This window comes from Glycine max, chromosome 11 (assembly GCF_000004515.6).
Source record: "Glycine max cultivar Williams 82 chromosome 11, Glycine_max_v4.0, whole genome shotgun sequence".
NCBI classification, from domain to species: Eukaryota; Viridiplantae; Streptophyta; class Magnoliopsida; order Fabales; family Fabaceae; genus Glycine; species Glycine max.
Genome location: NC_038247.2, coordinates 11152786 through 11296964, shown reverse-complemented (window position 1 = coordinate 11296964; position 144179 = coordinate 11152786). Strand labels below are relative to the sequence as shown.

General features: G+C 32.1%; 8 protein-coding genes and 1 long non-coding RNA gene across 10 annotated transcripts; 7 read left to right on the top strand and 2 right to left on the bottom strand.

The window, feature by feature from the left end:
* Positions 1-9755: 9755 nt before the first annotated feature.
* On the top strand, positions 9756-11177 carry LOC102668476 (uncharacterized). The gene is made up of 2 exons (XR_416743.3): positions 9756-10448; positions 10661-11177. It is a non-coding gene; the product is annotated as an uncharacterized lncRNA (long non-coding RNA).
* A 14831-nt stretch (positions 11178-26008) lies between these two features.
* LOC100786314 (mitogen-activated protein kinase 13) lies at positions 26009-30107 on the top strand. The gene is made up of 6 exons (XM_003537986.5): positions 26009-26213; positions 26508-26637; positions 26734-26871; positions 28234-28566; positions 28731-28914; positions 29198-30107. The coding sequence occupies exons 1-6, from the start codon at positions 26056-26058 to the stop codon at positions 29374-29376; spliced, it is 1122 nt and encodes a 373-aa protein (XP_003538034.1). The 5' UTR covers positions 26009-26055; the 3' UTR covers positions 29377-30107.
* Positions 30108-37304: 7197 nt separating this feature from the next.
* On the top strand, positions 37305-59720 carry PRR3A (two-component response regulator PRR3A). Its single transcript, NM_001377264.2, has 12 exons — positions 37305-37634; positions 38603-39067; positions 40669-40830; positions 40938-41071; positions 50426-50575; positions 54436-54585; positions 56940-57120; positions 57210-57660; positions 57756-57780; positions 57936-58693; positions 59164-59237; positions 59326-59720. The coding sequence occupies exons 2-10, from the start codon at positions 38722-38724 to the stop codon at positions 58632-58634; spliced, it is 2298 nt and encodes a 765-aa protein (NP_001364193.2). The 5' UTR covers positions 37305-37634; positions 38603-38721; the 3' UTR covers positions 58635-58693; positions 59164-59237; positions 59326-59720.
* Positions 59721-70044: 10324 nt separating this feature from the next.
* LOC100811821 (probable serine/threonine-protein kinase PBL5) lies at positions 70045-74951 on the top strand. Of its 2 annotated transcripts, XM_006590943.4 has the most exons (5): positions 70045-70378; positions 70969-71222; positions 71683-71872; positions 71960-72351; positions 74208-74951. In XM_006590943.4, exons 1-5 carry the CDS (start codon positions 70276-70278, stop codon positions 74517-74519), a joined length of 1251 nt encoding a protein of 416 aa, XP_006591006.1. In that variant the 5' UTR covers positions 70045-70275; the 3' UTR covers positions 74520-74951. The 2 variants fall into 2 exon arrangements, with proteins under 2 accessions (XP_006591006.1, XP_040862676.1); XM_041006742.1 differs by having other exon boundaries at positions 70060-70378; positions 71683-72351.
* A 2114-nt stretch (positions 74952-77065) lies between these two features.
* Positions 77066-77851, top strand: LOC102663262 (uncharacterized). Its single transcript, XM_006591510.4, has 2 exons — positions 77066-77390; positions 77559-77851. The coding sequence occupies exons 1-2, from the start codon at positions 77126-77128 to the stop codon at positions 77744-77746; spliced, it is 453 nt and encodes a 150-aa protein (XP_006591573.1). The 5' UTR covers positions 77066-77125; the 3' UTR covers positions 77747-77851.
* Positions 77852-83296: 5445 nt separating this feature from the next.
* On the top strand, positions 83297-86024 carry LOC100785263 (BTB/POZ domain-containing protein At5g60050). The gene is made up of 2 exons (XM_006590942.4): positions 83297-84064; positions 84750-86024. Exons 1-2 carry the CDS (start codon positions 83531-83533, stop codon positions 85698-85700), a joined length of 1485 nt encoding a protein of 494 aa, XP_006591005.1. The 5' UTR covers positions 83297-83530; the 3' UTR covers positions 85701-86024.
* A 1377-nt stretch (positions 86025-87401) lies between these two features.
* LOC100811292 (DNA-directed RNA polymerase III subunit 1) lies at positions 87402-116654 on the bottom strand. The gene is made up of 27 exons (XM_003539054.5): positions 116144-116654; positions 115917-116046; positions 114176-114325; positions 113363-113525; positions 112466-112653; positions 112197-112306; positions 110960-111059; positions 110018-110233; positions 109650-109798; positions 109411-109552; positions 109191-109331; positions 108375-108563; positions 105814-106036; positions 104570-104663; positions 103996-104230; positions 103719-103910; positions 102029-102127; positions 101278-101481; positions 100908-101177; positions 96206-96353; positions 95488-95639; positions 91553-91708; positions 91358-91474; positions 91147-91220; positions 88941-89148; positions 88630-88832; positions 87402-87760 (listed from the first exon to the last, which is right to left on the bottom strand). The coding sequence occupies exons 1-27, from the start codon at positions 116215-116217 to the stop codon at positions 87712-87714; spliced, it is 4176 nt and encodes a 1391-aa protein (XP_003539102.1). The 5' UTR covers positions 116218-116654; the 3' UTR covers positions 87402-87711.
* A 2026-nt stretch (positions 116655-118680) lies between these two features.
* Positions 118681-124860, bottom strand: LOC100784725 (kinesin-like protein KIN-5D). Its single transcript, XM_006590941.4, has 22 exons — positions 124364-124860; positions 124124-124253; positions 123632-123787; positions 123062-123538; positions 122685-122782; positions 122427-122583; positions 122247-122316; positions 122058-122134; positions 121919-121972; positions 121762-121842; positions 121545-121656; positions 121293-121379; positions 121028-121203; positions 120786-120947; positions 120599-120706; positions 120371-120529; positions 120176-120259; positions 119877-120082; positions 119686-119787; positions 119500-119609; positions 119259-119410; positions 118681-119055 (listed from the first exon to the last, which is right to left on the bottom strand). The coding sequence occupies exons 1-22, from the start codon at positions 124531-124533 to the stop codon at positions 118834-118836; spliced, it is 3150 nt and encodes a 1049-aa protein (XP_006591004.1). The 5' UTR covers positions 124534-124860; the 3' UTR covers positions 118681-118833.
* A 5433-nt stretch (positions 124861-130293) lies between these two features.
* Positions 130294-131373, top strand: LOC100810745 (chitinase 2). Its single transcript, XM_003539053.4, has one exon. The coding sequence runs from the start codon at positions 130355-130357 to the stop codon at positions 131267-131269; it is 915 nt and encodes a 304-aa protein (XP_003539101.2). The 5' UTR covers positions 130294-130354; the 3' UTR covers positions 131270-131373.
* Positions 131374-144179: the final 12806 nt, after the last annotated feature.

The window sequence follows — 144179 nt, the reverse complement described above, 5'->3', positions numbered from 1 at the left end:
TCTTTCATTATCTATTACTAATTCTTGCACGCACAATTGATATCAAAATTTTAGAACCAATTACACTGGTCATTTGATTAATCAAGTTTGAGTCTCTAATTTTTTTTTTGTTTTTATCCTTTTTCAGTACCAATTAACCTATTTTCTTTTTATTCATAAGCAAGTCAAACTCGTGAACCCACTCTAAAACAGGATGAGTTGATAATCCAAGTTATTTTCAACAGGTCATTGATGGACAAAACAATTGACCCACTTTGCAATTCCTATTTTTCATAATAGATAACCCCACATCCACATGCCATAAAAAGAATATTAATGATAACCAACCATAGGCTAAAAGAGCAATTTTGGCAAGGGTAGAAATTTATCATGCGCGCACAATTTATAGTAATGAATAACAGCTGCATATTTCATTAAGTTTTTCTATGAAATTAACTTGATATAATTTATAAGATTAATTGTTAAACTTATTAAAGCAAATTAAAGTAATTTGTTTTAAGTTTTTCAATGAAACTTAAAAATATTAGTTAAAAGGAGCTTATAAAAAAGTCACAAATATATATAAAAGGAGCTTATACATTAATGGAAATAGGTTCTTCCCAATAGCTCCTAAATCTGGTAACTATTTAGGCATTATGAATTGCCTTTACGTGTTGTCCACCACATTGAAAAAATATATATTCTAACCTAACAGCCAAGTTATGATAAATCTAGAAGACCGGAATAATATTTGAGTGGTAATGTGAGGTTGACATCTCCTAACAATCTACATTAGCAACCAATCTAGAAATAAACAAGGTTCACAATTGGAAATAGTATAGCCTATCCATTCTAGCAATCTTTAAATAATAAAAAATAAAGTCATTTTCACACAATTGTATATATAGAGATGGTGTGTATTATTATATAAAGGTAGATGCTAACCATTAGCCCGCATGCTTCTATCTAGTGACTTCCAATTCCAATAGTTGGTTATCTTTAGATTTTAATTAATTTAAAATAAATTATGGTTAAGATGTTTCTTGATGAACTAAACTGGTTCTATTTTTTAAGTTCTATTGAACATTTGTCAATGTAAGGAATAGATATCCTCCATTATCCATTGAGTTTTCTAGGTAAAATAATATCGGAAAAATAAGAGAGGAAGAGAGAAGTATAGGAAATCTCAAAAATTTCACATGATTAACATCAATTAAGTAGGTTTTTTTGTTGATCATGGTAATCATAATCTTGTTGATAAGATCGATTAATCATTTCGATATTGTCGCTGAAAAGATACAGCGTAGACATCGTGGGTTTTTATGGAGTAGTTTTTTCAGAATGGACATCATACTTTTTTTATTAGTTGACACGGTTTTTGTGCATCCATCAAAATTGTTGGTGCACCCAGTAAAATTGTTGGTGCACCCAACATTTTAAGTAAAGTGACAAAAATGTTTTTCACTTGAAATTTTAAAAAGTGTCTCTCTCCCTCTCCCTCTCCCTCTTGCTAACGCGTTCTACTATTGTTCCTCTTCTTCTTCTTCACTTCTGCATTTTGCTTTGTCGCGTTGTCAAGAGGCTATCGTTTGTCCCTTCGTTCGCGTCACCAGTGAATGCCTTGTCGTCGATGTCGACTTCACCATCGTCTCCGCCATAAGTCATTCGTCTCCACCCCTCTTCTTCTTTATCATTTTGCACTGGTTTATAAGGATTGAAAATTCGTATAATTCATACGAATTGTTAATCTGTATGAATTATACGGATTAGCAATCTGTATAATCCATGGGTCATTATACGAATATGAATTATACGGATTGGTAATCTGTAAGAACCTTATGAATTGCCAATTCATATGGTTCTTACGGATTGTCAATCCATAAGTTTCTTACGGAATGATAATCCATAAGTTATATAAAAGTTATGGATTATCAATCCGGAAATTTTATATAACTTACAGATTATTAATATGTACGTTTTATACGGATCAAAACTAGATCGAAGTTCCAATACCTTACCTCCGTCGTTAATAGCAACACCTACCACCACCACAACCATCACTTGTCGATAAACCATCGTAACCAATGCACCTCGACCAAAGCGGATACAACAATGAACGAGTACCTCTCACAAGAATGAAGGCAAAGAAGAATGAGTGGTGCGTGAAGAAGGAAAACAAAGGAGAAAAAATTATAAAGGAGGGATAGTTTCAGAATTTTGAAATATTGCTGGGTGCACAAGAAATATTTTGGGTGCACAAAGCAATTCCCTAGTTAACATGAGGAAAATGAGACTCTTTAGATGGGCTGCTATTTGCACTTCTCTTTTTATATTTGCACTCCGAGTTTATTTGGTAATATATGCTCTTTTTTATAAAAATAGTCTTAACAAATTTTATTTTTTTTGTATATCATAATATAATTAGACAACAGAAGTTTCGTGTAGTCGTACACAACGGAAATCAATTACCATCAAATTGGCACATCCCTCACCCATTAAATTTGTTAAGGAAATTAGCTTTTTTTGGTGCATACAAAAAAAAAATTATACTACATAAACTAGCTTTCATAATATAATTTTTTACATTGCATAAATTGGATTCTTTGTAAAAAAAATTACATTATATTCTATGAAAGGTATTTTCATAAAAAAATATAAAAAAGGGATAATAAGATTTTGATTGTGCCTCTTTTGTTTTATTGGTTTATAGCATCTGGGCTTGTAGATATAAAACATAGAAGTGCAGTGTCTTTATAATGGGTTGTTGCTTTCTGCACTTTTTCGGAGTATTTTTTTAACTTTTGGATTGGTCATTCTGGAGGCAAAAACAAGGAGTGCATTCCTAAAGGAAAATGGAAGTGCAGGAAACAATATCCCTTACAATGATGTAATGGTCCAACATGCAAGCCCAAAAAGCTACCTGGTGGATCACATTCAAGTTCCTTGTTTTTTTTTTTTTTACTTACCGATTAATAAGAATAGAAAAAGAGAAAATTGAAATATGGGCTAAGAGCATCTTTAATGCAAGATCTTGAGTAAGGATCTTGTGTTTAAGATTTGGTCTTGCAAAGATCTTGTAATAAAGATAGTGCAAAGATCTCGATCTCCAGGATGGAGAATGAGTTCTTGTAAAAAAATCTTGAAGATCTCTGCACGATGTTTAAAAAAAATATTACAAACAGAACCACAGAAGCAACAACCAACCCGCAAGAACAACAAAAAAACAATGAAAGAAGGAAAAAAAATGGAAGAACAAAAGACAAAGGAAAAAAAATACCTTTGTTGACTGGACGTTGGGCGTTGTGAGAGGGGGAGGGGAGGGAAGGTCATGGGAAGTGGAGGGGAAAGGTCGCGCGAGGGGGAGAGGGAGGGGAAGGGGGAAGGAGGCTACGACCATGGCCCAGGGGAAAGAAGAAGAAGGTTGCGGTGGAGGAAGAAGAAAGAAAGAAAGAAACAAATAGTGTATGGGGAGAGAGGGAGAGGGAGGGGGAGGTAGTGTCAAGTGGAGCGGAGGGGGAGGGAGGCAGGAGAAGGAAGAAGAAGGTGGAGCGGAGGGGGAGGGAGGTAGGAGAAGGAAGAAGAAGGTGGAGGGGAGGAGAAGAAGAAAGGTTAGTAGGGGAGGAGGAGAAGGAAAAGAAAGAAAAAGGAAGTGCATGTTGGGAGAAGGAAAAGAAAAAAAATGTATTGGGAGAAGGAAGTGTCCTTTGGGGTAGAGGAGGAAAAAAATAATTAAGAGTGAGTTCATGTGAGACTTACAAAAAATTGTTTAAAATCTCAAAATGAGATTCATCACTAAAGGAAAAAATGAAACAAATCTTAAGGGATCTCAATTCTACGTGACACAATGAAGTCTACCAAAAAGTGATTTAAGATCTCAATTTGGGATCTATCACTAAAGATGTTCTATTTGAGTTTTGTTTTTTGGAGAAAGATATGGACTAACTTAGTGGCGGACCTACAGCCACTTGAGGGTATGCACTTGCACCCCCTCATTTTTTAAAATTCATTAAATTTGTAAATAAAATTTTATATTTTTATATTTTATTTATCTATATTTATATAATTGAACCCACTGATTTTATATTTTATAATTTGCACCCACTGACTTAGGGTCTTGGATCTGACACTAGACTAACAAAGATAAAACAATTCGAGACTATTAACATATTTTAGTAATTGCACGGTGATATATTGGGTATGTTCAGAAAAACTAATTAAAAAAATAACATAAAAGTCGAAAAGCTAGTTAAAATTTGGAAAACTAATTGATAGTTGAAAATTAAAAAATTAGCTTATTAAATTAAAAGTATTCAGTAAAATTATCTGTTAAAGTAACTGAAAAGTATAAAATAACATAAATAAATATATTTATATTCTATTATTTTATGTTAATTATTCTACTATTAATCTTATACTATTTTTTAAAATATTTCTATTCAAATTTAAAATAATATAAGAAAATACACGTAGACATTATACTTTTATTATATTAATTAGTGTAATAGTTAAAATAAATCACCTAATGTGAAACTATTGAAATAATAATAGATAAAATATAATGTTATAACAATAAATTAAATATTATAAGTGGTACAATGATTAAAATAAATATTGTAACATAAAAAATATAAAATATAATAAAAAATGAACCTAATATCTATCATTATCAATGTCTTGATTTATAATGCTAAATTAATAAAATAAATAATATAATCTTTAAATTAAAAATGTAATATAAAATATCCAAAATATAATATAAAAATAACATAATCAACCCCTATATTTCTTTTTTATTTTTTTTACTCATTCATATAAGAAAATTTCACAATTAAAATATTGTAAAGAGAATTTATCAAAACATTATATGGGGAGTGGAAATTTTTTTTAAAAGTACCATTACATGGAGAAAAAAAGGTCAATGTGCACGTTGTTAAACAAAAAATGAGGAGTATATATGTTGGAGAAAAAAAGATGACAAATATACGAGTGAATAAAAAAAGAAAAACAATAAAATTCTTATTTATTTTTTAAACATAAATAAAAAATTTGATAAATATATTAAGGATACATAATAAAGAAAATATCAAAAGTTATAAGTTAAAAGCTAGAGTTTTAAAAAATACCAAAAACAATTAAAAAAAATTATTTATTGAAAAATTAAATGATTTTTTCAGCTATTAAAAGAAATTAAAAACTAGTTATATACAACTAAAAAAATCATACAAAGCAATTGTCGTGGAACTGTTTCTGTTGAAATATACTTAAATATATCTTTAACCTCTATAAAATATTATGTCCTTATTTTGGTTTCTATAATTTTTTTATTTGTATTCTTATAAAATTTAAAATTATTAATTTAAGTTCCTATAAAAAGAACGAATTTTAGTTTTGATCCGTGTAAAATATTATTTTTTGATTTTAATTCCTCCAAAATTTAAGATCACTATTTTTGGTCTTTAAAATTCTTTTTTTACTCACCTAAAAGTAATTTAAGCTAGATAAGTAATATTTATTTTAGAGATTTAGAAATTTTTTGACAATATCATATGTTGATATTACATCACAGACCCTAACTGATATTATTTGAGATTATTATTTGACCTTCGGCGAAACACATAAAATATTAATGTGTTACATAATAGTAGAAATTAAAAACAAATTAAAATTTTTGAGGGATGAAAACTAAAAAAAAGAAATTATAAAGACTAAAATAAAAACTCGTTACTTTTACAAGGTTCTTATTAAATCAATAATCAATCATTCAAAAAAGTGTTGAATCAAATAATTATTTTACACTTTTATTTCACATTTGAGTAAATTGATATAAAGTATTTATCGATTTTGTTAATAATCAATTTCTACGGAAAAATTTCATTAACTATTTTTGGTGGAATCTTCATTTTTAATCACTTTTTAGTACCACTAAAATTAATGATTTGTTATTTAATAGCATTTTAATTTGATAATTATATACATATTAATTTTTATTTTACTAAATTGTAAACATATGTAAAAAGTATTTTATGGAGCTACATAAATATATGATTAATACAGTATCGAATATTAATTTATTAAAATTGAATAACTTATAAGTTTAAGGTGAAGCGAGTGAGGAAACAAAGCAACCAGCTTCTTTATTAATGAGCTAAATCTAAATTAACTCAGACTCAAATAAATCTGCTATACTTCCAAACTTACTCGTCATGAAAAATTTGCACCATAAGTCAAATAAAACCAATTAAGTCTGTTTCCACGCGTATCTGAGTCTTTCGCTAGATCCATCCATTTACGCGAATTCTCTAAAACCAAATAAAAAATTGTTTCAACTATCGATAGAAAAATTTATTACATAAAAAAAAACAAGAGAAAGACGTGTCCTTTTGTTTCAATTATTATTTAATTGACCTGTATGTTTCATAAAGAATAGCCTTGTTTCCATGTTCGCTAAATTCCTAGCACACATATCAGTGCTCACGCCATCAAATTGTTCTGGTTTCCTTCCTAGTTTGTACACGAAGAGCACGTAACTGAATTTTTTTTAAAAAAAGTATTCTATTCCATACCCAAAAACAAATATGAAGAGAAGCCAATATTTTAGCGTTCTGTTTGGATAGGGTGATTTTGGAGATAAAAATTAATAAGGGAGCATGTTATACGAATCTTCCTGCATAAAACGCTTGCTAAATTAAAATGTTGTAACAAGTTTTTGTTATTACAAGGAGTAGCAACATAAATTACTACTTGCAAGCTATCTCTCCTTATCTGAGAAGTACTTTAAACTCTACCACCTCAAAGACTCTCCAATTTAGGGTAATGATAACTATTTAATGTAAAAAATAAAAATAAAACAGAAGTCGCAAAATAAAATGACTAGCAATAATAAAAGAATGGAAAAAAATAGTGGAGAGGAGAAGAAGGAAGGAAAAAAAAAGGAGAGGGTTTTTTTTTTTACCAAAACAAAAAAAGAGAGATCAAAACAAGTAGTTTTGTGATGCAACAAACTTTAATACCACCTTAGGGCTGCATCATCCACTATTAACGATGTTAAGTTTTTTAACAATATAAACCAAAATGAAACTAAAAAGTACTTGTATAGAGACTAAAACATGGTTTTAAAGTCTAGAGACCAAAAAATAAAGTTTTTAAAATTAGAGACAAAAGTATAAAAATAATGCAAGTATGTAGACTAAAATGTAAAGCTCAATACGTATTGTATTTGTGCCATGACAACGATTGTTAATGATATTAATTTTTTTAGACAAGGAAAAAAATGGTATCAAGAGTGTTCGTATTAGAAGTTAAGAACTAAATAAGATATTTTTAAGCATATGAACTATAAGATTTCTATATCTGCAGGAACAAATGAATCATTAAACTTAAAAAATATTATCTTAATTAATTATATAGTAGTGTTTCGGAAAGTCGACTGTTATAACTTAAAAGAGAAATGTTAGTGACATATTTTTTAAATAATATTTTATTAGATCATAATTTACTAGAAACTAGTAAGTGTGATTTATTAAATATAAAATGAGATCCATAAAATTATATAATTTTTAAATAAATTTCAATAGTACGTAAATAGTAAAAAGTGTCTAACTGATATTTTACTTGTTTTTTCAAACATGAGAGGGAGTTGTTAAAAGTTAGGAAGAGAAGAATATTATGACTTATACGAGAGAGATATTGTTTATTGGGTGGAGAATGGATAATGTTAAATAAAGGGTGAAGAATTTATTTTGGGTAAGTGGGGGACAGCCTGCGCTGCCGCTTAATAACTTCACTTCACCTGTTTTGTTTTGTTTTTTTATGAAGCCAAAGGTAAGTGACAGATTTTTTTAGTTTTTAATACAATTCTTAGAATGTATTTGTTTAAAAGTGGAGATTAAGTTATTTTAAAAATAATTTTTTTATTAATTAAGTTAGTTCGAATGAAATTTTAAAATTTTCTGGAGTAATGTATGTGAGTTTTTAATTTTTAAATGACTAAAAAATGTAATTTTTTTTAAATGTTTCTGGAGAATATGTAATTTTTTAAATGTTTCTGGAGTATATGTATTTTTTTTCCGTCAATAATTTAATTTTTTTACTTATTTTTTTAATTTTTTTTTCACATACATACCTAACCAAATCCCAAGAATTCATAGGACAAAAATTCTCACTTTTTTTGTACGAAAAACATTTTTCTCAGTATAAAAGTGGAATTAAAATGGTGTGTTGATTAAAATTGACATTTAGGGTGTGTTTAGTTTTTTTAAAAGAAAATGGTGTGTTTTATTTAGAGAATAAAAATAAAAGATAATTTTTTTAATTAAAGTAAAATATAAAAAATGTAAATCTCACAAAAAAATGTAAAATTTCTCTCAAATATTAATTTTCTCCTCTCTATCAAACATATCATTAGTGACATAGACGAATAAATCGCCTCACGTTATTTTTTTTATACATAATTTTGTTTTATTTTTATAAATTATGATATAATTACTTGTATTCAATATTTATAAAGAGAAAAAATATAATCTATTATATATATATATATCCATCACATAAAAATTTTACTCAATAAGATTGTAAAGCTTCTTATGATATAGTTGATACTTGATACTTATCTAAAGAAAGTCAATGGTGTTTGTTAAGAAAATCTGGGGAAGCTGCATTCTGTATCTGGCAGCGTTTCAGTCGCTTCTCCAAATCATCAATCATATTGAGCCGCCATAACTTGTGTGCCGAAAGAGAATATTCTACTACAGGATAATTTTATTTAATCTATTAATCCCATGAATATGGATCCATCGATCTGATATAGGATTTTGCTAATAATTGTCCCAAATTCCTGATTTTTAATTTTTGCGGTCGAATTACAAACACCAAAATACTTAATATCAACATTAATAATGCTTTTTTCATTTGAATTTTAAAATATTAAAGTATTTTTGTCAAGAATTTTATCTTACTTTTCATTTGTCCTCCTTTTTAATTTCGATTTGTCTCCAAAAAATATAATTTTTGAAAATTAATAAGTACTTTTAGTCTTTGGTGAATGACTAAAAAAATATACTTATCAAAAATAAAAACTCTCTTTTAACATATTATAAATTCGGTCTTACAAGCAACCACCAACAATATGGAGTAAAGTAATCGCCTATGTATGCGAAGAGCAACACCACGAAAGCCACATAGGTCTATTATTACTGAATTAATAATGTTATTTCTATGCCCCATGTTGATATATTTTTTTATACTGTTATGAAAAAAATGAAAAAAGAAAGGGGTAAAAAGGTTATTAATTTTTCCTTTTTATTAAAGTTAATTTCAAAGAAAAAAAACAAATTAATTTCAATTTTATATTACTTTTTTTAATCTTTCCGCAATAAGTTAAAAAAATAATTTTCTTTAAAATAAGTTAAATTATACTGAAGATTAAATTCATAATACAAGGACCTTATGCTCTAATCTATATAAATGGCGTAAATGTCAGTGGGAAAAGCTCATACTTTTGACGGCTACGTGGTAGTATGAAGAAAACCAAATTACACGAAATAAAATCATAAACAAAGAACGAAATTTCCTAGTCATAACTTGCAATATTCCGCGAGGGAGAGCACTTCCCTAACACCACCTTCCACGTAATTTTGCATATACCCACATATCTTTTCTTTTTTTGAATAATGTATTTTTTATAGTACTTTTTGAAAAAAAATTAAATTATATTAAACCAAAAATGATACAATAATAAACGGGGCATACCCCGCCGTTAAAGAAAATCAAAAGTCTCCCTAATACAATAAGACCTAACGCAAGAGGTGCGCTTGTCTATACATAAGAAACTTAATATTGCTAATAACCTCTATGACAGAAAATTGATAATCTTCAAAAATCAGCTTGTTCCTAGACAGCCAAATGCAGTAAACTGTAATTATTATAGCCAGACGTAATTTTCCTTGATGTGGATCTGCCCCTAATTAAAGAGTCAGTAATACGTTGTAAAGAAGTGAAACGCGTTTGGTACACTTTTTTACCATAAATAACAACAACTGAACAAATTAAGGCTCGAAAATCCTAAAACTACTCTAAAAAATCTTCCCCCTCCTCCCTCTTTCGCTTCTTCCCCTTTCCCCTCTTTCTAATCTTTCTTACGCACAGAGGCTTCTTAATTTTGGCATATTTTTATATTCTTAACTACTCTTTGTTTATTTCTTCATGTTCTTTTCGCAGATACCAAAACAAAACGCATAGAATATATGGCAACAAATAATTACACTGTTCACAACGAGAAAACAAGCTTTCCACAAAGAAGAAGAGGCCAAATTAAAGCTCAGATATTTAGCAGCATGGTCGAATTTGTTGCCTCTATATTCTCAAAGGATGAAAAAGACAAGGATGACAACAATAATGATGGCGGTTCTGCTATATCGACCCCACCATCAACTGCTTACAACTCCGATGGATTCTAGTCTCAGTTCTTTCGGGTAAACTCTCAAATTAATCATTGAAATTGGATGAGTAAGATGTTTTTTACCCTAAAACTTTAAAGTTCTTTTGTTAGTTTCAACTTTACTTAAAACTTCCATTTTATTTTTATCATTTTTTTAAAAATAGAATGGATGGTTTTTGGAAAGTCAAACCTAAATGAAGAACTTTAAAATTCTAGAGACTAAAATATTCGTCTCGATCATACAAGGTTACTTTGAAGGTTTATCCCTGGAATATGAGACTTGTTTCTACCACGTCCCCTTCTCAACTCGTGCTCTCTATCGTGGTGGTTCTCTTACAATGTTTTCGGTAAGAGGAATCATCATCAACTTAAAAAAGCATTCGCGTCTGTTCCTTTTTATTTGCAGACAGAAGCTGCTACTATAGCCTCTGATTAAGTAACGTTGTCTACGTCTTCTCGTACAAATAGAAGATGCAGTGTGATGTGAATTTTAGTGTGCATAATAAAATCCTGAAAAACCAGTTGTTTTTTATATGGTTGATCAGGATTGTAATTTTACAGGGCTGTTGTTGTAGTTGTTAATTAATGTTGTGATGGTTTGCTATGTAGTTGGGCTTGTTTGGAATTGTCCTTAACCTCTCGCTAGTGTTTTTAGAGTCATGACCGGAGGGAGGGAGTTTGTAATCTTTGTACTTTTACTTTCAGTTTGGAGTGTAATTTTCTTTCAAGTACTACATATGAGAACTCAATATTGCTTCTGTCATTTTCTATCTATAAATTGGGTTGTTAACTTTTTTGTATAGGGTATAGACCACACATATTAGTTACCAGATACAATTATTTAGGAGAGACACAGTCATGTTTGAATTTTCTGAAATTATTTTGGGAGATAAATTTGTTTTTTCCCAATATTTAACGTATTTTCAAAACTTTAGCTTGAAATCTCTAGTTAAATTAGAAAAATTTCATGTCGATTATAGAAAAATCCCATGTCGATTAATCTACGTGCTTGGTGGTTAGTTGTAAACTTAATAAGATATGTTTCAAATTGAGATCTTAAAAAAAAACAAAAGAAAATTGAACTTTTTTTAATTTTAAAAAAATAATTTTAATGTAATAATTTGTAAAATAAAAAAGTAAAGATTTATGTTCTCTTAGATTTTTTAATTGTGGATTTTGTTCTCACAAGTTTCAGTTGTGCTCGGTATTAATTCAATATGGATTTTGCTAATGTGACAACTGAAAGTTACATATTGCACAAGCTGGCATGCGTTAATTTCATTTTTTATCACTCAATTTTTATATTTAAGGGATTAAAAGTGTAAGTATTGGGGTCTAACTTAGTTAATTGAATATGATATATGATATGTAAATTATTATAAATTTTTTTACTCTGTCTTTGATTTCTACCAATAAAAAACACATGAATTGTCATATTATCATCTAGTATTACAAAGTAAAATTTATTAAATATTTAATGGAAGATCAATAGAATTACAATATCTAGAGAACCAAAAATATAGTTAAGTCAAAAATAAACTAATACATTGAAATAAATTAAATATCTTTATTTTATTTTATTCTTATAAATATCATTTAACTTTTTTAATTTGAAAATTAGAAAATAATTAAAAGTCATTTAATTTATCTTTTATTTTGAATCAAGGAAAAATTGCTAACTTTTTTCATTAAAATTGTGTCATGTCACATCTACTTTAACCCAAGTAAAACCATTAACTTTTCCATCAAAGTTAAATCTGTTGTGTGAAATCTTGACTTTTATAGTTTTATTTGAAAACAACCTTTTTGGCACCAATTACTTCCTCCTTTTCAAAATTATTAATGTTTAAGGTTACACTCCTTTTTAAAAAATATATTAAGTGTAAAAGATAAATGCATGAAGTATATGTAAGATATAAATTAAATGTGGTTTTTTTTTATTGAAGTAGTTTTTTTTTTAATAGGTTGCAAGTATAGCGTGTTTATAAAGATCAATATAGTTATTTTAAATTGATATATATATATATATATATATATATATATATATATATATATATATATATATATATATATATATATATATATATATATATAAAATGAGACTTGAAATTAGTTAAGCAACCTAATTTATGGAAATTAATTTTTTTTCTCTCTAATGTGAGGAAGAGCACCAAAATAGTTTATTTTAACAAGTTTTTTAACTCACAAATATTAAATTTCTGAATTTTAAACAACTCAATTAATTTTTTCAACTCACTGTGGAAAAGTGGTTCACGCTTTTGATGGCGCGTAAGTGGCTCTTCCAGGCTGACTTGGTGCTACCTCCCCCAGCGAAACCGCCTACGTTGTTGCCGTGGGATTGGTTTCCTTGGCCTCGATAGCCGCCTCTGTTGTTGTTGGCAAGGACACCTTCCTCTATCTTGTCCTACAGGGCCACCCATTTCTCTTTGGTATGGGCCAAGTTTTAATGATATTGGCACATTTTTGTTTTGTCGGCTGAGGGTAAGGATAGAATTTCCACATTAAATGCTTCCTCAAGTAAACATGCTCGGCTAATGTTTAACGGCGTGTAGTGTTGGTACTTCGGCTGCCAGCTTGACTTTTTGAAGGATTTGTCTGGGATGAGTTTCGTTCTGTCCTTGTTGTGCTAGTCTTTTTTCTGCTGATTGTGGAAGGTGGATAGCTTCTCCATTTCGATGTATCCTGCGTTAGGGATATTTGTAGGTTGATTTGGTTCCAATTGAAGATCAAATTAACTCTGAGAATCATATTTAACTATATTGGTTTAATTCAGATTTGGAAAATTTGCCAGTTAATCCAAACCAAATTAATCTGATGAAAATCAAATTAGTTTAGTTTTAGTCACCGAGTTAATAATAAAAAAATTATTATATTCTTGATAAAATATGTTTGGAGTTTCTATAAAATTTGAAAAGTATTAATTTTATCCTCATAATTTTTTTATTAATTTAGTTCCTGTAAAAATAAAAACAGATTTTTATTGGTCATCGGTGGTAACTTTGTTAAATGATAATCTGACTTAACTAACATATTGATATATGTAATTTAATTATAAATGAATTAAATAATTTATGATGGCTAAAATTTTCCCAAAAATTATAATTTTTCTAGGTGATTTTCTCGCACCTTCTAATAAGATTAAGATAAAAAAAAATGAAACAATAGTGAATTTTGGTGTCTTTTTAGTGTACTTGAAAAAATAGAAAGATAAAGTAATTAAGTCTGTTGTCAAAAACTGTTTAATGAAATTACCACCCAAAACAACAAAAATATGTTATATTTTTATAGGAATCAAATTAATATAAATTTTTTTATGAGAACAAAATTAATATTTTTCAAACTATAGACCCCAAACATATTTTACTCTCATATTTTTTTGTTTTTAGTTTTATTTATTTTATATTTAATAGTATAAGTTTTTATTTTGTAAATTTAAGTTAAAAATATACTTTATTCTTTAATGAACAGTTTTTTATTTTAATTAATATTTAGTTTTTCTTTTGTCGTTTTACGTTTTATACATTTCATCTGTTTGGTACCAATTAATCGCATGTATAATGTATGCTACATGAGCAACATTTATATACCTCATGTACAAATTACAAATATTTTTTATTAAAAAATAATCTTATTTAAGTTGAACAATATTATTATAAACTGACAAAATTTTCTATTTAAATATTAACACAATTTCATATAAAAACTTGAATTAAGATTATTGATTAAGCTTATTGGCTGAAATAACTTTATTTTAGTAAATTCTTGTAGAGCCTATTATGTAATAACAAAAAATCACATCACAAATACAATAAAATTGTAACAACACAAAGTCAAACACTTCTGTTAACATATACTCAATATTTATTTTGTGCAATGCAGAAACTAAAATACTATTTGGACGTATCCAATCCAAACTAGAGTAATGTGTTTGAGTCTGCGATTCCTTTGCAAGAACACATGAGGAGAGGGGCAGCATCGTCTATAACCATCCGTTCTCAAATGAATCTTCTAGGGCAAGTTATTGGGACTCCTGTAGCGTGCTGTCTCCTCTTAAATTCACACCCTCCCTCTCTCTCTCAAGCAAAAAAGTTGAGATGCCTCATTTAGAGCGCACCGTTACCAGAACTAACAGCAGAGCTAAAACGCCCCCACGAAAGCTCCCACCCCCGAGGGGGCTGGTCAAGATTAGGGTTTTCAAAACTCTCTTCAAGTCTGCAAGGGCATTTGCGTCTTTGACCACCTCTACTACTACTGGAGATGCTACTTCTCACACTACTACTCGTACCTCCCCTTCTTCTACCTCACCCATTCCAAGTGGCTACAACTCCGACGACTGATCCTACCATACAGAAAAATAAATCAATCATGTGCTAGTCTCTGCGGGGCGTTTTAACTTAGGAATTAGGATGTTTCTCTTGCGTTTTTTTGGTTTTGTTGTTGAATTCTTTGATACCGTACAGAAAAAGAAAAAAGGATGGCCACATGCATATAGCAGTTTCTTCTCTTGAAGATGTATTGGAATATTTGCGGAGACTTTGATGTCTTTATGTATGATAGTTGGTGTATAAAATTTTCATATTTATTTCTCTTCGCTCGCATCTTCTTCTAATTAATTGCCCAAAAATTTCTGAGATTTTCATGGATTTGTAAGTTTGGCGAGCAATCGTCCTCAATTGCGACGATGTGGACACACATTCAACTGACACAGATTTACTCTACGTCTCTTTCGGCAAATGAATGGGACCCACTTGTGGGTTTCTATTTAGTACTACTATTTACTGTTCCTCACTTCCTGGGAGATAATAATAATAATTCTCTTAAGAGTCTAAGTTATGTTGAGCCTGTGCTTGTCTCTTGTTCTTATTATTAATTTTTATTTGAGGAGTTGTTTCTTATTGAGTTAATTTTCATGCTTGATGCACGTTTTTCCCAATCGCTATCTGTTTTGAATGACCAGTGACTAGACATTTATCCATTTATGAAATGGAAAATGGACAAGGAAATGGCTGCCAGAGGGTAATGAATCACTAATAGTCAATTTCTGTTATGGTATTTATTCGTTAAAAAAATAATAATAAATGTTATTTCAAGCATAAAGGGAAAATTTGCCCAATATTCGATTTCTTCTTCTTCTCCGGGAAGAATTCAACTTTTGTTTAGGTTCTGATCTTGTTGTTGATTAAGTACCTTTTTTAAACCTTCAATGAGAGCAAAGGCACATATTTGAACTACCTATAATAAGATTGTTGTAGAGTAGGACGACATATATTTGAGCTATCTTTGGGGACCATAAAAAAATCCATATACGATTTGCTTCCCGAAATTAGTAGTCTCGTGCCACATGATATCTCTATGGCTTTCTCAATTTTTGCTAATACATTATACACCAAGCATTGAATCGGTTAAAAGGTGCCAAAAAACATCTTTCTTCAAATGATAAAAAAAAATGATTAGATTCGGGAATATAAAATGTGGCCGACAAAGAACGGATTTAAGAACGAAAAAGAAGCTTTGATTAATCGAGCATTGAAAAGAATCCACTATGATTGTTTGGATTAGGAAAATTATTATAGATGAAAAGACTAGCACTTCGCAAGTGGATTCTTTGTTCAAAGAATGGCAGCACTTTTTTGACAATGAGTGAGTAGCTTGAAAATTTTGTATTGTGCATTTTGAGAAAAAAAAATTATTAATTTCTTTCATGCACATGTTTGTCAACGTTTTTTTATCATGATATTTTTGTTAGCGGAAATCAGAGACATATAAAAAAATTATAAAAATTTGCGTATTTTATTCGATTAATTAAGTTATATTTCATTAGTATATCAACCTATTTGTATCGAATATCATGATTAATAACATCTCTTTAAAATTAAGTGAGATTCTTGGATTTATGTTTGTTTTAAAAAAATGAGAAAACATTGGGAAAAAAATTAAAAAAATATGAGGGTGATTGTGAGCAAAGAATAAATGGATAAGAAATAAATCACGATTGAACAATGAGGTGGCCATTTAAGCATTATCTATTCAGCAGGAAAAAAAAACATTATCTTTTCTGACAACAAGAATCTCATAATTGTCCAATAAAAAAATCTCATAATGAAAAAAAAAATGGTTTAGGATGCATTTTTTCCATTCCAAATCAGAATAGAGATTTCAAGAAATAAAATATATTTTAGGCCTTTCATTTTTTTATTATCAATATTAGTTTTGGTTCTTATACTTTAAAAATGATAATTTTGGTTCTGACGAAGTTAACCGACTGTAAAAAAAAAAAAATACAAGATCATAATTGTTATTTTTAAAATATATGAATTAAAATCGATTTAATCGAAAATTAAACAACATACGATATGTTTTATCCGTGAAATAAAACCATGACCCAAAAAGAAACACAACTATACAAACATCCGTGAAATAAAATCTTTTAAAAATTTCAAATTTTAATAGTTTTTATTTTTCATTTAATGAATCACTCCCATTATATATATGTGAGACTTACTAAAACCTGCGTTTTCTAATAAATTTTATCTAATAATAATGAAAGTTGAAAAAAGAATATTAGAGAGTGTTACTGATTTTATGGTGTGTTTATAATCTGACTTCTACATTCAGAACAATTCAAAGTGATATTTTCAGGTGTTGGACAGTATTGTTGTGGGACCCACACAACTTGAAAGTTTTAGCTACAGCACCCGGTGTTGTTACTGCAACGGGGCTAGCGAATAACAAAATAATAAAAATGAGATATATTATGGGGTTTATTAGACAAATTTTAGTGAGTTTCGAATAAAAAGTTGATTTGATGATTTAAAGTAAGAAATGTCATGTAATATTACAGGGATGTGTGAAATATAATTATAATTTTTTTAATTTATGTAACAAATATTAATTGAGGCTTCTTATGCAACGGTTGTTGCACTTCAGTTGAGGTAAAAAAAATACAGTATTATATATAAATTTTATCTATAATTTGCTTTCTGCATTTTATGTAATAAATATTAATGACGATTTATCATACAAAAAATGATTATTTTATTTATTTATTTTATAATTTACTTAAAAACTGTTAGTGATTATTATTAGTTAAATGGGAAGAGATAAATTATATTGAAGTGGGTCTATAATATAAATACAAGAGAGATAATTACTCTTTTCAATTAATTAGCTAATTAAAGTTGGTTGAAAGTGAATCATTGATGAAGCTGTGCAACTTTGCACAGGTTAAAAAATCGATATAATTAAAAATGTAAAAGAGAAACATGAGTTTTTGGTTGGAGATGAAGACATTTGTTTCCTTGAGTCATTGGCATAACATCAAGGTGGCCATATCCAAAGACAAATGTCTTCATGGAGTTGCTTCAATTGTTTTTACTACCATGTGATCTATTATTGTAATTATCCAATTTGCTATTTAGACTACCAAGTTGTGTGAAATTTCTCTTTTGCCCACTCATCAAATTCCTACATCCCATCCTTTCCCATTCCACCGGGAATTCCCCTTCCCTTTGTGTTGCGTCGTGCCACCCTATCCCATCCAAGTCATGTCACCCCAATCTCGTCTTTTTGTCGAATCCCAAGCAGCGTTGTCGCTGTCGCACCTCCACTAGCACCACTATAGCCTAAATGACCCAAACATCATCACTTAAATTTGTGTGCAACCCAAACACCATCATTCGAATCCTCACACGACATTAATCTTCGAGGCCCTCTGCATGCGTGTGTCGTTGAGGAAGGTTGTGGACAAAGCCAGATGCTCGAGGAAGGTCACAACCAAATCCTTGAGGCCCTTAATTATAGCTTGTGGTGTTGGTTGGATTTTTGTGTGTTTGTGATGTTGAGGAAGGTAGTTTTCAATGAGATTTTGATGTTGTTGACACAAGTGAAGACCGACGTGGGAGTGGAGGGTGGATCATCCAACGAAGATATGCATGGCTGAACAAAAGTCTTAACGAAAACATGATTCCATGTATATGCAATAAAACAATTGTTTTTCCATTACATTTTTTACAACCTCTTTATTTCAATAACATGAATGTGATTCCATAGTAGATTTTTTTTGCATCCACTTGACATTTTTGGAATAACAATTTTTTTACCCACATGAATTGTGTCAATAGCAATAATGGTAGCAACAATAGTAGTTCTCTCATGATTGGCAGGGAGTTAGGCATTGTTCGATCCACCCTAGGTTATGAGGAGAGATCAAATTACATGTGTAACTTCAACAACTATTATATAGAATATGATTTTTATTGATTCAACCGTTAAATTATATTTATATATCATCAAAACCGTTTATCTTAAGTTTTATCAAAATTGAGCAACAACAAAAAGATTAAATGACTCTTATTTTAATATATTTTAAAATATTTATATATATCACATCACAAATAAATTTATTATAAATAATTGAATTAATATATAGTATATAGCAGTTGTTACAAAAATAAATTATTATATAGTTATTTATAATTTGATATTAAAATCGATAAAAATAAATAAATTATATATATAAATTTTCATGTATATATCGATTAAACTAATAAAAAACATATTTCATATAAAACGTGTAATGTGTAAAGCAAAAGTGTGAGTGTGTCTTCCTAAAAAAAAAAAGTGAGTGTGGCTGGAGGCAAGACGTGTCTGTGTGAAGCGTGACAAGATGTTGGTTTGGGCGTGGGGGCGTGTGGGATTATGTTGGTTTGGGTGTGGGGGCGTGTGGGATTATGTTGGTTTTCATATACGATAAAAAAATGTTTATGTTATATTTGTTGAATTTGTGATTTTTTATTATATATAAATTTTAGGGTAAGAAATTTAAGTCTAGTTTAAAATCAGGAAAACTTTTAAATTCAAGAAATACTTACAAGTTAAAAAAACGTATAAATTAACTTTTTTTTTTCATTCTAAAAATCGAAAAGAGGCTAAATTGTTGAATTAATCATTCTGAAGTTTTTGGATCTTCGTTTTTTTCTAACATGATAATTTTATTTCGTACCCTGAAATTACTCATTTGATTTCAGGTCAAGTGAAGTGGATAAACTTGTCCAACTGTCATCCATAACAGGCAGCTAACTGGAAAAGAAAAGAAATTTAAGAAAGACAAAATAATTAAAATTGACCTCACATTTTTTTTTGATAAATAAATTGACCTCACATTAAATATTAGGATGCATCCATATTTGTCATATCATGTATATATTAGTTTTGCCCTAGCATTTATCATTACCTTACGCGTTTATTTATTTATTTAAAAGATACTTATATCATTTCATTCATAATCAATTGTTCATACACATAGTAACTTAATAATATCATAATAGCATAAAGATTAGGGGAAAATGGAGTAAATCTATCAAATTCATGACGAACCTCATTGACTTGTCTCTTTAAGAGGCCAAACCTACAAGTGTTCTAGTTATTACATTCTTGATTTGAACTCTCTAATAAGACTAATCTCATGGACAAAAAGTGACGCTAGCCTCTTCCTCACATCATGCTCAAATTCGTCTCATCATCAAATGAAATATATATCATATCTATCATTGATTGAGCGAATTGACTTACCTGAAATTGTTTAAATTTAATAAGTGACTTCAAACTTGAATCTTAAATAAACAACTTGTTAAATATTCAAATTTTGTTTTAATTAGTGTAATTAGCTTGGTGGCTAATAAAACCTAGACAAAAAATGGGAGACGGGCACGCTTGCATTTTCTAGAAGATTTTACTAACCCATGAAACACGGCAAAAAATCAATATTGTGGTCCAAATAGAGAGAGAGATTACGTACGCTTTGGCAATAAAATTATTATTTTTTAGTAAATATATATATATATATATATATATATATATATATAATTATTCATTTAGTCTCTATAATTTTTAAACTTAAATAAATTTTTAATTGTTAAAATTTAATAAGTGAATTTTTTAATCTATAAAATTTATATTTTAATTCTTAAAAAATTTTGTTGTTAATTTTTTTTTATTCCGTTAGTTAAAGAATTTAAATAAAAGAGATCTTTTGAAAATTAAAAAGTAAAATTAAGAGACTAAAAAACAATAAAAATTAAAAAGATAAATTTAAAAATTATAAAAATTATGAGGAATTAAACTTTTTTTTTCTTATAATTATGGAAATGTTTTGCACGTGTTAAGTTTTGTTTGACTATAATGGAGGTGCACAGTAAAAACATAATAGGTTCAGGACTCTCCATCACTTGGTTCACTCTGTTTCGTTCCCTCGTCGTGACCACTCAGCACAGGACTTCCTCTTCCTCACCTTTACCCATCCCGTGTGTAAAAACTAATTTCAGAAAAAAAAATCAAATCCAATTAATTTTAAATTACTTTAATCAATTCAATTTTATATCAAAATAGTGAAATTAATTTAAAAATTGATTAAAAAAATTAATTCTGAAGCGAACTAATTGTTAACAAGTTTTAAGTTAATTCTAAGAGTTAGAACTAATTTTTGAAGTATTTTTTTAAAATAATCAAATTGATTTTATAAAAATAATTCATTTTCTTGGATTAATTAAAAAAAAAATTCAATTCGATTTAGTTTTGAAGTTGAATCCAAACTTTTTTTTGACACTCCTATCCCCTATCCTATCCCGCTCAAACCAAAAGCCTTTGAATACCCAAATCGCAGGGCCATAGACGCAATAATCAACGCACTTCACTTATATCCAATCGTAACCACCGCAAGCCAAAAACACCCCGTCACATGAAACCCTTCCCTGAACCTGTTCGCTAAATCGCCCTCACCACTGTGATCCTTATCCTCTATCGTGTGAATGACCACGACGCCATCATCCGCGATCGCCACAGGGTCAGAATCTTGTGCGGTGGGTTCACCGTGGGTCTCGAACCCTCTTTTCTCTTTTTGTGTGGTGTTGTTTGCAGATTTTGATGTGTGTGGGTGTGTGTGTGAGAGAGAGAGAGAGTGATCATCACGTTGGAGGTGCGGTGGCTGTTTGATTTGAGATACTGGTTGCTTGGTTGGAGTGTGGAGGTTATGGTGTTTGATGGTGGTGGGTGGGGGCGATGCTGATTCTTGCAATTTTTTATTTATTTTTTGCGATTTGCAGACAAATCATAATTTTTAATTTTTAATTAAAAGAATGACACATTAGTTTGAATAGATCCACGTTTGAGTAAAACAATAACATTTTTATAAAAATAGATTAAAAATATTTCGATATTTATTTTAAAAAAATATTTTAACTTTTTTCTATTTATGTACTAGATATTAGTAAAAGGATTTTGAATCAAGTAAACTCACCAAAAGAAACGAAAGGGTATTAGTAGAAATGAGAGAAGATTAAATTTGTCTATTCGTCGTGAATATTTCTGAACAGTTAGCTTCCAAGAAAGCCTAATATGATATGAATGAAATGATTACGAGAAAATTTAGGGCGTCGTCAAAATGGGTCTAGCTCCATAGACAGATTCATTTAACCCGATTGATGGATTGAATTGAATCATGAAATTTTTTATCCAAACTTATTTTATTTCCATCCAACCTGAATGAAATTGATAAAATTAAATATGGAGTATCATTTTCTATTACAAGTTGACATTCACTTTTTTTTCTTTAATCTGAATTGTCATAACAATGTAACAATGTCATACTTATGTAACACGAGGAAAATAATTTTGTTTCCCAATCTAGTTATAATTTCGGAGAGATGGAGAAATTTCCCCGTGACCATTTTTGCACCATATATTGATTTTAACGGAAAATTAGAAAGGTTGATCCGACCAGGGTTATTAAAAAAAATTAATAACTAATAATAAGGTCATTAAAAAAAACTTTTAGTAAAAAATTTCAGTATTTATACTTATAAGATAAAATTCTAATTCTAACTTCCTAGAGTTTAAATTTCTTATGGATAGAAAATTTTATTAATGAACAATCGATATCAATAAATATTTATGTAAGAATTCAATAAATTTAAGACATATTCTAATTCTAAAAAATCTCAATATTCAACTCACATGCAATTTTGTTTTATCATCAAGATGATGATAAAATACATAAAAATAAAAAAAAAGATGATAAAATTTGTAAAAATTTAAAAATTAAATGATAAAATTGATGAAAGAAACATGAATGATAAACTTCATTAAAATTATGAAAAAAAAGTTAACTAATAAAATATAAAAGTTTGATGATAAAATTTATAATTAAGTGAGGAATTTGATGAAGCTTCGAGTTAAGTCACTGAAACTCCAATGCCTTTTCTTAGTATATATGACACCCTCTCTATCTCTCCATTCCACGAAGCTCAAACTTCACATTCCAACCACTCTCCCCTCTCCTTTCTCACTTTCTTTCCTCTCCCTTCCCAAAATAACCACCGAAAGCAATAAAAAGTGGGGTCCCTTTTGGCTCTCTATTCCTTTGAGTTCTCACCTCGTTTTTTGCGATTCCTCGTACCCCATCTGTCTCAAGTATGGATCTCACAGCAACCCGATCCAACAACAAACAAACGCTTCCTCCGAAGAGGGGCCTCGTCACGATCTTGGTTGTCAAAAGTGTCGTCAAGTCCGTCACGGAGTTTGTGTCTTTCGTTGCGGGAAACGGTAACGGAGAAGAAGAAAACGGAACTTCTCTCACTACCCCACCACTCCAAGTGGCTACAACTCCGATGCCTGACCCTAACCGGGTCGGCCCGACCCGGCTACTGCATTAGGATCCAAATGTTAAATAAAAAAAGTCAGCATCTGCTAGTCGTGTTAACTTAGAAAAAGGGTTATAGTATTAGTATCTTATGCATACGTTGTATTCATTGATTCTGTATGGGAATATTTGCAGAACGCTGATGCGTGTATTTGTGATTATTATTATTGTATTGCATAAAATGTTCATATTTATTTCGCTTCCCTCTCTTTTCGCATTTTCTTTTTCTTCTTCTTCTTCTGATTATCTCTCACCACGGTTTTATGAGTTTTTTTTTTTTATAAAATTGTAGTTTTGGTGGGTAGAAATTGTTCTCAATTGCAATTATTAAGACAGAGATTTTTCCCTCCACGGCTGAATTGTAGAAAAATCAGGGGGGGGGGCCCTCCTCGTTACGTGGGTCCTCCCCTGCCTATGTCTAAGGTCTTCTCGCCATGCATCAGAGGAAGACTTACGAGTAAATATACACTCACATTTACAGCAGTTAAATGGTAAAATAAATAAAACAAATGTGTGAATCATAGATTTATATATAATGATAAGCATATGGTTTCATAAAAAAAAGAAGATAAACATATGCTATAAAAATAAATATTTCATTATAATCATATATATATATATATGTGTGTGTGTGTGTCCTAACTGGAAAAGAAACTAATGAGGGAGAAAACTAACCTATCAAATAAAATAGATTAACATTAAATATTAGGATGCATTCATATTTGTCATAATGTATATACACTAGATACTATTCGCCCGAAGGAAGAAAGTTGATTAAAATCATCAAGTTGATTTTCGCCTAGCATATTTATCATCACCTAACGCGTATTCTAGTAATTACATTCTTGGTTTAGCTTTCTAATGAAGAAAGTCACGCCAGCCTCTACCTTTATCTCCAACTTAGTCTCGTCATCAGATGAAGACGACATATATATATTTTTACTGTACGTGTATGACGCATGCATGTGCTTAAATGAACTTTATGCGGAAAATTCCTAGCTTTTAATTAGTCGATCTGAACAGAAATTCATATAAATTAATAATTCCTAGCTATGCGTCATATATGTTAGATCACTCAATGATGGACATAGTGAGGAAAGGCTTACAAGTGTGATTTTTAATAAAAAAAGTCAATACAAAATAGAGATTACGTGCGGTATGGCAATATATAATTTGAAATTTCTATAAAGCAGCAGACCTATGCAATAAAGTTTATATAATATTGATATTGTTCCAGAATAAAAAATTGGTGTTTTCAACTTAACATTAATTATTATAATATAATAAAATAATAGTATTGTTTATGTAATTATTGTGGTATTTCACTGCAATTGATGTAAGCATTTGAAAAGATATAAGTAAAATATTATAAGGTATATGAGCCATAAGTATTTAAACTAACATATAATCACAAATGTAAAATACAACCAGAAATGGATTTTAGTTGTGTTGCCGAGAGTTTGAATTTTATAACATAATTTTACGTAGTATTTCACCAAAATTATTATTGTCAATCTAAGAGTAGGTATTTTCGAACAATCAACTTAATTTAATGGTTATTTAATATATATTTGTATCGTACGAGAATTTATATCATAAGTTTTATTGCAAAATTTATTTTAATAAGCTAAAAAAGTTATTCCAATAAGTTGAAAAGTTATTGTAATGAATTAAAATTAATATGAGAGTTAGAGGACATTTTTCAAAAGTAATAAATTATTTTTATAAAAAAATTAAATGTTTAACTTAATTTATTTGTAAAAAATAATATTTTTCCAGCTGTGTAAAAGATTTTTTTTAATGAATATTTCTCGAATTTTGATCAATTTTAAATGAATTACTAAATCTCAAAGTTATATCTAGGAATATATCTAGTTAAGGATAAAAAAATATAAATATTTAAAAGTGTCTTTTTTACTGAAATATTTAAAATTACTTAATATCCAATATAAAAACTATTTAATATATCAGTGTACTACTGTAATTTCAATGATTTTTTAAAAAGTAGGCGATGGGAAAAGAAAAAAGTGGTAAGAATAGCATTTCCAAAGTAGGACACGCTGTCCTGATCTGTAACGCATTTATCCATTATCTATCTGGGCCTCTCCTTGGGCTCTCTTGGTTTTCACTTATGATTTGGTGATGATAGGTGCAACCATCATTATTGCTGGTGCACCCAACATTTTAAGTGAATGGACGAAAATGCTCTTCACTCAAGTTGATCCGTATGAGTATGACTCATACGGATTAAGTTCGTCCTTATGAATCATACGGATCAACTTGATTCGTATGTTTAATTTATATTTACAGATTAAGTTTATCCATATAAATCATATGGATCAATTACAAACTCGCATACCTTCATTGTAAGATAATTTTAGAATTAACAAAAAATGTTGGGTGTAAGTAATAGAGCTGGTGCCCCTCCTAGCATCATCCCCCCTTATGATTTGTTTTACGTGAGCCCAAAAATAGCATCAAGAAAAAGGCGGGATTTCCCTAAAGCCAACTCAATTTCGAAAGAAAATCCCCATACTTTGGTATTTTGTTATTTTGCAGTCCACTACTAATCACTAATCAGTAATGACAAATGGGATCGAACCAAATTGATGAGGCACAAGTGGTTATATTAAAGTTAAGATGATTGACAAAAACAATTCTTAATCAGATTTCATATCTAATTTTAGATTAATCAGAATTTTTTTTATCAGAATCGGAGTTAAAAAAAAAAAAGGCAAGCGCAACAAACAATACATGATGAAGATTACATCGCTGATTCACACATCCAACATTTGAAATTCAATTTGAAAAGTTTAACGGCAAAAAAAAGAAAAAGTCTTAATCATATTCTGAGTTCCAAATTCTCAACAACTAACCCTTTTCAGTTTTCACACTCACTTTGCTTGCTTTGGTGTGTCGGAGAGAAATGGAAAACAATGGTGCTGAATCTGAGAATCCGAAAGGGATTCCAATTCACGGAGGGAAGTACGTTCGCTACAACATCTTAGGCAGCCATTTCCAAGTCTATTCCAAGTACGCTCCCCCTCTCCAACCCGTTGGTCGCGGCGCATACGGCATCGTTTGGTTCGCTCACTCTCTCAACCCTCAACTTCCATCATTTTTTATTTTATCGGCATATTTGTTAATTTTATTAGAAATGTAACTTTGGGAAATGTTCGATCCGTCAAAACCCAGGAAAAAATATAATACATCGAAAATTGTAATATTTCGATATTTATTAGAGGGAAAATATATTTTAATTTTTTTTTGTATTGGTAAATATTAATTTATTAATTTTATTAGAAATATCGATTTGAACAATTCGAATCTTCCATCATTACTACTCCATTTTTTCATTTAATTAATTTATTTGTTTAGCTGTGCGACGAATTCGGAGACGAAAGAAGGAGTGGCGATAAAGAAGATTGGGAATGCGTTTGACAACAGGATCGATGCCAAGAGAACGCTCAGGGAAATCAAGCTTCTCTGTCACATGGAACATGATAACGTGCGCCTTGTTTTTTCTGATTCTTTTATTTGTAGAATTAACAATTAGTGATTTGTGCATTTTTTTTTTGGTTTGATTTGGTCCATTTTTATGCAGATAATTAAAATAAAGGACATAATTCGGCCAGCGGAGAGGGAGAATTTCAACGATGTTTATATTGTGTACGAATTGATGGACACCGATCTGCATCAGATTATACAGTCTAATCAGTCTCTCACCGATGAGCATTGCCAGGTAAGGACTTGTGTGTGTTTTTGCATTATTGCTAAGTGGTGCTAATTGTTTGAATTTTGGAATGCCTGGCTTACGTGTCAGAGAAGTGATTGAGTTCGTGATAGTTAGTGTGGGTGTTAGTGCAAAAGAAAAGAATGTGATTGAGTGGATGGTGTTTGTAAATTGAAAAAAGTGTGTATTGGTTTGGTATGAGAAGAGAGAGGAGTGGCATGAGATTGCTGTGACTTGTGAGAGGGGTTTTGAAGGGTGTAAAGCCTGGATGCAGGGGTGATGGTGAGATATGTATAGTAGAGGAGTGTTAGTACCATATTTTCTAACATATACTCTGTCATGAGTGAAACTCATTAAATAAGGGATGAGATGAGACTTGTAAAATTTTGTGATTTTCAACAAATTTTAGTCAGTAATAAAGAATTTGTTTAAAAGAGAGTGTGTGACTAACTAATATTTCTCTTTATGGTAATAGGACATAGAGAGTTTACATTTATAGTGGATTTGATTTCTTCTTTTTTTGTGGATGTTGTGGACATATTTGTTGAATTATTGCTATTTTGTTTGTGTTGTTAATTGTTATGCTTCCCATACAATACGCATCTGTCCTGCCTACTAGAGTTTGTGAGGTGGGAAAAGGGTAAAATGTGTAGGACACACTGAATTACTGAAACTTACTATATAAAGCAATATACGTGATGAAGCACTTTGGAGTGATGAAGTTGAGTTTTAAACTGTTTGTTTGGTGGTTGTTAGGTAACCCTTTTTGATGGTATAGGAGATGAACAAAATTTTGCAGAATGTTTCTTCTCATTTGTAAATGTAACCTAAGTACTGAACTAGTAACTACCAAGTACCACCAACGATTTAGTTCAAATGGTATGAAGTTTGGTTTTGCTAAAACGAAGTTCCGGGTTCAAGTTAATTCTTTGTGAACAGAGAAAATAGGTGTTAGGATAACTTTACCCCGTAAGTTATTCCATTAGCTCAACCCAGATTAGTTGGAATCTAAAGTGATTTCTTGATATGGAGGATTCAAGACAAATGGAAAAGTAACCTAACTAGTTGAGTGATCTTAGAAACTTGTTGCTACTACATAACTTATTAAGATTGCTACTGTGAAAGTGGAACTGTTTATTTGGTCAAGCAATGTTGGATCAGTTTATAATACCATCTATTGTCGTCTGAGTACCTTCTTCTATAAGTATTCAGTAACCAGTATCAGATGTTCTGATGTTTTTACTTGAAACTGATAGTGAATCATTATCTTACAAATTTAAATTTATTCATTATATTTTGGACGTATAGATTTGTATTTTAACAAGGAAGTTGTAGTTCGTAAAGCTTAAGTAGTGTTTTAAATCATTGCAGTACTTCTTATATCAACTCTTGCGAGGATTGAAGTACATCCACTCTGCAAATGTTTTGCACCGAGATCTAAAACCAAGCAATTTACTTCTCAACGCAAACTGTGATCTCAAGATATGTGACTTTGGGCTTGCCAGAACAACCTCTGAGACCGACTTTATGACAGAATATGTTGTCACTCGTTGGTACAGAGCCCCTGAATTGCTACTAAACTGTTCAGAATATACTGCAGCTATTGATATTTGGTCGGTTGGTTGCATTTTGATGGAGATAGTTAGAAGGGAGCCTTTATTTCCTGGTAAAGATTATGTCCAACAGTTGGCCCTTATAACTGAGGTATTTGTTCTTTCTCTTAATCTCTTCAATACTGGCCTTGGGTCGAATTGGCAGATAAATTTAATATGCTAGGATCTTTGTCTTCTGAAATCTGTTTTAATTTGTATTAGTAGTTAAAACAAGCTTCCAAAGAACAAATTCCTCATAATCATCTCTCAAAACAGTTACTAGGTTCACCAAATGACTCGGATCTTGGATTCCTCAGAAGTGATAATGCAAAGAAATATGTTAAGCAGCTCCCACATGTAGAAAAGCAATCCTTCGCAGAGCGGTTTCCTGAAATGTCCCCCTTAGCAATTGATCTTGCTGAGAAAATGCTGGTTTTTGATCCCTCCAAGCGCATAACTGGTATGTCTCTCTTTATGGATAACAATCCTTTATAAGAAAAAATAGTTATACACTGACGGTGTAAAAAGTTTTATACAGTTGTACAATCACAGTCCACCATGTATGGTAAGTTTGTTGACTTTTAAAATAATTATCTTAAAATAATTCAAATGATGATTTGTAATTGGATGATCGTGTAAAATTATTTTATAATGTCAATACATAGACATTAAACTCATCCTTTATTTCGTATTGTTCTCCTTAATTTCTTTGTAAGTTTTACTTCTTTTCTATGGTTGCATAGTCGAGGAAGCCCTGAATCACCCCTATATGGCAAGTCTTCATGAGATCAACGAGGAGCCCACTTGCCCAACTCCTTTCATATTTTCTTTCGAACAGACAATTCTCAAAGAAGAAGATATAAAGGAGCTCATATGGAAGGAGTCTCTAAACTTCAGCCAGGATCATCAGATGTTGGAATAGCCTTTGGCAAAATGGTTTTTTTTTTTTGGGAAAAAATGTAAATTATATTAAACCCAAAATGATACAATAATAAATGGAGCATACCCCGCAGTTAAAGAAAATCAAAAGTCTCCCTAATACAAGAAGACCTATATCAAGATGCTAAAACAAATGCAACATGTGCGCTTGTTTATACATAAGAAACTTAATGCTTGTCTATACAAATGCAACGGGGCAAAATGGTTTTTTATCATTAGATTCTATGGAGTTTCATAATACAGGTTTGGCTGGAGTTGGGTGGGAAAGTGGTTTTAGTTTTATAAAACATGTCATAAATTGTTGTTTTTAGAGGTCTGGAGTTGCAAGTGCTGCATGTGATTCTGTAATCTGTAATCAGAGTGATTAGGGAGGTTCTCCCAATTCCTTTGTCCTGAGAGGGCAATGTGTTTTACTTTTTCTTTTATTTCTTGGGGAGGATTATGGTACCCACAAAGCGTTGGTGCTTCTTCTTATACATAAGAGAGGGGCATAATCAAATGCCTCCAAGTCCCAAGACGTTGTCTTCTTCGGCTTCGCATTGTATAAATATCAAAATATAGTAGTTATACTGAAGTTATTGAAGATAAGCCACAATAAAGTGGTTCTTAATTTTGGGTGCTTATAATTGTGGTTTTGTTTTCGTTATTTGTTTTTCACTTTGAAATTTAGTGATACTTCTTTTATGTTTTCTAAAGACATTTTAGGTGCTTGTAAGTTATCTTTTCCTTCAGATTATACAGTATTCTAGCAGTCCTACTGGCTTGCAAGTTCCACGTGGAATTTGGCTCCTCTAAATTGTGAAATTCACTTTGGAAGATAAAGTGGAGAGGGATAATTGTTATTTGGATTTTTTTAATAATTTCATAATTTTTTTTCATGTGCAAATATTTTATTATAATATTAATAACTTATATTTTAATTAATGATTACCGCTTTATCCTTTATTTTTTAAAAGTTAAACTTTAGAAGAAATGAATTCACGAATGTGTTGCACTTTTCCGTTACCTTATCTCAGTTTTTTCTCTTATTGTGTAAACCATGGGTACGTTTCTAGTTTATTTTATGGGCATACTAAATCTGACTCGTTTAATGGCGGTTTATTGTGAAATAAGTTTATAGAAGTAGCAGAAAATATACTAACGACAATGATGATCGTAATTGATATGGTATTTTAAATCCAGTAATATTAACTGTGACAATTGTTGACTAATGATGATCATGACAATTTGACAATAGTACTAATAGGTGGCTATGGAGACAACTTGACGATGGTAGTAATAACATTCACCATTAGTTGTATTCAGGGACGGATCAAGCCAAAAAAGTTAGGGTCAAATATAATATAAATAATTTTATAATAAAAATTTATATTAACTATTTATTTTGTAAGAAAAAAATCTAGAATATATTAAAATATTCTCGACTAATGTTTTATATAACTTAATAAAGTCATTTGGTTACAAATATAAATATTTATAATCTTTAAAATAATAATAATATATTCTAAAAGAAAAAATATTAACAAAGGGAATAAGTAACGTCAAATATTTTGTTTTAAAAAAGAAATAAATAAAATTATTTCAATTTAAAGACTATAAAAAATAGTATTTATAAAAAAAAATATTTGTTTGAAAAAAGAGAAAAATGTCATTATTTTGGTGATCGATACTATAAAAAAGAATAAAATATTTTAGCAAAATAAAATTAATACTTAAATACTATTATTTATTTATATAATAAAAGTCTTCAAATAAAATAATTAATTTAACATTAAAATCTTATATTATATACATTACAAATGAGGGGGCTAAGGCCCCCTTCATGTGTACCTACGTCCGCTCTGGTTGTGTGAGTGGAGATTACCTGAATTTTGGCAATTTAGAATTTGCAACAAATACCAGTCTCAAAATCTAAAGTAAGTAGTAACATATGATTATGCTAAACTGAGACAATTACATTCACTTCGTTTCAGTAAGTTGAACTCATCGTGATTTTTTGGAGCAATAAATTTTGAACTTATCTTAATTTTATACTCATTATGGTTTTCTATCACCAAATCAAATAAACTACGAGAATTGAGACCGACAAAATTTGTGGAGTGTGGACTACATAACTTGGCCAAGGATAGTAGTACCTGGTAGGTTCCTGCTGCTTTCCATGGCCCCAGGCTTTGATTCTTTTAAGAAAAAAGGTCTTAAAATGGAATTGGTAAGCTAAAAGTGATTGTGATTAGGAAGATGTATTTTCTCTCTGTTTACTTCCTAGAATAAATCTTGTCACTCGTTTTGAATGAAATGTCAATTAATGTCGGGTCCACTAGCAAGTTACTAGCCTTTAGTTGATTAGTCACTAATGAGTTGTACTTAAGTTCTCAGTGAAACTTGAGAGAAGTTTAAAATAAAAATCAAAATAATATCTTGAGTGAAATTGATGTTTATGATATTGCTCATGTCTTGAAAAAAGTAATTAAAAGAAAACCACACTTTGGCATTTTAAGCACACTGTATCGAGCTCATCATTTCATTTGATGGATGCTCACTAAACACAGGCAGAGCTAATTGATTTTGTGTCCACTTTTTATTCTTATTAGTATATTCTTTATTTTAATGCAATCTTTCAAAATGTTAAATGATTTCTTAAGGATGTATTAATTTTTTAAATATATGTTTATTTCTAAAAAGATAAGTTGAAGTTGAAACTACTTGAACAAAGAATCAATTTAAATTTTTTTTATGAAAATCTAAGAATTCTGTTAAGAATGATAAAAAATTATAAATAATATAATTTAAAAAATAATACATATTTAAGAGACAAAATATGCTATACATTAATAATTTTATATTATTATTTCATCACAAATATCATATATAATAAATTTATTAATTTTTATAATAATTATATTAAAAATCATAATAATAATAATTTCTTAAAAGTCATGAACTCTTTTAAGAAATCATTTAACATTATGAAAAAACTACATTAAAAGACTTTAATTGTTGTGCATTGTGTAAAAACTTTTATACAATCGATAATTAAAATTGATCATTCTTATTATACAATCAACAAATTTATTATAGTATATATTATAATTTGTGATTGGATGATAATAAAAATATATTTTTATTCTTAGTGTATAGACTATTTGTTTGTTTTCTTAAAATAGGTGATCACTTTTCTAAATTTTAATTCAACGGAATTGTTATTACTCATTTTTAATAACTTATACATTCATGTCATTGGATAAATTTATTTAAAATTCGGATAAAATAGATAAACTTTTTTTTGGATAAAATAAATACTTATTTAGTTATGCCATTGTTAAATTTGGGATGTTGGAAACTTTGACTTGGAGTTCCTGATAGGTTCTTCTTATTGCTAGTTAAGTTGATAGGTGAACCAGCACAATTTCTAAACGAGGGAAACAATGCATACTTGGTAGAGAGTAAAGAATTTTCTTACATAATGCATCCTACTCCGTTTCTTTTTTCAGTTGCCATGACATTTTCGTTATTAATGTATAAAAAAATGGTAATTTTCAATGTATGCTAAATTTTCTGTGTTGAGCAAGAGAGTTTTTTTCCCCTAGATAACATGTATTTTTGTCATTAAAAGTAATCCTATTCAAATTGAATAGGAGTAAGATCATTATGAACACAAAACTCCTATAATGATCTTACTCAGTTCAACCATTATTGTTTTCATTGAAACATGTGATTAAAAAAATAATTCTAAATTCCTCAAAAAATCAATGTTTTGAATGTACATGAAAAAACCAATATAAATTAAAAAAAGAAATATTAAAGGTATGGGCATTGAGATTGACATTTCTTGCAAATGGTCATTGACTGATTAATTTTGCTCATGAAATGATTTTGTACTCAACAAGTCTCTTAACTTCTGTTTTGCATTAAGACATTCTAAGTTGATGAAATTAATGTTTTCAGCTTCAAAATAGTATCACTTTAGAGATTATAGTTTATTTGAAATTATATATTGTTTTTAGAAAACTATCAGTATTAATTATTATTTTTACTTCATTCTTGCCTTTTGCTATCCCTACTAGGATTATATTTAGTTATCCAATAGTGAAAAAGTACAGTTGCCATCCATGAAATTAGTTTTATTTCATACTCATAAATTAGAGAAGAAGAAAAATAGATGAATATTGGATGCAATAAAATGAATCACGGTCCATTAAATTTCATTTTATTTCATCATCATATCGTATTTTAAACAATTCAAAACCATTAAACATACATATTAATTAAATTAAAGTTATTTCAGTTTAACTAAAAATCTCGAATTTAAGTCTTAGATATGTAATTGTATTTATTTGGAAAAAAAACTTAATCGTTTATAATAATTGTACTTAATTCAAATATGATTATCTCATGTGAATGTTAATGTGTGGTTTAGGAAAAAAAATTCAAAATTTAGAATTTGGTACCATTTTCATTCCTTCCTATCTCACCTCATCTTATCCTTTTTATATCAATTCAAAACCTCATCTTATCCTTTTTATATCAATCCAAATATACTGTAAGTGAAATGAGAGAATCTTAACGCAGTGAGAGGGTAATATAGTGAAATCAACTTATACTTGAATTTCTCTAATCTTTGCAAAAAAAAAAAAGCATTTCAACATTAAAGCCACGATTATTTCAAAACTGAAGGTGAATATATAAGAACTGAACTACAATTCTTCCTAAAGAAAAGTAAAGACTCACATAATGCTTTCATAAGCACTGTATTTTCTTTCCCCCTCCTATCCTACAAGAAAACCTTAGCGCATGTTAACAACCCTTACTTACACAACTAGTAGAAGCTCAGCTCATTCAGTATTTGCCTCAATTTATTTTCTCGTCGGGATAGTGTGGCAATGTAAAATTGTGTTGCTTGTTCTTTCATCACATCAACCTTCAAAAGCTTCAAACAATTTGCTCTAATTTGATCAAACTAGTTTATCGTTGAAGATAACTTACACATTTGTAAATTATATTTTCAAATTTATGATGACTATTATGATTAAATTGAATTTGATAACTAACGCATCTGTGTAAATAAAAGAAAACAATAAACATGTACACCTGTTTTAGGAGCTCCGAGAAGCACTAAGGCATGCAGCAGCATCAATCAAAGTGAAAATACGTATGTTGTTATCGTTTCTCTCAATTATGGATGATTGATTTAGGTAAACGATTTCTAAGTATTTTTGGAAATTGATCTAACGATATGATTAACCATAATTTCCAATATTTGCGGTTAAATTCATTGTTTTGTATTTTAAATTTCAGAATATCATATTTATAAAAACAATTAACTTTTAAGTTAGTAGTATATCTCTTAGATCATATATTACATAACTATTAATTGAAATATCAAATGTGATGGTTTTGGACTAAGTAATAATTTTTTCATGCATAAAGAGTCACATTTTTTTTATTGTTAAATTAGATATTTTTGAGTGAAAGTTAATGACTAATTTCTTGAAATATTGAGATTTATTTAAAGAGTTGATTTTTTCCAATAAATATTTTTTCATAACACAAATCAATGATTAAATCTATAATCACATGTTTAAGAGATAAAATTATTTATCAACTATATCATATCATGTTAATAAGAGAATCACTATTTTATTCAAAGTTTAAACTGAATCGGATAGTTTATACCATGATATCTTTAAAATCAAAATTCCATAAGCACTACCAGTCCTCGTCCTCGTGGGAGATCTAAAGGTTGTCTATCATTTGTTTTCGTTCCAACTTTATCTATGATGTGGTCATCCACCTGTACAATTAGAATCCCCTCAAGGAAAGTTGTTTAAAATATGTGGTTCTGGAGTTTGGTTACATCTTATATAAACCATAGTATATTCTATTCTAGTAAAGTTGATAGGCACATGATATTGAAAAGATAGCAGCAAAAAGAAGTTAAGACAGAAAAGAATCCCAATTCTCAAGGCTAACGGTCCTACTCAATTTGTTAGTCTTGTTGTTTTTCCACTCATTTTTTTTTCATACATTCAACCTTAACTTTTGTAGATTCCAAAATTAGTAACCAAACTAGATTACAGTTTTTAAAATATACATTTTCCTTTTTCATTTGTTTTAATTAAAAAAAAGAAAAGAAAAGGGTAATTATTCATTGGGTAAATCAAATCTCATCTTTACCATCATGCTAATTAATCATTTCCAGAACTTCAAATGCATTTGGAAATTACCATAAAGACCGTTAAATTGACTTGGACCACTTCATTAGTGAGATGCAAGTTCTGTACATTCCGACAGCGCATAACAATTATTTAGCACGATATGCCTTTTTCTTCCTTAATTTCAACCATTTTCAACTAGTTCCTCTTCATGTCTGTTTGTGAAAAAAGATTCTCACTTTCTCAGCCATTGGCACTTCCACACTAGAAATATCGATTAGATTTGTCTGACTTCACGCATAACCACGATGACTGATTTATCTTTTAATTATGATTCACTTCCTCTTACCTTAACCAAGATTTTAAAGTGAAAAAACTATTACAATTAGTTAGCAACTCAACAATTATGAATTAACACTGCTAACACAATATGATATTTTTCAGAAAGAAAGAGAAAAATCTCCGCAAATTCGCTAAACTATTAATAGACATATTATCTAGCATAAATTGTCCAAAATAAATAGAAGGTTTTACTTACATCTAAAAAAAAAATCAGCCATACATTCTTCCTGACCTCAAGTCCAATATATATATTTCATATCAACCTAAAATCCAATGTAAATTAAACGAAAATAAAGAACATTCTTCCTGACCTCAAGTCCAATATATATATTTCATATCAACCTAAAATCCAATGTAAATTAAACGAAAATAAAGATAAACACATAAAGTAGCAATTGACACATAAAACAGTAATAGACACTCCCTCAAAGAAGAATTTCATCTAAGCAACATCCTTTCAAACCTAGCTAGGATAAATTCCACAGGACCATCTGAATAAATAAAGATATATGTACTTCTCATTCTCCTCCTCTAATGTAAAAGTATTGTAAGTTGTAACATCACCCCTCTGTCATTTTTCTCATCTCTTACAATCACTCACTAACGCTTAATAATATTAATAACACATAAAAACTTGCTCAAGTTCACGCGCACAAATAAAATAACCTACATTACAAGCAGCACTATAGTTTCAGATCTTCATCACCAACACAACAAGGACCAAAGTTTCCTAATGTAAGTATATTTTCTATTATCATTAACTTTATCATGAACGTTTAAAGAATTGAAACCTAATTGATAAGAATCATACAATAGTGTAAGATTGTATTAATATTTATATGTGAAAGAATAAAATAATTTATTTATTTTTTTGTGTAAATTTTTTCTTGAATCAATATTAAATAAATACAACTAATAAAATCATCTTTAACTTAGTGAGTTAGTAGACACGGTCATCTCTAACCTATAATAGAAAAAAAAAATTGAAACCTAATCATATACTGAATGGATAATTGGATATATATATAAAAAAAAAAGATTGGGAAAAGAAGAAGAAAAAAGTAGAGGCAAGTGAGTGTGTCAACTGTCAAGGCACTTGCTTAGGGTGGTGCATGAATGTACCAAAACGAGGGCGTTTTGGGGGCTTGTGGGTTTGAAGGGAGAACCTTTATACGAGAGATGAGTGAGCCACGTGGTGGGATCCAGATCTGGAAGATCGTATTGGATTCGAAAGGGTGTACATAACCTCGCAGCATTTGATTTTGTCCACGTCTGCAAATCAACGCGTCTCGAACGCGCCACATCACGTGGGCCCAGCGTTCCACGTGGAGCACCGAGCCATTCACGCCTTCGTTTTATACACGTCAGCATCTCCACAATAATATCTTCTCTCCCACTCTCTCCTTTCGCTTCGCTATTTCTGCCAGTCAAGTGTTTTTTTCATTAGAAAAAAATTGTTTTCGGCGGAATAACAAAAGAAAAGAAAAGAAAAACGGATTAGGAGAGGAAAAAAAAAAAAAGCTTGTGCGAGAGAAATGTTAGAACCTTGTTTCTGATTTTTTTTTCCTCTTCGATTTTGATTTTTTTTTCTGTTGTAGTTTTTGTTGTTGTTGCTCTCTCTATTTTCGAAACGAGATTGGAGCTCTGACTTTGTGGTTTTTGAATTTTATTTTTTGGATTGTTTTTTCCAAATTGCTGCATCGAGCTTGCAAATGGAGGTTTGGTTCCTGTCAGTGAAGCTCTGAAGGTTTGTTTCATAGTTCTATGATTCTGTTTTTTTCTTTTTTCTTTTTTTTTTTTAATTTTCTAATTGGCTCTTGCTGTGGTTTTATTTAACTGAAAAATAAAATAAAATAAACAGTTGAAAACGCGATTTTAGATTGTGTTTTCTGCAATTATTTTTGTTCAGTTTGGTTTAGACAAGTAGAAGATTCGTTGCTATATTTGTACGAGACATCAACCGTTTTACGTTTGAATTTGGTTCCATTCCCTAATTTCTGAAGTCTGTGCTAATATCTTCATGTATAATTACTGTCCTTCAGTGCATCTGGTGTTATATAAGGTGGATAAAAATTACTGAAAAAAGAAAGAAAGACAAAGAAGATGATATTTTCAATTATAGTTTCGGAGTTTGTGTTTTATCTTGCCTTATGATATAAGCCTCTAACTGTTCGAATTTCTGAGGTCTGATGATATCTCCATGTAAAATAATCTTGTGAAGAGTTTCTCATGTATGCATGTCTAATCAGATTCCGTCCGCAGTTTTTGTAAGGATGGTAAGTGAGCTTAGTTATTATATTCATTTCTCAGGATATTGGTATGTATGGAAAGTTATACCTAGTGCTGAGACAGAGGCTTTGAGGGTTCTTTGATGCAGGAACAGGTTGTCGTTCCATTTCTTTAAATTTGCTATGAAATTTTTGATTTTGAGCTTTTCATTTCTGTCGGGGGGCTGGAGTTTGGAGGTATGGATCTATATTTTCTATCTTAACTTTTTCAAATTACTACTATGTAAATATTATCAAGTCTATTTTTGTTTTGTTTAGTCTGTTAACAATTACCATAAGCAATTACTGATTTTACTCCCTATGATATGTGTGTGTTATGTAAATTTGTTTCGGCCCCTTGGGTGGAGTACCCTCAGGTATAGGGTGTTTGGTTTTTCTGAATCATGATGGAAAAAGTGCTGACTTGACGATAGGTTTGTGTTTGCAGAAATTGATAGTTCAAGTGCTTGGGATGTGGAGAATCCATGATTCACCTGGGGAGGATATCACGTTTGTGTGTTAATTCCTCACAATGTTTTTTCAGTGCGGTTGATATAGGCTGATCCGATGAACAATAATGTTGGGAAAGGGGAAAAAGGTTTGGCAGAACAAAATCATATGTTTTTTAACAAAAAGAGTCTCAATAATGGAGTAGTTAATGAAGGGGTAGGCTCTGGATCATCAACTGAAGATGACACAAGATTTAATAAGGTGGCTGAAGATGGAAACAATGGGTTGAGGGGCCTGATTCAAATCCATGGGAGCTTGCAAATTTCACAACAGCCTCCTCAAGGGCCAGTCGTATGCTGGGAGAGATTTCTCCCTGTAAGATCAATAAAAGTTTTGCTGGTGGAAGATGATGATTCGACACGCCATGTTGTGCGTGCTCTGTTACGGAATTGTAGTTATGAAGGTATTAATGTTGTCTTTGTGGTAAATCATGCCTTAGCACCAAGGTTAACAAATTGAGATTCAAGCTGTGAATTGCTAAGCTAATTTTTTATTCATTAATTATAATTTGTATCGAATTGTAAGATTAAGAAGCAAGGAAAAATAACTCCAAACGTATCATACAAATGATGTGTTCCATGTAATAATTTTAAACTAGAAATAGATAAAACATCTTAACTATAAGTCTCATAAAATAAAATTATTAGTTATATTAGAGTTTGTGAAGCCTCTATTTTGGAAGAATGGAAACGAAGCAATGAAACAACCAAATAGAGTCAATGCATTTAATGAGTGAGTGACAAATAAAGTAGTAGAATAATCAAATAGCATAAGTTTGGGTGTGCTCCTTTAATTCCTTTTCATTTAACAATTTAAGCTTATATAACTCTTCAATTACTTTCATGAGAATTAGGAAAGAAAAGTAAAAAGAAGAAAAAGTAATGAAGTTGAATCATGCGATTCATATCAATGATATGAAATTGCACTATTTCATTCATGCATAACAAGATTCAAAGTCATTTGAGATTAATCTTATGCTATGAATTTATTGCAATGGCTACCCAAGCCCTTATCACCCCTAAGAGTCGATGTCTCTGGCTCCCACTCTGGGATGCTTCATTCAACCTTTCTAGTTAGTCCCTCCGTAGGTAGTCTTTTCTGAGACACCGACAACTAGCTCTGATACCAATTAATAAGCACCCAAGCTTGGGGAATCCTCCCTTAAAAGCTAGCTGTTTAGGGGGGAGAACCAAACACTTAAATACTCCACCAAACATCCCATACTACTCGATGTGGGAGTTAGGCACTTGATAATACCTAAGCCCCTTATCATCCATTAAACCCTTTCCCCCCAACTCCTTTTAAGGCTTACTATGTGTCTCCCCCTGAAAAACAAAAGTAATACAAACAAGATTTTGTTTTTTGTACCAATTTGGTATATTTTTCTTAGTAGAAAAAATCTTACCATGCAGCTTTCTTTTACAGATTTGAGGCTGGACTTTCAACCAGTAAGTATTAATTAGTTTTTGAATTGATTTTAGATTGAGTTTGCCTAGATAAAAAAGAAATCAACTTTTTGATATGAAGTAAGTTTCAACTTTTTGATGGGCTCTATGTTTTATGCATTATTATACAGTCTTGCTTTATTTTTACTGTTGAATGATTCTTAGCTTTGTATCCTCTAGGGAGGTCCCCGTATATACAACCTTTCAGTTCATGTATTTTACTCTGTTCTGAAGTTATTTGAGAGAGATATTCTTGTGTGTTTTATATTGAAACATGAAAGATAACTTGTACATAGAGGGAATAATCTTGTGTTAATGGCAAATGTTAAGCTGAAATGCGTGGATAATACTTCCTAATTTCCAGTACAGATGTTAATTACAATCTTTTTGCATACAAATCTGTGAATAAATAGTCAAACTTGGGCCTGAGGGTGAATTTAATTGCATCTTTATATTATTTTACTTTGATGTAAACTGAATTTCCTCTCTAGCAAATAGCTGCTTAAACAATGAATGCCATAATTCTTAAAATCTATTTTCTTTATCTATGGTTTTACAGTCACTGCTGTTTCCAATGGTCTTCAAGCGTGGAAAGTCCTGGAAGATCCAGAAAATGGCATTGATCTTGTCCTAACAGAGGTAGCTATGCCTATTTTGTCTGGAATAGGTCTTTTGTGCAAGATCATGAGCCACAAAACTCTGAAGAATATTCCTGTGATTAGTAAGTGGCGTACCAAAGTTATACTTTTTACTAAATTTAAGTATATATTTTCAATGACTATTGCTCATGTGGTGTTTTGTTTATTGCACATGTTCAAATGCATGCAGTGATGTCATCTCATGATTCTATGGGTATAGTCTTTAAGTGTTTGTCAAAAGGCGCAGTTGATTTTTTAGTGAAACCAATTCGGAGGAATGAACTTAAAAACCTCTGGCAGCACGTTTGGAGAAGATGCCACAGTGTGAGTTGATTTACATTTTGTCTCAGGCATGTACTGAAACAAGTTACAGTGTTGTTTTTATCAAACTGAATTACTTCATTTCTTCCACTTGAAAAGTAAAAGAATGTTATATTTCTGTGTGTTTTGAATACAAACACTAATCATTGGGATAAAGATACCTTGTTTGGAATAGGCAACAATCCTAAGAAAATACTTAAGCTTTCTCAATTCCTTCATTTCAAACTAGGTTCCCAACTTCTCCCTTGTAACCTTCTTTTTAGTCTAATCATTACTTGCAATGATCATATCATCCACATAGAGCAGGAGTGTAAATTTCTCATCATGTGAATGTTTTATGAAAAGGGTTATGACCATTGTAAGATGTGTGTAATTCCACATGTCAGGATGCTTTATTTTTAATAAGGATGTCATATAATTAAGGATACAATGAAAGAATAAAAATCCCTATTTACTAGCTACACATCTTTCCATGTTCCCCTATTTACGTACACTCAAATCATATCTTTACAATATCCCTCAAGTTAGAGCATATATGTCATATTAACCCAGCTTGTTACAAATGTAGTCAACATGAGAGACCTTGAAGGATTTAGTAAACATGTCTGCCAGTTGGTCTTTGGAGCTAACAAAGTCAGTGGTGATTTCCCCTGAGTGCACCTTCTCCCTTGCATAATCGCAGTCTATCTCAATGTGGTTGGTTTGTTCCTGGAAGACTGAATTGGATGCGATGTGGAGAACAACTTGATTGCCACATATGAGCTTGGTGTCTGGAGTGTCTCCAAATTTTAATTGTTGGAGAAGTTACCTAAGCCATGTAATATCACATGCAGTTGTTGCCATAGTGCAGTATTCAGCTTTGGCACTAGATGTAGCCACTATTGGCCAGCAGTGTTGTTAATGGCGTATGGCAGAGAGCCCAAAATCCGCCATAAAACATATGGCGGATGGCATGGCTGTCATAAAAAAATATATATATACACACACACACACACATATAAATACCAAAAAACAGTAGATGACAGTAAATACAAAAAGAATCAGTAGATATCAGTAAATATAAATAAAAAACATTAAAGGCTGCAAATATAACAGCATATAAATACTAAAAACAGTAGATAATATAACAGCAAATAAAATGATCAAACTGCCCTACTTCATATAATAACAACCTAGTTCAGAACATCATAGTAAAAAACAGCAAGATTCTAATAAAACACCTAATTCAATATTTCTGAATTCTGATATAATAGCAAAATGATAAACAGAAAACATAATTCAACGTAAACCAAAATATAGATGTCCTAAATTTCTAATCCTCTGGTTCTTACTCAGTTCCATCATAATCAATTTCATTCATATCCAATGGAGCATATCCCTCCTCCTCTTCTCCAGATTCTTCAATTGCCTCTGACTTGGCTCTCAAATTCTGTTTGTTCATTGAACCTCATGGGCTTTCCCTTTTCCTCTTGAGGCTGAAGTTGCAGCTGGACCTTTCTTGGAAGCTTGGGCAGCTCCACTAATAATACCACCACTTGATGGCTGCTTTCTTTTTTTGCTGCTAGTTTTCCTCCTTGTATACATTTCAATTAAGTGTGGGTCATCAGCATGAACCAAGTCATTATCATCATCCACTTGTCCCACTAACCACTCATTGCACTCATCATTGTCATTGAGTGTAATAGGGTCAATTTCATCCCTAATATTATATCTGTGAGCAAGCTGTTGGTTATACTTCAATGTAAACTAAATCATGCATTTTTTATGGTCCAGCCTATTTCTCTTTTTTGTATGAATCTGCGTTATCAACAAGCAAAGGGTTGCTTAGCTTCTTCGTACAGCAAAAATTGTTATTAAATAAGTCCTGAATTATAATCCTTACTTGCTCAAAAACAATCCAGTTGTGTTAACATCCCGATGCACTACATGTCTAGCTCAAAATCGTGACAGCTAGCTTCTGTAAGTTTGGAGTTGCATGGCCATACATTTTCCACCATTGAGCTACAAAACCAAAGGATTGACATAAAATTTAAACATTAAAACTCTGAACACATAAATTAGGAGTTGTTTTCATAGTTTCTCACCAGGAGCTGTAGTATTCCTATTTGCTCTTGCCTATTCATCACCAAACATATTACCAGCTCTCTTATAAATTGGCAACTCAATCAGAATTTTTTGTTGCACTTCTTTACTTGGCAGTTGGCACCAACCTCTTGATGCAAGCATACAGCTAATTATTAACCTCCAAAATCTTGTAATCGTATGTCTTACCAATTCCCTCTTGTTTGTGAAATGTCTCAATAAACTCAAGGTACTAGAGTGACTATAGATAAACTCAACAAGACTGACTCCCCTATGAATTGTCTTTATTGGTCTTTTCTCTTCCAACATCCTACCAGCTTAAACAATTGCTTCCATTATCCGTGATAACCTGAACAACATCGTGTTCTCCAATCTCCTCTACAAGGGAATAAAGCAACTCAAACAGCTTTTCACCTGTCTTCACAAATTTAGAGCCATCAATGGACTTCACAAACATTGTCCCTGCAGGAGAATTCACCAGAATATTAATAATGCTTCGTTGCTTCCAGTCAGTCCATGCATCTGACAATAGAACAGCCGTGTCTGCCCCACTGCGACTTATGATCCTTCAACAAATTTTCAGTGAGTTCCATCTCCTTGTTGAGCAGTGGAAATCTACTATCATGATAACTAGGAGCTGGCAGATTTGGGCCGTAGGCAGCAATGGCATCAATCATATCCTGAAAGCTATTCAGTTTAACAAGGTTGAACGATAAGCCAGCTTGATACCAAAAACGAGCAATGTACTGATGAACATCTGCCTTCAAAGTTTTGTCACATAACTCTTTAATGTTAGCTTGCCTTAGTTTGTCCTTCTGTCTCTTCGATATTTCAGATGGTGGATTTCTACAAAACATATCCATGGGCCCTTTTTTAGCAACATTCTTTTTGCCTTTAACATTGCTAGCTGCTGCAGGAATTTGAATTTCATCATCAGATGAGAGATCATAGGCCACATTTGGCATCTCAGAATTTTCTCTCTTTTCTTTCTCTAAAGCAAGATTCAGAAGCTCTTCTTTGACTTCCGTTGTACACTTAAAGCAACTTTTAACGTTTCCACACTTGTGTCTTCTAGTGGCCTCCTTGACCCAGAAGAAGCTTGGCAGTAGAATCCATTGGAGTGTTGTTAGGGCGACAATCAAGCATACTTGTCTCAGTTAGGATGTTCAAAGCATACTTTCATTGGGAAACAACAATGTCAGATAAGGATTGGACAATCTCAATGCCTAAGGGATATTTTAGCGAACCTAGGTCTTTCGTCTGAAACTGATTGTGGATCTTAGCTGAATCGTCGCTAGTGATGACAATATCATCAATGTAGACAATGAGGTAAATGCATAGGCTAGACAGAGTGACGATAAAACATTGAGTGATCATCTTCATAGCAAGTCATGTCAAACTGGAGCAAGGCAGAGTTGATTGCTTCAAGCCATAGAGGGATCGACAAAGCCGACATACAAGGCGAGAATCTCCGGAAACTGTAAAGCTTGGTGGTTGCTTTATATAAACCTCTTCTTGTTGCTCACCAAGTAATAAGGCATTTTTAATGTCCAATTGATGAATAGGCCAATGATAGATGACAAGCATGGTAAGGAAAAAATGAACAAAGAAGATTTTTGCCTATAGTCAACGCTAGAAGTATGAGTGTAGCCATTAGCGACAAGGCGAGCCTTATAATGATCAGGGTTTCCATTTGGGCCAATTTTCACTATATAAACCCACCAACAACTAATTGGAGTCTTACCAGGGGTAAGGAAACAAGCTTTCAAGTATCTTCGACATCGTTTGTTTCCAGTTGGAATCAGTCATGATGTCACCAGTAGACTTAAGATAGACATAGAATCCAAAGAAGAGATAAGAGGGAGATAATCGATCATAATTTAGAACATAAGCATAAAAAAGGATTAGGTTTGCAAGAGGACTAAATACCTTTGCGAAGGGCAATGGGAAGTTCTGGTGCAAGCGACATTGGCGGGAGAGTGTTTGGAGTAAGAGATGATGTTGGAGGATCATGAGATGATATCACTGGTGGAGGTGCTTGTGAGCAAGAGTTGGGGAGGAAGTTGAGACACAGGTCACTAACAACAATAGTTGATATGATCCTTGAGACTCATGTCCTGTTCCAAGCGTTCATCTCGTACGTTGATCCTGAACGAGAACAAAATTATTAGCAAACATGACTAAATAATCAAGTGTATGGGTAAGTTTGCTAATGAAAATTAATCAAAGGGATAACTAGGAACATATAAAACATAATTGAGGAAAAGGTTGGGAAGGGGTTGAGCTTGTTTGATGCCTCTAACTTGTACCCGAGTGCCGTATGCAAGACTGAAAGATGAAAGCGAATCCAAAAAAGACAAACAAGGGAGACAAGAAATTGATCACTAGTCACATGATCGGAGACACTAGAGTCAAGGATCTAGGGTCCAAGAGAGGATTGAGACACAAAGGCTACAAGATTACCAGAATAATCTGCAGTAGGGAAGATGATGCAGAAAATAAGTGGTCTAGAGTTGAAGAACATCATGATATTTAGCAACAAAAATAGTGGTCTATGCGCTTTTAATCTTTGTCCACACTCTTATAAGCATCAATGCTCCAAACTTATAAAAACAACTCCAATCCTCAAGTAAAATATTCTCTCCACCACTTAAGGGATTAAATAATTCATAAACTTGGAAATAAATGCAATATTAAATAAGACTAAATAAAAAATGGAAGAGAATCTTGATCACTAACTTAGTCTTATTTACTTAGGAACTTCACAGTTAAGCGTGTTTGACTTGGAGCAATTATGGGATAGGTGACCTTCTGGGAAGTTTTTCAGAAAGCGTGTGAGTGAGGCCAAAGCATGCTAAAAAGTCTCATGTTGTTTATGGGGACAGTTATTAATCTTGGAAGCAATTGAAGTAGATTGTCGAGGTCTTGGAAAGGACTACCTATTGAAGGTTATGACCAAAGAGGAGTTGAGTGAAGTGTCATTGTGTGAAATGTTGTAGAGTGAGCCGTCGAGACATCAACAACCAAGGGTGTTACACACAAAACCCAATGAAGAAATAAAAGAGACCACTAGAGGTCGTTGTGGTTGTTAATGAGAGGTGAATAGTGGGGGTGGTGTAGCAGGTACCAGTGGGGTTTGAACAATGGGTGGGATAGTCAAAGTAGCTTCTTCAATTGTGGAAGTAGTAAAGAAGGTATAAGATGCAAAGAAAGTCACATCAGTAAAGACCAAATACTGTTGAAGTTGTGGACAAAAACAACGATTTCCTTTATGGAGGCGGGAATAATTGTGAAAAAGAAAAAGGTACGAGAAGTGCATCTCTCCAAAAACGGAGAGGGGCTTTATAGTGCAATAATAAGGTATGAGTTGTTTCAACTAGGTGACAATTTTTCCGTTCGGCAACACCATTCTGTTTTGTGTGGGCACATGACATCGCCTGCTGTTAGAAATGACTGAAACTGAGAAGACAAATATTTGCGAGCATTATCAATTTGTTAAATGTTAGACCCAAGCTGATTTTGAATTTCACGCAAGAAACCTTGAAAGATAGAGAAGACATCAAAATGTTCTTTCATTAAGAAAACCCAAATACAACAGGAAAAATCATCAATAAATGTGATTATAGAATTTCCGAATCGTGTGTCTTAACAAGATCACACACATCTTTGTATATATAATATATTTACAATAAATAACAAAAAAATGTGAATGCTGATTCTAAGGCTAATAAGGTATTAATTAGGGATTCTACCACTAATTCTAACACTCCTTCAAGCTAGAGCATGTATATTGTATGCACCAAGCTTGTTACATATAGTTTCAATCCGAGGTCCTTCAAGAGACCTAGTAAAAGTATCAGCCTATTGTTCATTGGAACCAACAAAGTCAGTCATGATTTCCCCTGACAACACCTTTACTCTTGCAAAGTGACAATCTATCTATGTGTGTTTAGTTTGTTCATGGAAGACCATATTAGATGCAATGTGAAGAGCGGTTTGATTGTCACAAATAAGCTTAGTGTCCTGAGTGCCTAAGTCTTGTAATTTCGCATGTAGCTGCTACCATGGCACAATGTTAAGCTTTGATGCTGAATCTAGCAACTATATTTTGCTTCTTGTTTCTCCATGAGATCAAATTCCCTCAAAGCAAAACACAATAACCAGAGGTAGATCTCCCGTCCATGGTTATCGAATTGAAAGATTCGAATTGTGAATCAGAAAAGCTATATTACGAATCGTGAATCGAATCATATTATGAATCGTAAGATACATGATCAATAAAATATATGACATTTTTAGGTAAAAATGAGTGACTCGGAAAAAAAATAAAACCTAATATATCATATATTCAAGTCATAAATCAAAAGAACAAGCCCAAAGTGTTCAACCCCTTCTAAAGTAAAACCAATAAGAAGAAATATGTCTTGTACCTCAAAAAACTGAGAATGAAAGTAACAAATGAGAGATGAGAAATTAAAAGAGTAGAAGCCATAAAGCTGACAAAAAGAGACAAAGAGAGAGGAAATTATAAGTTACAAGAAATAGACTCATGGGACGTCCACAAGAAAAAGTAACCACCACAAGAAGACAAAAGGAAATTAAAAATTATAAAAAGCATAAGCATTCAAGCAGCAAGTGACTTGCACAGCTGCACTTCTCTTCACGATGAAATTGGTTGAAAGCTTAATAAGTTAATAACAGAGCCTCTCCTTCAAATAAAAAAATAGGCAATTGAAAATTGAAAACTTAAATTCAGTATTGAAAATTTAGTTTGGGCACATGCGAAACTGAAAGCGGCCGATTTCCTCTTTTTCCTGAAAATTATTTTGCAGAAAAAGTGATCTGAAATGCTTTCTCCAAAGTCAGATCCCGCAAACCCAAATTGTTATTGCAACCCTCTTTTTGGATCGTGAGACAGCTCCGGAATCACGAATCATCCGATACAGAAGCGAATCATGCGATACGGAGAATGATTCAAGCTTAAAAATGAGTCAAGCTACGATTTGTATCGCTGGACATGATTTTTGTTTTGAATCGGGATACAAATCGTACGATTCATACGATACTAATAACTATGCCCCCGTCTGATGGTGATCTTAACAACCAATTTTGGCACTGCCTTTGTCTTCATATCGGAGTCCTCGACCTGGTGCATTCTTGATATATCTGATGATGCCATGCAGCATCCCAATGGCTATTACAAGAGGCATTGAGGAATTGACTTACCTGCAAAGGGGATGTCTGGTCTGGTGAAATCGAGGTAATTGAGTCTGCCAACAAGTGTGTCATATCTTCCCGGGTCTTTTAGTGGCGCTGATAGGAAAAACTACCGAAAAATGTGCTGGAAAAGGAAGAGCGGTGGTGGGGTCATCAGAGAGAGGCAAAGCCAGTGGTGTGGGCGCACCAGAGATCAGAGATCACAGCGGTGGCTGGCAGCGGCAGCGGGTATTGTGCACCAATGAAGAATAACACTCCCAAAGGTTGAAAAGAAAAGAGAAAAAGGAGTACCAACAAGTGTGTGATATCTTCCCGGGTCTTTTAGTGGCGCTGATAGGAAAAACTACCGAAAAATGTGCTGGAAAAGGAAGAGCGGTGGTGGGATCATCAGAGAGAGGCAAAGCCAGTGGTGTGGTCGCACCAGAGATCAGAGATCACAGCGGTGGCTGGCAGCGGCAGCGGGTATTGTGCACCCATGAAGAATAACACTCCCAAAGGCTGAAAAGAAAAGAGAAAAAGAGGAGTAGAAACCTTAAATCATTGATACCATATAGAATTTCTGCATTGTGTGTCTTAACAAGATCACACACTGCTCTGGATGTATAATATATATTTACAATGAATACAAATAAATGTGAATGCTATTATGATTTGGTTGCTTGAGAAACTAGGCTTTATACGTGTTGAACAGAAAAAGTTCCCAGTTATGAAGACTGGGCACACAAGGGACAATCACCTACTGTGAAGATTGGATACATGAGATTGGTTACAGATGATGGCTGATGTCAGAGGAAAAGAGACTCCCATAGGAGCTAATACCCACTTGAAAGAATAATTTCTGAATATTAATTCATGAATTACAGTTGTACTAACATAAAGAAATAACTTGAAATACGAGGAAAATCACTGAAATATCATTTCTTGATTTTCAGTGTACATTAAGGGCCTATTCCTATTCATAAAATCCTACGCCAGAATTATTGGCATCAAATCAAGCTCAATTTAACAATCCTAATAAGGAATAAATCAAATTAAATCTGTATAAAAAAAGGAAAGAAGAAATAAACACATTAAGAGCATCTCCAATGCGAGTGCTTCATGAGTTGCTTAAAATTAAAAAATGTTGCTTAACAAATTTTTATCATTGGAGCAGATGACTTGGCAGTGTGTTGCTTGAGTGTGTCGCTTACGTAAGCAACCATTGCCTAATTCATTCTTACCAATTAAAAAATCATTTTTCAATTGTAAAATTTAATGTAGTTCAAGTTAAGCACTCACTCTAACAAGTTTAGCATTGAAATAAATTTGTGTAAAGTTTTTAAATCTGTGGTATTGTAAGAATTATGCATTGTAGATGTTCTAAGCACATGTTGCTCGTGTTACAACAGAATAACTTCTGAATACTATCACTTTGATGCTTTGAAACCATACGAGGTATTACATTAGACCAAACAGCATAATTACTTTCCTAAAATAAGACTGAAAATATGGTAAATATCTATAATAAGTACAGCTAGTGAGGGACTGCCAGAACATTATATAAACTTGTATTGATAATTACTCGCTAGAATATAGCTATATTACGGTAAGAAAATCTGTCCTAATAAAAGGAAATTAAGCAATAAATCTGTCCTGAGGAAAACGGAAACAACTTATACCTAGACAGTATTCTTTACTACAATACTTAGCAGCAGCAACCCATCTAGTTTCTACAACATCACAGATTATCTTGTGGATCTTATATTTGATCAACTTAAATATCCAATCCACTTCATTCTTCAACATTCAATATCACTGCTTAACTGATATAAGGATCAATGAAGGAATTTGCAAAAGATAATTACTGCATTACCTCATTACAATCAAATTTGACGTTTCTTTTACGTAGAGATCTATGCCTTAAAGATGCAATAGTGGATTGAAGTAGTTTATATAGTTTTTGTAGCATGATATTCTATCCTATGGATCTTGTCATTCTTCAACTTAAACATTAAATCCATTCTTCAATAATCAATTATTCAATGTCATTCCTGAACTTGGATTAACACACTTCCTCAGTCTAGTGGTAGTGGGAGTGAAAGTGCGACCCACACCAGAAAATTTGCAAAGTCAAGAAGTAATGATGCATGTGAAAACAATAGTGACAGCAGTGATGAGAATGACTATGGAAGCAGAGACTTGAGCGTTCGAGATGGAAGTGGCACTCAGGTATTGAACGATTCTCATAAAATATATATGTTCTCTTAATTGAATCACCCTTAAGTAATATTACCTCATCTTAGGGAAAGGTTACCACAATATGCTGTGTCGCTATCATTTTTTTCTCATGAAAATTAGTTTCTAAATCCATGTGTTGTCACTGTTTGCTGTTTTTAAATTTCCTTATAATATGGAATTACTACTATTTAAAACTCAACACATGCAGGAGTTCAGCTCTGGAGAACACAAATTCATCATTTTTTTTTATTGATGGATCAATTATTTTCTAATGGCTCAGTAATAACATGTAATCTTCGATACTGACTAGCTTCACTTGAGCAATTTGATATGGTAATTTTAAGCGGCCAGAATATAGGGGTTTTAAATTTCTAGACAAGTCACATGGGTCTTGAAAACGGGGCTAGGTACTGGGATAGACCAATAAACATTATGCAGGAAAAGGAAGACTTTGAGGACTGGGGTAGCTGACAATAAGAAATGGATTTTTAGAGTCTGAGTTGTCATTTAGGGTAGTTATTAGTGATCAATAAAGAAGAGAAGAATAGTGGATGTCTTTTATTGATCAGGTTAACCTACATAGGTTTCACTTGGCAAAGGGTTGCATGTGCCAATTACTTACTGCAACAAGCCAACAAGTGTCACTGAACTATCTTGTCATCCATAGTTTAATCATCATTCCATTGCCCTGTATACAATCATTGATGGTCTTGTTGTTAGTGTAATTGAGGATAGTATGATGCATGCTATTATTTATTTTGTAATTCATACTACACAAATTTTTTTAATCATATATTCTAGAAATTAGAATATTAAGGTAGGAAGAATCACAATTTAGGAATTCTTGGCAGTTATTTTCAGTTTAGGAACAATTTACTGCTGAATGGTTAATAACATTGTTTGGAGGGTGGTTAATGGGTTAATTCCCCCATTAAAAAAAAATCTTTACATGGTTCTCACTTAAATTGGGAGTTTCACTTGAAAAACTTGAGAAATAAAGAATCTAGTGATTTATAAATTTTTTTTTTATCAACTGTACCCTTTGGTCTTGATCTAGTGAATTACTTCATTTCTTCCACTTTAAAAGTAAAAGAATGTTATATTTCTGTGTGTTTTGAATACAAACACTAATCATTGGGATAAAGATACCTTGTTTGGAATAGGCAACAATCCTAAGAAAATACTTAAGCTTTCCCAATTCCTTCATTTCAAACTAGGTTCCCAACTTCTCCCTCGTAACCTTCTTTTCAGTCTAATCATTATTTGCAATGATCATATCATCCACATAGAGCAAGAGTGTAAATTTCTCATCATGTGAATGTTTTATGAAAAGGGTTATGACCATTGTAAGATGTGTGTAATTCCACATGTCAGGATGCTTTATTTTTAATAAGGATGCCATATAATTAAGGATACAATGAAAGAATAAAAATCCCTAATTACTAGCTATACATCTTTCCATATTCCCCTATTTACATACACTCAAATCATATATTTACAATATCCCTCAAGTTGGAGCATATATGTCATATTAACCCAGCTTGTTACAAATGTAGTCAACATGAGAGACCTTGAAGGATTTAGTGAACATGTCTGCCAGTTGGTCTTTGGAGCTAACAAAGTCAGTGGTGATTTCCCCTGAGTGCACCTTCTCCCTTGCATAATCACAGTCTATCTCAATGTGGTTGGTTTGTTCCTGGAAGACTGAATTGGATGTGATGTGGAGAACAACTTGATTGCCACATATGAGCCTGGTGTCTGGAGTGTCTCCAAATTTTAATTGTTGGAGAAGTTACCTAAGCCATGTAATATCACATGCAGTTGTTGCCATTGTGCAGTATTCTGCTTTGGCACTGGATGTAGCCACTATTGGCCAGCAGTGTTGTTAATGGCGTATGGCAGAGAGCCCAAAATCCGCCATAAAACATATGGCGGATGGCATGGCTGTCATATAAAAAAAAAATACACACACACACATATAAATACCAAAAAACAGTAGATGACAGTAAATACAAAAAGAATCAGTAGATATCAGTAAATATAAATAAAAAACATTTAAAGGCAGCAAATATAACAGCATATAAATACTAAAAACAGTAGATAATATAACAGCAAATAAAATTATCAAACTTCATAGTCAAAAACAGCAAGATTCTAATAAAACACCTAGTTCAATATTTCTGAATTCTGATATAATAACAAAATGATAAACAGAAAACATAATTCAACGTAAACCAAAATATAAATGTCCTAAATTTCTAATCCTCTGGCTCTTCCTCAATTCCATCATAATCAATTTCATTCATATCCAATGGAGCATATCCCTCCTCCTCTTCTCCAGATTCTTCAATTGCCTCAGACTCGGCTCTCAAATTCTGTTTGTTCATTGAACCTCATGGGCTTTCCCTTTTCCTCTTGAGATTGAACTTGCAGCTGGACCTTTATTGGAAGCTTGGGCAGCTCCAATAATAATACCACCACTTGATGGCTGCTTTCTTTTTTTGCTGCTAGTTTTCCTCCCTGTATACATTTTAATTAAGTGTGGGTCATCAGCATGAACCAAGTCATTATCATCATCCACTTGTCCCACTAACCACTCATTGCACTCATCAATCTCATTGAGTGTAATAAGGTCAATTTCATCCCTAATATTATATCTTTGAGCAAGCTGTTGGTTACACTTAATGTAAAACTAAATCATGCATTTTTTTATGGTCCAGCCTATTTCTCTTTTTTGTATGAATATGTGTTATCAAAAAGCAAAGGGTTGATTAGCTTCTTCATACAGCAAAAATAGTTATTAAATAAGTCCTGAATTATAATCTTTACTTGCTCAAAAACATTCCAATTGTGTTCACATCCCGATGTGCTACATGTCAAGCTCAAAATCTTGACAGCTAGCTTCTGCAAGTTTAGAGTTTCTTGGCCATACATTTTCCACCATTGAGCTACAAAACCAAAGGATTTACTTAAAATTTAAACATTAAAACTCTAAACACATAAATTATGAGTCATTTTCATAGTTTCTCACCAGGAGCTGTAGTATTCCTATTTGCTCTTGCCTATTCATCAACTAACATATTACCAGCACTCTGATAAATTGGCAACTCAATCAGAATTTTTTGTTGCACTTCTTTACTTGGCAGTTGGCACCAACCTCTTGATGCAAGCATACAGCCCTTTATTAACCTCCAAAATCTTGTAATCGTATGTCTTACCAATTCTCTCTTGTTTGTGAAATGTCTCAATAAACTCAAGGTACTAGAGTGACTATAGATAAACCCAACAAGACTAACTCTCCTATGAATTGTCTTTGTTGGTCTTTTCTCTTCCAACATCCTACCAGCTTAAACATAATTGCTTCCATTATCTGTGATAACCTGAACAACATCGTGTTCTCCAATCTCCTCTACAAGGGAATAAAGCAACTCAAACAGCTTTTCACCTATCTTCACAAATTTAGAGCCATCAACTCAAGCAGCAGCAACTCATCTAGTTTCTACAACGTCACAGTTTATCTTGTGGATCTTATATTTGATCAACTTAAATATCCAACTATCCAGTTCATTCTTCAATATTCAATATCACTGCTTAACTGATATAAGGATCAGTGAAGGAGTTTGCAAAAGATAATTAATGCATTACCTCATTACAATCAAATTTGAAGTTTCTTTTACTTAGAGATCTGTGTCTTAAAGATGCTATAATGGATTGAAGTAGTTTATATAGTTTCTGTAGCATGATATTCTATCCTATGGATCTTGTCATTCTTCAACTTAAACATTAAATCCATTCTTCAATAATCAATTATTCAATGTCATTCCTGAACTTGGATTAACACACTTCCTCAGTCTAGTGGTAGTGGGAGTGAAAGTGCGACCCACACCAGAAAATTTGCAAAGTCAAGAAGTAATGATGCATGTGAAAACATTAGTGACAGCAGTGATGAGAATGACTATGGAAGCAGAGACTTGAGCGTTCGAGATGGAAGTGGCACTCAGGTATTGAACGATTCTCATAAAATATATATGTTCTCTTAATTGAATCACCCTTAAGTAATATTACCTCATCTGAGGGAAAGGTTACCACAATATGCTGTGTCGCTATCATTTTTTTCTCATTAAAATTAGTTTCTAAATCCATGTGTTGTCACTGTTTTCTGTTTTTAAATTTCCTTATAATATGGAATTACTACTATTTAAAACTCAACACATGCAGGAGTTCAGCTCTGGAGAACACAAATTCATCATTTTTTTTTTGTTGATTGATCAATTATTTTCTAATGGCTCAGTAATAACATGTAATCTTCGATACTGACTAGCTTCACTTGAGCAATTTGATATGGTAATTTTAAGCGGCCAGAAAATAGGGGTTTTAAATTTCTAGACAAGTCACATGGGTCTTGAAAACGGGGCTAGGTACTGGGATAGACCAATAAACATTATGCAGGAAAAGGAAGGAGGACTGGGGTAGCTGACAATAAGAAATGGATTTTTAGAGTCTGAGTTGTCATTTAGGGTAGTTATTAGTGATCAATAAAGAAGAGAAGAATAGTGGATGTCTTTTATTGATCAGGTTAACCTACATAGGTTTCACTTGGCAAAGGGTTGCATGTGCCAATTACTTACTGCAACAAGCCAACAAGTGTCACTGAACTATCTTGTCATCCATAGTTTAATCATCATTCCATTGTCCTGTATCCAATTACTGATGCTCTTGTTTTTAGTGGAACTGAGGATAGTATGATGCATTTATTTTGTAATTCATACTACACAATTTTTTTAATCATATATATTGTAGAAATTAGAATATGTAGGTAGGAAGAATCATAATTTAGGAATTGTTGGCAGTTATTTTCAGTTTAGGAACAATTTACTGCTGAATGGTTAATAACATTGTTCGGAGGGTGGTTAATGGGTTAATTCCCCCATTAAAAAAAATCTTTACATGGTTCTCACTTAAATTGGGAGTTTCACTTGAAAAAACTTGAGAAATAAAGAATCTAGTGAATTAAAATGCCTTTTGTTTTTTTTATCAATTGTACCCTTTGGTCTTCATCTAGTGAATTATAATGCCTTTTGTTTTTTTATCAACTGTACCCTTTGGTCTTCTGTTTCAGATGGAGACAGGAGAGGTTCTTTGGTTTTGTTCTGTGTGTTTTCTAGGAATTATTTGTTAAAGCTTCTCTGTCGCCCCTAATCATCTAGATTCTAGAGTTTTTGCATGACAAATTAAAATGAAAATTCAATATTCCTTGTAAATCGAGTCTCTTTTTTTTTGGAAGTTTGTTTTTATTATGATTTATTGCTGATTTGTAAGCCCTGCCCCACTTTTTCTCCCCAGTATGTATTATTTGTAGGTCAGGTTCAAAAATGGTAGGACACTCTTTTTGCACTATAACTTGGCAAAGTATCTACTTTCCTACAAAACAACCATTTTGGGACTCTTGAGCATTTGATATGTCCTACTTGCTTTGAAGCAAATTTTGATGGTTTGAGATATAGGTTTTGGTTAAAACAAGGAAGCCCAAATTTTATGGCAGTAGGCAGTTTATGAAAAATCTTTGGTGTCCTTGGTTGGAGTGGAGCACATGCATCACTAAGGATATTTGATTACCATTACATTTTTTGTGTAATATGATAATGTTTAGGCTAAAATATGTCTGTGATCCCTAATAAATATCCGAATTTTGTGTTTGTTCTCTAAATTTTTTTGTCTTTGTTCCTTGATAAAACAAAACTTTTGTTTTTAGTCTTTGGTAAATTAGGGAATTTTGTGTTTGCTCCCTGATAAATAGAAATCATTTGTTACTAGTGCCTTTGAAAGGGACTAATAACAAATGATTTTTTTTTTGTCAAGGCAAAGAGACTAACACAAAATTCGTTAATTTATTAGGGATTAACAAAAAGTGCAAGGACCAAAAATAAAATTATTATTATATTAGGGACTCAATCCAAAGAAAAAATTTAACAACGAACAAACACAAAATTTGGGTATTTATTAGAGATCGAAAACATATTTTAGTCTAATGTTTATTGCTTCATTTTTTTGTTATGCCGTAACTATTGCTAGGGACAAAGAGTGGGTAGCTTGCTGCATTCTTTTCTTTTTTGTGTTTTCTGGTCTGGTTGATGTCTTGTTGCTTCATTTCTGTACTTTCTCTCGTCTCTCAGAAAATTATTTTTCTATTAAAAAATAGTTAACCATATGTTTACTTAATTGTTCACTTTTTTGTGTGATTGTTCCTACACAAACGAACAATAAATATTTTTGCTTGCAGTTCGTTAATTGTATTTACCCCTTATTTATTTATCTAAATACCCCATAGTCATAGTTAAGCTCCTATTTTATGTAGAGTTCATGGACTAAATGTCTAGCTCAAGTTGGCAGTCCTCATCCGGTTTCACCTCATAAACAATTGGTTGATGCCCCTGATAGCACTTGTGCCCAAGTGATGCAAACAAAGACTGAAAAAGTTAGTAGTAGATGGGTGCATGCGACAGAAAAAGAGTGCCATGAACTTATTGATCCTCTTGGTATGGCTTGATAGTATGTATTTTTTAGACTTGTCTATCTTTGATTTGGATATTTCCCCTAATAAACCACTAAGTAACTTTCTTTCCAGATGATGTTGCAATGGGTAAGGACTTGGCCATGGGAATATCTTTGAATATGCGACTAGAGCATCCACTCAAGGAACTGTCCTGCAATCCAATGATGGGTAAAGGGGCAAATAAGATGTCTGATGTAGATGATATGCAGATCATTAAAAGACAGAGCAATGCCTGTGAAAAAGGACAACTGGAATACAATGGTGATAAAACCAGGACACGGGAAAATCAGGCTATGAATGTTATTGATGTTACTGATAGCAACAGTCCACTCGCTGAAAGCAGAGACTTGAACACTCCAAATGGGTTTTCTGGTTTTTCACAATCAAAAGCAAACTGTTGCCCCAAAGAGCATCCATCCCTTGAACTAACTTTGGAAAGGCTGGGAGAAGTAAGAGATGGTAAAAATTTCACAGGTGAAGAATGCAATGTCTTGAGACATTCAGATCAGTCAGCATTCTCAAAGTAAGAGGAAATTTGCCAGCATAAATACCTTATATTGGAAGCAAATATCGTTGAACTACATGGATAACATTTAAATTTTTTTCTTCATTCTGCAGATATAATACAGCTTCTGCTAACCAGGTGATGTTCTGCTAACCTTATATTGATGTGTGTCATAGTTATTTCTCTGCACCTGCCAAGCAAATTCTGGGTACCATTAGCTGGAGAATAGTGTTAATCACCAAATCTTAATCTTTGGCCAATCCTTATGTTATGTTTTCTTTACTTTTTATCAGGCTCAAACTGGAAATGTAGGAAGCTGTTCCCCACTAGACAATAGCTCAGCTGCACCAAATACAGAGACAATGCACAACTTTGCATCTCATTCAAATGGCACTCCTCCAAATCAACAATCTAATGGGAGCAACAACATCAATGACATGGCCTCCATTAATACATATCTTGGCACCAAACTTGATACTTTTGACAAGAAGCCAGAGTCTGGAAGAGGGATTGGCTCGTTTAATTCTCGTGAACTCCAAACTCTGCAGAAGAATAACATCTGTTCATCTCAGAAGAAAACTACTGCCCGGGAAGAATATACAGAAATCATTAAAGAATCAGTAGGAGGCTCTGAACATGGATTCCAAGTCGAGCACACTTACTATCAGCTTCACCATTATAATCACATTGCCCATAAAGCTGCAGTAGATCTCCAATCAGATCATGATCTCTTACTGAAAAGCTCAACTCAGCAATGTGTATCATCAAATGCATTTGGAGGGCCAGCAGAAAGTAATGCTGCAAACTATGGTGTGGATGGAAATGCAGCGGAGAGTGATCATGGGAGCAATAATGGACAGGATGGAAGCAACACCTTGACAATCAGAATGATAAATATGGAAATGGCAATGTGGCTGCTGGGAGCATTGGAATTGGTGGCATTGATAGGAAAAGCTTTGGGAATGGGGCAGATGAAGGACGGCTTGCATTGAGAGAGGCTGCCTTGACCAAATTTCGTCTAAAGAGAAAAGAAAGATGCTTTGAGAAGAAGGTAATCTATTTTTAATTACATTGTCATAATATGTTCGCTGTTGATCTTTGTTGCATGTGGATTTTGTCAATTTGAGTATTAAGGTGTAGTTATGTCACTCATTGTGTTCCCCTAATTTCTATAAGTGAACTGATGGTTTATTGAGATCCCAACAAGTTGGATGATGCTGTTAATAAAATCTACTTATTTGAAACCTTCCTCTGCAAAAAATATGTTGCCGTTGGCATTATCTATTTGCATAGTTATCTACTCTCCATCCTGGGTATTTTATTTTCTGCCATTTTATCAAATTATATTCACTTTATATAAAATTAACATATTTTCTTCCAATGTTACTTTCCTTGTATGACTTGTATGTTCATGTTTGAGTCAGTGATTTGATCCTCATCATTAATAAGCACCTAATGTTATATATTGCAAACTTGAATGTTGCTTGTTTCCATATTCTGGAATTTTCATTTATTTTTCAGGTTCGATATCACAGCAGGAAAAAACTAGCAGAACAGCGGCCACGTATTAGGGGACAATTTGTCAGACGAATAGTGTATGCTGCTGCATAGCTGGGTTCCTTTAATATTTTTATGTTGTGTTATGTAAGTGCTGGGTTAACTTATGCCCAATTTTCTTCTCAGGTCTGAAGGCAAAGAAGAAAAAGATAAACAAAGTGACAACCTGGTTCCTGGGGATAATTCTATCGACATTCCTCAATAGCACCAGACAAAGTGGTGATCATTATTTGACTGATTCCGTTCCATTAACTGCCTCTAGCTTCTTGCTAGCAGACCAGCTTTTCACACGTTCACCTAGGAAGGAGCTTGGAGGTTTGTGTTAGAGGAATCTGTGATTAGGTAGTTTAATTTTATCTCTATTGTGTGAAAATCAGACATTTAATTTGAATCTTCCAAGACAATGTTCTAGATTCTGTTTATGGTTGTCTGAACTTTAAAACTCCAAATGGACCCATGGAAGTGGTTACCTTTGGATAGGTTAACCTCTGATGAAATAAAATTTATCATGTTAGCTTGCATTTTGGTTACACCTGCTTAACAGCTAATGCTGTTTCTTTCTGATAATTATAACATGCTTGCTGGATCTAGATCCAATACTGGAATAGATTTCTTGAATTGATTGTCGTGGGTGAAAAGAAAGGGAGAATGGAGTTTCTCTGCCTCGCATGTTTCATAAGTCATAACTATGAAGCATGAACAGTTCAAGGAATGAACCATGTCTGTGTTGTGCGAGTATGGAATGTGTCAGCTGTCAACCATGTTCATGTCTTTGTTCGACACGCAAGGATTGTGTCAAAAACAAGTCCATGTCATGTCATTATTTTTTCATCAATTCCTTCGCCCCCAAAAAGTAAGGTTGTGTTTGGTTTAGGGTGAGAGAAGTATGAGAGAAATTTTGTAATTTTTATGTGAAATTCATATATTTTACACTCTATTTTAATTCAAAAGTTTATTTTTTATTTTCATCATCTCTATTTCCATCCTCTAAACTATATACATCCTAAAATATTTTCATCTATCTAAAATGATTGCCTTGAAATGGGACCGTCACCTCTCCATGTGCTGTGACGCGAAGCGTTTAAAATAGTTGGATTTCCTCAAGTAGCGTCAATCATAAATCAATCATTGTGATGATAGTTAATTTTATTAGCAAGAATTGTTTCAGCTGTCGACTTCAACCCATGGCCCCCCTCTTTTCTAGTTTCTAGTAAAATTATTATAAATCAGCAAAATCCTAACAAATGTCTTCAAATATTTGATAGAGATTTAAAAATACAAAATATTCAAAAAAAATATCTTGAGTTTGTAATTATTAAATATTATAATATTCATGGAAAATAACTTTTAAAGCTTTTAATACATTAAAAAATGGTTTTTTTACTACCTAGGTAGTGTCTTTTGAATACTGGATTTGATAAATAAATTTCGTATTTGTATACCTAAAATGTCAGTAGTTGAACTTTGTTGGTACGGAGGCAAACATGCAGGGGTTCTTTTACTTGTTTTTCTCTCACGATTCAAAAGTAAAGGTAGTTGAAGTCACCAATTGGTTTTCCTAGAAGCATGGAAGGGGAGTACGACCAAGTTGAATTGCCTACGCAAAAGCAGAACAGGCTCCATTTGGGTTCATCAAGCGACCTAATATTGAATTGCTAATCATACAGTCTATAGCACATTTTGTAGGTACGAATTTCCCTATTGGCTAGTAGGGGCTTGACCACGTCCCAAGGTTTTTTTTATCCATTTACCGCTTCTCTCTCCATAATATTTTCAAATTACACTACTTTACATTTTATTTCTCAAAATATGAGTTTTGAGCTTTGAAAAGCCAGAATTTGTCATCCCGACTTAAAGTTGGTTTTTTTTTTTAATTTAAATTTAAATTTTATTTTATTTTAAAATTTATGTTTTAATTTAAATTATTAAAATAATTTAAATTTGTTTAAGAAATTAATGTTATTAAGTATAATTATTTTTCTTATATTATTTAATTTATACAAGACTCAGTTAATAATAGACTTTGTTTCATAATATTTAATTTATAAAATATATTTTTAAGTTAACATTTTAATCTTTTTTTTAAATCTGAATTTTTTTTAGTATTATTTTTGCTTTAATAAAAAAATTAAAAATTTTAGTATTATTATTGTACTAAATATAATTTATTTGTTTATGTTATTAATTTTTTTAAAAATGATAATATTTTTTGTTTAACAATTTATTTATAGAAAAACATTACATTGTAAATAAAATACTTAAACAATAACATTTGTCTAAGAAAAAACTAAAGGTGAAGACATATAATGTAATGCTCTTCTATAAATAAATTGTTAAACAAAAAGTATTATCATTTCAAAAAAAAATTAATGATATAAACAAACAAATTATATTTAGTACAATAATAATATTAAAAGTTTTAATTTTTTATTAAAGCAAAAATAATATTAAAGAAATCCAGACTTTTTAAAAAAAAATTAAAATGTTAACTTAAAAAAATCTTGTATAAATTAAATATTATCAAACAAAGTCTATTATCAACTAAATCTTGTATAAATTAAATAGACAAAATTGCATTTTTGGTCCCCCAGTTTATCTCTAGTTTCGAATTTGGTCTCCAAATAATTTAATTCACAAATTTGATCTCCCTATCTTGTAAAATTATGCAACGTTGGTCCTCCAGGTCACAATTGGATGTTGACTGTCACGTGTCACGTTCTTATTGGATGATGACTATCACATGTTATGTTTTGATTGGATGTCAATTCCATGAAAGATCAAATGAATTGTTATTTTTATTGACCAATCAGAACATGACACGTGGTTAACGGTCAACGTCCCAATTGTGGTGTAGCTTGGGGAATCAACATTGCATGATTTTACAAAATAGGGAACCAAATTTGTGAATTAAATTACTAGAAAATCAAATTCAAGACCAGAGAGATAAAATGAGAGATCAAATTTACAATTTTATCAATTAAATAATATAAGAAAAATAATTATACTTAATAACATCAATTTCTTAAACAAATTTAAATTATTTTAATAATTTAAATTAAAACATAAATTAAAAAAAATTAAAACCAACGTTAGAAGTCGGGGTAGCAAATCCCGACTTCTCAAAGAAGCTTAAAACTCATATTTTGGGAAATAAAATACAAAGTAACTCACTTTGGTAATACTATGGAAAGAGAGGGTGTAAATGGGTTAAAAAAAACCACGTCCCAAATATCTTCAATAAAAAGAGAAAAATTTGGTAGACATCAAACTCTTTTCAACTCAGTAAGGAGAGAAAAAGAAAAAAAAAATTGTAAAAATGATTGATAATACGATATAATAAAAAGAGATTAAGAAAAAACAGTAAGTATTGATGGAGTTCATTTTATATAAATTATAACCTTAGATAATTCTATTTAAATTAGATAAGATTAATATAAGCAACAAAATTATTTCTTCGAGTATTTAACTATGATGGAGTTTGTGATATATAATAGTTTTTTAAACTTATTTGTTGAAATAAGTGTTTATTTTAATAAAATAAGTATTTTTTTTGTTTTTTTAATATGTGTTTAAACTGTTTCTAGTTAGAAAAAATATTTTGTATTTATTTTAAGAAGTAAATTGTGTTTATTTCTTAAAAAAAATATTTTTTTTAAGTTTAAACAAAGTCACCCATTAGTACATTGAAAAAGGGGTATAAATTGTTGGAAATTCAGAATGGCCTAGCACTAGGAGTTTCTTTCTCTCACTCCTATCATTGTGGCCCTCATGCACTTTTTCATTACTCCCAAACATAATTAGAGTGCTTTTAGTTTATGTCAAATCATTTTGCAAGGTATGTAACTCAATGATGCTACGCCTCATCCATCAATTCACCATTTCATGTACAACAATAACATACCAGGTTGGCTTTTAAAGAAAGCTTTTGTGATAAATTTTATTGAGTTTTGGGTAGATGTATCCGTACTTCATTCCAAGTAATCATGCTACTAAATAAGCGCTGTAACAAATTTTATTGAGTCTTGGTTTTGGATATCGAAGGCCATTTTTTGAATTAATGTAGTGTAATAAAGAAGCGGTTTGAAAAAATTTCTTCATTTCTTTCTTATTTCTTCACAATTAAACCCTCCCTAAAAGAAATTCCAATCTCAAGCTACAAATATCTATTCTTTATGTTGCTACACATAAAGACTTAATTATCTAATTCATCTAGATTAAGAAAAATAATTTAATTGATAACAATAAATTTTTTAAATTTATAATTTTTTTCAAAATTATCTTTGTCATTAATATTTTTTTCTCTTCTAATTGTTTGTTAATATATAATCTTTCATCTGTTGGTTAGGGATAATTTTAGTCTCAAAATAATTAATACAAAAAATATTATAAATAGAGTCTTATAAAAAAAATAAATATCAATTTAAACTTGAGTTTTTATAGATAAGAGTTGAGATATGATAATAAACAAATTATGGTTGTTGAGGAAAATGAAGAAACACTTCAATGAATGGAGCATGTACTAAGTTGCCCAAAATGTTGGAATTTGAATAATCTGAGCATACATTATAATAACACATCTTATATCTGGATTCTGTCAATGCATAAAGTTCAATTTAATGTTGTTACCTATGCTCTGACATCTAACTTAATGGATGCAAATATTTTCCCCTTTCCTACATGTGATGCTAGCCCATTTGAAATGATCACAGAGCCGTGCAGGTGCTATCTTTGGGGAAGAAATTAGGGTTTATAAAATAAAATAATAATAGCAGTGGATATGAATACATGATTTCCCTTCATCAATTAGGCACTTATGGCTTAGTGAATAAAAGATTTGATCGCCTATTAGCGCAAGCCAGAAGGCAACTCTTGGTGGGCAGAAGTCTAAGAAAGCATGTTTTGAAAAGAAAAAAAAAATCTCTTTTCAAAAGTGAAAATCCACTTAAAGATGTGCTCTGAGATATATTTTGCAAATGAAAATTTACCTTATAGATTTGCCCTCAGATACAAACTGGATAATTTTTTAAGCTAGGAATAATCATTTATCATTAGGGATCTCTAAACTTAATGTTTGTTTTCTTGAATTTTACTTAAAGAATTATGATTGTTAATTTATAAAGTTTAATTACCTAAAAAATTAGAATTAAAATAATTTAGAAAATCTGGTAGACAGGGTAAGAAAATCCATATTAGAAATTTTAGGAGAAAGAGAATCAAAATTAATCTCAGTGATTTTGAACTTAATTCATCTCAAATTTTATCCCCTACTTATTTTTTTGCTTTCTAAAAAAACAAAACAAAACCTTCATTTTTTAAATAATTTTAACTACTCTTTTCTTCAATCAAACAAAATACATAACTAATGAGATTGAGTCTACTTTTTTAAATTTTTAATTTGATTCATCTCACAATATAACAAACCAAGATATAAATCTGCATTGAGAAAAATGCTCACATATTTAGTGTGCATTAGTGCTTTAAATAAGATTGTCTCTCAAAAAATATACCTATAGTAAAAAAAAAAAAAACAAATGCATATAATTCTTTATAATTCATATTAGAATAGCGACTGAAAATTGTAAATTGCCAGTTGATTCCAGAGAATGGTTTTAAGTTCTCACCATTAATTACTTTAAGAAGTATTACCTACAATATGTAGTACACTTGTTAAGTTCTCATCATCCAATATGAATCAGTTATACTTTTATCCGAATATTAATTATTGGTTTACTTTTAAAAGCATTGGTACAAACTAATAAATACAATTATTTTCTACATTGAAACATATCATATAGCTCGTATTGTTGATGGATAAAATCCTTCATAAAGTACGTTTTAAAACTTTAATTTAATGATTTAGTAATTGCTTATAATAAAATATATTAAAGATTCCGTTTAGTCATATAACATTTTAAACATAATATGTTAATATAGAATGGTTTATAACTTCCATCCATTCTTATATGATTTGTAATTATTTTTTAAGAAAATAGTCAGATTTTTATAAGTGGAAGTCTTTTTATTCGAGTTTTCTGGAAGCAGCTATGTGTGTGTTCTTCGTAAGGCCGTCCATATCCTATATATATATATATATATATATATTCAAAAGAAAAGTTGTTATGCTCTCTTCAAAGTGATGACATTAACTTTTCATTTTATCACTGATATATCCCATCATCATTAATCTAAACTCAAGAGGCTTTACCTTCAATTTATGGACACGTGTTTTGTAACTTGCCATATTGTATGTCTTTTAGCATCCATCATACACAAAAAAAATCTTGCAATCTTCGAAAACGGTTGAATGCATACCTAATCAACTATCTATTACGGGTGTCGCTTTCAAAAAGCCCTACTTTACCTTTAAAGTTCTTTATCATCAAAATTAATATTTTAAAAAAAAATTATAGTAGTAATATTTCTTAAGAAAAAAAATATTATCAACACACTTTAAGTTTTAACACATTCTCTTCAAATATATTTACTATTATTAATTAAAATTTATTAGAAATTATAACTGTATAAAGTATAAAGATTATTAAAATAAATTTGTCAAATTTTTCCGTACATGAAAAAAATCAAACCCTATCAACATACTTGTTATTATTCGTGTCCTTGAACCTTCCCTTATTTATTTCATTCTATCGTTTTCCATTATTTTGTAATCTATCTTAACCAAAACATATTGATATATTTATGACAAATGTTTGAATAGTGGAAGTTTCTAGATCAATGTTGTTTTGGCGCGCCGACCACGTACCTATTAAACGTTACAGAATTTGACACTTTGCACACTTCAGATATCAAAGACGAATGTTACTCAACCACAAGTGAGTAGTGACCAACACTCAGTATTATTATATGAAACAGCGATTTATAGTCTTTATTTTTTTTTTCTTCCCTTCCATATTCAGCATGCATGATTACATTTCTTGCCTTCCATATTCGGCATCTGGTTTCACTGTCTTTTTTTTTTATTCATGCTTTATTTTAGTATGTACTTAGTTTATAAATGTATCATGTCATAGCTTTAGGAAGAAAAAAAAACTTGATGTTAACAACTAAAATGTGTTTTTCCTTCTACTTTCCACACTCATCACCAAAATTTATTTATTTTGTGAGTACATTTTAAAGTGTTTTATCAAACACCAGTTAGGAATAGGGGGTGCATGGTTTCAATTTATAAAAAGTTAAACCAAATTAATTTTTAAAATTGAGCCATTTCATTTATAAAAAATAGTTTGTCTAAGCCATTTGAAAAAAGTTTTAAAATCGATTTTGAAAGCAATTTTTGAAAGAAAATAAAACTTTTTTTAGTTATAAAAATAACAAATTTAAGCAAGTTTTAAATCCTTGAGTTTTACAAAATTAAAATTTAAGAGCACTTGTTAACTGATTTTGGCTGGTTTCAACTGAAACTAATGCATTACTACCTAGCAAAATAGAATGTTCCATTTCCACAATCTATATATCTATCTGAAACTAGTATTTTTATTTATTTTTTTACAGAATCTGAAACTAGTATTTTAGTTCCTATATTATACATAAGAAAGATAGTTAAAATAATTTAATTTTTATTAATCTCAAATAAAAATAAAATTATTCCTAAAATGTCCTTCATTAAAATTTGATATCATAAATAAAATAAAGTTACAATTAAATGAATGGCATTTTAGGAATGATATCATTAAATATGAGTTAAATTAATTAAATCAATTTATATTTGAATCTAAGATATAAATATTTTTTTCCAATATATGAGTATAACTGTAAAAAAAAGGGAGTACTAGTTTAAGCTAAAGAAAAATTATTGAGTATTATAATTTAATTAATTTATTTATCCGTAATTGGGATTATTTAATGACTTTCATAAGTTTTTTATTTTTTGAAACTTGATATTAAATGGGATTCAAATGTCGATAGTTCCAACTTCCAAACCAAAATACAGACTAGAGGTAAAATTGAGATAGATACATAAAATTTTAGGTTTGTTTCATTTTATTATCATTGCAAATGAAAAAACCAAAATGGCATCCTAAAAACTACTTCCTTCCATTATAATTGATGTGTAAAAACAAAAATTATCTTAAAACAATTATTATTTTAGTTTTTAATGTAACATTAATTATATGTATTAATTTATATTTCTTATAATATTAATGATGAAAAATAATTATAAATAAATCAATGATGATATAAAATTAATTTAATAAAAATATCATTCTCATTTATCTATTTTTACTTTTTTTTATTTATGTAAAAAAATCTAAGACGATTATTGTTTTATAAAAGAGAGATTAATATTTAAATTTTTATTAAAAAATATGTTTATATTTAATGTTGGATCATGTTTCAAACTAAATTATTTTAAAAGAAAAAAAAAAACAAGTGGAATGGAAAAAGCCAGCAAGGACAAATTCAAAATGCTGATATGATATCTACCGTCCCAGAGAGTTCACCTACTATTTGTGAACACAACAAAATGAGTAAACAATCATGCAAGAGCAATGATCCAGTGCTGCTAGCCCCACATGCAACCCCTCCCTGATTCGTTGACTCGCCGCCGTAGCCACCAGTTACGGCTCCGTTACGGCGGCGGATACGGAACGCGTGGATCGCCGTCGTAATTAGTAACAACGATTTTTCGTTCTTTTTTTCAGGACACTGTTCGAACTTAATAATAATATTAGTGCGATAAGCTTAGGCAAGTGGGTCCCACTTGATGACGTCATCCTGTGGACCCCGACCCGAATTGCATAGTTCGAGAGGTTGACCTTTTTTTGAATTAAAGAAATATATTTTTGGAGAGAACAAGACATGTTTTTCGTCAAAGCGTTGTTGAAACAACGTGATTTATGTGCCACCGGCGGGATTCAGCAAACGACAAAGATATGTAATGTTGCGAACCAGCTCGCATCATAGAAGCCATTGCCACCTAATATTCAAATTTTATTTTAAAAACAATTTTAATATTAAAGCATTTTAAATAAGTTAAAGAAACTATTCTTTTAATATATGATAAGAAATTCAAAGTTATATACTATAATCAAACAAATTTAAGTGTCCAGTATATCCATGTACCAAAAAAAAATTAAGTCTTTAAGTAAATTAATGGATCTAAATAACTGCTATATTGTCATTATAAGTTAATTTATATATAATTGTTATTTACTTAAATAAACTGTTTCATTTTAAATTTAAAAGATTCTCAATAAACTGAAACTTGACTTTTTCAACAAATTAAAACAATTTTGACTTAACTTTTCTAGTAAATAAATTTATCTGATTTGAGTTGAATGTGAAGTTGTAGACTCTTAATGAATAATTCAACTTATTTCACTCTTACATCGGTTATATATATATATATATATATTGTAAAAAAACGTGCCATTATAAAATGATATTTATTAATTTTAAATTATGGATTAATATTTTATTTTAAATGAATTTGATTTAATTTATTCAATGTATTCATTAATAAAAAATTCAAATAATAATTTTTAATTTTTAAATGTTTTTTTACGTCAAAATTTAATATTTATGTTTAACACATGAAAATCATGAGTTTTTTTTTAAGGAAAAAACATTTATTATATTACAAATGGAAAAGTATAATATTTTTTTCAAAAAAAAATTATTATTTCTAAATGCTTTAAAGTTTAAAATTAACATGCAAGAGCATCCACGATGCATGTTTGCTTGAATAATTTTTTTATCTGATTGTTGTGACCCTTACAATATTACATAAATTTAAGTACTTTATATAAATATCTACTTCATGACTTTAATATTAAAGTTGTTAAAATGGATGTTTAACCCAATTTTATAGGCCTTATGTTAATTTTTCCTATTTATATCTTGAGAAATCATTTTTTTTATTCTTAACCAAATTTTAAATAACAGTACTTATATAAACAATGCTAAGTCATATGCTCCAATAATAAATTTTGTTATACAATATTAGTCAACTTTAAAGCAACCTTAGTAAACAATTAGAAATAACTTAGCATTTAGCCTAAAAAAGGGGTTAGACTTAATATCAATAAATTTAAGGTCTATTAACAATAACATTAGTTAAAGAATCAATAAATAGAAAGTTTTTATTGAAAGATTATATTTTTTTTAAAGAAATTGAATGATTATATTAAAAATCACAGAAAAGGGTATTGTTACACTTTCTAATTAAAAAAAATTATATTTTTAATTTTTAAATAGCATCTTAAGTATATTGGTTAACATTTTTCATAAGTTTACAAGTATCTTTTTCTTCTTTTTTTTTTTTTGAACTTTTGAAGGTATATAGTTGACGATTCTTTGGTTAACAGACTAATCTGATTAAAGTTCATGCTGTAATGTAAAATTATCTCTACACGGTTTGTGTGGGTGTGGCGTTTGTTTTAGATTTATAGTGAAAAAAATTTCTGTATTGACCAAAAGTAATTATATGGTGAATATATATAACGAATTAGTTATTAACATGACTATATGAGACTTATAAGTTATACTTTTATTAATATTTTAAACGTTATCTTAACTTCTTTTTTTTTTAAAGAAAAACGTTACCTTAACTTATTGATTAAATAAAACAATTTTTTTCAGTCAACTATTAAAACACACTTAAATACAAATCAATGTTCTCAAAATCAATCTAATATAAATCCAAAACAAAATCGAGTAAGCATTGTGAAATACCAAAACAGACCCTGGGAGGGGCCAATTAGGCTTTAGGGTGAGTACAACGCAGCTGATTACATTCCCGTCCTCCTGCATGCCAAAATGACAAAAATATCCCTTCGTTCCTTTGTCCTTATTGTGGCTTGTTGGTGACTATGGAACATTTGTATCACAATTAATTTCCACCTCATATTGACCAAGAATATATTAAAGCACCGAGAATACCCAAAAACATCAGAAAAAAGGCCTCTCTCCTCTCTCTTCTCTCTCAGACACAGTTTGTCACTCTTTTATTTTTATTTTATTTTATTTTTCTTCATTTTTTCTTGTGTTCTTCACCTAGAGCCAGGGTCCTCTGTTCTGGACTCTGCTTTCTAATTGGAGCTTGGGCACAGAAACAACATGGGTTGGTTTTGTTGCCAAGGGAAATCAAGCAAAAAATCGGTTGCCGAAGAAGACTACCGCGACAGCCTCGACCAGAAACCCACCAATTTCACCGCGACAGGTAAAAAAAAAAGTCTTTTTTTTTTTTTACTTTAATAATGCATTTCACTATCACACACAAACACACTCGTATTGTTTTGTGACCCATTTTGTGTGATCGTGCTGAATGCTGTGTTTTCTTAGTGGTTTTCGTTTTAATGTAAAGATTCCTTGGTGGGTGTGTCGTAAACTGATCAAAGTTCGTGTTTTTTTTTGGGGGGGTGGGGAGTCATTGAATGCTTCTTTTCCAGTTTGAAAGAGTGTTTTTCAAGGAAAGAATAAAAAAATGTTTTGTTTTGTATTCAATATTGTAATTAAAAATTTTGGTATTCGGCTTGGAACGTGTCTTCTGGCAATTTTGATGTTGTAAGCCTTTGAATATCGACGCTCTATTTTTTGGTGGCATGAAACTAAGACTAACCATACTCGATTTCGTGTTTGTTTTGCTTGGCTGCGAGGTTGGAATGATTAGATCCATAATCCAAAGTTGTGTTTATCATTTTGCACGGTTGTTTTGGTTCTATAGTCTCCACAGATTAAAGTAATTTTCTTCTGTGTTATTTTGTTTGATATCTTTCCCTTTTGGCTTATGTGTGTTTGTATTTGTTATAGATAGCGTAAAAGTTGATTTCAAAGTGAATGGGAATAAGGAAGATGGTTCTAAAGGTGATCAACTTGCTCTGGACGTGAAGAGTTTAAATTTGAAAGAGGAGGTTTCTCAGGATAGAAAAGATAATGGCAATCGGGCACAGACATTCAGTTTTAATGAACTTGAAGCTGCGACCGGAAATTTTAGGGTGGATTGCTTTTTGGGTGAAGGAGGCTTTGGCAAGGTTTACAAGGGACACTTGGAGAGAATTAACCAGGTTTGTTAGAAAAATGAATGAAATTTTCAAAGTTATTGACACGTTGAACCCGATCCTGTGCTGGCCAATGTGTTGTGCATTTATGAGCTAATGAATTTGTATGACGTCATATTAGGTTTGTTAAAAAAAAGGAAAATTTGAAATTATTGATGCATTGAATCTGATTCTGCTCTAGTCAAACGTGTCGCGCTTTTATTTGCTAATGAATTTGTATGGCGCCATGTTAGTTTGCATGTTTATTGTTTCTTTTGATTTTTCGTGAGACTAAGATTTGATAGTGGTTGTGTAGGTTGTAGCTATAAAGCAAAATTTGAAATATTGATGCACTGAACCTGATCCTGCTCTAGTCAATGTGTACTCATTTATTTGCTAATGAATTTGTATGGCGTCACGTTAGTTTGCATGTTTATTGTTACTTTTGATTTTATGCTGAGACTAAGATTTGATAGTGGTTGCGTAGGTTGTAGCTATAAAGCAACTTGACCCTAACGGACTTCAAGGGATTCGTGAATTTGTTGTTGAAGTGTTGACATTGAGTTTGGCAGACCACACTAATCTTGTGAAGTTGATTGGATTTTGTGCTGAGGGAGAGCAGAGGCTATTAGTTTATGAGTACATGCCATTAGGATCTTTGGAGGACCATTTGCTTGGTAAATTCTATCACCTCAAATTTTCATATATTGTCAGCAGCATTCTTTATCAATGGCTCGTCTCATTTCCTCTTCCCATTGTCCTAGATATTCGACCAGGTAGAAAACCACTTGATTGGAACACAAGAATGAAAATAGCAGCTGGCGCAGCTAGGGGTTTGGAGTATCTGCATGATAAAATGAAGCCTCCTGTAATATATCGTGACTTGAAATGTTCTAACATTTTGTTAGGAGAGGGATATCATCCTAAATTGTCCGATTTTGGCTTGGCAAAAGTAGGCCCAAGTGGTGATAAGACCCATGTTTCAACTAGGGTTATGGGCACATATGGGTATTGTGCCCCAGATTATGCAATGACAGGTCAGTTGACATTCAAGTCAGATATTTACAGCTTCGGGGTTGTTCTTTTGGAGCTTATTACAGGCCGGAAAGCCATTGACCATACAAAACCTGCCAAAGAACAAAATCTAATTGCATGGGTATGCCCCGACCCTTTAGCTGTCTGTTTTATTTACTGTGGAATCCATGACTGTTTGTTGATTACTTGATTTACTTTTGTAGAAACTGTTCTTGTCAAATTGTTGTAGCTGAGAATTTGAGTGACTAGTGTAATTAGTTAAAAGCAAGTGGTGTTACTTTTTAACCCTGAATTAGTTTGTATTACCCTCTTTCATATTTCTATGGCACATTATTTACTTATTATCTTTGGAAGAGCTGTGAATTTGCATCCAGGTTGGCACCTAGTTAAATAGTCGAGAGTGGGATTTATAGGAAGTGTAGTGATCTATGATGCACAGATATGATAGTATCTGATATAACGATACATTATTTTAAAAATATATGATTCATGTAAGATACGTATTCAGAAATGTATAAAAATTCGTAAAACATAATAAATATATAAGTGCAATTTTGCAAATTCAAATTAAAAACATACTTCTTGGACATTACTGAAAATTAAAAATTTTATAAATTACTGTTATCATAAATTACTTTCTATTATTTACATGTAGGAATATTACTATCAAACCCATTTCTTTCTTGTAATCATTCATAAAGAGAACAATTTCCATTTTTGGTTCATCAAGGGACAATGTTTCTATGTTTTTACATTATAGGTACTTATGTGTTTCATGTAGTTATATTGGATTTTCAAAAAATGCTTTAAACATATTGGTGAAGTATCCAAGAGTGTTAGTATTGATACGGATATGTCATACGTGAAGGAAATTGAAGTATAGGTGGTAGTGACACTTCTCAACCATTGCAGACAGACCAGCATCTTTTATTTTGATTTTCCTCTGGGACACTTTAAAGATCAATAGCTAGACATTTTTCTGAAGCTAGCTGATTAATTTGTCTGCTGATAACCTTTTTCCCTTTCAATACTTCTAGAGACCCACATTCGAGATAAGTCAAAAGTCTCATCATACTGAATTATTTTTTAAAGATCTTAGAAAATTGGAAGTTTTAATCATGTGTAATGATACATTTAAAGTGCTTATTGAATCTCTAGAATAAACAGTTATGAAAAAGTTATTACTACTATTATGCATATAATTGCATGCCTTTACCTTTTTCTTTTAGACTTTTGGTAAAAAAAATTGGTAAGCTGGAATTGTACCTTCCAGACCTGTCCCCAATACTCAGCATGGTGACTATACCGGTTAATGCTAGTCACATTGGGAAAGCATACTACATGGGCCCAACAAAGGAATAGCTAGAGCTGTACCATATTGTGCAAAGCAGTGCCTTTGTCTAGAATAGCCCGTCAAGCATCTTGGTCAGGATACAATTCTGAGCTTTCAAGGGAAATGAATGATATTGTACCACATTGAGTGCAATGCTAGGTGGTATGCCTTTGCTTGTCACTGGAAATAATTCACATACTGATTTTCATGCCCTCATTTACCTTAAGTGGGGTACTTCTATTTCATACACAAAAATGAATCGCTATTCCTTATTTTGTGTTCTTACTGAACTGGAACTATAGGTAACTACTAACTGGAAAGCTCAAATTTGGTCAGATTAGAATGATTGTAGTGCATTACTCCACTTTTTCATTTGTGTTCTTCCTTAAATTCTTCATATTATGAATAGCTATTGGCTTTTACTGTTTGGTAATGTGTCTCATACATAAGAATCTCGGTTAATCTCCTCAGTCTCTGCATCTTTTCATTAAGGTGAATAGATCACATTCATATTATTGAGTATATTAAGAATAAACAAATGGTCACATTCATATTATTGTATACTTGACAATTTACCTGAATTGATCAAATTCATATTATCACTTCCAAAAATATTGACTATGGTACATGTGAACTGTTTGCAGGCAAGACCCTTGTTCAGGGACAGGAGGAAATTTTCACGAATGGTTGACCCATTACTTGAAGGTCAATATCCCGTGAGAGGCCTATACCAAGCTCTTGCCATTGCTGCTATGTGTGTTCAAGAGCAGCCTAATATGCGGCCTGTAATAGTTGATGTGGTTACAGCTCTAAATTACCTAGCTTCTCAGAAGTATGATCCACAACTTCATCCTGCACAAACCTCTAGAAGAAGTCCACCTTCTCAGATAATGAAAAGGGATGATGATGCTCATAGACATATTTTAAGCATGGAGCATGAGACAGACAGATCTTAAAACTAGGAAAGTAGAATTTTTTTGGTCTATTCATATGCAATGTGCCTAGTTTTCAAATTTTGTTTCATAGGGGAGATAACAGGTGCCTTATCAAGTGTAAGTCTCATTGAATTTTTCTTACTTAGTGCCCCCCCCCCCCCCCCCCCCAATGTAAATGTCAGCTGCTGCCTTTAATGTGTATTTAAATGCCTTGTTGTAGGAAGTGTATTAATTTTTTTTTTGTGTTTTGCCCCTTCGTTAGAATTTAGCCTCAGATATATCACAAATGACTTATTTCATCTTGATCTATATAGTCTAGTTCATTGTCCACCATGTAGGAGTACATCCTAAATGTTTGTACAGAATGATTTGTATGAGTGGACCTCATCAGTTCTTTATGAGGAAGCTCTGATGTTGATAGATTGCCATGATTGAAAGGAACATGGGCTTGGATTTTGGAAGTGAAGGCAAAGAAAGATAGATAAGAGAGCTCGAGAGTGTGGTTAAGAATGACTTGTTGATTTGACTTGGACAAGAAAATGAAACTATCTTGGAATTTTACTTATTAGCCATGAATTTTAACTTCTAACATAGAATAACAGAAATAACCACTGTTTTGCAATCCTATGGATTTTTTTTCAAAGCTATGCCTGATAATTGAGTCTGTTAGGACCTACACAAATTAATTTGGCAATTGACTTTAACATTGTCACCTCACATGGTGGTTGTCCAGTGTTAAACACAAACTTTGGTTTCAAGAGTTGGATATGCAACCCAACTATTTTCCTCGCTAGCATTTTTACGAACACATTATAGGGTTAATTTAATTATACTTGGTAAGTTCTTCCAAACCTTTGCATTGTGCTTTTGGAATTTTTTTTTTATTTTAGTTTACAATACTCTCTAACTAAGAAAACAACTAGAAAAAAATCAGCTAGGGTTCACAAAATCTAGGAAGTACATTAAATTAAGAATAAACATAAAATGTACAAGACAAAATAATTAGGGAAGAAAAATAAAACTTGAAATTCGACTAGAAAATGACATGTCACTGAGAAATAATAGTGTCTTACCAAACACACTCTAAATCCAATTGCAGTTCTTAATGTTATTTCATACTCTGCAGTGCTATAGTTTGTACTCTGCAATGTTGTCGATTGATCTTTGAAAGTTTGTACTTCGCAATCGCAACCTCATTCTTTTTACATGATGAACCCTATTTTTTCTTTTCAAAATTACAAATATGCCATTAATAAAATTGACTCTTCTTTGTATTTTCATTTTTTAGAAGAAAAATAAAAAATGAAAAACCAAAACATATAAAAGCCGTTGTGGTTTTTAGTTTTAAAAACTAAAAAAAAAAAAAAACGATTTTTATAAAGCTGGTTATCCAATTCCAAGTAAGTTTTTTAGTTTTTAAAATTTTGAAAACTCAATTTTTTTATAAATGGAAAACAAACATACCTTAATGGTTGAATCCCCCAATTTGAGTTCCAACAAAATTGATAAAATTATAACTTTATAAACCTAAAACAATATCACCAAGTGTGAATCAACTAATCCAAGATTGTTCTAATTTAATCGATAATCTCAAGTTCAAGTCATGAGTATTTAATTACATTAGATGCTCTAAGTGAGAATTTTATCGTCTATAATAGTTTATAATGGTCTTACCTAGTTTGAATAAAATTTCCTCAAATGATACTTGTAGTTTAGAAAAAAGAAAAAAGAAAAAAAAAAACACTGCATGATCAGTGAAGCCATACATGAATATGAAATTTTAGAAGCATTTGAATATACAACTTAAGCATTTATTTAATAAAATTTTATTATATGAAATTTATATTATAATTTTGGCTATAAATTTTAATAAAAAAGTTGAAGACACAAGAAGTCATAAATTTTGTTTGTAAATCAAATAAGCTCTATAAAAACTCTTCTAAATGTTTCCATTATGATTTTTTTTTTCACAAAAGAAAAATCAAAACGCATTAAAGTTGCCCTATCTCAAAGTTATTAATTGCATTTAAGTTTATTTTTAAACTTGACAAATTGATTTTATTATATAGATTATTTATAATGTTTCAGCAAATACTATTTTTAAATTTTAACTTATGAGAAGCATTACAAAATTAGATTTTTGAATTTTTTTCCTCTCTTTCAAAAAATACATAATTATTATAATTTTTAAATACGTCTTAATTAAAAAAAAAGTAGAAGGCTCATTAATCATTTTAATATATATGCTATAAATATTGAGTTGTATTTAAGTATGTTTTAACGATTTGAAAAACTATCCGCATTGCTATCAATAGAGAAAAGAAACTAACTATTAAAATTAAAGGACAAACCCAACTTGTCTAATGATATCGTGTAAGAATCATATAACAATATCCCACCTCATGAGTCAATACATCTTCTGGAAGAGTGATTATTAGAGGACTCCAAGTCCAAGCACAAAGCACGTGCGTGGCACGTGCAAACATTTTCCCGCCCAAAATTTGTTACGAGTCTAACGAACCAAACCAGGACAAGTTCGCAAGCTTCCACCTCCTAACTAGTTTCGCATAGTCTCCTCTGAAAATCGCACCCTAACTTCCATTTCTTCTTCTTCTCTCTGAATCGGAATGCAGCAGAGATCTTCGAGCTCAAGCTTGCGCTGTTCCGGCGACGAGCACAGAGCCATCAACGTCGGTGCAGAGATGCAGCAGCAGCAACACACAAAGCGTAGAAGGAACCTCGACGAAGATTCGCTTCCAATTTACCACCGGAGCCTCACCGGAAGGAGGGACACTTTCCGGTCACGCTCGCCGGCGACGGAGAAAGGCATCCACGCGATCCCTGCGCTTGTTCTGCTGTGCCTCTTTACTCTCTGGTGGTTCTCTTTTCCAGGTACGTACGTAACTTTTAGTTTTCCGTAAATCACTTAATCTTATGTTATGCTTAGCGATATAGATTCAGATATGCGAATTAATTCCTAGTTAAGTAAGCGTCCATTCAATTCATGACGCATTGTATTGTTTTCGATCAATTTGTCGATGCGAAATCTTTTGAAAACAGTGGATGTGGAGATTAAAGACGGTAGGATTACGGCGATACGACAGATTCACACATCAGTGCCTCACAATACTCGAATTGATCTTACCATACTCGCAGTTGCTGCGTCATCACCGATTCCTGCAAATAATCCTCAAAACCTGTCAGGCGAGGACGGAACTTACTTGCAACCTGTGAGTTCGCCTAATTGAAGAAACTTCTTTTTCCGTAAGAATAAAGTGGAAGAGCCTGAAGGATTGAAGATTATTATTATTTTTTTTTGTCAATACTCGTTAGATGATATAGGATAGAAACATAATCTGAATCTGTGCTAATTCGTTGATAGTATATGGCCATTTATTAGTCTCCTTCGTTACATTGGGGAAGAATATAATAATCAACTTTGAAATGTTAGTAACACTGTTATACTTTTTCTAACATAGAAATTCACGCAGGATCCGTTAAATGTGTGATTCAGTAGGTTTCAAATGTCTCGTGAATTTAATTCTGTTGTAAGATTGTGTTGTCAACATTCTGTGGTGAACTTCATACATACAATGCATTCTAGACGGATAAGAACTGCTTATATGCTTAAGTTGGATTTACCTAAATAAAGGAAGGGGTGAGGGTAGTAGAAGATAACAACTGTAGCTTCTGATATTATGATCAACAATAGTAGTTCAATTTTTGTTTTGTGAATTTTCCGTCTTAAAGACTCAATTTAAAAAATTGTCTGCACATATATATATAGTTGAGCAATTATGTGATGGGAGAACTCAATAATAATCCCTCTTTGGTGATTGTTAAAACAAGTTTATGGTTTGGTCAGTAGAAGGATACATTTGATTCAATGTTGATAATCAATGAATTTCGTAGTGAAGAGGATTTGGTCTTTTTCAAACTTCAATGGAATCAATTTCCTTTGGTGGATCCATTATTTTCCACTTGCAATAAGGAGGTTTAGATTTGTGAGAAGAATAAATACTAATAATTTAGTAATTTACTTCCTTCTTTGATCATGTTGAGTTTTGTGCATATTGCTAGAAATGCTTAGCTTTTTGACAGGGTTTTCAGTCACTGGACTTGTGTTTATGCAGTACAATTAGTTCTTTACTAATTGAAAAAGGTCCCCATCGGCATCTCCAACTATCTATGGGACAATACTCCCCTCATCACTTGAAACACATAACCCTACCATGAGAGAGAGATGGATCAATATCTCTTTTTGTCATAGCAAATCGAGTATTGCATTATGCTCTACCTGAGTCTTGCTTGATGGATTTCATTAGGTAAACTCAGGGATTATACTCAGGTCATATTTGGGAATATTGGTTGCACTACATTGAGGCGGCGCCATGTCACTTATCACTATTGGGTCCATAGGATGTGTCTCCAGAAGGCATAAGATTTTTTTTTTTTAACAGGCATGAGATGTTTTCATACACATCATACATTCATACCGCATATACAAGAAACATATACGCTAATCATATTAACGATGATCATACATTTAATGATTTCCAACACATCTCATTTTATATTTGATTTTTTTGTTAGTAAGAATCAAACTTAGATATAAAAAATTATTCTGATAAAAAAATACATTATAATAATTTGCACACACCACTTAACCAAATTAGCTAAAGTGTTTGGTATTATACAACCTTATAAATTAACAAGAATGACACGCATTCTCCAAATAGAGTATTACTTAACTAACTCATTATTTGCTTTGGTGTTCCCCAAATGTATTATGGATTTGGACAATCTATAATACAAGTTACAAGTTGTATTTCAGATTGGAAATGCACTTGGGATACACCAAACTAAATATTAAGGTGCCTTAAATAATTATCCTCCAAATATTGCTCTTCATTTACATTTTCTAAACCGTTTTAAATATGTACAGCCCGCAGCCCACATTTTCCTTGTATTTTGTTTTAAATATGTACATTTTCTAAACCGTTTCATCTACATTTTGTTGAAAAAAAATGACTTTTTGAACCGTTAACTTTAAATATGGGCTGCCCACATTCAGGAAATCCAAGTTGACGTCTTTCTTTCTTTCTTTCTTTTTTTTCCTTTTATTGCTCTTTTATTTTTGGAGTTTAATTTATATAAAGAGGAACTAATATCACCTTTTAACATATTCTTTCTAATATTGATTAGAATTTATTTAAAATTATAAATTATAGATGAAATGTATTAAATAACACAATTTTATAATTTTTAACAATTTCTTTTATCAATAATAAAGTGTATTGGAAAAGAGCATATTATTAACATTTCTCATTTATATATAATCTCCCCCCTGCCCCCTCTCTCACACACAATTTTACTTAGCGATAATTTTTGTACAATTGATGTTCACACTTTTTAGAATTTTTTTATTTATCGAATGCAAACGTACTCTTTGAACTATTTTACTTCTTAATTTTTGGAACGTATTTTTCACTTAAATATGTGCTAAATAAAATTTGCATAAGATTAATAAAGTTAAATAGGAAGGAACTATACTAGCTTGTGGACAACTGTCCCATACCTGATCCAATCTAGATTTAGCTAAACTCAATAAGCTAAATCACTCTAGAAGTGGCTAGAATAAAACTAGACACACTAAAAATCAATTGGACCCTTTTGGGACCTCAAGAGATCTTTAAAATTCAAATCTCTTTTACGGTAACGCTTAATAATAATCACCCCTCATTGATAACTAATAACATTCATCTCTTTCTATATCATATCATAAAAAATAATTTTCACAAAAAAAAAAAATAAAGAACTATTAAATCTCCTTTACACCTTGATATCAGTAAATGAAGAGTAAGGTGTAGTGTATGTTGCTTGGTAGCCTCCACCAGCAAGCTATAACAAGGGCAATATTGAAGTTACATTTTTCACCTCCCATCATAAGACAAAATTTGGTATGTGTATAAGTGCGTGTTTTGGCTGGCGTTGTAGATCCATATTTAGTCACTTTTCCGCTTCAAAAAAGAGTAAAAGATAGCTTCTGCTTGATCCACGTTCGTGAGCTGCAAACGTGTTACCAAACACACTATAAGGTATTAGAAGGGGAAACTCTTGTTTACTAAATCTACTTGAACGGTTCCAATTTTGCAGGTCCACAAGGAGGAAGCAGTTGCTTTGCTTCAGCTAGTTCACTATATTATTGGTTTTTGGACTAGATAAAGTGATATTTGAGACAAACTATAAAGTTGTGACTTGTGATTACAGAATTCACCAACTAATTTTAGAAGTTTCTAAGTTTAGAGTAATTCTTAATGAATGTAAGAAATTGCTTCTTTTTTTTTAAATGCAAACTATAAATTTGAATTTATTAACAGCAAAGCTCCAACATCCCATTTTCGTAAAATAAATTTTAAAAAATTATTTATAAATAAATAAAATTTTAGGAAAATAATGAGATTTTTTTAATTAAATAAATAAAGAGAAATAGTTTTATTAATTAAAATAATTTTTTAAGGTAAATAAAATAAATATGTGTTTTTTAGGAAATAAAAAATATTTTATTTATTCATTTGATAAAGAGTAAAATAAAATTATTTTTTACAAAATAAAAAAAATAAAGTAAATAAAGGTTGCGAGTATCTTACCTATATAAATAAAGATATATTAGATCAGTTTTTACATTTAGAATACGTCTACACGCTCTTCTTTCCTCTTAGATTCATTTTCTCTTTTCCCTCTTTCAAAACTCTCTCTTTTTCCTGTAAGCAATCAAACATGCCTGAATAAAACTACGATCTCAGACTTGTTAACCGTTAGATCATCATGAAATTTGAACATAAGGTCGAAACTCATTTTTGCACATTCCCTGAGATTTGCGAAATAATGTTTGTAGTGAGAGAAATATCATTCGCACGTAGCTCTCTTTTTCTCGTATACATCCAAAACTATCTCAGTAAAACTACAATTCCAAACTCTTTAATCGTTGGATTATCATGAAATTTGAACATCAGGTTCGAAAATCATTTTCTCACATCTTCAACGTTGGGATTTGCGAAATAATGTCTATGGTGAGAGAAATGTCTCTCACACAGAGACAATGAAATAGAGACTTTAATCCCTTCTCCTTCTTTTTAACGCCTGGAAACCCTAGCAGGGCAACCAGAGGAAAAACTTGAAAATATTAAGGAACCGTTAGAGTCATTACCGGACTACACATGTGAGCCCGCTTAGAGGTAAGGGATGAGTTTATCGCAATTGGAGTTAGAATGAACATATGTAGGGATCCTTAGAAGATCAAATTGAGATCCTTACTGTATTGTGATTCTTCCTTTATGATTATAATTACGAGATTGTTGTGTTTGACGGACCAATTGATACCATAATGCAAATTGGTTGATAAAATTGAGTGCTCTTGGTGTTTTCATGTTTTTGACCTATGATTTTAATTCCTTTGATTTATGTGAAATTGTTTGATGGGTTTAATCATATGAACATAACATATTAATATTATTATTGTGTGACATGTATATAATGCACGAGGCGTGATAACGTGTTTTCTTGAGATTATGAAAGTGTGATGAACTATGTGTAAGGGACAAGTTCAGTATGTGTTAAATTGTGAGATCACACGTGTATTGAGATGTTGTGTGCATTGAGTTGTGAGCTATGAATTATACGACTCTTTAAGGATAATGAGTTAATGCACGACAAGTATTGTGATGTGATCCACTGTGGGACCCCGACGAGTTTAATCACTTTGGGGCGCGACGAGTTAAAATTATTTTGAGAACAATTGAGGGGTCATGTGTTTTGTACAGTTCATAAATATAGTCTGCATGCTAAAATCTTTTCTGGGTTGGACATGAATAAGGAGGGAGAGACCCTGACGAGCTCTTCGGAGTTTAAACTTTGGGGGTAAATACACTCGATTTGAATGTTCCTTGAAACTTATGTCGATCCCATATGGTTGGAACATTCTCGTAAAATATAGTGACCTTAACTGGTCTCCCTATGATTTTACCTAGTGAAGGTGACCTGACTTACTAGTGTGTGGTCTATCTTATCTTGTACTCCTGAGCGTCCGACGAGATTTTTCATTGACATGGTATCACTCTTGTCTTGTACTCCTGAGCGTCCGACAAGATTTTTCATTGACATGATATCACATTGCATATAAGATTGTGTGTGTGTGAGATTTTTCATTGACATGGTATCACATTGCATATAAGATTGTTATCACATTGCATATAAGATTGTGTGTGTGAGATTTTTCATTGACATGGTATCACATTGCATATAAGATTGTGTGTGTGTGTGAGAATAAGTTTTATTTGATAATAGTGAAGTCAATGTGACCCTTTTATCCATGTAAATTTGTTTAAATGATTTTGATAAAATTAATTTAATTAAAATTTTAATTTTTATATATTTTTCTTAAGTATATGTATGTCGGAATAAAAGATATCACACAACCCAATAACATTACTCACTCTTTATGTAAAATTAAAAGACTACTTATACTCAAATTAAACATTATATTAGATATTCGACAAATTTAAATTAAGATTTAAACTTATATGCATCATCAAAGTAAAAGTTATTATACAAAAAATTTAGAAAGATCTCATTTTATCATATTGCATCATATTAATAATTAATAAATAAGATAATATGGGGATATGACGAATACTAATTAGATGCAAGTTCTATACAACATATAAATTAAATTCATCAAATAATATTATGTCCGATTACATTATGAAAAAGAATTGAACATGCAAGTTTGACAGCACCCTTAATATGAAGGATTTTGTAATTTGCAAAATGAGAATAGTCTTAGGTCAGCGAAGTAGAAAGGTTGGGCAGGTATGTGCACATGGCAGTAATAATGTCCCTCACACAAACAAACAGTTGTATTTTAGTATTATTGTTGAGAGCACTTCTTGGATTCTCTTTCTCTCTCTACTTCTGTAAGTAACTCATTCCCAATTTTCCAATTCTGATTTCTTCATCTAACAAACAATTCAATGGGTGGAGACAGTGCTCTGAAATCCGGACAAGTATCAGCGATGATAAAGCAGGGTTTCATACCCGCCCCTAACCTCTCTTTCTCACCTTCCAGAACCTTCTCTCCTCCTCCTTCCTCAACTCGCCCGAGTCAGACTCAGTCCCACCCTCACACTCAGACTCTCTTCAACATGATGTCGGAGGAGCACAAATTCTCCGACGAGAAGCGCCGAAATACGCATGATCGGGTCTCCAGGCTCCTCGACGAGCCCGCCCTGCGCTCCGCCAGCGGCGACGTCAGGCTCACGGTGGTCGGCAGGGACGGCTTCAGGGTCTCCATGGAGGTCCGCAAGACAGTCCTCGCCGACAAGAGCCGCTTCTTCGCCGACAAGCTTCGCTGCTGCGGCGGCGGCCTCTCCCACTCCGTCGAGATCAGCGACTGCGACGACGTCGAAGTCTACGTCGAGGCGGTCGTTTTGATGCACTGCGACGATCTCAAGCCGAGGCTGCGCTCCATGGCTGAAGGAGTTCCCAAGATTTTGAGCTTGCTCAAGGTATGTTGCCAAACTCACTTACCATACTTAACCAACTGAGCTAGAACCCTCTTATACCCCACACAATTTAGTTGAATAAAGTTGAGTTAGGTGAGGTAAGTAATATAATTAAGTTCAAGTTTGAATAAACTGTTTCCATGAGGAAAAATAAAATAAGAAGTTAAAATGAATTAAGTTCTCTGTTATGGATGATTAAAATTAGCTTGAGTAGATAAGTTTAATTAAATAATTGAAAACTTTGTGCATTTGCATAATAGGATTGTTATTTTTTACAAGTTTATTAGATAAATTAGCCTGATTAATTAGCATAAGTAGATAAATTAGCCTGATTAATTAGAATTTATCACTTGCAGAAGCTTAATTCAATAGGCTTGGGTAGATAAGTTTAATGAAATAAATTGAAAAGACATTCATAGATTAGGTGCTTTTATGATGAGATAAAATCAAGTAAATTTTGTTGCCATATAAGCTCTTCAGAATGCATCCACTTGTTTTGTACACAGTTTGGGTTGTGGCTAATTATGTTAGAGACTGAAAATTATACTCTATTGAATCTTATCTTAACTATAACCACGTTAGGGTTAGGGCTTGATTCTTATTGCTTTGTCCTTTCTCTTTGTTTTTGTTTTTGTTTTCTTTACTGAGATTGGTTACTTATGTTCATGTATTTTAACTTCTTTTGTAGGTTTCATCAGCTATCATGTTTGACCTAGGGGTTGTCTCATGCCTGGAATATTTGGAATCTATTCCGTGGACCGAGGATGAACAGGAGGAAGTCATATCTCAGCTAGAACATCTGCAGATTGATGACTCTGCAACTGAAGTTCTTCTTAGAGTATCATCTGATCCATCTACTGCTGATAGAGCTGACGACATCTTCTTGAACCTGCTAAGTGGCGTTCTACAAGCAAAAGATGACAAAGCTCGCAGGGAAATGAAAGCTCTGTTATCTAGATTGCTTAAAGAGAATGTGTCTAACGATAGCAGCAGACTTGATGTTTCCAAAGACACACTTTATCATCTTTGCCACAAGTGCATCAGTTCTCTTCTCCTATGCCTGTCCGAAGCAACCAGCAGCGATGAGAAGCTGGATCGGGGGGCTATAATAAGCGACATAACTCGTGAAGCTGACAATATTCAGTGGATTGTTGACATTTTGATTGGCAAAAAGATGAGTGATGAATTTGTGAAAATATGGGCAGAGCAGAAAGAACTTGCTACACTTCACTCAAAGATTTCAACAGTTTACCGCCATGAGATCAGTAGAATCACAGCACAACTGTGCATTGGCATTGGAAGGGGACACATACTGGTGCCAAAAGAAATTCGATTTTCCTTGTTGTCAACATGGCTAGAAGCTCTATATGAAGATTTTGGATGGATGAGGAGAGCTTCTAGAGCTGTTGACAGGAAATTGATTGAGGATGGACTAAGCCAAACTATATTGACACTTCCTTTACTCCAACAACAATCCGTGTTGCTGAATTGGTTTGATAGATTTCTTAATAAAGGAGATGACTGTCCTAATATTCAGAAGGCATTTGAGATTTGGTGGAGAAGGGCTTTCATCAAACAGTATTCAGCTGAACCTGAAAATTCCCAGTTGCAAATAACTCTCTCTGATTACCCCAGCTGAAAGGTAGTTATACAAGGAACTTTAAAGAAAGAGATTGATTGGCAATTGTAAATAAGAAGTGTCATTTTGCATTTTTCTCTTCTGCTTTGGCCTGATACGAGCAATTTGGATTTTCATTTTTGCCCATTTCTATATTTTGAACCGTAAATAGATGAAAGCTATGTTACCTGGACTCAGGTAAAGCTTTGCGTTGAAGATAACCACATTGAAGGGTAGGAGAGTTTGGGGTGGGGGAAGTATTTGTTGTTCTTACTATAAAGGATTGAATTGAAATGGTGAAAACTTTGCCGTTGTATCCGAGGAATTAATAAAATGATTTGATAATGTGCTATTCAACACAAGAAATGTAAATGAGAAAAGTATGTTATATCTTCAGTGCTGAATAGTTTCAGTAGAAAAGTGATACACATGTAGATGAGTGTGTTAATTTTTTATTTTATTTTTTATCATTAACTCTTGGTTGTATCTGTCTAACATTGTGCAGTACTGGAAAGGATACACAGTCTAATATAAATGTTAACTCATTTATATACAAGAAAAAGAAAAACCTGCATTTTACACAATTTTTTGTGTAATTTTTAGAAAATCAGAGGAAATATAGGCATCAAATATATTAAGTTTTATTATTACAAATGGATTACTTAGGACAATGGTAAAAAAAAACGCTGGATATGCTCTTATAAATGTCATAATATTTTTGTCAGGCAATAAAATTAATGATCAAGAACATTTTGTTGGTCTAAATACCCTCAAAGTGATCTACTCTTTTTAATCAGAACACGTTCTATCAGAACACGTTCCTCTACAATTGTGATATAACTGTTCGCTCATGTAGTTCCATCTTTTACCATTCAAATTTATAAACTTTCATTTGAATTTATAATTTAATGTATAAAAAAAACATTTTTGATGGTAAAGATTTGCGCAATTGAAATTTCTAACTGCAGAAGATTCAATTTCGAGCTTTTATCACTTCATCACCTTTAAGAGTAATGATTTCAAGATTAAGATAGGTTCAGTTTCATGCACCAACTGTCATGGAGGTGTTCAAAACTTCCCACAAGCCACAAAAAGTAGAGATCGGGTTGCATGAGCAAAGAAACTTTTAGAAATTTAGTCAGAAGCGTAAGCTACAAAATATTACATTGGTCCTTTTTATAAGAAACAAATTTTAGTGTAAAATATATTATAACTTAAAAATTCAAGTGTTATCTTAGAAATTCACCCTATTAACTTATCAATTTAAAACCAGATTAAACACAAAAACTAATTAGAAAACCAAATCGAATAAAAATAATAAATTAGAGGATATAAAATTAATTTAGCCTACACTTCAAGTAACAAACCAACACAATACTTTCAAAAAAGGCAAATTGTGTATTAATTCATTTTTGCAGTTATAAGAAAATCAGCACAAAATTCAAAAGAGAATAACATGCTACCATTATGAAATTTATAGTCAAGGGACGAATGGAGAGAGGGGCAGGCACGGCTCCTGAGCCCCCACCAAGAGTTAGTTAATGTAAAATTGTATAAAATTAAATATCTGTTATTGTTATTATTACAAACTAAGGTTAGCTAATTTAAAATTAGTTATTTGATATTGTTATTATAATGGTTAAGGTGATGCAACAAATAGTTATCCTACTATGAGATAAACTACATGGATCGATGTCAATAAGAGATTTGTAAAATGCAAAATTTCACAATGATTACTAATCATTAAAATCATATTTTGGCTAAAAGATACAAGCAATGCTCGGTTGAAAATAATGTCTCCTTTTCTTTCCTATCCCCTTCTCATGTGCTTGAACTCTGGTGATAGCTAAAGACCATTTGGAAGCCAGGAAATCTCATTCCATGCATGCATCTCTAAGCAGAGAAATGTTCTGCAATAGTTTTTGGCAAAATATACGCACATACATTTCAAATTTCCCAACTTAAGCTGACAGCATTCAATGCACTCCGACCTGGATGATCCACATTCTTGCTGGAAATATATATTTCAAATTCAAGATAGAATAGGACTGGTACCATGAGGCAACTCCGGAGGATCCAACCTAAGAAAGTGCCAAGAGGGATTAGCCAAAGTCTGTCTGTTATAAGGACCATGATGAAAAGCAAATATGATCCAAAATTCTAAATTGAATATAAAGCGTATATATTGGTGACCTATGAAAGGAGTTCAGAAAAGGAAGAAACAAGCAACTATTGCTGAATGGAAGCGCACATTTGAGTTATATATATGGCTACTCAATCTATTTCACCAATCACTACTTTTTATAAAATACAAGTTTAATAAATTTAACAATATCGTAATGAAAATGGATATTTAGGATTAAATAAAAAAGGTTTAAATATGTTTTTGGTCCCTATGAGTTAGTATTGTTCAAATCATTTTTAGTCCTTATAAGTTTGCGCCTTTTTAATTTTAGTCCCTCTAACTTTGTGTTTTTCAAATGTTAGTCCTTGTAAGCATGAACTTACAAGGACTAAAAATGAAAATTTTGAATCTTAGAGGGACTAAAATTAAAAAATGCAAACTTACAAGGACCAAAATTAAAAAAGTGTCAACTTACCGGGACCAAAAACATATTTAAACCAATAAAAATCTTGTATCAAGTCATGGAAATATAAAATCTTATAGCAACCCTTTACTTATATTTTAGGCCTAGTCTATTTCTAAAATGATATCAAAGCTACCTGAAAATGTCTAGTAAACTTTACATTCTAGAAATCTAGACTTGATGGGAAAGGGAGGTGTGCTCAGATGTAAATATGGCCATAATAAAATTCAACCCCCAAAAAATGTGGATAGCATCTAACCCAAAAGAGTTATTGTATGCAACTATGCATGTTCAACAAATAGGACTAACATTAAAAGCACTATTATGTAACGACATTAACAAACATATCATTCATGCCTCACCTTTGTTTGACCTTGATCATTCCAGTACCTATTTGAATTGGTATACCCATGATTATGGATTCACTTACTCCACCAATCGAGTCATCCCTCCCACGTACAGATGCCTGGAAAAGAATATCTGCTGTCCTCTCGAATGATGCAAGCATTAATACACTTTTGCCCATCTTTGAAATTCCAAATCTATTTATTCCAAGGATATGACCCTAGTTTGAAAAAATAGCAACATTAGTGGAAACCAGCATATTCAACACAAATGCAGATATGGTTATATTTGTTTAATTTTTTCGCTGAATAATTTCCAAAGAACTAACCGTGGCAGTCATCATATCTGCTAGAAGCATCATATGGCGTATGTCTATATTCATTCCATGTGTATCCACCATTGTATACTTTATCTCCTTAACAATACTCTCTCTAGCAGCTTCAATTCCCAGTGTGTCCCTCACTTCGTGGATATGATTACTAACAGTTTTACGTCCATCAATCCCTTCAACTCCCATAACCTCTCGAAAACCCGTGCTGATGGGGCAAAAAAGAATACATGCAGGTCAGGAAATAAAGTTAGCAATTAAAAAACTGCAATACAATGGAATGCTATGACAACAAAATTATTGCTTCTGAGTGACGATAGTTCTCTTTATCTTTTTATCACTAGTCCTTAACTGTGTATAGAAAAATATAAAATCAAAATCCTCCTACTTTAAACTAGCCCAAGCTCACTTTATACTTGCAACAATAGAACTCTCCTCTGTCAAAGCTCTTTTCAGTCTCGCAGGATACTCCACCCTATGATCATATTTAAGATTTTCATTACATGTTTTCTTAAACATGTGAGCCTATGAGTCTGAAGCCTGTCTGCAGAGGCATCCAACTCTACTGGAGTCTTCTAGAGAATTCTGATACAATTTAGCAGCTTTCCAACAGGCAGATCTGTCCCAGTTGTGAGACAGCTGTCTGTAAGTCAGTTAGAACTGTTACAGTTACACAACTGTTTTTGTGGATAGTTAGTAAGACTCCTAACTTGTAGCACAAGCTTATGGTGCAATATAAATATTGTATCAACTCTCAGAAACAAACAGATTGAAAATTTCACTTGTTTTTCGATTTCCCTCGATTTGGAAGCAGCAATTTGGAAGCATCCAATTTGGAAGCAGAAAATCAAAGGGCTTGCCTGTTCACATTTAGTTAAAGCTCACACAACGGCGATTAAGCAGCCATATTTCTGGTCAACACCAAGCTGTCTTAAGTTCCCTTCAGCTACTCTTTGGTCTAATTTTGATAGGAACCTGTCTCAGACCAAGCCTAAGGTTTAATTCCATAGGCCCAAAAGGGCAAATGCGTCCTAGGTGAAAAGAAGTTAGTTAGAGATGAGACAGTGTGAGTGAGGGGTCTGTTATATGGGAGGGGGTGAGGCTTGTAAGGGGTATGGATGAATTTGGAATGTGAATTGGAGTCTAGAGATTCTTCTCCGACTTTGGGGAGCACTTGCTCTCACTTCTTTCTGTGTGTTTTCTGTTTTCAGCTTGTTTTTCTAATTCTGCAGCTTCCCTCTGATACAATATGTATCATTGGTGCTTTCATTGAGAGATTTGTTCCAATCAGCATATGCAAACGAGGATGACGTCCTGCCTTGATGCTGTTGAATAAAAAATCTCTACCATCGACTTCATCCTTAAATCTCATCATCAATCACTTCAGCAACATTCCACCCAACTTGGTTCTCTGCTCACCAGCATTGATGAGCTCACCAAATCTGTTGCGACCATATGTTCTGAAATGCACGATGGATTTCGTTGTTCCTTTCCTTCAACGGCTCCTATCCGTTTTTGGGAGCCACTCCAATCAACTCATTGCCAAGGTCGAGATGTGTTTTACCGTTCAAGGCACACCTCCAGCGATGTGTCTTGAGCCTGCTCAGATCTCCATGGAGGGTATGACCTGACACTAGTTTAGGGTCCTCTACAACTCCAGTCCTGTCAAACGCTACTTGAAGCATGGTTTTGTGCCATCTGGGCTACTTGAGAGAACAAGTGCCATGGAGGAGGCCACATGGGAATTAGCTCATTCAATCAAAACAAGGTTTCCTTCTTTCTGCCTTGAGGACAAGGCAGATTTTAGAGAGGGTGATATTGATAGGAACCTGTCTCAGACCTTTAAGGTTTATTTTCATAGGCCCAAAAGGGCAAATGCATCCTAGGTGAAAAGAAGTTAGTTAGAGGTGAGACTGTGAGTGAGGGGTCTGTTATATGGGGGGGTTGAGGATTGTAAGGACTATGGATGAATTTGGAATGAGAATTCGAGTCTAGAGAATGTTCTCTGACTTGGGGGAGCACTTGCTCTCATTTTTTTGTGTGTGTTTTCTGTTTTCTGCTTGTTTTCTAATTCCGCAGCTTCCCTCTGATACAATACGTATCAAAATCCCCAACCTCAAAAAGCCATATAATATGCATCCAAGCAAGCAGGTATTGAACTGGATTGAAGGAACACAAGTCATAATGAAAAATAGGATGAACTAACCCTTCCACCAGTAATCTGAACTTTTCAGCCTTGGTGTCTTTACTGATAACAACTCGATCCACAGTTTTAATGCCCTGCAATTAAGAAATAAAAGGTATAAGTGTTTTCCCATCTGATTATCTGGAGATAATTACAAACCTATAAAATCACACAAAGCAAACAGAATATTGCCTTCATCAGGTATCAATCATAAAGAAAGTCAAGAAAATACCTTCACTACAACTGTCGGAAGCAAATTTTTCAGATAGTGAAGCTGAAAATGGATTTTACTTCTATCCACATCTTGGGGAACCACTTCAAGCTTTTTAATATCTAAAATCTTGATATGCTGCATATCAACAAAAATATTGAATATAGGAGGCATAAAAGAAAAAGAAAATCATAATAAACAAGATTTAATCTTTACCTCTGGTTTCAGTTTTGTCTTTTTAGTTCGTAAAATTGATTCTTTTACAATATTAGCATCTATATTTAGATGTGCATCCTGGATTCTTTTCATGTCAAGGGTGATAACAACTGATGCTGATCTTGAAGTCATAACAACTTTTATACTCTTTGCAACCTGTATCAATTGGCATCAAATGATAGTGTTTGAGATCAGACATTAAAGAATAAACAGAAAATAGCTGCCCCGGGACAGGGCTTAACAAAAGAATGAAAACATGATAGTAGCTTAAGCAGAATAATGATACATAAACAAGATTGATACTTATAGTTAAGTAAAGATAAAATTAAATGTTGGTCCCCGATGCTTTAACTAAATACTAGCATAACTGTTAGGAAGTCCCGCATCGCCCACCTTAATTTTTGAGGTGCAGCTTATATATCTGTTAGGCAACTTTACTTAGTGCCAATTGGTTTTAAGCTGAAATCTAACATGGTAAATTACTAGAAATGCTCTAGTAAACTTAAAAAAACACATTCTCAAGTATTTTTCTGGGAGGAAAGATGGTCAGGGAAAGTTCCTTTTTCAGACTCTTACTTTTGCTTGTTTTCTCTTCCAACTTAGCAAAATATGTACATGCCATTCATATTCTATTGGAGATTCATTCTTTGAATTTAAATTGACTCTTTCATTTCTATAGACATTTCAATGATAGATAAACTAGTGTACAGATCCTTTTCATTTACTTGAGTTTACTTTACTAAACACCAATTTAGACAGAAGATTTTGAACCATAGATTCTTTAAGAAATTTATTATAGTTTCTCATTCGAACACCATGGACACACTTGGAAGCCAAAATACTCCAACCTCCAATCATTTGTTTGGACATTTATACTTAGCGGGATTAATACAAAAAGCTTACTATAAAATTGAAAATCTATAGACCTTGTCACCAAAAATGTTCTCTTGAGAATATAGGAAAAGCATCTCATAGAATCAAATTATCAATTTCCTTAGAATATTTCACAATGTCTTAGGTGATCTCTTAGGATTAGTTTCCCAATTTCCTTATCTCAAGTTTAGCATAAATAATGGTTTAGTTAAAGTTAAAAACTTCGGTATATCTATAATGTATAATATTGTATAAGCTACAACTTGGTTTCTGTTTTGTCTTAAGCTTGTAGTATTTGCCTAGTTGGCTAGCTCTGTTCACACTGAATTCTTCATGTAAGGCAGCTATAAAACAGGGGTTCAACCCAATGCACTGGGATCGCACTCCCACACAGTTTACACCCAACCATTGCAATCTTTCCCTCTATTCTCTCTGTTGAGAATCAGGAATTTAATGTATAATCATGTGATGATAGGATATGATATCTGATTTAGAGGAAACTCAATATCCTCTAATTATGTGTAATCAATACTATATATCCATATAAACAAGCATCAGCTGTGCAATCTGGCACACGATTTCAGTATACTGTCCCTTTACATTTTTCTCTCATTTTACATGGTACCAGCTCTAGGTTGAGGGAATAACAAAAAGCATCCCCCACCGGGAACAGCGTCACACTTATTCTGGTGGCATGCTTCTGCTTTTCGATGACCCTTTCTTCTTTCCCAACTTTTCCGAACATTGCCTGTCACCATCACTTTTCTGGCGCCCACTGTCCCCAGGTGAGCCCTTTCCCTCATTGCCCTTCTACTTGCCTCACTTTTCCGGCAAACTTTGCTTCATTTTCCGGCCAGCCACCGCTACTGTTCCAGCGGCCGCCATCTCTCCCTGATCTGCCCAACCCTGTCGACAGCATCCCCATTTGACATCAGATGCGCTCTCACGTGCGTTTCCTAGGCGAGCCAAACAGCATTGGCAGTGCCAGAAGCTCTTCCGATGTGTTGCGACACATTGGTCACCTTTTTCAGTCGCAATTTCCGGCAACTGCATCATCTACCTTATGTGCCTCTGCCCCTGGAGTTTCAACTCCATCGGACTTATTTTGGGAAAAACCCTTGTTTTACACCGTTTGGTTCCTTTGTGCTTTTTTAAACATTGTTTGGTTCACATCTTGCAGTTACTTTTTTATTTTGCTCAGCAAAAGATATATTATAGAATAGTACCAGTGGTACTAAATTTACATAGGAATAGAAGTGAATCCAGCTTTTCCAGTGTTTTGACTGAGATAAGCTAGAGACACTCTAATGTGTTACATAAATTCAGCATCACCTAGCCCCACCTAATTACAGAATCCATCCTTCAGATTAGAAGACCATTGGTTAAAATGTAGTGTAAAATCCTTGTCCATGGCTTTGATCCACGACCATAGTAAGAGTAAGGCATCGTCCAGCAGTTTGGTTCCATGAAAAGTTGCATTTTGGAACACCACCTTATTTCTATGTTGCCAAATGGTCCATGTTAAAGCAATCCAGCAGCATTTCCATCTTTTGGGCTTCACTCCATCTGCTAGCTCAGTTCCATGTTGCAGAAAATAATCCCTAGGATTTTGTGGCATTGTTGTCGAAAGGTTAACCCAAGACATTGACTCCCACCATAAAGGGAGGGTTTTGCTACAATTAAAGAACAGGTGAGCAGCCACCTCCTCCTTATTTCTGCAGAATGGACAGAACATATCATCCACCCGTATTTGTCTCCTTCTAAGGTTTGTATTTGTTGACATCTTGCAGTTACTCTTTTTACTCATCATGGCATCTGCTGGTTCTTATGAGGATTTCTGGATTTAAGCCAGTAGATTCTTTTCCTTGCCATTCATTTCACAACGAAGAACTGTGGCCGCCTATTCTGCCGCCATCTTTTTCCACATCTTTTCGGCCACCACCTTCAGCTTGCCGCTTATTTTCCGGCAAAGAACTTTCCGGTTTCCTATTTCGTCACTGTCCTTTTCCGACGTGTTTCTCAGTGACTTCTCTCGCTTTGCTGTCACTTTATGATGATTTCGTCTCTTTAGTTTGAATAATTGGGTCTTCACACTTCGTTTGAAGCTTCCAAATCTTGCTTTAAAGAAGATCGAAATTTGTTTTTACTTAAGCTGATGGGTGTTCCAGATCTCTCTTCCTAGCAATATTCCTCGATTTCACCAAGATCCCTGAGTTGTCTTCAAAATATCGATTTGAAGCTTCCAAATCTTCAGAATGTCAGAACTTACTTGCTTTGCTTGCCATTAATTTCTTAGAACGTCAGAACTGTTACTGTTGCACCTATGCACATTGTTGGAAAAACAACCTAAATTGTGCTCACCCCTAAATAGAAGGGAGTGTTGAAAGCCCCACATGACGGGTTGCCATGGGCAAAAAGGGACATGTTGAAGTCCCATATCGACTAAAGATAATGCTGAAATAAACTATATAAGTGGAAAACAATCCTCACCTTACAAGCCGGTTTTGTGGGATTGAGTTAGGCTCAAAACCCACGTTCTGACATAGTATCAGAGCCTATCCTAGATGGGTCCGTGTGTCTGTCACACTCTAGGAAGGTAGCCTTGAGCGTGAGGGAGGATGTTGGAAAAGCCATCTAAATTCTGGTCGCCCCTAAATAGAAGGGTGTGTTTAAAGTTTCACATGGCAGGTAGCCGTGGACAAAAGGGAACATGTGAAAGTCCCACATCAACTAAGGACAGTGTCGAAAAAAACTATATAATTTGGGAGCAATCCTTACCTTATAAGCCGGTTTTATAAGGTTGAGTTAGGTTCAAAACCCACATTCGGACACACATGATGATAACAGTAATCAGTATTAAAATTATACTGCTTTGACAGGCACCCAAACAAGAGCACTACACAATGTACATACTACATACAATAAAGACAAACTTGGAAGAATACTAACATCTGAAAAAAAAATTCATCAATTGCATAAATTTTTTTTATGAATATAAATAACCATATAACTGGATAATCAAGGTATAAGCATATCAAGACTTTTTTTCCGCAACTGCATACCTGGCCTAAATTTGTTTTTTCTATTCGACCTTTTACAATTCTTGCAGTATTTGCATTGTCATCCCTCTCAAGTATAGCAGTGATAATTGGTGTACTGATTTTTTTGTTTCCATTCATTATTTCTTTGACACGAGGAACTCCAAGAGTAACATCTAACGACAGATTAAGGGACAACATTCCACACCAAACAACATACAGCAGTATTCAATAAAGTATTTAAAAAGAACATAACTATTAGGGGGCGTTTGGTAGGGGGGGAGTTTTTTCAAGCCCAGGACCAGGAATCAAACATCCAGGCAATCATAATTCCTGGGATTGAATAAAATCTATTTAGATGGTCATAAATATTTTTGGGAATACTTAGATAAGTTTTCTAAGAATTAAAGAGTTATGTGATATTTTTAACAGTTACTTTAATTATTTACAACAATAATTAATCTAATAAAAGTAACATGATATTTTTACTTTAATAAAAGAAAATTTTAACTCGGGAAAATAAGATTCTCACCTCCCCCAAGGGAAAAGTTTCACGGGAAACCTGGCTGAAAAACATTCTCAGGAAACCTTCTTTCCCAAGAATGTAATTTTTAAAAATTGGTACTAAACATGGGAAACGAAGATTTCCAATCTAACATTCCCAGGAAACTAAAAATTTATCCCCCACCAAATGCCCCCTTAGTGATTATCAAAGTAGACAACATGGTCAAATAAAGGATACTCATGCTTGCAACTCCAGCAAAGTGGAAAGTTTTCAAAGTCATCTGGGTCCCAGGCTCTCCAATACTATGAGCTCCAGTTGCACCAACAGGAGCTCCAGCCTCCATTTTTTTGGAATGATAACGAGATAGACAAATATTCAAAAAAACCTGAAAAATAGGGTACTATGTAAATACAAGCACAAACTAGTAGGAATAATGCATAAATTAAAGGAAGCATAATCAGACAAGTATGAAACTATTGGAGTATGTAAATACGTAACTGTGTAAACAGTTTTGTTTCATATTAGACAGCAGTGTATATGTTGTAAGGGTTGTCAGTTTTCATTAAACTGCACCCAAGTAGTTACATTCTGTTAAGAGTTAGTTGTGATTAGTTTCTCAAGTCAGAACTCTTTAAATACCTCTGTTGTATCTAACTCACTGAGTTTTTCTTTCTGAGCAATTATATCAGTTTGATCTTTTCCATTTTCTCTCTCACTCACTCAGTTTATCGAAAAGAAACAAATATATATTCTTAGAAACAAATGTCTAGAAAGATCAGAAGAGAACATTATGAAAAATACTGAAGATATACATCGAAAAAACACACCATTAATTAAATTTGAAGCACATCAAATGCATAAAGTAACTCTGAATGACCTTGCCCGAAGTTCAGTTATTCACTTCTTACTTTAAAATTTTCTTTTACAAACAAGGAAAAAACACTAGTTTTGGGTAGTTAACAATGATAAATTAGAGATTGATAGCATCAATCTGTAAGTGTAAATTAGAACAACTTGTAGCATAACGCTAACAAAAACAATAATAGCAGCCTTATCAGTTATTTGAAGATAAAAATTTATCCTATGAGCATTTGTGTACACCTGCATGGAAGGTGACAGTGTATGTCTGTACCAATATAATATGTTGAGCTATACTAATTGTATTATTTAGTCTTAAAGTTTCCATTTATTTAACAGATTTGATATATTCATTTCCCAAACATAGTTGTATAACCTTCATTAGGATATATTAGTTCATATAATTTGGCTTTATTCTATGAGCCTTTAGTTAGTCTATAAAATGTAAACAGCATTCTGTCCAGAAATTTATTCAGAAATAATATTTTCAGATACTTTTCAACTGATCTGTTTTTGAATGCCTTGTCATCATACTGGACCAATCTATGGTTCATTGCACGGTATTTGCACACCTTCATTGTTATCCTCGATATCCACAACCATTACAACTCCATAATAAGGCCTCATCACCTAGCATCTCTAGTTTAGTTGGACAATGAAATGCCACCACCGAAAACTGCTCAAGGGCCTCCATGTGCCAATCATCAGTTCTACATTCCCCACCATTTTTGTGTTTATCCCACTACTTTTCAACTCATTAATACCTCCTCTTTTCTAGTGATCCATAGATCGTGACCCACTTTAAGTGATTGCGCACATGCAAACTCTAAGTCTAAGGCATTCTATCTCAAACCCTAATATCAAGTTATCAATATCTCAAACTCTTGAAAAACAGCCCCTACTCCACCTATAGCATCATTGGACTCAGTGTTGCACACCACATGCCACCTCAATGGTAAGTTTATAAGTGGGTGTCAACCCTCACCCTATGACTCATGCGTAAGCTTTTGGGGTTGAGTTAGTCCAAACCCATATTCTAAGATGGTATCCCAGATCCATTAAATGGACCACCCACCATTTCAGCCACGCACCAAGCCCAAAAGTGCTGGGCATGAAGAGGAGTAAAGGAAAAAATCCATGTCTCACATTGGCTAGAAATAGTATCAAGATAGAGTATATAAGTGGGGGACAATCCTGTCAGTATGAGCTAGCTTATGGGGTTAAGTTAGGCCCAAGCCCACATTCTAAAGAACATATAATGGGCAATGTGATCTGCACAACCCTCAAGGGTAAACAAAAACCTAACCCACATTAAGGGAAAAGCTCCTGCAATGAGTGAAATATAGTTCAAACCTTGGAAATGATTTTCTCTTAATGATATGGTTGTAGATGTCTACGACTCTGGAGACTAGTTGGAATAATTTGTGGCATACCTGCCCCAGCTGAAATTTACATTTTTTCCATAATCTATTACGAATTTCTACAACAGTTGGTGAACCCTGTATAAGCCTTTCAATTAGTAGGGCTTGGCTATTTTCTATTTTCAATTAGTCAGCCTTGACACCTTTTCGTAGACACGTGGCCAAACTGTATTCACAAACAGGCTATGCTCTCCCAAGAGCTGCAAAATGATCTTCATGAATACCAAATAAACCTACCAAATCCTTACTGTAAATCAAATGTAAACAAAGAAAATCAAGGCAATTTTCCTCAAGAAAGACTTAAGTTTCTCATTCAACAAGGACAGTGTTGAGATTATGATAAGATTATATTGAGATTTTGAGATATAGGCTGAAATTTCAATAGAATATTGATTTGATTTTGTTGTAATTATTTGTTTCTATTAGCTGTACATAATTAGGGTAATTAAGCTGAATATCATGTAGGTCAGGTAATATACTTTGCCTAATTATCAGATATCTCTTGCACAAAATTTCTATATATACAGGGTTGGGAGACTCTCACCAAAGAAGTTTCCAGTAAAAGAATGTGTTCTTTGTATATGTTTCAATTTGGTATTAGAGGTCATGTCAAGTGAAGGATCTCCATGATAACTTTGGGTTGTAGCTCTAGAAACCAGAGTTGAAAATCAGAATTAATATTATGATTATATTAATAATAGCGATTAATAGGCACCTTATCATTCAATTAGAGGAAAATACCTCTGATTCAATCTGGTAGCAGGATTTAAGACATGTTTGTAATGCATCTAGGGAGGGGGGTTGGTTCAGGACTTCAGGGGCAGTATAGAATTGAAAATTGGATGTGGAGCAAAGGTTAAATTGTGGGAAGATGGTTGGCTGACTGATGGGAAGTCACTGGCAGAAAAATACCCTCGTATATACAATATATCTCAGCAGCAACAGAATTCAATTCAGCACATGGGGATTGCAACAGCAGGAGGATGGGAATGGTGCCTACAGTGGAGAAGGCTTTTTAGGGAAGTGGAAGTGGATACAGTTGCAAAATTCATGGAGGATATTCAAGCTGTGACAGTGCAAGTTAATCAGCAGGATAGTTGGGGATGGAGGCTAGAACCTTGTGGGGTTTATACAGTGACACTGGGAAGTGCTTACAAAGTGTTAGCATCCCAATTATCAGAAGACAAATTTGATGAGGTATTTAAGCAGGTTTGGAAGCTCAAAATTCCAAGTAAGGTATCTCATTTCATTTGGAGATTGATCTGGGAGAGAGACTACCAACAAAGGTTAATCTGAGAAGGAGGACTGTGGAGCTGAATGATCCTGAGCCCTTTCTGCAGATCGAATGAGGAGGTATCCCACTTATTCTTTAATTGTGACGGAATATTGCCTCTATGGTGGGAATCATTGACTTGGATGAATATAGAGGCTGTTTTCCCAAAATCACCTAGAGACCATTTCGTTCAACATTGCCATGGATATTTCAAGGGTATTATCTCTCAACAATGGCAAATATGGTGGACTGCTTTAACTTGGTGCATTTGGCAGAATTGTATTTGCAAATGAATGGTTTAATGGTCAAAAGCTGATGGAGGATGCAATTTTCTACAGCTGGAGTTGGCTCAAACATTTGGAAAAAGGATTTGATATTCCATTTCACACATGGGCAATCAGGGGGGATTGTCCTATTGGTTTTTGATGGAAGGATGTGTCTTTACTAATTCACACCTATGGAGTGTCAATTCTTGCAATATAGCTTGAATTAGGTTTCCATAGGTCTTCAAATAGTATAGACCCAATGTACACATATCAATACCACTAGTACTAATCCCTTTATAATATTATAAATTAGTTTTGCTTACCAAAAAAAATCATTCATGTAGAGGAAACATGATATCCTCTATCTGTGTAATTAATGTTCTTAACCTATATAAACACGCATCTGTTGTGTACTCTAACAAGTGGTTTTCATTCAATTTCCCTCTGTTTCTCCTATTTTTAACACAGTTATTAATCTCAGACAGCAGTACAAAGTAATCAACTCTAAAGATGCTATAACAGGAAGCGAGATGACCACTATTTTAAATATTATAATACAAACTAAATAATTTATACTACACATAAATACTAAAAAAAAAAAAAATTCATGATGAATAATAACTAATAAGTCACAGTTTAGGGTCTTTAAACACAAACACCATTAATGTAGGAGTAATAAGAACATAGTAAAGAAATAAAAAAAAATGAAAGATGATGCTGAAATTAATAGCAAAAGATCATGACAAATTAGATTTAAAAAATTGCAGAATGTGAACTGGGAAGCCTAAAGGAAGAAGAAAGAACGGAACACAGGATAAAAATAGTGCTATAAAGTGTGAAGGAATGAATAGAGCTAAAACAAGAGGTAACTTTTTGAGAAATATTTTGCCCAAACAATGATGTTCCAGGGTAAAAGTGGGATTTTGAAGTCTATACTGTATAAATAGAGTTCTCTGTATTCAGAAAACAGTTACAAGTCACTAAAAACTTAATCCCGTTTTCTCTCTCAAATCTCTCTGTATTGACTCTCAACACTAGCCAAGCAAATCAGACAAGCACCCGTAATAATGAGTGCAATGACCAAATGAAAGCAAAAAACAATGAAGGGGAAAAAAACATACATCTAGCTGTTTACGAGTGATCCCAGATATCCTCTGCCCAAATTTTTTCAGGTTTTGAGAATGCTCATCAGTGAAACCTTCTTCCGTTAATTTTGCATTATCTTTGATAAAGGATTGTAGAGATTCAACGAAGTCAGCAGAGAAGCCCACCTCAAAAACCCCTTTCTCTGCTAACCTAGACATATCAAATTCTGAGAGCTTCTCATGAACTACTTTACTCACATCTGAGGAAGATAAAATTTCATCATCTTCATCATTGGGACATATGGCCTACAAATCAAAACACAAGAAAAACCAACTTTTTTCATTAAGTCACGAGATTCCAAACTATAATGACGAAACTACATAAAACAACAAACAGCTTTTAAACCTTGCTTTTAAGAAACAACCGCTCAAAATTCAATGGTTTTCCATTTTTTCCTTCCATGCCTGCTGGATCCATGCCATCATCTCCATAGCAAAATTGAACAATAGAGCCACCAGCATTTCTTACAGTATAATCATAATGTAAAAACAAATCCTCTAGGGATTTCATTAATTGACGAGACATATATCCCGTGTCTGCAGTTTTAACCTGCAAAGACACAAGCAGAGAAAAAATCATAAAATTCTTCAAAGTAAATAATTATAAAATTAATTATTGGCCAACATCCCAAAATGAATGTTCTGTGTTTTACAACTACTAGTAGCTCCTACATACAAAAATAGTTAACTTTATTTTTTGTTTATTAGAAAAAAAGGGTTACATGAGAGAACTATGGATCCTATATTTTAATTATAACCCTCAATGATAACCAAGGGACATGAATAGAGCTACATTCCCACAATGACACCGAATATAAGTGAAACGAAATCCAAATCAACCGCCAAGTACTATAAATATGTAAAGTGGTCATGTAACAAGAGCACATTATTCCAAATGGAGAAAGTCAAGACTCGCTCAAATGACTTCCATTTTCATAGTTATATGTAGCCAGTAGCCTTGATTCAAATGCCATCAATTATTCCAGATATATTATTCTAGATATGTTACTTGGTTTTAATAGTTCATATAATTGAATCAATTTTTACTTAAGAATATATTATGCATAATTTATTCAAATTCAAAATAAGAACCCTACCGCTGTATCAACAAGCCCTTCTCGCCCTCCCATTGTATGGAAGAAAAACTCAGTAGCTGACAATCCACTGTAAAAGGAATTAGCAACAAAACCTTTTGCCTGCATCAAGGACAGCATATCAGTATTCAATCTAAGAAACAACTGTCAGTTGTTTCACATAACCAGGGTAGTATTCAACAATAGATATTTAAAACTGAGCACAGTCAATAGAAGTGACAGAAATTGGTGCAATATGTAATAAGGATTCAAAGATATGGGACTATATTTATTTCAGTGTCAGTTACACACAAATAAATGTAGAATGTGAAATGAAGACAATAACCCACAGAGGAAATTTACTATATTGTGCTAACAATTCAAGTGAAAGCAATCAGTGTTGAAGGCAACATCATGATGAACATAAAAAATTTAAGTTAGTTTCTCAAACCTGAAGCTATAGTGTTAATTACTTAAAATAACTGTCACATTTCAGGTGCGTGAAGCAGTGTGATCAACAGGGCTCCTTATTACATGCCCGTTTTCCTTTGGCTAAGCTGTTTCACAGACATACAATCACCATCCATCTACTAATTTTCATTTAAATGCTTACATTTTGTCAGTTATTATTATCAGGCCATAACTTTAGCATTTGTGCTCTTTCTGAGCATCTGGTTTAAATTGCATGGACATAAACCAAGTTCAATTGACACAATTTTGCATCATTCATCAAAACCAGAATTGATCCCTTACACATTTCTTACATCAGCCATGCTCATTGTTAAAATTCGGGTTTTAGTTGAAAAGGGGAAAATGGATATGATCTGTGAACAATGACATGATATTGATATTATGATGTGATAACCTAATACTTCAACATCATGATCTTTATTCCAGGTAATTTTTGTTCCCAAAAACATATGATTTTCTGCATCAAATGGTTGAAAAACTACTTTGTTAAAATTATAGGGTTTTAAGTATAGAGGGAGTAAAAGGAGAGGAGTGGCTTCAAATGATACTCTTAACTCTCGTATTGTGGTGTATTGCAAAGTAATACAAAAAATATAGCACTAATCCTTATTTATACTAATACTGATCAAATCCTAACTAAATAAGGAAATGAATCATGAGATCATAAGGAAACAAGGAAACTAATCCTAAAGATAATCTACATTATTAGAAACAGAGAGAGAGAGACTAAAAACTAGCTTTTATACTAGATTTAGCGAAAGCAGAAGGAGAAAAGGAAGGAGGAGCCAGAGGTGGTGGATTAGAATCGGCCATTGCAGGACCTTCAAGCTCTGTATACAATATTAGAAACACAGCAAGAGAGAGAGAAACTTAAAACTTGTGGATCTGAAAATTCTAATTTCATTTCCAAAAAGATTCTATTACAATCTAGCTTTTATACTAGATTTAGGAGACTTACAGAGCAAGCTTCTAACAGTTAGCTGCCAGCTGTCACTTGACAGCTGGATTACTAACTTAGTACAATACTCACATACATTACTCTAAAATATAATATTGATACTACAAGATATTTTTTAAATATTTTAAAAAGGACGATTTAAGGTGATGAGATATTCAGATTGCAACCTCAGAGCAAGTTTATGTATTAATCCAACTAAGTACAGAAGAAAATAAGGAATTAAGGATAAGTGGGGATTGAAATGTTTATGATGAAAGAGTTCCAAAATAATGAGAACAAACATACAGCAGGGGTTTTTGATTTTCTGGGGAAATGAGGAAGGCTCCGATCTATGAACCCATTAGGAGTACGACGACCACCGACTGATTGTTGACCAACACAGGCAACCATTTGACTGATATTAATAGAAGATCCTTTGGAGCCACATTGTGACATGATCAATGGACTATTTCTCCAGTGTAGGGTTTGCATGCAGACCTGAGAAAAATACAAAATCATTGATAGGCAGACATTTGTCTGAAACACACACAGACAGATTACTTTAGGAAAAAGAAATGGATACCTTCCCTGCCGTATCACGAAGTCCATTTAATACCCCAGTAATCCGAGTCTCTAATGTCTGCGCAGCATCACAACCAGCTAAGAGTTCTAGTTTTCCCTTATTGAAAGCTTCTATGTGTTTATCACATTCCCTATAACCTTCTGAAATTGTTTCATCTTTCTTGTTAATCAGAATCTCTTTTGGTTGGACATCATCAATGCCTATTGAGAACCCATGATTGCCAATCCATCGTGCACTGCATCCAAGTAAAATGATCATGTTCTGTGAAGCTCCTAAATCCACCCATGCAAACGCAAATACAATATCAAAATGCAAAAGGTGACAGCTTTTAACAGAAATTCTACTTTAGCATTTTTGCTCTTACAACATTTCACTTTCCCTTGCAGCATCAGTTTGATTTTGCAAAGGCACACAGACAGCAGAGCTCGGGCTTGCATTGATCCATCCCTCCAAGGTTACTTTAAAAGCATATTTTTAAATTCCAGTATTTCTTTTAATCTAATTCAAAACATTTTGCACTCAACTGATATAAAGCAGACATCACTATTACCACCCATAGAGCAGACATATTTACCTCAATTTAGCTAAACGATTCATGCAAGATGCAGCAGCATGTGCTCTATAGTCTCTCAGTAGCACAGAGAACAGTCCATCTTTGTTGCCATTTCCTGAACTCATGCAAAACAAAGCAGGACATCAACATATTTGCAAAAACATGAAGCCATTAAGGGTAAGACTACATTCTTATAACAAACTAGGCGTGCGAAGGTGTTAAAAGTAAACTACATCACTATTCCAGTCTTTTCTAAAGAATCACTGCAGTAATATTAATGGTTAGTTGACATAAATTATCATAACTAAGAAAAAGAGATAATTGGAAGTATAGAACTGAATACTTTCCAGCTGTAAGTTCTAACTGATTTCTCACTTCTACATAAAATTCTTTCCTTATAAATCTGGCAGAGAGTGACATGGCAAATGGGATACAGTTTGTCTTTTGTTTCATTTCTATCCAAATGACTACTAAATAAAATACATTGAAAATGTCCTAACATTTACTACTTTCCCAAATTGTTGTAACTTTCATCACACCACTCAACTGCATTTACGCAACTTCAAAGTTCAAACAACTTGAGAAAAGCTTACGCACAGTAGAGTTATGTCTTCACAGATATGCATGTAATATAAATTACAACATGTTTGTTTCCAGCTTTCTTTTTTGGGAAATAATTCTTTTTTATTTCAAAAGCACTCTCATGAAGATGCCATAACAAAGCTTTTTCAACCTCAAAATAAGCTAATCCATAGTTCCATACTGATGCAGAACCAGAAAACAAAATATAGTAGATATTGTGAATGAAACAGGGAGACCTTGATTGAATTAAAAAGATAACAAGAACAAAGAAAAACAGACAGGAATGGGTACCCAGTCTGTCCCAGAGCCAAGCTCCTCTATCCAAAACGATAATAATCCCCAAAAACAGAATGATCCCCCTTCTCTCTCCAAATCTGTTACTAATAACCGTTAAGATAACAAAAGGCAAAATATCTAACTCCACACCCCAAAATACCCCTTAACTAACAATTATGACCAAGTCACCCTTCTAATGCCTTTCCTCCTGCCCTTTCCTCATGTAAACACGTCCCCACCTTCCTTGGTTGCCTTCGTGTACTAAAGGCTCACGTAATTCTTCACCAATGGTGGTATCACATACATACACAGTAGTCATGAAAATTTAAGTTTACCTACAGTTAAACAATCCTCTTGAGCATAGAAATATGAAATGAAATAAACAAGGTAAATTTAGAGTAACTAACCTAAAGTAACCTTTCCAACTTGTCCAGAGATCAACTCGCTATTACGAAAATAAACAAACCCATCATTTGGGCACAATGTTTTCCATTCTATTTTCTTGTCTTTTATTTTCTTGTCTTCAGTGTAGTTTCTCTCCTTAACAGTAAGATTCACATAGACTCTCATATTAGCATGTGGGCGCAGTATAATGCTAAATAACTGCTTACCACTCCAAAGTTCAACTGGCTGCAAAGAATAATGGCAGTAAGAAAACATGCATTGACTGTATATAAATTAGTAAAATGAATGACTCATTGCGACAAATTTTGATTCATCAAGCTTATTATATAAAAGAAGAGGACTCAACCCAGCCACCAATTTAACCACAGCACAAAACAATAATGTCCATATTAAAGCATATGAATATACCTCTCCTATAGTTAGTTCTTTCTTCATAACACATCTCTCCCAGAATTTTCTTAAAAAATAAAAAATTGATAATAATAATAATAAGTAAATTATTAGAAGGAAGAAATAAAAGATAATATTTTTTCTTTGTAGAACTATTGCAACTTAATTAGCTTCGGGATAGGGTTGTCTTATTGCTGCTCTAGTTCTCATCCAATGGTTATTTCAAGGACGGTGTGTCATGATCCATTTTGCACATGGAATGCAGTGCCATAACATCATCCCTCATTCACTCATTCTCTTTATTTTAATAAAATAAAATAAAAATTATCCCCCCAAAAAAGGACAACAGACTTATACTAGAATAGAGACAGCATAGAAAAGGAAAACCCCCTAAAAAGAAAAAATCATCTCACTCCAATTCCAAAGACATCCCAAAATCTGATACAGAAGACACTGTCACTACCTACCCCTCAGAGTCAGTGGTCTGCAATAATGTCCTGATAAATCTATAATTAGCTGTAGTAAATCTAGAGCATGTTTTGAAAATCAGCTTGATGGCAAACATATAACGGTGTAGTTGGGTCTGGTCGGATTTGTGTGTTCTGAAGTCCAAACCAATTACATAGTGGCAGGTTGAGTTGGTTCGGTTTCTTTGTCTTTGGAAAGGCAACCCGATCAGAATTGAACCAACCAGAAAGAGATTGGGTTGTTCAGGTAGGGTGACAAGGCCTTATAATAAAATATTAAAAAAATGTAAACTTTGTGGTTCCCTTGCTAAGAAAACGTGTCAATGTGAACCATCCATGGACATCCATCAAGGTCCATTGCAAGGCCTCTCTTCAGAGACTACAAGCGTGACTACACCTCAACATTCCTTCACCCCTTTTTTAATGAAGATTTTACACAAATAAGGTTCCCCCCTAAGAACACCCTTTTCTATGTTTCTTAAGATGATCCTGGCACTGTCAATCCATTTTATGTTATATTTCTATGTTTGTTTTGCCTATACATAGAGGGGATAAGGAGGTTCTATTTGTGGATATAGTTTTGAAGTTCAGTAGTGCGGGAAAGATGAAACACTGCATTTTGTTGATTACTGATTTCGCAATTTACATTGTTGACCAAGGTCGAAGCACTTAAATGAAGGATAGCGCTTCCTGCAGTAGAGAAAATTCATCTTGAGAACTGAGTGATAACCTTTTTTGTAGTGATAATTCCTTCAGAATATGATTTGTTCATGGCTAGTACTCAGAAGACTGAGATTGTTACAGTGTGGATGATGTTACCAAGCCAAAAAGTGTGGCTGGTTTTAAACCATTGGTGAAATCACCATCACCACCCCAAAAGGTGTTTTTGGTTCATGTCAAGTTCATTGGGTTTGAAACCTGGGGCCCGAAGACCTAACCAAACAGTGTCAGATTATAGAATTCTCAGAGAGAGATAGAGAGAAAATATCACAGACAGAATTGAGGAGAAGTGAGATATTATTCAACCCAACAAGAAATCAGTTACAGCTCAGTATATATAGACAGTTACACAACTGTAACTGTCAACTAAGCTGAGTTAGTTAGTGACAGCTGTCACACAGCTGTCCTAACAGATTAACCAACTAACTATAGACTAACTACTAACTGTAGTTTAGCCTTTACAGATCAGTTAAAAACAAAAAGACAAGTAGCACGAGTAAGTATACTCCTATACAGATTATGTGAAAATAAACCAAACCAATCAAGTTTTCCGGGCCAAACCATTAATTCTTCTTAAACTTAAACTTTGAATGAGGTAATCAAGACAATTGAATTTCATACAACTTATAATATCAATATTTCCTTTCACCTCTATAGTATTGTTTTTAAAATACAAGTATTTGTTGATTATCACATTAAATACATGGCTATGAATGTTAGAGACTGAGTCGTGTGAATTGTTTAAAAGTTGATATGCTAAGTAATCAAGATTATATCATATTATTCATTCAACAGTTGTATTGGTTAAACTTGCAAATTACAGAAAGTTACTCAAAGGCGTAGTAATCAAAACTTACTCCTAGAGTAAGTGGATACCTTAGCTTCCTTTCAGACCCAACAAAGACACAATGGATAAACACTCGATAAAATGGCTAAATAAGTGAGTGAATCTAGTGAATGTCACATTTATAAGCTCCAACTCTCACCTTAACAATTGCGGGAGTTGGCAGATCAATAGGATCCATGCCATCACCTATGTACGAGCAAATAAGTGAAAAGGTAGAACGGTCGTAAAAAGTATCTTTCCTGGTTATGAGAAAGGAAGATGTTAAAAAGTCTTGAGTAGAAGCAACCAGAATCTCGCCATTTTTTGGAGTGCACAAATTGTTTTCCACCTGAAAATAAACAAAATTCCAGTAAGAAAATAATGTTAAGTTCTTCAAATGCTTAAACCATACACTCAATTGAACAAATCACACAATATTAAAATATGTAAATAATAATACTTAAACCATGTTTAACCAAAATCTTCTAATCATGGTGCATGTTGGTATTCTTTGAAATATTGTAAATAGGAAATAGGAAATGTTATGCATGTATAGTGTATAATTACAGTAATTAGGGTAACAGTTGTTCTTTGTATTTATGACTCTAATCATAAATAATAGCCTCTTCTGTGTAATTCACACTCATGGAATTCAACGTCAATCACTCTTGTTTTCTCTCTATGCCTACATAATATTCCATTTCATTAAAGCATGCCTTGTCGAAAAGCGGTACACAGAAAATATAGCAGAAATAATGAAAAAGTGAAAGAAAAAACAGATACATTGACAAAACAAAGGAAACAGACAAATGAAAGACCTATAAAAGGAATTGCCCGGCAGAGCACTTAGAAGATCATAGCAGAAGGAATCATAATGATTTTTTTTACAAAAAGTGCACAATAAAAATTGCACCGAAAAGCACTATAGATAGTCAACAAGCAATCCTAAACGACAATGAGATCCAGTAATTTTTACCCCCATCAACAAAATAGCCTCTGTCCTAGCCTCCTCAGTCTGTGGGACATGTAAGTTCATCTCATCACCATCAAAGTCAGCATTATATGGGTTACATACAGATTCATTGAATCTTAAAGTTCTCCAAGGCATAATCCTTGCCTGTATGTGAAAAATTAAATATTAATGCAATTGGATCAAAATCTCTCACAATTCTACATTTCACTTTTTAAGAAATTACCCTGTGACACATTATAGACATCCGATGCAAGCTTGGCTGTCTATTGAAAAGAACAATGTCTCCATCTTCCAAATGGCGATCAACAATATCACCAATCCTCAATTCATCTGCAGCACGCTTCCTACAAAGAACTTTTAAGGACCTACAAAATAACAATAGGCTCTATATTATTGTCAAATAAATAAAATTGGCTCAAGAACTCCACAAAGCAAAAAAATGAAATAGTACAAACTACAAACCATGAGTGACCTCCATCACGTCTAAGCATTCTCGCACCAGGATACTTATCGGGACCATTTCTCACACATTGTCTCAACTTTTCTATGTTGTGGTGAGTAACACGCTCAGGATAAGTCAATATACGAGCCATATGGATGGGTATTGCAACCTAGAGTAAATGAGAAAGTTAAGAGGCATAAACATGAACCTTAAAAAAGGAGGGAAATTCTTTGCATTGGTTGTTTTCATGAGAATTATAGTGACAATAACTAATCTCTTCAAAAACGTGTTATAAATATTAACATTCTTCTAGTTTATTGCCTTATGCATTATCTAATTCTAAAGGATAGAAAGTACTTATAGATGATAACTGGCAAGGCTTCCTAACCTCTGAAATCTTCAGATTAGGATCGGGTGAAATAACTGTCCTGCCAGTATATTCAACACGTTTACCAGATAAGTTGCCGCGGAAACGTCCATGCTTCCCTTTCAAGCGCTGAACAAAACCAGCCAATTGCTTGGTCGGTTGCATATAGAATGGTATACCACGGACATCACTATTTATAAACTGAGCAACTTCATTTTGAAGGATATCCCAACCATCCTAAACCAAAATCATCAACACAATCACACCACCATTACATCATGGAACAAAAATAAATAATAATCTCATGACAAAAGAAAAACATAGAAGAGAGCAAATAAATGTACACAATCCCAAGCAAACAGAAAAACCAGACTCTAGAATGTATACAATTCAAATAAATATTATATTAGGAATAAATTCTATAGCATAATATTCCACAAGAGCTAGCCTTGACATTATACAAGTTCAATCAAATTTTATAAAAATAGAAACAATAATGAATCAACCACGACATGAAGTACAAGGATTCAAATTCCACTAGAAGTACCTCATGACCAAGGCAAATGCCTGTGACTGAAAAGCAATTCATCCCACACACACGGCATGTAGACACCATGTAGATATTATACCAGAACAAGGAGAATCACAAAAGACTAAAATACATACATGCCATGATGATGTTTAAAAAACAAATGAAAGAACTTAAAAAACTCTTCTGAGCATATAATCTATGGGAAAACATGTCTTTCTGTATAAGCAACTTAATATTAACAGAACAACAACAACAAAGCCTCATTCCACTAGGTGAGGTCGGCTACATAGATCACACAACACCATTCGGCACGGTTAAAAACCAGAGTTTTCAAAAATATTATGAAATCTAAGATCTCCCTTAAAGAACACATTTAACAGTAACTGAAGCTTGACAAAGAAAATCTAATCACTCAAGATGCCCTGCTATACCAGAAATTTGGACGAAAAAGTTGATTCTTGTAATTCCTGGCGCAAAACAGCATTTGCTTGGATTATGTTCTTTAGCCTCTCTGTTATGTCATTTTCGTTGCTGCAAAAAATGAAGACAAAAACCCTAAGCATCAGTTATTACCATTTACTGTAAAAGAATTATTGGAGTTGGGCAAAAAAGAACAGGGGATCAGGAATCCTCCTAAAACAAAAGAAAAGCCTCTAATCCCTCAAAATATGCACCAAAGAAATGACTTTTGGAACACCATGTGCATAATCCCACATGGAAGCACAAAAAAATAATCCTATCCCAAATAATATTCACATGAAAAGACTAGTGGCAGAAAATTCTGGCATTTCATACTAGTTAAATACACTACACACATGCTGTCAAAAAGAACAACTCCCCTATGGTGGAAGCTGAACAATGGTATTTTATATTTACAACCCCCTAACACAAAATCCTATGGGCTTGAAACAGAAAAAAAAATGCACAGATGCAAAAAATAATGGTAATTTAATCATGAAAAATGAATGCAGCAAAAAACAAACACCAGATCACTTGATCACAGAGACTTTAATACCTTGCCAACAACCAACTAATTAGGGCATTTATAAATAGCGGAACCCATTCACTCATAATAATTTAATTCACCTTAACGAAAATCAGTTTCTCGATTGCAAATTCTGTTGCTCTCTTTCTCTCAGAAATCAATTAATAATTAATTAAAATATGCTTTTCGAAATTATTACACTTTACAATTACAAGGAAGAATTGATAAGAGTGCTGCTTCCCATGCTCATGAATGAATAATGGTATTTTCAAAGTACAAGAGCCTATACATTCACAAATCTGAAATAATTCATATCCCTATTTCCCACAACTCCAATACCTTGCTGCCGGTTAGAAGAATAGCTGAAGATAAGAGCAAATTCAGAAACAGAGAGAGAGAGAGATTTGAGAGTGATGATTGGGAATCAAAACTGAATGCTGAAACAGTGTTACATGGGCCTTATATAAGCCTCTTATAGTAACCAACTGCTGAGATGACAGATAGTTTGTTACAACTGAATTATAACAGAAACCAACTGTCAGATCCTAAACCCTAAACACATAAATTCCCTGGGCCCAATACTTTAGCTCACTCTATTTTTCCTTAGCTTATACACAGTTTCAAAGATCACATCATGTTAATCATGGGGGACAAATACATAAATACTACCAAACTGGCATTACCTCAGTGATTCATCCATAACAACTGAAGGTCGAATAGCTATAGGTGGCACAACAACGTTTGTCATTATGAGTTTCTCTGGTCTTTCAGCAACATAAAGTAATTCACAGTCCTACAACCAAATGTAACAAAAATGTTCACCTGGAGACAAAAAATATTTATCTCTGCATAGCATTCATGATGCCCACAGAACTGCAGGTAATATGATCCCTTAAAAAGTAAAGTTGGAAAATCAAACCCAAAAAACATACATATAAAAATAAATGTCCACCTCATCAAGCATTCTTTTAAACAGGGAAAGAACTTGGAAAGGATTAAGAATTCGATTAGACACATTGGTGGTCGCCCTAGAGTCTTTCATACGAGAAAGTGCGGAATCAAGCTCTTCAACAATATAATTTCTACATTTTGAGCAATCATGTATGATTGTCAGCGAAGCCGGAAGCTTCTTTACTGAACCTGTATCACAATAGTCATCACAAATATCATCTCAGATATGTAAAAGTGCATATCTTAATATGCATTATGCAATGCAACCATATATAATCCTAAATCATAAAATGGTTAGCAATTAGTGTAAATATTTCCCCTCTTAGAACAACAGGTTAGTCTTCTATTGAATTGGGAGAGCAAAAAATGGTGTTATTTATGCCATGTGTGATTACAATCAGTTCAACAAAATGGAGGTCTTCAAGCAACATTCTCCTGCAATAGAAGCTTACCAAATCTTGAGCCTGTGTTAGCACATAGCTCATACAAAGTAAACACCAGAACAATGGTAATCCATATTTTCCACATAATAAAGAATCAGCAAAGCACCAAAAAGAAAGTGCATTCTAAAATATCTAAAAAGATAGTGATTAAAGAAAAAGGTTTACCACAGGATGTTGAACCTTATGCTTTATTCTAATTGCCAATAATGTATTCAAGGGATTCATGACAGAATAAAAAATATATGAGCTTATTCATTGCTGAGAACAAATCAGCAAGAGCAAAAAAAAATTTACTAAGATTCAATCCATGATATCCCTAAAAACAGAATCAAAACAAAAAATGTGGAAGCCTAAAACACATTATAATTCTACCAAATACAGAAATCAAGTCACCAAAACACAGCCTTTAAGAAATTCAGATAATAAAGTTGTTTGAATAAAGCAATGAAACAAACCATTGATATATCCGCATCTTGGGCAATTCACAACTTTGCTACAATCTTTAATTACACGAACTTTCACAAAATCAATCTTATCCAGCTCACTCTTTTTGGAACTTCTCATTTTCTTCAGATGTTTTTTACGGGTATCTTCATCAAGGAGAATACGAGCACAGCCCTGGTAAAGTATAATGCCAATCAGTATGACATACAAACTTGTAAATAGATTTTTATGCACTATAACATGAATTTTGAATGTATAATAAGCTAATAGCCCCTTCATTGTTTTGCTTTTTGCCAAAGTCCTGTATATCTGTAGAAACAATACGTTTTTTAGACAAAAAAATTGTGATCAATCAATTTTTTTTATAAGTTGATGAAAGTGACAGACCACAAAAGCCTGAACTAAACAAAAAACTTGAATTGGAATTAACAGAGCAAAAGTTGCATTTTCAAAGAGAATGGATAAATTAAGTTTGAGTTCTTTTCTTGTTGCAAAAGGAGGCTCAAATCTCAACCCAAGGGAAGAGAAAAATTCACTTAACACCAAGTGAATGGCCATCAAACAAAAGGGCTGACAGTGCTTATAGTGTGAGTTAGGAAACTTAACATTGCTTGAAAAAAGTCATTTTCTAAAGCTAAACATTCTGAAATTGTCACATTCATATATGCATTTTATATAAGTAGTAGTTATAAGGCAATTTAAAACTTGAATGAGATAAAACAAGAGAACATTGTGTTAACAATAAACAAAAAATAAAGGAAGAACCAAAATCCAGAGAGAGGGAGAGAGAGAGCATATAAGAAACACGTGAAAGATTTTTATACCTTACAAATGCACTTCAGTATTTCCACAATGGTACTTAAATATCCAACATTGAAAACAGGAAGGGCAAGGTTTAAGTATCCATAGTGCCCTGGACAATCATGAAAGTTCCCATCGCATGTTGCACAGACAAGACTCTTATTAGCAGGGCCCTGAATTGCACAAAAAAAAAATGCTATTTTAGCATTATGTGCAGGTAAAGAGTAAACATGAGCATTGGGAATATATATATATATATATATATATATGATCAAACAGATTGAAAGCCAGAACAACCAAGTCCAGCCAAGTATTACATCAACCTGACTTCTTCAACATACTTTACAAAAAAGGGGTCTGACGATACCTCTACTTATAGAGCCTTAAAGGCAAGACTTAACAAGCAAAAACTATTAAATAGATTTTTGTTGATCACTAGTCCTCTATCACATAGACTCTTGGATAAGTGACCTAATTTATTTCATCCCTGTTTCTAATTGACTACACTATCTGGTAAAAGAGAGAAAGGCCTGGAATATTAAATGAGAACCGTGTTGTTCTAATCCCTAGCTCAAATCAATGCATTTTAATCAAAATTTAAGAAAATGTGGAAATCAAGATTAGAGAAGAGGCGGGGCAAAAAGAAACTACAGATGTGCATCAAAGCCAGAACTGATTATCTACAAAACACTATTTCAAAATCCAAACAACATATCAACATTTAAGACCTGATGCATAGGACTCTTGCAATTTCCATAAATTTCAGGGGCAAAATGCTAAAACATGTAAGCAAAATGTAAACTCCCAGTGAAAAAGCATTTTTCACAGTGTAAGGAGACGTTCATAATATATGCATCACGTCTGTCTCTCTTGTGAAACAAGGTAGAATGAGGGGGAAACACACTAACTGTCAAAGAAAAGTTGAGGCGGAATAAGAACAGCATCATCAAAGGTGCCAGGATAATCCAAACATACACATTAAAAATGAAAAATATTAACAATCTAAAATCTAAGAAACGAAAAAACAAAAATGTTTATATATATATATATATGAGGAGTAACTTTAAAAGAGTTACTCCCCATCCACACCATTTATTTCCTAGAAATCTAATGGTTGTAATAAGGAACTCATCTTAACCATTATATTTTAAGAAAATGAATGGAGAGGATGCAAAGTAACCCTAAAAATTACTCTTGGAGTAACTTGATCCCTCCTATATATGTGCGTGTGTCATGCTTTTTATGGTGCTTCTTACTTTCTCTTTTACAAATAAAGTTGACTCAAGGTCCAAACAACAACCCTGGTAATTCCAGTCAATAAGAATTGCTACATAAATAAACAATTTCTATCAATCATAAATTACATACAAGTCCTGGTCCCATTACTCATAATCTATAAAAACCCACTACCAAATTGAATTGGCAATTTCTTCATCCATATAGTATACCCAGTAACTAAAATTATAACACCACAAGCCACCTTCCAAAACCTAATATTGAAATACTGCATCTGCCATCTCACCATAACAACCAAGAAAAAAAAAAAAGACCAATTCCGTCATAGTTCAACATTCTAAACAACTCCAAATTCATGCCAGACTAAATACACAAGGCTAATTTTGCATCCTATATATATTACAACAAATGTAGCATGATGATCATATAAAAATCTCAAATGAAAAAAAAATATATAAGCAAAGTATCAACATTAAACACAAACATAAGCAGGATTCAGAAAAGTGTGGAAAAAGGATTGAAGAGTACCATGCGAGGATCCAACAAGCCACCGTGGATAGGCTTCTTAAAGGAGTCATAGTAGGAACCTTTCCACACTTGAACTTCAGCGATTTTGCTTATTTCCGATTCTGATAACGTGGAGAACTTCATGTTCTTTCTGCAATAAACAAACAACAAAGTAGCAATCCCTTCAATTGTAGGTCAATCAAAGTTATTCAGTAATGGTAAATGAACAGGCACAAATAAACGCTCACATCTTGCGAGGCCCTGTATCCTCCATGAACGGCTCCTTCGTGAAAGTTATGCCTTCAGTTCTCGCCCTATTCATCTCTTCTTCTTTTTCTTCCTGAGAAGAGCGTAGGAAAGGGTTTAGGGTTTTTTTCACGAACCAAAACGATTATCCTGGTCCTCGAAAACCCAACCTTATCGTGCTTCCTGTTGACCAGAGCAGAGCCAAGTGCAAAGTGCGGCGGCGCCCCGTGTGCGGCGGCGCCCCGTATGCGGCGGTGCGTAGGGTTTTGAGTGTAAAAAAAACGAGTATCTCTGTTTAATAAAATATTAGTAATTGATTAATTTAAATGTTTGGAGTGAATAATATGAAATGATTGTTTCACATATTTGTTTCGTGGCATTATGATTACGAACTAGTGAACAAAGCTCATGTTTCGCGAGAAACGCAAGGGTCAGGTTGGAACTCGCCACTGGATTTTACTCAGAAATTTATGGCAATTATATGCCTTCTTTTCTTTTTAAACAAATTTCTATTGTTTTCGTTTGTATAATTTTTTCGCATCCCTTCTTATATTTAGTTGGATATTTTTTTCACGATAAAAGTAATTGCATAGTTATTTTTTTTACTTGATACAAATTATATTAACAACAACCCACATTACATTTTAAACGATAACTAAATTAATTATTACATAAATGATCTTTTTATTTAAATTTAAACTAATGACAAATTATTTTTTTAATTATAATCAAATTAATATCATCAATTTATTTGATTATATTAATAAAGATGATTATTATAATAATTAATTTGATTATCTCTATAAATAGTATTGGTAATTTGTATTCAATTAATTTAATTTTAATTTAAAAGATATTAAGTACTATTAAAAATGATAAATTATATCACAATTAATTTAATTATTTTAAAATATGTAACTTGTATTTATAATTAATAAAAAAAACATAATAGAAATATAGTTTTATTTCTTTCTTTCTCAAATACACAACATCATGTTGTGTATTTATTTTTTGTTCTAAAAAATAAAAACCTCATTTCATTGTGTATTTCAAAAAATAACATTACAAACTTATTTAACTTATTTATGTGTACTTAATAGGAGGTGAGAAGGGGGATGGGTAAAAGAAAGGAAGAAAAAGAAGTAGACATGGTAAGAAAAACCATACCAGTGAGTATTCGTTTGAATCCGTCCTGACTTTGTCCGAGTTGACTGGGTATGGGTTCGGGTTTTCTCTGATAATCAAGAAGTCGGGTACGGGTATGGATTACCAGATCCGTCCCGACCCCAAACTCATTCCGTTACATAAAATCTTTAAAATTTTTGCATAATTTAATTAAAAGACATAGAATTTTTATTACTAGTTAATTTTATTTTAAAAATTTTACATAATTTAATATTATTTTTTTAACGATTTTTGTAGACACATGCACTATAATCAATTTATATATATATAAGCAGTTAAAAATAAATGTTTAACAATCAATTTATTTTTTCCAAAATCAAATTTTTAATATTTTTTACAATTTTTTTTTCCTAATTTGAATTGGGTATGAGTATCGGATACGAGAATATATTGGGGACTCGGAATAAGGGATTGGGAAGACAATACTGGTACCCGCCCTACCCCATTACTATGTCTAAGAAGAAGGGATTGAGTGTTTGAACAAAGGAGTGAAATGTTATTTTCTTGAAATTTTAAAGTTCATGAGATGAGTTAAATTTTACATACGATAAAAATCATATAATAATAAAGTGAAATAATTAAATCTAGATCATATAACAATAGGATTAAGATTTAATTTCAAAAAATTATCTCTAACTTTTTAAAAAAGCTCAAATAATTTTTTAAATAATTAGATGACATTAAATCTTATCCATAAATTAATATCACCAACCAAACTTTAAATGCTAAATATTAGAAAATATTTTAAAAAAATGATAGAAGATTATTTCAGAGACATAAGATAAGATGAAAAGATAAAATATAAATATATTAAAAGGAAAGAAAATAGTAAAAGAGATTAATTATATATATATACGTATAAAATAATTCTAAAGGAAAAAAATCAAACTTATTTTTGTAAACCTCTCTTTTGAATCTTTTGTCATCTTCGTAGTTGAAATAATAAGAAACAAGAAAACAATATCATGCTAATGTCAAATTTTCAAATATAAAAAAAATTAAAAGATATAAAAAAGTTTTAAGAAATTACCTTACACAAGGAAGAAGATAAAAATAAACAAATTAAATAATAACGAAAGAAATATAACATATTTGGCAATGCAATTTAAAATTAAATAGACGATCTACTCAATAAGATATATAATTTTTATAATGATTTGAACTTAAAGATTTAGACATTATTAATATTTTTTTATAATAAAATAGTTCTGTTGTTCTTTCACTCACTCTCGTTTGCCACGACAATGATTTTTTTAAGGTTTGATATTCAATATAAACATGTCAAAAAAATCACGTAAGATCCAATTTCAGTTGACATCAACAATAGATGTACACCATTGTGGAAGCAAAAGTATAAAAAAGGGTAATCTTTTACATGTTTCTGCCTCCACATAGATAATTTGTTTTTTCTTCTTTTTTTTTCCAAAATAAACAATAAATGAATATGTAATTTGTATGGAATTACATTTGAACAATATGCTATTTACAGAGTTTTTGACTGCTCTAGTTAATTAATTGCTATAAGAGGAACTCTGGAATCTCTTACGGATTGAGCAGCTTCATATGCCCCAATATATCTAACATCACCATTTGCATGTTTTGGAGATTTTGCATCCCAGAAGGATTTCAGTAGTTCCTCAAATGACGGGGTTCTTAGTTCTTCTATGGATGAAACACTGGGTAAATTGAAGGATCTCTTTCTTGGTGTTGAACAAGATGGTTCATCTACCTGTATTTTACATGGCAGTTTCAACACACAAAAATTAGAATCCAGCAGCCAGAGATAACACTTTTTTCCTTGAGAAAAACGAAAAATAGGTATTTTATGTACATGCGCTTTTCCAAACAGCTTCGGCTGGATGCCGATTTCTTGTTACCCAAATCTATACTACATATGTGCATACTAAGGAATTGGAACTTGAAGTCCCTTACCGTGTATTCACTGAGAAGACATTTCCCTGCATTTTCAGTTATCTCTACAATTCTGTGGTAATGACCCCCCTTCAATTCTCTCAAGTCACCACAGCATGGGATAATCATAGAGTTTAGATTCCCACAAGCGTCATGATCAAGTTGCAATGAATCTGCATGCGTAAATATTTCGTCAATTGATATCTGTGGCATGATTTACCTAGGCATTTATGATTTCATATGTATGAGACCAAGTACTGACGTTCAATGGAAGAATTAATATCCTTGTTTGCGATTTCTGCATCTTCAAGTGTAGTTGACACAGCACTTGAGAATCGGTCTCGTAGGAGATGATTAGCTTCCATTCCTCCCCTAATCAAAAGCAATTGAGAGAAAATGAACAAAATATATTGACTGTTTTGATCTCGACTGGGAATGAAAGACCTACCGAATAATAGCATTCACAGAAGCAGCATTTATCTTCTCCAGGCTAAGTATGGATTCTTGAGCATTTCTCCATTGTTGTGCACCTACTTCTGCCTTTTTGCGGCTGTGCAATTGTTTGGTCAAGGTAGGGCTTAGTGAACAGAAGAGAATATAATAGAGACAAAGTACACACAGTACACTCCTATTCCATACCAGTGCCGAATAACCTCCACAAGGTCATTCTTTCCAGATTCTACTGCAGAAGTATCCTCATGATAGTTGGACTCTGTTTTTTCCATGTGAAGTTTCCATTCAGATTTAACAGAAGAAGTGGAATCTTGCATGGTTAATGTTTCTTGCCTCAGCCTACTGATTTTAGTGTTTGCACTTTCCCGAAGATCATTAACTGCCATTTGGACCTAACAAGCAAATAAAAAATGGTAAGAACTTACACTCAGGTAGTAACGGAAGCTACTGTAGGTTAGTTTAGCATGTCTAAAAGAAACAGCTACCAGTTTTTTCTTTCTAGAACTAGAGCTAGCAAGCATTTCTGCCACTTTCTCCAGTAGTTGTTTTTCTTCATGCGCAGTACACTCCTACACCCATAAAGAATAAGATGCATCAAAGTTAAAAAAGAAGGGAGTATTAATTAAAAATTTTCCGATCATGATTTATGCAAATTCTGCAAAAAGGCACACTTCGATCACCTCAAACTTCTTTTGAAGTTCATACAATTTTTGATCATTGGTAAATTGCGATTCTTCTACAATTTGGATCATATTGGATGCATGCATGTGTAATGTCTCAAAGAAGTTCACAGTTATTTTAGATACTGCACGTGTATTCTCCTCTGCTCTGGCATGTGCCTACAGCAATAGCATAGAAGTTAGTATCTCTAACTCTGAAGTTCACCCAACAAACCAGAAATCACGGACCTCTTCCTGTTGTCGAGCATAAGCAGTTAACTTGGCCTCTTGCTTTTTGAGACTACTTTGAAGATCATTTAGTAATGAATCAGCTTCTAATGCAATTCCTTGAAAAAGCTGAAGCACAAAAGTTAAATTAAACACACCAAGAAACCTCACGTAGAATCAATTTATAAAGTGTAAGAAACACACTTACATTCTCCAAGGCAGATGAATGCTTGGCTACTTCAGAATTCAACTCTTCAAAAGTTAACTCACTATTTCCTTTAAACTCCTCAGCTAAATTGCCCAAAGCTTTAATGCCAGAACCATACATGTTTTTAAATTTTCCTACCCGCGCTCTTAGATTTTCAATAGCCTAAAAGAGGCATACCAAAACAAATTTATTAATCAGATAATATAAATAATAAGGCATGATTTCATCCTATGGAAACCCACCTCTGCCTTTGTTGATACAAAAGAATCCATATCATTTTCCATTTCCTTTAGTTGCTGCTCTTGTTGAATTACCGATGCTGCAACCGTCTTGTGCAAATCTTCTAGCTGTTGAGCTAACTGAGACTGGAATTTCTGGACAAGTATTCTATTTCCTTCTTCAATTTTATCCTTCCGCTCTAAGGTTTACAAAAACAATTTTTGTGATGTCAATTTATTCCTTCTAATTGACACCCACAAGAAAAACCAGTTGAAAGAAAATGCTAACCAATTTTAGAAAACAGCTTTGACACATCGGATGCAGCATTCTCTAGATCAGCTCGTAGCTCAATTGCATGCTCCACAAGTGCTTTTTCTGGAAGAAGCAAGAACAGGGAAAAATCACACAACTATTGCATATTACATTGGATGATGAGAGAAATGATTTTCAACAACCAACCCAAAAAGGGTATGCTAAAGGGTACACCCAAACAGAAAGCCGGTTGATACAGAATAAGAGGTATAATTACACTTCACTAACCAGATTTCAGTAGATTCGATATTAGAAATTCCTTTTCCTTAATTGTTGCATTTGCTTGTGTGTGCTTTTCCTCAAGATCAAATAATGACTGCTCAGTTTCTTCAAGACTTTTCTGAGATAGCATATGCCGTAAATAAATTTAACTCTTGAACCAGGTCAGATGTTCAAAATAAATAAAAACAATTAGGTACAGCCACCTATTAAGAACTTTTTTTACCTCGGTTTTTTCAAGTTTATCACTTAACTCGACAATCAAAAGTTGCTGACATTTGTAGAGTTCTTGAAGTTCCATCAATTGCTGCTCAAAGTTATGGGATGCATTTCAATATACAAGTGATTATAACTATATTGGAATTATTTATGATGGAAAATACCTTATCCTTAGACTCTGCTTCTAGTTCCATGCGTTCTATCTTTTCAACCATGGCCTATAGAACATACAGATTTAGCAATAGTAATGTCTCAAAAGAATAACTGTATTCCCAATTCATATAAAGATACAGTTAGAGAAACCTTTTTCTCTGCTTCTTCATGAAGATAACGATCCCGCGGTATATAAATTCCATTTTTCTCTCTTGCAGCATACACCTCTGCAAACCACATACGTAAAAAAATTCAACATTCCAGCACTGAACTGTAAAAGGAAAAATAGTTTATTAACATGGTGCTATTTTCTTTTAGAATACAAAAGCATTAAACAACCTTGCTTCAGTCTGTCAATTTCAGAATACAGATCCTTTATGAGTGCAGATTTCACCATCTTCTGATTGATCTAACAAAGTATTGAACTCCAAACTATTAGATATGTTGCACTGCAAATCTGTGATAAGAAAAAAAAAGCATGGTAAGGTTGACAAAAAAAGTAGGAACTATGAAAGTCACCTCTGGTTTGTTCTTGATATTTTTGGCACGGTGTGCATAATCCAAGGTACTAAGAGTTTCTTCCAGACAGTGAATAGAAGGTGATATCGTAGCAACTATGCATGTCTTGGTTTTACCGCCCAAGGAATCCCTCAACAGTCTTGTTAATTTGCTATCCCTGATATAATGGGACATCTTAATAATACAAAAGCATTTTTCTCTAGGTTTGAAAATAGAATCAAAAGTTACCATAACCAGAAGAACGGTAGCCATTCATACCTATAAGGCACATGACCTGAATGATCAACTAGAGCATTAATCACTCGACCAAGTGTAAGCAAGCTTTTATTTATCTCCCCAGCTTCCCTTGCTCTACCCTGCGAGCATTTTCTTACAAATGAATCTCAAAAAAGCTATAACATTTTAGTCTTTTCAGACAAATACTGAAGAATAATCAGAGTGAGATAAAGATAATGCCAGAACTGAAGATGACTAAATAGACAAGGGGTAATTTGAATTTTATAATGTTGTCCAGGGGCCTATTTTTTTCAATATCAATCAATAATCTCATAAAGAAAAAAGAGGCTGTCATACTGTTCCAAATAATATAATTTGAATGTACACTACCCAAAATAAACACCAAAATCATTTGATACCTCTCTTGCACCGGAACGTGAAATATTCTCAGAACCTGCAAGGTCCACAAGATTTAGCTTCCCACATTTAATCATTTCTTCACCCTCTGGAGTACACTCTTTAATGTGAATAGTGATAGAAAATATGGAATGGGAACGACTGCTTTGTTTGTTAAGAAGAGTCTCAGCCGTTCGCCTTTTCGCTGAACCCTTTTCCAATATCTTATAAATTTCATTTGCAGTGCAAACAACCTCTTCCTCTAAACCTCTGACAAAAACACCCCCCTTTCCATCCTCCATAAGAGCTATAGGTTTCTTAGATTTGTCATCCACAAATTTTAAAGTCTCCTCAGGGGCCAAAAGATCTGTTATCTCCTCATTGTAAAGCTCTAGAAACGTCACTTTCATGCTATACTCGGCATTCTGAGCTTCTAATATATCAAAAATCTGTTTCACAGCTCTTGGGATGACACCAGCATCACTCGGAAACTCTCCATTCTAAACATAACCAAAAAACACCAATCAAAGAATTGATTCAGCACAAAGCAACAAGAAATACTATAAATACCAATGCTGGCCAAAAGTAATAACCTTCTTCCTTGCACCTCCTTCCATTGTGTAAGTTTTTCCTGTCCCTGTTTGACCATACGCGAAAATGGTGCAGTTATATCCTTCAAGCACTTCATTCACAATAGGAGACATTGCCTGCTCAAAAAGTTCTTTCTGCTTGGAATTAGGACCAAAAACCTATTCAATAACAAACACAAATCCGATTAATGCACCATTACAAGCGCAGAATTCACACAAAAAAATTATAAGAAAAAAACAGAAAAACGAGTAATAGTTCGCTCTTATGGTCATTTTCTATAAAGATTACAGAATGAGGCAAGTGAGTTACTCGATCACTTCGTATTCAGTTCAACAATAATGATATTTTGATTATTTTCATTTGAATGCAGAATACATATATTCCGCAAAGTAATTCACGCTTGAAGTAATAAAAATAATAACAACTCCTCAAATTTTACATTACCAAAAAGGATCATCATATAAGAAAACAAAACGCGAAAAAAAAAAAAAAACCTTGTCGAATGCGAAGGTTCGATCGATCTGTTTGTTGGCTATATTCTGCACAGCCGAAACCTCTCTTCTACCTTCGTTACACGAAATCACGATCGGCGTGTTCAACCTCGCTTCGTCTTCACTCAACGGCCTAAACAAAAACAAAAAACGAAAAAAACGCGATCAGCGAATTTCACCGAGTCGCGAACAAAGCGAACTCAGTGAAGTGAAACTCGGAGTTAGTTAGTTCGACTCAGTGACCTGCAACGAACAAGAACTTGCACATTGACGCCTTTGTCCTTATCGAATTTGCTGTGACCGCTCGAATTGGAATCCGCAGATCGCAGATCTCGCGCCAGCTTGTCGCCGGAGCGCGGCGTCTGCGACGGCGACAGCGGCACTAATCCTCCTCTTCTCTGCTGAGCCTCCATCGCACTTCGAAATTGAAATCGGAACCGATGATAGTGAAATGTGTGGTTGGAGAGAATGAAGAAGAAGAACTATGAAATTAAAATTATAAACCAGAATTGTTATCTCAGAGTGTGGTTAGTTATAGTGGTTTATTCATATGGAATTTTGCGGTGTCAGAAAACTTCACTTCACAGAGATAATTTATTTATTTATTTAATGGTTAATTAATAATATAATATATAATGTGAGTGATAGAAGGAGAGAAAGGAGAGGGAGTAGTGTCTCTGTTATGGAAGCTGAAAGAAAAAGGTAAGACAAGGAGAGCGAGAGAGGAAAAAAAATGGAAATAGAGAAGAAAAGGAAATTGAAGAAGCGCGTTACCGTTATAGTTTACGGGTTGAGAGACGTTTCAAAATAGTGGGACGGCGATTGAAAAGTAACGGGGCGAGGATAACGGCGTCAAACTTGGGACGTTTCTGGGATCACGCCACCGTTAAAACAGAATAACCCAACTTATAAATTATCACGATAGGCGTTCTGATCTAACCAATACAAATATAATATTTAAGATTATTCATTTAGTTTTTATAGTTTTTAAATTTATTTTATTTAATTTTTATAGTTAATAAATAAATTTTTTAATCTTTAAAATTTAATAAATAATTTTTTTAATTTTCAACATTTATATTTTAATTTTTAAAAGATATCTTCTGTTATTATATTTTTGTTAATTCCATTAGTTAAACAATCTTAACTACAGGTTTGGGATTTAAAATGTAAATATCAAATATTAAAAAATCTACTTATTAATTATAAGATCTAAAATAATGAATTAAAAAATTATAACAATTAAATAAATGATTAAATATAAAAAAGTAAGATCATCATTTTTTTTAAAGTACTGTTATTTCAAACATATTTTTACATCTGATTTCGTACATGCACTAACACAAGTACAGAATTAAAAGTTTTTATTTAAAAAAGAAAACTGAAACTGGAATAGAACACTCAGGCCTCAGCAGCTCGGTAACACTAGCCTGCTCTCTCTGTCTCCTCGTTACAGTTTACTGTTAGTTGAACAACAGGACTTCTTTATTTATGGATAAAAAAATTTATCTGTGTATTTTTTATAAAATTTGATTTTAATTTCTGTACTTCTAAATAGATCATTTTGATAAATTATCTAGTCTGCTGGCGGATGCCATGCACGCGCCTCATTTGAGAATCTAGTTTGTGTTTCTTCTGTTTGTTTGCATCTGATATAAAAAATATCTTTTTGATTTCTAAACTTTTAAAAACATATAAATTCAGTCCCTAAAATTGATCATTTATATTATAGGAAAGAGACTAAATTTACATATTTTTTAAAATTTGAATATATGATCAATTTAAAATATAGAAATTAAAATCAATCTTTACTAAAAAATAGAATGATTAAAAATATATTTTATCATTTATTTATTGTTACTTATTTATATGTATTTAGGTAAAAATACTATGAAGAGGGAAAGGTTTATTAGGTATGGCAATGGGGCAAGGTTGGGATGGGTTTAGTTTCTCTCCTATCTGTCCTTGACTCCTCAAGTCCTCCCCACCCCGTTTCCAATCTCTTTTGAGACCAAAAATTAGATTTATCCTCATTTTTATATGGGGTTGGACTTTCCTGTTTTATTTGTGATTTTATTTTCTTTTTTTTATTCATAAAAAATGGTGAAAATATGACAAATTTTTTTATAATTGGATTGATTACAACATGCTAAATTGACATTTTAAATAAAATTTGTTTGATTTCATTTATTTTTGGATAACTTAAAGAAATAATGATCATGACACCTTATTTATCAAAGTTAAAATTTCAAGTGTTTAGCAACACATTAAGTAAAAAAAATTTCTCTCATTTATTTTTGAGCTTTACATGAAATTAAGTAAAAATTGTACACAATTATAAAGAAAATAATAATTTCATGCATAAAACAAACATTAATCTATTAAAATTGTAAGATTATAATAGCAATTTAAAATATTTATTATATCAGAATTATAGCGGGACAAGACGGTGTTAGAATACAAATGTAAGGTGAAGTCACACAAGTAGAAAAGTTAAGCATCAATAAGTAAGAAAATGATCCATAAATTTAAGTCTTAATGTTTTTGATTAAAATGTGATGTCAAATTTTCTTATATCAATTCCCCAACAATTCTTATCCCAAATAATGTGTGACTTTGAATTATAGCTTTGATGCATCCCAATTTTTTGTTTTCTGAGGTATAACTACTCAATTAATTTTTAGTGGATAATTAAATAAAAAATAAAAAACTAACCTTTAGGTGGACTACAACCTTTAATTTACCTTGTTTTCTCTTGCCATTTGATTCTCTTATTAATTCTAATACTATTTTAATACAGGTATCTGAATTGTTTATAACAAATAAAGAAAAAACGAAAGATATCTGAACTGTATTATTTGTTTAAACTCAAACAATAAGTGACATTTTCCTAAAGACACACAACAAAATTGGAAATTCAATTAAAGAGTAAGAAATGTTCCTTAAGTTATACAAACTACAGGTTGTACAAAAAAGCTATACAAACTACAAACTTCAAAGCATGTTTTAGCTTGTTAAGATCAAGCACCTTTTTTTGTCCCAAATGCTGCCAAGGATGGTAACTCTTCCGCTTCAAGTACACTTTAACAAGGAAATGACAATATATTGCTATTTTAAAAAAAATGGTCGTGCTTTTCAAGAATATCCCTGTATGTTTGGTTGAAAAAATAATCATATAAATTTTAATAAATATTTACGTTCCTAATTTTGAGTTATCTGTAACAAATAAAGAAAAAAAATGAAAGATGTCTGAACTGTATTATTTATTTGAAGTCGAATGATAAGTGACACATTTTGCCAGAGACACACAACAAAATTGGGAATTCAATTAAAGAGTATGAAATGTTAAAAAAAGTTATACAAACTATAAAGCATGGTTGAACTTGTTAAGATCAAGCACCTGTTTCTTGTCCAAGATGCTGTCAAAGATATATGGTAATTATCCCACTTCAAGTACACTTTAACAAGGAAATGATAATATATTGCTATTTAAAAAAAATGGTTGTGATTTTCAAGCATATCCCTATATGTTTGGTTGAAAAATTAATCAGATAAATTTTAATGAATATTTATGTTCCTAATATTTGAGTTGTCTATAACAAATAAAGAAAATAAGCAAAAAAAATATTTGAACTGTATTGTTTCTTTGAACTCAAACGATAAGTAACATTTCCTGGGAAACACACAACAAAATTGGGAATTCAATTAAAGAGCAAGAAATGTTCTTTAAGTTATAATTATACAAACTACAAACTATATATATAAAAAAAAAAGTTATACAAACTGCAAAACATGTTTTAATTTGTTAAGATCAAGCAACCGTGTCTTGTCCCAAATGCTATAAAAAATTATCACTTTCAGCTTCAAGTACACTTTAACAAGGAAGTGACAATATTCTAATATTCTTTTCCAAATAAAAAGGGTCGTGCGTTTAAAGCATATGTCTGTATGTTTGATTGAAAAATTAATCAAATAAATTTTAATAAATATTTATGTTCCTAATATTTGTACGTGATAATGAATCAAAATTGAGTTCAATAAACTTGTAATTTTATTTTTTAATTTAATTATAAATTTCTCTTTAGTTTCTTTTATTTTTGCTAGTAAAATAAAAGTTATACGTAAGGTTAGTAATTTGGAAAAGCAAGTAAAATAAGAGGAACCTTTGTTGAAATTTTAATAGAGCACGTGTTTAATTACATACATAAGTTTTTTTGTATTTAGTCTGTTTGAAAGAGATTATCAATAATTTATTTTGACTTGTTTTATGTTATGACTATTTAAGTAAGTGTTTGGGAGAACTTTTGATAATATCTTATGGTTGGTTCATAAGATGTGTTTAACTTATTTTAATAAACTCTTCGAAATAACTTATAAGAATAGTTTATGTAAAATTTATGGAAATACTTGTTATAAAATGCAAGTTTTTTTTTCTTCCTCTTTCAAATTAAATATTTTATTTTGTTCGTTTCCTTCACCTTTGTTGAATTTTTTGCTTTTTATACTAATTGAGGTGAACTTGTCACTTTTCAGTAACCCAAAGCTGAACTTCAACTTCCTTGGTCAAGGGTGAAGTTCTCCTTAAGATTAGGCAGCATCATTCCTTCTTCTTGTTTTTTTATCCCATGGGCAGCATCATTCTTAACTCTTGTTTTTTGTTTTTGTTGGTCTACAATTCCTAACTCTTACGTTTGCTGAATAACGAGAGTGAGAGACTGTTGGGCTGGAAAAGGAGAACACAGCTATTGGATTGGGTTGTGTTTTAACTTTTAAGACACAAAGGTGGCCCCATTTTTCTTCATTTTATATTTGATATTCGGATGACACTGCTTCACCACTATCAGACTTTAATTTTGGTACATTCTCAATCTCAAGTAACTTCATTACCCAGAAAGAAAAAAAAAAAAAAAAGATTTCTTGTTGAATGAAAGAGGGATCAACTCAGGATTGAGACACTTTGCCTTCCAAGATAATTTTAGCTTAAGGATTGCCGTGTACTCCCCACCAAACCAAAATTAACAGGTCCTCTATTTTTGCAACTTTGGTCTTTGGCCATTGTATTGTTTTTATCCTATATACTTTCTTTTGCCTTCGGTGGATAGTATATCTTTATCTGCCAACACCTACCTACTTCTCTTAATAATTACCTTTTTTATAAAAAAAATCTTCGCTTAATTCCCTCAAATTTAGTGTTTTTTTCTAGGGATATGATAGGTATAATTTTTGGATTAAAAAAAGGCATTCTGACAACCCACCAATTGAAGGGGTTGGATACTTGGAAAATGGAAATATTACATACTTACAATTATTTTTAACAATTTTCTTCTTATCATTTACTTCTAACTTTACGCCTCTCTAACCTTACATCTACACCTAGAAAATTCAAATTTTAACTTTTAGCGTTTCAAATTTAATGTTACGACTCCCTTCTTCACACCTCTTTTACTATGTGTTGAATTTTTGTCCCCCTAACAAATTTTCCTTATTCCCTCCATAGTTAAATCAAGACTATATATAAAGTTTCATTTAACTAAAAAAATATTGATACCGAATTTCCTCACTTTATTTTAATCTTCAATATACTATCTAAATATAAAAAATTCTATATTTTTTTTTGCTGAGGATATAAATAAATTCTTATTACTGTTACTTATTAGATTACATATCTACGTACAAACAATTAAGTCATTTAAATTTCATATAAATGATTATTACGATAATATCACTTTATTAAATTGATGATACTTGTCATTCATAAAAAATTGCTAAAGGCGTAGATTCACTAAAACTTACGTGTATCAAATAATCATGTCTCATTTTATAGATATAAATCCACAAAATGATATGAGAAAGTAGGATACTATGAACTATGGACACTCTTTAGAATGTAGAATGATCATTGATCGCAACTGAAAATAAAGATGGTAGGAAAAATCAAATATTGGGAGGCGATTGGCCGTGAATGGCGCGGTCTTCCACTGGCAAAAGCAACAAAGCAAGCTTCCGAGTTCCAACCAACAAAGCTAGTTAAAATATATAATTCAATTCAACATTTACGAAATCAGTTTTACAATAAATGAATGATGACCTTATGGGCACGACATGCATCCAATTTTATATTATGTGGCCATTACTATATAAAGCCTACAAAAGCATAGTGCATATCATCGATCATCACCAAGCACAACACAACATAACAACCACTGAACTCAAGTTTTTCTTGATTAGTGGCAAATGAGAATGGAATTTCCCACTCTTAAACTTTTCTTCTTCATCTTCTTACTCCTCACATCAACCCATGCAAGATCCGCACCCCCAACCACAAACCTATTCCGAGAATACATTGGAGCCGAGTTCAACAACGTTAAATTCTCCGATGTCCCTATCAACCCAAGTGTTCAATTCCACTTCATTCTCTCCTTCGCTATCGACTACGACACGTCATCATCCTCCTCTCCAACCAATGGAAACTTCAATATCTTTTGGGACACCGGCAACCTAAGCCCCACCCAAGTTTCCGCCATCAAAACCAAACACCCAAACGTCAAAGTTGCCCTAAGTCTCGGAGGAGATAGCGTTGCAAATGGCTACGCTTACTTCAACCCCTCTTCAATCGATTCATGGGTTTCCAACGCGGTTTCTTCACTCACAAGCATCATCAAACAGTACAACCTAGACGGAATCGACATCGACTACGAGCATTTCAAGACGGACCCCGAAACCTTTTCTGAGTGCGTGGGGAGGCTAATCAAAACCCTAAAATCCAATGGGGTCATCAAATTTGCCTCCATTGCTCCATTTGACGATGAACAAGTTCAGAGCCACTACTTGGCTTTGTGGAAGAGTTATGGGAACCTTATAGATTATGTTAACTTCCAGTTTTATGCATATGACAAGGGCACAAGCGTGGCACAATTTATCGATTATTTCAACACACAGAGTTCGAAGTATAACGGTGGGAAGGTGTTGGTGAGTTTCATCAGTGATGGGAGTGGTGGGCTGGCACCAAATGATGGGTTCTTCACGGCATGTCATACCCTAAAGAGTGAGCAAAAACTTCATGGCATATTTGTGTGGAGTGCTGATGATTCCATGAAAAGCGGTTTCCCATATGAGAAGCAATCACAAGCCCTTTTAGCTATACCCTAGTAAATTAAATTAAAATGATATACTGAAGAAATTTTATTATATGAACTTGGTACTCTTGAGATCGACTCGATATGTACGTGGATATATGCATGTATGATATATATATCTTAAACTTATTCAATTATTATGCGTACTTCTTTTTACTCGTGAATTTTGTTTTACGATTTAGCACGTGTTGTAAAAACTAAGCAGGTTTAATAATTATGTATTGTCTAAAAATTTAGAGAAAAAAGGTATGTACTAATTCCACTTGGTGAGAGATCATGAGTGTTCTTTAATTTATTGGGTCAAAGAATATTCTCACTCATATAAACCTACTAGAATTTTATGACGACGTAAAATTATTTTATACCATGGTTGTATAATTGTTAAACTTAAAAAAATTATATTTTTTATTTATTAGGAATTATTGTTGGTAGGTTTTTCAAAGTGGTTATTAAAGAAATAAACAAATTTATTATATATGATATTTTCTATTTTTTTTTAATTATATATGATATTTTTTATTAAGTATTAGTATAAAAATATTTTTTACTAATAATTCATAATCTACTTTATCGTACTATAAATTAGTGAATTCATCAAATGTTATCATCAAATATCACTGACTTATCCGGTTATATTTAGTTTCTGGTGTGGAATGGACCCCAATCACTTAGATAAACACATACTAGATATTAAGGAAATTTAATTTAGTTGATTGAATAAGATGTATATATATTATAAATTTCTTAATGTTTTATTTAATTATCTTTGTTCAATTCTTAGGAATGAAAAATACACATAAGGTTAATGATTTGGAAAGGAAGTTATTAAACTATTTTTTTTTTGTCATTTAGCAATTCCAACAATTGAGAAGTTCAAACTACGATCTTCAAGCCCATCCCTGTGTTTTTTTGTCAATAATAAATATTTGGGAGCAACTATTGACACTACCATTAATGCTATTGGCACTACCCATGTGTGCTTTAAATATTTTTTTCTTCCAAAAATGTCCTTTTCATGGAAACATTCGTTCATTTGTAAAATATACAATGAAATCATGTTTCCGTTAATAAAAAAGAATGCAAAAAAATTACATAGCAAAAACATGATTTTGATTTGTATTTTTCCATCAAAATTGTATTTCTGTTGTGTATTTTATTACACCCTCTTTTACTCAAGTGAATCATATTTTTGTTATTTTGTTTTTACCCCTTCTGTAAAGAATGAAAGTATGATTTTTTTTTGAATTATTAAACAATAGAATCGTATTTTTGTTGTTTTTTTTATCATTTTTTATTAAACGGAAATGCAATCTGTTACCCTTCAAGCGAATTTGCACTCCTTTTTCCTCTAATGAAACTTCTTTCATTTTCATTTCTAGTTGCGTTGTCCCTCCCCACAACAGTGTCACTCACTCACACCCAAAATACCCAAGAATGAAAAACTCAACTTCACCTTCCTCAACCCAATCGCGCCCATGTGGTCACGAGTGGCTCAAGAATCTCACCCTTGATCTTGAACTTCTTTGATGGCTCCATAGTGAGAGTTTCTGGAAATGGGCAGCAGTGGTAGTGAAGGAATGGTAGAGGAAGCGACAAAAGACGATGGTGGAGATGCGAATTGGAAGGGTTTAGGGAAAGTCGTAGGAAAATAAGAGGAGGGACGCTCCACAATGGTGGAGGAGGAGGCACTACCTGTTACTAAGGTTAAGGGATGAGAAATCCTAGGGGGAAAGGGAGGGATCATAGGGTGTAGGGATTTGCTATTTGGACAAAAGAGGCATTTCATTCCATTTGATAGTATGAATAGCAACACTAGTAATGTTAATAGTAGTCCCCTAAACATTTTGGCTGGATTCAGCCCTTCCTAATCATTACGAAATAATAGAGGCCTACTTTTAATCTTTCAGCAACTTTTTAGTTGAATTTAACCTTTTAATTTCTAATCATTACAAGTTATTTGTTTTTTTTTTTTCAATTGTCATTCTTTTTAATCAAATACTTTCTATCTCAAATTCTTATTCTCTCTCTCAAAGTCATAAATTAAACCCGTTAAAAGAATTAAACTCCTGCTATTATAATAATTTAAAAGAGAAAGTGATAAAAGTATTTATTATAATAATTCAAAATTGAAGGATTGATTTGAATAAGAATTATTAAGAATAAGGTAAAAATATGTTTTCCCCCTCAAAATATTTTTAAAAATGTCAGTTTTAATTTACATAAAATCATCAAATATTTTCCCTACAACTTTAGTTCTAATGAGACACTCAATAAACATAGGAATAAAAAAATATATTAAAATTATATAAGGAGTAAACTATATACTCAATATAAGGAGTATTAAAATCTTGAGATTGAAAAATATTTAACCCGAAAATAGAAATCGATCACATATTCAATATATTAGATAGACAAAAATGTCAGTTTGTTTACTTTTTGAGAAAACATTTTATTTTTATTTTATTACCTGCTTTTACTTTTAATTATAAAATTAATATCTTATTTTCAGATATTTGTATAGTAAAAAGAGAAAACAATTTTTTTCATTTTCAATTTTTATTTTGTAAATTTTTAAAAATTAAGAAACAACTTTGTAATTAAAATTGAATATAAAAATAACATTTTTTTCAAAACGCGTAAGTGGTGACAATTGAATTACATTTGATCGTTTCTATGGGTTTCATTTGACGTGTTTCCGCTTCAAAAAAAAATTGATGTTTTTCCATCTAACTTATGTTAGTAGTAAATGATCATTAACACAACTAATCAACGATATGTATACTTGTAATCTCTTGTAACAAAAACAACTTAATGTATAGGTTCTAGAACATTAATATAAACTGGAAATTGGATAATAAATTTCTAGAACGAAATAATGGTAAATTTTTAATTGAAATATTTAGGATGAATCATACCAAAATGAAGAGATTTGAAGGCTATATAGGTATATGACTGTATAATTGAAGATGACTTAAAAGAATTAATTAATACTATTTATATCATTAAAGTACATCTACTTACTTAGGTCTAAAAAATGATTATTTATAAAGGATTCTAACCAATAAAAAAAATACTATGGTGTCAAGTATGATAGTGTGTAAACCACTAAGAAGTTACAAATTAAGAATGTTAGAGTAAAAAAAAATAACATCATCCACTTAGCAATTGCCATTATGCTATTATTTTTAATGATGGATTCAGGCATGTGTACCAATCCCACATTGTCTCTATTAAACACTCAGAAGCAGAAAAACATCTTACTTAGATGTTTAGGCCAAAAGAGTTACTTTGTAGAACAAATTATTCCTCCTCTAAATGTAACAGAGATACCTTTGCCTCCTCGAGATCAAAATATTTGGCCACCAATTATTTGCCATGGACATGTCAACGTGCCCTACTACAAGGAACACATCCTGTATTTGTCTTCAACAAAGGCAAAACAAAGAGATACGAGGAATCTTGCTTCTTCATAGTATCTAACGATCCTTCATTCTATCGTTGGGATCAAGAAAATAGAATATGGGATTTTGTCCCACCTCAAATATGGTTTAACTAATAATTTTACTTTGAAACTTAATTTTGTAATTAAGAAAAATGGAACCCACGATGCCTCAAAAGCAAATATGCATTCTTATCACTAAACCAACGTATTTATGTGTTAAATCAATGCTAAATTTTATTTATATACAATATACTATATAAAATTACAAGATCAAATTATGCCAAGAGTTACTTTAAAATAATTATTCTTCATTCTCATTATTTATTTTCTTAAAATCTAATGTTTAAGATTGATTACTCAATACAACAATTAAATTCAAGAAAATAAATAATAGAGATGATGAATAGCTTTCTTAAAATTACTCTTAGTGTAACTTTATCCTTCCTTATATATATATATATATGGTGATGCATCCAATTCACCTATTATCACATTAGTTCAATTGGTGACCAATTGACTCAGTAACTTGACTGGATCAATGTCTGGTTCAAGTTTTAAAATAATGTTTTGATGGAAAATGAGTGGATATCTAATTAATAGACTTCACAATAAAATATAAATAAAAAAGAAAATTAGCAATTAATAAATTTGAAAGTGATCATTTATTTCTTATCACTAATTTTTTTTATCTCATTTGTTTCTTATATAAATTACTTAAGATACAATTCTTTAAGTCTTTTTAGTACATTTTATTAATTTAAATTTGTTTAGGAAGAGAATATACTCATGAGTAGTCCTAAAGTCAGTAAAGAATGTAAGAAACCTCATCAAACCATGATATAATGTGACCTAGTGTGATCGATGAGGGATAACACTTATTAATAGAATGTGTCTTCTAATGTCCTTGTAACAATTATCTTCTCATTTTCCAAGTGATGCCATGTATGGTACTTTCTCACTTGCTAGAGGGTGGTGCTTAATGTTCCTTATTCATGAGTGAAAAAGGTTTAAAACATCTGTGATTTGATTCATGGATCAAAAGCCCATAAGCTTTTGACAAATTATTTGGTGTTTTGAGTCAACTCATGTGTATACTGATTAATTTTTATGTGATACATAATCAATTTTTTCTTCTTCTAATTTATGAGAAAAAATTAATAACACTTAATTATGGGTTAGGTAGAGATTAATGAGGGACCAAGATGATTCTTAACCACCTAATTATTTATCTTCTTCGATCCATGCATATAATAGTTGTGTAATGCAATAGACTAATTGTAATGGTCGACTTATATGGTTGGTTGAACACCAGGCATGCCTTAATTAGTTTGAGTATGGCATTTGTTGAATACTCACTCTGCATCCTTCAAATTAGGTGCACTAAAAGACCTACTTTATCAGTAATGCCTCCCCTTTATCTCAATCATTTAAACTGAACTGTCCATAGCTTCTCAAAGCACTAAACATAAAACGCATTGTAGCTTGTTATTCTAGTCCGGAGAGTCAAAAACTAGAAATTTATCTCGATAATTTACATAATAAAAATGTACATTAATTAAACTTCACTTCTAATTGTCTTAAGTTTTGTCCTTATTATAAACGGTACTTGTAAATCGTGAGACATGAACAGGGTGGTTGTTTGTCACAATGACAGCACTACAAACCTTACTAAGCACATAGACGTTGCACGCAGCGATCCGTAGCAGCAGCAGCAGCAACAACAAACAAAGTGTGCTTGTGAATCGTGATTTTAGCAAATCCGTGTCAGCCAAGGTCCTTTTTGACTCAACATTCCACAATGGTGTCGCATGAGTGGCTTACTAGTGCCTAACTGTCTTGTTGAGAAGATTGAGTTGATACAATGCCACACTTATAACCCCCATTAATTAATTTCCCGATTTCATTAGCCAAAAAGCCTATTAATTTGGGGAGGTTCAGGTTTGTTTCGATGCACTTACACTTGAATACGACGTAATGCTTGTCAATCCGTTGCTATCATTTATCGCACTTGCGCACACACTTCCTTTCTTCATTTTGTAATCATTTGTCTACCGTCCACCCAATATTAAAGACTATGGGGTGTAGCAATTCCCACTTTATCATTGCTCCCTATGAAAAATTATCATTAATGTCGTGGCATATTTTTGGGGTCCAGTTTGATATAACATATATATCAACACAGTATATCAACTATTAGTTAATGTAAGTAATAATAATTTGTGTATTTTAATTTAGTATAATAATGTTAGAATTTGATTTTGAAAATAAAATAAATTATGTTAGAAAAAAAAATATTTATCTTGTCATTTTTGTATATACTTATAGTTTTTAACGGAAATTAATTAGTTGTTTCTAATGATGATTCAATATCATAGACCCAATATATATATAAGAAATCAATTTAAATTATAGAGTTACTTTTTATCTTTACTATTTATTCTTTTAGAATCTAACGAATAAAATAATAAAAAAGAAAAATAACTCTAAATTGATCTGTGCTCTCTTTTTATATTTTTTTTCAACTTGTAACAAATATTAAGACACAATACTCTGTGCTCTATTATATATTATTAATTTCAGCTGATTAAAAAAAAATTAATGCTGCCAAGATAACTCATCGAGGTTACTGATATGTGGCAAGAGATGAAGTGATAGCTGCAAATCCGTTTCTACTTTTTCTTCTTTTCATCACTTCCTATCTCACCTTGCCCTCTCTTTTCTTATCATAATAATAGCTAGTCTATATCATTAGTTGGAATTTAATTAAAATTTAAAATTTTTGTTGTTCTCACTAATAAACATTACTCATAATTTTGTAATTTTTAATGAATTTTAACCGAATAATAAAGAATTTTTATGATATTTATACAGGGACAGATTCACCTTAAGCACAATGGGGATAATTGCCCATTAAGATATTGTTTTTATTTAAATATATTTGATAAAAAAAATTATCCCCATAAAAATAGATATTTTTCTCATAATGTGAAACTGTTTTATAAATAAATATAAAAAAATTTAAGAGATAAAATATACAATAAATTGATACTAATTTTATCACTTTATCTTTTAAACAAACAAGTCACACAAATCCACTAATTGTCTCAATTATAATTTATAGAAGCTTACATATTTTGCAATTTTTTTCCCATAAGATGATGTATTTTGTAAAGGCTTAAAATTAATATTTTTTTAATATTATAAACTAGTATTTTTTTTTGCCTCCATTATAAAAAAAAATTCTGGATATGTCCCTGGATGTATATAAAAAAAGTGTATTCTTAATTATAACTATTAATAAAGATAATTACTCCTATTTGTTGTACATATTTTCTTAAATAATTTTATCCTATAATTAGTTCTAAAAAATACCTTTGAATCAAACAGTTATTGGAAAAAAATAACTCATCAAATATGACAGTTATTTACATCTTTTAATTATTTTTATTTTAATTTAAAATTAAAAAATAAAAGAAATTGATAATTGAAACACGTAGTACCTGTTTCTAACTAGTCATAAAAATTGGAATAGACATTGAAGTGAACCTCCTAATAGTGACTAAGGTATCTTTCTGTCTACTATGTTACGTGATAGCGCATTATCCTATATTCCTATTACAAGGACTAATTGGCATAGAGCCCCCAGTTTTACATACGCAAATCATTCTCTAAAGAATTTGGCATGCTGAAATGATGTTACTCTTTGATGGGTATCTAACTGATGTTACTGTTTTTCGTTCAATTACAACGTGTGTTCAGGTATGCATAATGCATTTGTTTTAAAATTTCTATAGCTACTTGAAAGTTGAAACAACAAGGGTGTATTTTTTACCTCAATCAGTGTGTGTGTGAACTGTGTGCCGCATTAGTTAATAGAGAGAGAGCAACAAAAGAAATTGGGATCCATCACTAACCTAATTTATCCCCCACTTTTTTCTCCAAAGCACATACTTTTTTATACAACTCCACGACATGTTTCAAAACCTAAGAACCCAGAGATTGAGAATAATGAAGAAGTTTTATTAACAATGATGCACCATGCATGCGCACAGTACACGCCATTATAGTACAATGTTAAATTTGCCATTTTATCGCACTTTTTAAGATTATTTCAATTCTTCAAGCAAAGATTTCACAATACTATTAATTAGCTAGCTAGAGGTATTTCTATTAAACAATAGTTAATGTACATTCAAATGCCAAATACGTGTCAACCATAAAGAGCATCACTAATGCCACTTTCATAAAATTCTTGGATATCATCATGATTAGAAAATCATAACAACGCTGCCTACCTTCACCTCCTTTTCTTTCTCTCTATGGAAAAGTGATGGTATTTTTCCTTCATGATTTTGTTAGGAAAGGAATTGGGCTGAAATTGAAATTGTCAACGAGACATATAGACTATAGAGGAGGCATGTGAGATTTTCCCTTCATGCCGGTTGCAACTTAAAATCTTAAGTTGTCTTGGGCAAAAATAAATGATTTGTAGAAATTTTTTTATATAATTTTTCTAAAAGATGAAAAATTAACTAACGAAGAACTTATTTTGGCTTGAGAAGAAATTCATTTCTTATTTTTTTTCTCCTAAAAATATTTTTAGAAAAATTTATCCAAATAAATCCTTAATATTCTGATTTTTTACTTAACTCAGCTGAGATGATATCTGTCATAATATTAAGCAAAATGGACAAAACAATATTAAAAAAATTATACTCAGAGGTAAATTTTTTTATGATAACCACAATAACATTTTAATTTAAAATCTCATACAAATTATCCGAACCTCATCATTATGAGGCCAACTTTAATAGATTTATCAAAGTAATGGTATCAAGCACAATAACTACTAGTACATATTGGACAACATGTACAGTATAACACCATGTCCATTTTAAAATTCATGTTTATTTTTGCTTCATATGGACGTGAAGAGAGAGTAGTAATTCACGTTCCAAAATGCATTCCAAACATGTACTACATTTATTTCTTTCTAATTTTTTGATATATCTCGTCGTCCATCTACATCAGAGGTTAGTGAATTAGAACTTAGGAGAAAATATACTGCATATTGAAAACAATGTCCGAGAATGAATATTATAGTAGTGGAGAAACTGTGTCTTGTTGAAAAGAGGTTGAGCCATAACCAGTTTCGTTGTCTTCTCCATATTGGCAAGATTTCAACTTTCCACGTAATAGTAAGGACCCCACTCCATTTCTTGGTTGCATAAGTTCAACTTTCCATATAAGTATGAGCCTACTCCATTTCTCAACTGAAACATAGCACATGATTGGAGGGTAGGATTTTGGCTTGCATTATTAATTTTACCTAGATAGCTACCACATGCTCGAAGATGCTTTTCTTCAATATTTACCAATGACTTTCAACAGAATATCAAATATGCACAAGTTAGAACAGAAGACACAGTTTATTTGTGGAGAGAATCATGAATTAATTTTGCCAATAAAGCTGAATTTCGTTCTTTGTTGGAGGAAGTGGCATGGAAAATATTAGAATAATTTATATAATAAAAATTATTTATTTAATAGGCTTATTTTTAGTCTCCTATTTAATTTTGGTCTCCTTTTTTCTTTTTTTTGCATGAATTGGGTCCTCTACTATTTAAATTGTGCAATTTTTATCAACTTGTTTACTTGACATCCAATGTTTAATGAAATGCTAACTTGACACTATACGATTACATCATCATTTTTGTTAATTTAATACTAAACATCACATTAAACTTAATAAATGAACTAAAATTATACAATTAAAATAGTAAAGAGACTAAATTTGCACAAAAAAATCAAAGAGATCAAAATCAAATTTTAACAATAACAGAGAGAACAAAAGTGCAATTGATTCTATTTAAAAAATATGTGTGTGGAGGTGTGTTAAGGGTGAAAATAGATCGGTCTTCCATCCAGAGTCTATGACGACCCATTTAAGGTCTATTCCGATTCAACTTATTTAAAAGTGAAACTCAAGCTTTTTTAAAAAGCCTATTTAGTTAAATAGGCTAGATCATATGTTAAAAGAAAAATCTATTAAATTTGCTGGCTCAACCCATTTAGCAATAATATCATATAATAAAAAATATTATTATTAATATGATATATAATATTATAATTATTTTATTTAAATTATAAAATTATTTTAGTATTTTTACAATTTGAATAATTTTAACTAATGTTTAAAATATGTTAATTCATATAAGCATATATGAGTAGCATAAATATGAACTCTTTTATTTTGATGAGACTTAAAAGACTTTAATAACATGTTACATGTATTGTTTGTAGACAAATTTTGTCAATATCTTATGGTTTAAAATTAGCTTATTATTTTTAATGAAAATCTTTAGTTTTATTTAAAAATAATTTTTTTACACTACATAATATTAAACAAACATTTAAATGAGCTGACGTACTTATACAAAGGTCGAATTTAAATTTAAAAATAAACTCGTGAAAAATAACAAATTTAAATTTAAACTATAAAAACATAAAAGGTCAATCGAGCTCATTTTTATCCCTAACGTATATACATGTGTGTGTTATATTAACCACCACAACATCAAATTTACATTTCTGTCACTAGTCACGTTGTTCAAACTTTTCATGTTTGGTTTTCAAATACCTCTTTCTAATTGATTGTTTTTGTGAATTTAGAGGTTAGAGACATAGCTCTACTATATGACATGCACAAGTCAAGTTGGACGGAGTGTTTGTCATAAAGTCAACTTCCTTTCTTTTTACTCATGAAAGTATTGGAGCAAAAATCTAAGGTCTTAATGAGTCTCCACTGATCTACAATATTTTCATTATTCGTTTACTATCATTTTTGCCGTTGTATTTATTTCTAATTTATGATTTGTTTTTTCATTAATAAAAATTGCTCAGAGTAACATTGAAAGAAATCCTAGTAGTTGTCCAGTTTTGTCCGGCAATCTATTTTGGGTTTTCCTCTCTTCCCAATAATTTTGTGTCCCAAATACGAAGTTGTGTTAAATTAATTTGGACATAAAATTAGATCATCAAGTCGGTAGCATAGATTTGCGAGAATTTTGCTTTCAAGGTCATAAATCTTGCATGACGCAGCTTATTTCTTAGAACACCACTCACTTTTTAATTACAAGAGATCCAATTTATTTGTTAGAATGTCATCTTCACATGCAAAACCAAGTCAGTGTGAGTTCCAGGTGTTGCATGTGCTTTGCGAAAGTAGCTTAGAAAAAAAAAATGATTATGTTGGTACAATGTGGTAGGGACAACAAAGTGGTGACAAAGAATCAAAGATGTATCCAAGTTGGTGCAACATGGAACCTATGAAATGTAATTATCAATTGAGCTTACAACACCATATAGAGGGAAAGAGAGATTTTACATTGTCTTAGGTTTTGGCAATTGGTTCGGGTTGGTAAATGCCCAACAACCGATTTAGGAAAGTTCATGACGAGCTAGTTACTTTTGGAACTTTATGATGTATTTGCATTCAGCTTATCAGCTATTTCTTCAATTTCCATGTCCTGGTGCCAAATGATTTCGTCACTTTTTTTCTTTTTCTTTCAATGAAATGCATGCTAAATTTTGAGTTGACATAGACGGTTCTATATTTCTACTGGACCTACCTTGATCGAAGATGCTACTTTGAGGTCCCCACCCGCTCTTGTTTCATTGTATATTCTTATTTCTTAATGAAGTTGAGGGGAAAAAAATCAATTTCAATAAATCATAATCTAATCAGTAGTAATAAATTAATAATAAGATAAGAAACCTCAAATTGAACAAGCATTTTCTCATTCAGGACTAGCTTCTGTTGTTTCACACCAAAGAGGATAGGGGTACTTCCTCCTGAAAGCTCTATACCCAAAAATAAAATCAATTCAGTATCATATGTAACAGCCCAAGGTACTAGACTTTCGCAATCACATATTGCGCTTCAATTTCAGCCCAATACTCTTTGGGTTACAGCCTTAAAATAAGGAGTTGGAATTCTCACAATTTCTTCAAGGCATATTTGCCAGGTACACTATTTTTCTTTTCTTCCCAAGTACAAATTATTAAATGTTAGTTATTAAACAGAAAACTACTTTGGGACATAACTAATATTATTATTATATTTTAACTTTTATTATCAACTATCAAATATATATTATATACAATATATTATTAGGATGACTTAATTATCAAAATGGTTACCAAATTATTTTAAATTGTTTAATTTTGTCCCAAAATTTTTAGAATGTTCAATTTGGTCCCAAAATTATTAAAAGGTTCAATTGAATATTCAAGTCCTTAAAAATGAATTAATTTGGTCCCTAAATAATTTTAAATGGTTCAATTTGATCCTCAAGTTCATAAAAATTTGAGAATCAAAATAATTTATTTTTTAGTACTTGATGATCAAATTGAATCTTTTAAAATTTTGGAACCAAACTGAACCATTCAAAATAATTTAGGGACTAAATTCATAATTAAACATATTGAGATCAAAATAAAGAAGTATTTGTAAAATTAAACATTAAAGATAAAATAAAAAAATCATTTAAATTGTTTATCCATTAAATAATGAGAAAAAAATAATCTAAATCATAGAGATAAATCTTTGAATTTAACTAAACTATCGTCAATGCAGTAAAGTAATTCAAATATTCACTTTCTAGATATTCGAATTCAAGCAACCCATATACACATGCATAAAACAAAATTAAAAATGTATTTTTCTCTTAATGCATATTAAATAGTCTGGAGATATTTGTGTTGTACAAAAAAAATACTATTTCATATTGTTGTTATTTGAATTTACTAATTGCCTATTTTTTAAACTTTTATTTTTGGAATAAGAACAACTCCAATCCAATTGCTTTATATTGAATCTTTAGTAAAAAAACATTGGAGCAAATAAGTTCTTCAAGTTTTTTTTTAGAAGTCGTTTATACAAGCAAATACTAGCAAGATGGATTAATCATTAAGAAAACACTTTTTTCTAAGTTAAAACAGGGATTCTTGTATGATTGAGGAGATAAAATGAAATCGACTTAAAATAAGTTGAATGGGAGTAAAATTAATGAATATTCTTAAATTCTATGTGAAACAAGATGAACTCCACCAAAAATAATTTAATTATATTTTTTATTCCTCAAGTATTGTAATTATGTGATTTTAGTCTCCTAAATTCTAATTGAATTCCTTGTTCACCATCAAAGGTCACTAAAGCAACTTTTGATATGTATTGTTTTAAATTGAGTTCTTCGTGTATTATAATTGTGTGATTTTGATTCCGTTGTCAACTTTTTATTAAATAATTTTATAAAAATTATTCACATGATATTACTTAATGACATATGAAAGATATGACAAGTAACATGTTGCCTAATGCATGATGTCTTAATTACACTCTTTTGTCCGTGTGATATTGCAATCGTGAGAAACCAATGATAAAAAAAATTATTCCTCTTAATCTCTTATGATGTGAGAT

Bases quoted from the DNA above. Each gene is read 5' to 3' on its own strand.
- LOC100811292 (XM_003539054.5), bottom strand. From the start codon at position 116,217: ATGAATAGGGCGAGAACTGAAGGCATAACTTTCACGAAGGAGCCGTTC. The intron at 109,332-109,410 runs GTAATTTCTTAA...TTTCACATACAG, and splicing joins TGTCTATAATGTGTCACAGG to GCAAGGATTATGCCTTGGAG. The intron at 91,709-95,487 runs GTATGCAGTTGC...CAATTGATACAG, and splicing joins AAAAAACAAATTTAGGCCAG to GTTGCAAAGAGTATAAAAGT.
- LOC100810745 (XM_003539053.4), top strand. From the start codon at position 130,355: ATGAGAATGGAATTTCCCACTCTTAAACTTTTCTTCTTCATCTTCTTA.
- LOC100785263 (XM_006590942.4), top strand. From the start codon at position 83,531: ATGGGTGGAGACAGTGCTCTGAAATCCGGACAAGTATCAGCGATGATA. The intron at 84,065-84,749 runs GTATGTTGCCAA...CTTCTTTTGTAG, and splicing joins AGATTTTGAGCTTGCTCAAG to GTTTCATCAGCTATCATGTT.
- LOC102663262 (XM_006591510.4), top strand. From the start codon at position 77,126: ATGCAGCAGAGATCTTCGAGCTCAAGCTTGCGCTGTTCCGGCGACGAG. The intron at 77,391-77,558 runs GTACGTACGTAA...TTTTGAAAACAG, and splicing joins CTGGTGGTTCTCTTTTCCAG to TGGATGTGGAGATTAAAGAC.
- LOC100786314 (XM_003537986.5), top strand. From the start codon at position 26,056: ATGGAAAACAATGGTGCTGAATCTGAGAATCCGAAAGGGATTCCAATT. The intron at 26,638-26,733 runs GTGCGCCTTGTT...ATTTTTATGCAG, and splicing joins GTCACATGGAACATGATAAC to ATAATTAAAATAAAGGACAT. The intron at 28,567-28,730 runs GTATTTGTTCTT...CTCTCAAAACAG, and splicing joins AGTTGGCCCTTATAACTGAG to TTACTAGGTTCACCAAATGA.
- LOC100784725 (XM_006590941.4), bottom strand. From the start codon at position 124,533: ATGGAGGCTCAGCAGAGAAGAGGAGGATTAGTGCCGCTGTCGCCGTCG. The intron at 122,584-122,684 runs GTATGAATGGCT...CCATTATATCAG, and splicing joins TCAGGTCATGTGCCTTATAG to GGATAGCAAATTAACAAGAC. The intron at 122,317-122,426 runs GTGACTTTCATA...ATACTTTGTTAG, and splicing joins ATATCAAGAACAAACCAGAG to ATCAATCAGAAGATGGTGAA.
- LOC100811821 (XM_041006742.1), top strand. From the start codon at position 70,276: ATGGGTTGGTTTTGTTGCCAAGGGAAATCAAGCAAAAAATCGGTTGCC. The intron at 70,379-70,968 runs GTAAAAAAAAAA...TATTTGTTATAG, and splicing joins CACCAATTTCACCGCGACAG to ATAGCGTAAAAGTTGATTTC. The intron at 71,223-71,682 runs GTTTGTTAGAAA...GTGGTTGCGTAG, and splicing joins ACTTGGAGAGAATTAACCAG to GTTGTAGCTATAAAGCAACT.
- PRR3A (NM_001377264.2), top strand. From the start codon at position 38,722: ATGAACAATAATGTTGGGAAAGGGGAAAAAGGTTTGGCAGAACAAAAT. The intron at 41,072-50,425 runs GTGAGTTGATTT...ACACTTCCTCAG, and splicing joins TTTGGAGAAGATGCCACAGT to TCTAGTGGTAGTGGGAGTGA. The intron at 54,586-56,939 runs GTATTGAACGAT...TATTTTATGTAG, and splicing joins GAGATGGAAGTGGCACTCAG to AGTTCATGGACTAAATGTCT.